This window comes from Pomacea canaliculata, linkage group LG9, assembly GCF_003073045.1.
Source record: "Pomacea canaliculata isolate SZHN2017 linkage group LG9, ASM307304v1, whole genome shotgun sequence".
Classification (NCBI taxonomy): Eukaryota; Metazoa; Mollusca; class Gastropoda; order Architaenioglossa; family Ampullariidae; genus Pomacea; species Pomacea canaliculata.
The window spans coordinates 18817119-18958586 of NC_037598.1; the positions used below are offsets into that span (position 1 = coordinate 18817119).

General features: G+C 42.0%; 11 protein-coding genes and 2 non-coding genes across 17 annotated transcripts; 5 read left to right on the plus strand and 8 right to left on the minus strand.

The window, feature by feature from the left end:
• Positions 1–8034: 8034 nt before the first annotated feature.
• LOC112572017 (caveolin-1-like) lies at positions 8035–10562 on the minus strand. The gene is made up of 2 exons (XM_025251504.1): positions 10273–10562; positions 8035–8999 (listed from the first exon to the last, which is right to left on the minus strand). Exons 1-2 carry the CDS (start codon positions 10330–10332, stop codon positions 8667–8669), a joined length of 393 nt encoding a protein of 130 aa, XP_025107289.1. The 5' UTR covers positions 10333–10562; the 3' UTR covers positions 8035–8666.
• Positions 10563–15015: 4453 nt separating this feature from the next.
• Positions 15016–17002, minus strand: LOC112572073 (caveolin-3-like). Its single transcript, XM_025251598.1, has 2 exons — positions 16868–17002; positions 15016–15799 (listed from the first exon to the last, which is right to left on the minus strand). Exons 1-2 carry the CDS (start codon positions 16922–16924, stop codon positions 15467–15469), a joined length of 390 nt encoding a protein of 129 aa, XP_025107383.1. The 5' UTR covers positions 16925–17002; the 3' UTR covers positions 15016–15466.
• Positions 17003–18603: 1601 nt separating this feature from the next.
• Positions 18604–21348, minus strand: LOC112572423 (caveolin-3-like). The gene is made up of 2 exons (XM_025252096.1): positions 21101–21348; positions 18604–19571 (listed from the first exon to the last, which is right to left on the minus strand). Exons 1-2 carry the CDS (start codon positions 21152–21154, stop codon positions 19236–19238), a joined length of 390 nt encoding a protein of 129 aa, XP_025107881.1. The 5' UTR covers positions 21155–21348; the 3' UTR covers positions 18604–19235.
• Positions 21349–23550: 2202 nt separating this feature from the next.
• Positions 23551–25695, minus strand: LOC112572424 (caveolin-3-like). The gene is made up of 2 exons (XM_025252098.1): positions 25405–25695; positions 23551–24401 (listed from the first exon to the last, which is right to left on the minus strand). Exons 1-2 carry the CDS (start codon positions 25459–25461, stop codon positions 24069–24071), a joined length of 390 nt encoding a protein of 129 aa, XP_025107883.1. The 5' UTR covers positions 25462–25695; the 3' UTR covers positions 23551–24068.
• A 2701-nt stretch (positions 25696–28396) lies between these two features.
• LOC112572425 (caveolin-3-like) lies at positions 28397–29995 on the minus strand. Its single transcript, XM_025252099.1, has 2 exons — positions 29841–29995; positions 28397–29130 (listed from the first exon to the last, which is right to left on the minus strand). The coding sequence occupies exons 1-2, from the start codon at positions 29895–29897 to the stop codon at positions 28798–28800; spliced, it is 390 nt and encodes a 129-aa protein (XP_025107884.1). The 5' UTR covers positions 29898–29995; the 3' UTR covers positions 28397–28797.
• A 1713-nt stretch (positions 29996–31708) lies between these two features.
• LOC112572650 (macrophage-expressed gene 1 protein-like) lies at positions 31709–41970 on the minus strand. Of its 2 annotated transcripts, none has more exons than XM_025252417.1 (8): positions 41816–41970; positions 36820–37078; positions 36417–36608; positions 35663–35823; positions 35350–35533; positions 34861–35105; positions 34231–34543; positions 31709–33611 (listed from the first exon to the last, which is right to left on the minus strand). In XM_025252417.1, the coding sequence occupies exons 2-8, from the start codon at positions 36985–36987 to the stop codon at positions 32571–32573; spliced, it is 2304 nt and encodes a 767-aa protein (XP_025108202.1). In that variant the 5' UTR covers positions 36988–37078; positions 41816–41970; the 3' UTR covers positions 31709–32570. The 2 variants fall into 2 exon arrangements, with proteins under 2 accessions (XP_025108202.1, XP_025108203.1); XM_025252418.1 differs by lacking the exon at positions 41816–41970 and adding an exon at positions 37442–37574.
• A 4424-nt stretch (positions 41971–46394) lies between these two features.
• On the minus strand, positions 46395–58695 carry LOC112572651 (leucine-rich repeat-containing protein 74B-like). Of its 4 annotated transcripts, none has more exons than XM_025252420.1 (17): positions 58607–58695; positions 57101–57443; positions 56422–56580; positions 55845–55919; positions 55608–55717; positions 54684–54791; positions 54075–54168; positions 53510–53640; positions 53054–53140; positions 52610–52725; positions 51702–51780; positions 51385–51474; positions 50788–50796; positions 49925–50029; positions 49454–49612; positions 47781–47842; positions 46395–47533 (listed from the first exon to the last, which is right to left on the minus strand). In XM_025252420.1, exons 2-17 carry the CDS (start codon positions 57429–57431, stop codon positions 47425–47427), a joined length of 1824 nt encoding a protein of 607 aa, XP_025108205.1. In that variant the 5' UTR covers positions 57432–57443; positions 58607–58695; the 3' UTR covers positions 46395–47424. The 4 variants fall into 4 exon arrangements, 3 of the variants coding, with proteins under 3 accessions (XP_025108205.1, XP_025108204.1, XP_025108206.1); XM_025252419.1 differs by lacking the exon at positions 58607–58695 and adding an exon at positions 58234–58597; XR_003101043.1 differs by lacking the exon at positions 58607–58695 and adding an exon at positions 58234–58597 and having other exon boundaries at positions 47458–47533; positions 49246–49612.
• On the plus strand, positions 58666–70316 carry LOC112572652 (adiponectin receptor protein 1-like). Its single transcript, XM_025252423.1, has 8 exons — positions 58666–58798; positions 60475–60816; positions 61907–62011; positions 63057–63228; positions 63570–63750; positions 64036–64223; positions 65248–65441; positions 65724–70316. The coding sequence occupies exons 2-8, from the start codon at positions 60526–60528 to the stop codon at positions 65853–65855; spliced, it is 1263 nt and encodes a 420-aa protein (XP_025108208.1). The 5' UTR covers positions 58666–58798; positions 60475–60525; the 3' UTR covers positions 65856–70316.
• A 456-nt stretch (positions 70317–70772) lies between these two features.
• On the minus strand, positions 70773–70891 carry LOC112573028. The gene has a single exon (XR_003101137.1). It is a non-coding gene; the product is annotated as a 5S ribosomal RNA (ribosomal RNA).
• Positions 70892–71569: 678 nt separating this feature from the next.
• On the plus strand, positions 71570–71762 carry LOC112573011. The gene has a single exon (XR_003101123.1). It is a non-coding gene; the product is annotated as a U2 spliceosomal RNA (small nuclear RNA).
• Positions 71763–72642: 880 nt separating this feature from the next.
• LOC112572765 (ras-related protein Rab-7L1-like) lies at positions 72643–78913 on the plus strand. The gene is made up of 6 exons (XM_025252635.1): positions 72643–73265; positions 74822–75194; positions 75624–75695; positions 76077–76258; positions 76666–76787; positions 77574–78913. Exons 2-6 carry the CDS (start codon positions 75020–75022, stop codon positions 77683–77685), a joined length of 663 nt encoding a protein of 220 aa, XP_025108420.1. The 5' UTR covers positions 72643–73265; positions 74822–75019; the 3' UTR covers positions 77686–78913.
• Positions 78914–82506: 3593 nt separating this feature from the next.
• LOC112572262 (ras-related protein Rab-7L1-like) lies at positions 82507–85507 on the plus strand. Its single transcript, XM_025251844.1, has 5 exons — positions 82507–82822; positions 83032–83103; positions 83323–83504; positions 83932–84053; positions 84863–85507. The coding sequence occupies exons 1-5, from the start codon at positions 82615–82617 to the stop codon at positions 85002–85004; spliced, it is 726 nt and encodes a 241-aa protein (XP_025107629.1). The 5' UTR covers positions 82507–82614; the 3' UTR covers positions 85005–85507.
• A 17703-nt stretch (positions 85508–103210) lies between these two features.
• On the plus strand, positions 103211–114531 carry LOC112572761. Its single transcript, XM_025252626.1, is given in 4 exon segments — positions 103211–104653; positions 110044–111745; positions 111747–112482; positions 112587–114531. Coding segments are annotated over 3 exon segments (2562 nt in total). The 5' UTR covers positions 103211–104653; positions 110044–110052; the 3' UTR covers positions 112720–114531.
• The last annotated feature ends 26937 nt before the right edge of the window (positions 114532–141468 follow it).

Below are 141468 nucleotides of genomic sequence, written 5' to 3' on the forward strand. Positions count from 1 at the left end.
TGTTGTTGATATAGCTTCTGTAACTAAAGCAATTTCGTACCGGAGCAGTCTCTATTTGCATCTTAGTTCACAAAGATATTTATTTCATTACCAGTGTCTTTATACAAAGAACTGTACGTATGTACGTACACCTTTCCCCCAGGCAGTTAGGCTGTTGAGCAATAAAGTGTTTGTCACCATGGTAAAAGGATCCGTTGATACTTGTAAATACCTGTAAATATTTTGTTTATCTTTGTTTTTAATGTTTAATAAACAAACACGAAAGAAAAAGGATCTGTTGTTAGCGGTTGGTCTTGCCTCAGTGCGTGCAGTGCCGCTGTATACTGCAGGCTGCAGCAGTGAAAGAGCGGAGCTACTTTGTGTGATGTACACGTGGTCGCTGCCGCCGTGTGAAACACCAACTACTTCTTACCGCACCTTCCTTTCACCTCACGCACCGCACCAGACACACACACACACGGAGCTTCATGTCTGTGGGTTTTTGGACGTTTTATTTTTCGTCCTCTTGCGTGCGTGCGTGCGTGCGTGCTACATGGGTTACTGCGTGTTCCCCCAGCATGACACAAAATCAAGGCATGAGAAACAAGCGTGGCTAATAAACTGTTCAAAGAAACAGAACTTGTGAATGCACTTGAATTTTTTTCTTGTGTTTTGTTCAACCTACGAGTGTCCTTCAGACAACAGAGCAAGGACTCCCGTGGGAAGAGAGTTGGCTCCCTTGCAGTGTCGTCACACGAGGGCCAATCAAAAGCTTCTCTCTCTCTTTGACTGGGTGAGGGAGGTTTACCAAGTGCCGGTCGGTCATCAGGATCATGTAGCCAGCGTGGGTTGGTTACGGATGACAGGCAGGTGGCGAAACACCCGTTGCCGCTTGTTGACTTGAATGAGGTCCTGGCCCGTCCTGCTTGTTGTCGACGGTGTGTTGTTACAGATCTCCTTTGGGGTCACTGGGGGAGGGCACTGCCATAAGGACCAGCAATTTTCAAACTTTTTCAGACTAGTTTCACTTTTGAATATTCGAATTGGAGTACCACCTCCCAACCCTACCCCTACCAATATATATATACTATTCTAGGACTTTTGGTGCTCGCGTGCCACACGTCATACCTTCAGTGCCAGTTTAAAAACCGGGTATCTAGACAGTGGCTTCAACAACCACTCGGCATAGAGGTTTGCACTTGGTGTGTTTGATCAACTGCAGTAAGCAATTCAATGTACTTATAAACGTCAGTACGTGGATGACACTAATAACGTATATTCGTCTATACACAAATACAATAATTACCTACATATGATGATAACTTAAATATTTAAGTTACGAACCAGCGCGGATTGAACATGTGCACGATCACAGTAGCATAAAAGAATTTGCCACCAGAGAGAACAAACAAACAAATAAATAAAACAGAACTTGGACAAGCTCTCTACATCAGTGGTTCTCAAAGTTTTTCGGACCGCGGACCACTTTACTTAAGTAAAAGCTATGGCGGACCACCAAGTCCTTAGTAAAAAATATGGCGGACCACCAAGGCCTAAAAATCACTCTGTACTATGAATTTCAAATTTAAATTGCCGCATTTGTTTCATTTTAATTCAAAACTAAATGTCCTTTTGTAAAAGTAATATAGTAATAAATTGACATAAAACTACGTATACCTCGTTCTTTGTAATTAAAATGTTAATGCGAGGAATTCATCACTTTAAACATCACTTTCTGACATATGACGACTTCAGCCGCGGACCACCTGACTTATGCCCGCGGACCACTAGTGGTCCACGGACCACACTTTGAGAACCACTGCTCTACATTATTGCTCCATTCAGACGTCCAGTAAATAACTCTGTCAATCAAATGCTCCAACCCCTCCGTATGAAACTTTATCTTCACTAACATGTCTCATCCGTTACCCACTCAAGCAGAACTTAAAAATGGGCATTTATTATTGTTTGTTGTTGTTGTTGTTGTTGTTGTTGTTGTTGTTGTTGTTGTTGTTGTTGTTGTTGTTGTTATTATTAATTGTAGTAGTTTTGTTTGAAATGAATGGCAAGATTGGGGTTAGGCGGTCGAACTGACAAGATCGACAATCTATCAGCTATTACCCAGAGGGCAGCACCGGCAACAAGAGTCCATGATCGAAGTCGTCAGCTGCGGACGCGCCTCGCTTGATCTCGCGAGATTACACAGCGGCGTCAAGTCTTGTTGGCTTTGTTGCCTGGCAACAGCGTCCTGCCAGTAATCTGGTCACGGACGATTTGTCCGGAGAAAAGAACGGACTGAGCGCTGCTAAAGTTACAGTCTTGAAAGTCAGACAGCCCAGTGGGGGAGGAACAGGGAGGGGGAAGGTGGGGAGGCCAAGCCCCTCAAAAAAAAAAAAAACAACCTGTTACTGCGATTCCAGCGTATTCTGACATTTCACAACTTTAATTAGTCTATGAAATAAACAACGTATTAAATACATTTGAAAAATGTATATTAATGTCTCCAGGCTCTCTTGAATAACTCTCTAAGTCTGTGCGGACATCCAACACAAAGCCACATTTAATCATGTCCATGACTTTAGTGCACTTGACGTAGTTCTACAGGACGTAAAAACACTACGGGACGTACAAGTGTAACGGGTTCTAATGGTCTCACGGATAGTTCTATTAGAATGGAATGGGTTGCCTGACTAAACATAGAGTGTCAAGAGACGTTGTTGTCAAGTGATGAAGTGTCATCCACTTGATGGAGTGTTATGCACTTCATGTAATACACAAACTCAAGTGCCATCACGTGACTGACACTTACACATTCGGCGATCAGACTGAAGTACCACTGAAGTACAAGTGTAGCGGAGCAAGTATGACACTGCCAGTCTGTCACACACAGTCCGGAGCACGGGCTTGGAGTCAGTTCTGAGGCACCTGAAAGTCTGGTGTCATACCAACGGTTGAACTGCACCGCGTGACCTGACCTGAAGTGTGATACAGAAGAAGAAAACTCGTAAAGGACTTTCTTCGTGGATCTGTATGTACAGGTGTCGTCCAGTATTTCATTGTGTTCGGCAAATGTTTATATTTATCTAAGCATGTCAATTATACTCATTATGATTTGTTTCCCGATGAGAAGACCCTTTAGACCGACTTGTATTGAGGGTTGTTTCAGGCTGGCTGGCTGGACTGACGGGAAAGTGCTTCCACCTAGAGGTAATTTCTCACTGGGTTCTTTTTTTGTGACACCAAGAAGATTCAATAGTAAGCTCAGTTTCGTGTGTCACTATAGTGAAACTAAAGGATTGAGTCACTAGCAAAACTGGGATTCATCCAGCATACAAGAAAGATGTGTCTAAGATAAGTATATTTTATTATGGTAGTTTCCATAATCAAATTATTAATATAATATAGCTGATACACACAAAGGGTATATTGAAACCAATTTTTCTCTGTGGCAGGGCCTATAGCGTCCAATGTTTATCATCATTTCTGCAACTCTGTAACTAGATATTTCAAACCGTATTTGTCGTGATTTCTGCTTACAAGCTTTAAATATTCGCTGACAATCTTTATTACTCACATTCGAAGACCATACCTACTGAATCACTTTTGAAAAAAATAGAGCTTAATATCCTAACCGTGGGTCCTACAGGACTGTTAGCATACTAAACATGCACACAGCTCCTATCGATAATATTCTTACTTCAGGGGTGAGTGGCACAACATGCTTCTAATTTTAAACACTTTATGGATTTAAATTTATTAACACAATAAATTATTTAGAAATACAGTGCGCAACTCAATTTTAGAATATTTTAACCAAAAACTGTTTTAAATTAGATAAAACTGTTTCAGCCAGATTTTCGTTCCTATCAGGACAATTTTTCGAATGCGCTTGTGCCATACATTTAAATGGCATAAGACGGATGTAAAGAAAGTGCTAAGTTGCTTTTTTCACAACCGTTTAGAAACCTGTCGCGCAACTGGCCCCAGGCCCAACGGCAGCAAGGCTTTATTAAGCGGGTAGGCATTGACACAAACTCTGGGTGGTAGATATCTGGGTTACGTGAATGGTTGACCCACTGAAGGCAGACAGCAAGGAGTGGTGAAGAAAAGATGAAAAAAAAGGTAGACAGTGTGAGCACGACAGGGGCGTCATGCACGGCTTGATGGTGCGTTGCCCGGAGAGACGACTGTTTGTTTGGGCGTAGGTAGGCAGCGCCAGGTGGGGTGAGCTGCACTGGTAATTATTTCATCGAAGTGAGATGGTGGACAACGGGACGACACGCGACGGGGGAGGGGGAGCCCAGGGAGGGATGGCAAAGAGATGTAATCGTGTGTGTATGTATATAAGACAGACAGACAGACAGACAGACAGACAGACAGACAGACAGATAAAGATTTGTTTTGGTATCAACATCTCCTAGCCATAAGCAAAACAGTATCACAGAAAACTTATCTTCTAGAGAGAATTAAACACTTAAAATCCTCGCTCTACACAGTCTCTCTATTCAGTCGACCATTGATTATGCTTGAACTCTGTGGGACTCTGCCAGCGGTGCTTCAATAAGGCTACTGTCAGCCTTCAAAGGAATTATCAGAGCAAAACAAGCAAACAAAAGCATCCTGATGATGTCCTGTTTCTAAAGGTTCTGCACTGATTAGCAAACTAAATTTCAACAAAAGTATGTTCGTCTATAAAATACTATCTGGTGAAATGTCCATAAACTTTCTACACTTTTTCTACCAAAATAATAAGAGGGTCCCTCAAACTCAATATTTTATTGTTTAAGACTTATTCAAGACGAGACTGAAATATTGTGGTAGTGTCCTTTGGAGCATCCTTCCTTCACACCTTCAGCAAATGGAATGCAGTCTATACAATATCTGTATCAAAACACTTACAGTCTTCACACCTGACTTCAACACTTATTACTAACATTGACAAGATGAACATTAGCACGTGATACTTGTTTGTCTATCACAACATATACTTAGGTATCGGTATCCCAATATACATCCATGTTTGGATGTCACTGTATATAGAAATATATCCATGTGTGTCTGACTATATGTCTCACTATCCATGTCACTATATAGCTATGTTTGTTTGTCCCTATGTATTCATCTCACTATATATACCTCCATGAACAGACTGTCTTATTTCCGTCTTTAAGCTGATTTCATGTTCTGGGTCCGGGATAATCCAAGTGATTTTTGCGAGGGACAATCAGTTTTGAGGGACAAGTCGCGTGGAAAGGGAAAGGAAATAATCACGATTGTGTGCCTTCCGTCCTGTCCCCCTGATTTTTTTTTTTTTAATTTTTTTTTATCTCAACATTATTTGAGTAGCGAGAGTGCTCTTACACAGAGTAAACATTTCTTAATGAGACTACTTATAAGCAGGTGTTTGAGCAGGTGTATCCAACTACTGGCTTTTCCTGTGTTGTCCATGTCAGGACATGGGGCTAGTCTCCAGGGTAAGGGTCGGGAAATTAAAATATAACTAGAGAAGCTTTTTACAATCGTTCCCCAGTGTACTTGTCTGAAGCACTCTTGAAGTATAATTATTAAAATATTGTCAATGGAGAATAAACTGATCTACGATTACAGATTGTTTTGTTCCATCATCGACAATCATGTTGATTGTGTCTGTAAATATTAGCCTAATCTGTTACTGGTCGCAATGTCAATGAAATGCAGGGTAGTTGAATGAGGTCAGTATCAATCCAATATCCTGTACCCTTCGAAGTACCCGCGGGTGTCGGTCGATGAGGGTTAGTTACTGAAGACCGGGTAGCTAAGTAAACACGGGAACGAACACAAATGTCGGTACACAAGCAAAGGTAGGTCACAACATTTCTCTTCCACCGCAGAAGACATCTCCAGGAGACGTGTTCAGAAGAAAAGATAAATAATTCAAGAAAGATATCAGAAGAAAGCCTGGCCTCTATTGCCAGAAGACCGAGCACTGCGGTCCTTGCACTGCACGGAAAACTAGAAGTGGTGAACTGTTACAAATTATTTACAGCAAGGAGTCTTTGTCCTTCCTCGAGATCGAGACATCACGAGAATGAAAAAAAATTATTCACTGAACTTGTAGAATCACTTTCTTTTTTAATTGATGAGCAATTGTTAGTAACGGGCATAAGGAAGAAAAGAATTAAAAAGATTTAATTAAAATAAGCAATATTTTCGATGTTTATGAAATGTAATGTGTTTATGAATGCATGTCTTCAGAAGGATCTGAAAAAAGACTCTTTTGACTCTAGAGTTTTTCTTTGTTTTGTTTATTTACATCATTTTAGTGTAAAGCTAAGTGTAGTAGTCGTTATCTTTTACTTCCCTGAGGAAGGGAAGAAGGAAGGAAGGACGACACACCTAGTAAGTACAATGTAACACGGGCTTTGCCGTTTGCTATGGACGTATACAGGGCTGGACCTCCAACCCCAGAGGATTGTAGAGTTTATAGCTCTCTGGGAACATGAACACAAGTATGTCAGAGGTCAGAGGGCAGAGGGTGTATGTACAGCTCAAAGTGTTTTCATTCCTCGGTCCCGACATTTTCAACAGGATTCGAGTTTGAAGTACAGCAGTGGGGTAGGGGGGATGATAGGGTGGGAGGAGGAGGCGTGATCTGTGTTGATAAGAGCAGAGCTGCGTTGACTACAAACAACTATGCCGGTCACGTGGGTGACTACTATGCACATTAGAGTGCTGGCCCTTGTCTGTCGCTCTCCGCTGACCCTGGATGGTCACAGTGGGCTCGTTGAACCGTGCAGCTGATATTGAGCGGAGTTAAGCGATCGTGAGACCACTGCACTGTAGCTGGGCACACCCGGGGTGCGTGTAGTCATGACCACAGTCGTCATGCAGGCTGTACGCGCATGGCACCCTGTATGTGTGTCTGTGTATGCGTGTGTCTGTGTGAGGGGGTCTGTCAGGCCCGTGTGTGTCTCTTTGTAGGCGTGTTTGCACGGAAGATTGCGAGAGTGTAATAAGGTGTGTATGTGCAAGTGTGTGTTTGTCTGGGAGGAAGAGGAGGAGATTTGTGTGATCTCGCGCTGATTAAAGCTCAGTCATCAATCATTAATTTATGTAGGTGGGGACTGAGACAAGGTGCACGCGTTCTCAACAGGCTCCTCTCTCTCTCTCCAGGGGCACTGAGCCGTGTCCGCAACACTAGCGCCACAGGAAACGTGGCGAGGGCGGGATTGGTCTCGGGTGATCGCGGAGACACAACATAAAACCTCAATACACACATACATGCACACGCCTGTAAGAGCAAAGAAACTTTTTTCATCTTTCTCTTCTTCAACTAAGCAATGCATGCCAAATGATATTTTAAATAAATGTTGTAGCAGACCTCGCTCTATTTTGCTCTCAGTCTCTCTCTCTCACACACACACACACAATCATGTTTTAATGCACTAATATTGATATTAATTTAAGTGATTACATTCTTGACATTTTTTATAACTTTGCTAATCTGTAAAATCAAACGAAATATATTTAGTTTTGCAATAGTTTCTTGTGATTAATTAAAATACAGTCAACTGAATGATCTTAAATAATTAACTGAAACGATTAAGTGAAATAACCCGATTAATCAGTTAAGTAAATGGGGACAATGTCAGTGACATTTTAAATGATGTGTGTTTGCATTTTTTTTTTTAAACAGGGGTGTTTAATTTGGAATGAGCCATTGAAATGTTTGATCGGCAGTCTCTACAACATAAATATTTTCAGAGGCTTCTTCTTTCTCTCTCTCCCTCTATCTATAATCTAGTATATATTACATCCTCCTCACCATTGCACTCGTAAGACATTTAAACTGAGGTACAGTCAAGCACTCGTTTAACCCTGCCTGTCTGGGGCTGCATTGTGAAGTTTGTTATGTTTGATAGTCCTTTTTCATTATATACAACACATACCCAGTTGTCTAGTCAACAATTTTTTTTCTTTTTCGGACAGACAGTACAACCAGTGAGATTTTTTACAAAACGGTGAAGCTTTGGGGGCTTGTTATGCCACGTGTTAATAGCAAGAACTCTGCAAGCATTTTTGAGGGAAAAATAGGTTTATTATGCAAACATTGTATGTTACCCATTTCACAGAATACTTGAATTCCTGCTGAAACAATAAAAATTAAAATGTAGTCGTGGATTCAAAGATCTCTCAACAGTTTTGGTTTATCGAGTGTACAGTTCAAACATGTCTTCCCCGGGACGTCACATCTTTTATCTGAGTTTCCATCCAGCAGGAACTGCATTTCGTATTTGCTGTAATTAATGCTGTATTCTTTTAAAATCATCTTTGTGTTAGTTCTCCGTTCAGTTTAAAAACAAGGGATTATTGCTGCACTGATTCATACACCAGCCGACAGATGAAGTGATGAGGCCGTGAAGCTCCGCGTGATTCCAGCTGTGACTGTTCTAGTTCCTAACCATGAATGCAGCTGCAGTCTACCAATAAAGCTGTATTGCAGTATTGCTCCGTGTAATTCCAGCTGTGAATGCTCTAAGACTTCCAGACTGTGGTAATATCATGTGACATGTGCGACTGGTGTAGTAGGAGTCTTAATGGTCTGGTGATGGATGTTCCGTGTGATTCCCGCCATGAAGGAGAGCTGTGGGAGCTTCAAGCGGGGACTTCAGCTGCATTGTATTGATGTGATTCCAGCTGCGGCGGACCTAGGAGTTCTTGACGGTGATCTGGCTGAAGAAGAGGCCGCAGGTCTCGCAGATGGGGCCCAGGCAGCAGTGCAGGCAGGTGCTGAAGAACTTCTGTGCGCACACGCAGTTGATCATGAAGATGCGCAGGCTGGGGCCGATCTGCCACACGTGCTGGAAGGTGATCCACGCGAACTCGCAGCCCCAGCAGAAGGACAGCGGGATGGCGCACAGCGCAGTCAGCACGGCGTAGCAGCAGTCACGTGAGCAGTTGAAGCACTTGTAGGAGTTCACCCACACGCAGTCAGGTGAGTGCGCACCCTCCGGCTCCCCGATCACATCCTCGAAGGCCACCTGCGTGGGCGACAGGAAAGAAAAGCGGACATTATTGTCACGTGTGGTTGTTGGCTAGTTGTTGGTTATTTAGAAGAGCTGAAAGTTGGTGTTAGGAGAAAATGTTTTCATCAAGTGGAACCAAATTCAAGTAATACACAGACACATAAAATATATCAACGGTCGTCACGCACGCACCAGAATACACATAGAGACAGACTGGGACAGTTGGTTCTGAGTAACATTCTGAGGTTAATGGACAGAAATGTCTCGGAATGAACTGTAGAGAAACAAAGACTGAAGAGTGTCGTCTGCTGCGAGAGAGGGTTTTGTCTGATAGAGAAACTGTCGTCTGCAAATATTTCTGTCTGTATTTGTGACTGTCTGTGAAGCTGTTTATAAAATACTTATGGACAAGAAGGGAAATTTCATTTTGGTATTACTAAAGGAGACAGAAGGTGTATCTTTCGTGAGAGAATTCACTTGCCCATGCATGACGATATGAAGAAAGAAAATATAAATGTATATCATGAAAATTAGATGAAAGTGGAGATGATATATGAAAGGAATCGCTGTCATTAGATTTGCAAAGAAAATAGAAACTGAATTTCCCTCCTCAACAGAAGAGCACATACTTGACCTGACTTACAGACACAGCTGTGGCTCGGGACAACGCTGACGTAGACCGTTAAACGACAGCCACTGTCACCGTGCGCATGCGCGTATGTGTCTGTCTGTGTACGTGCGTGTGATACAGAGAGATACAGACCAAAATAATTCTACTGGCAGCTTGTTTTTCAAACTACTCGAACTAAAATCTACAGCCCGACCTCTGTATATCTTCTAGAAAACATGTGAGACAAAAACCTCATTGGAAGAGAAGACCAAGAGAAGAACAAAAAGAAACAGTTTCACGCAGCTTTCAATGCTAGCTCTGACTCGATTCTTCTGTCATCCACGCAAGGAACGGTCGCTCTTTCAGAAGTAGAAAACAATAGACGACAGACAAAGAAACGAAAGAACTGTGTAAAAAATAATGTTTAAGATTAGTCATGGCAAGATATAAAGGAAAGAAGCGAGAGAAAAACAATGGCAAAATGGAAATTAGTAAGGCAAAAACAAAAACAAAAAAAGTAGAAAGTACAGGAAAAAGGTGAAAAAATGGTAAAATAGAAGGAAACCAACAAAATGCAAATATAAAAAGACAGCACAGAAAAGAAAGGACAAAAAGACACACAAACATAAAATCAGACAGAAAATAAAACACCTGACCACACCAATATTGAAGGCCTACCTTTATGTGGTCACTGAGATTGTTCGGGTCCCTCTGAACCATGTCCGGCACACCACTCATGTCTGTAGTTTGTGTAGACTGAACTTTGACACACAGCAGCAAGATGAGTAGCAACCACGGGTGGTCTCGTCTGCTCGGCTCTTAGCACCGCTTTGTCTTCTCTTTGACAGACTGACAGACTGCGACTTCTGTTTTATACGATGAGGATGGAGGTCACTTGGTTGCTAAGGCCGCTTTCTGATTGGTTACCAAGGACGCCGTTTCTTAGCAATCGATTTTTTCTTATACAATGCAGCCCTGCGTCAAGGTCTGTTCACACGACAGACAACTCTAGTTGTGAACAAGACGGTTATCATTCTTTGCGCGTGCTTTCACGTGCACGTCCCCTCGCCATACTGCATTGGTATATGTTATAGTAATAATAATAATAACAACAACAACAGCAGAGTTCGTAGAGCGCACTTTCCTGTCTGAATGCGAGCTCAGTGTCGATGGACGACTACCAAAGAACCCGTTGGTCAACCACACCAGAAATAATAGCATCAACAAACGGATAACACGGAAAACAATTACATTAATGAGTGCTGCTTTTTAAACAATTCTACTTTTTAAAAAAACAGATATTAAAAAGCATGGGATAAGCTACTGATAAACAGGCAGCAATGTCATCTGTCTCTGTATCTACTGATCACAATTTCACACCGTGAACTGTGCATACACTAATTATATGGAGCAGCATGGCACCACTTCACGGCCTACCCTATACTGGTCATTAAATTACTCTGCAAGCCACCAATGACAATGACTTCGACAAACTCTATTGTCCCAATGGGCAATTTGAACATGGGAGGTACTCTATTCACAAAAGTAAAAGTTAGAAATTAAAGTTCGTTACAATATGCACTGTTAAAATCTGTCAGCAGTAAAAAAAAAATTTAAAAAAACAAACAAAAAAAATGAGGAAATGTAAAAGATACTTTGGGTAAAACATGACACGAGATGTGTAGGTAATAATTTTTTTTTTGTCCAGGGTTTTCTGAGACGGAAAACGTCTTCCAAAGTTTGCTCAAAAGTGAAATAATTACAGTATTCCCTCGTTTATCGCGGGGGATAGGTGCTATGATCAGCCGCGATAAACTAATTTCCGCGAAATAGGGACATACATGCAATAATAATATATACATGTAAAACAATATCATGTGAGTGTAAAGTAATATATTAATAATGGTATTAATACAGTACAATAACAAATTAGTGTAAAAAAAATTATAACTGTACTCAGAGAAACCCCAAAAACTGATGCGAACTGGCTGCGAGATGGGAGATAACAATCATGGCTCGTCACTTACGCATAGCAATGGATTTCTGTTACACAATTATTTCTTTCTTTCTATCTACAAAATAACCATGGTATTTTAATAGAAATACAAATATAGCTACATTTTTCGTCTTTTTCCTGTTGAAATATCTTTGGTATCTTGTAGAACGATAATTTGCAGCGCGGAGGTCACGATCAAAAAAAAAAAACCGCGAAGTAGTGAATCCGCGATAGATGAACCGCGAAGTAGCGAGGGAACACTGTCAGACGGCCATCCTGAAACGCAAAAGTTTTTTTTCAATATTAAATGATATAAAAATTTTATTTTCAAAGTCTAGACATTACTTATGAAAGATTGTTCACAGTAGACAAGATTAGAACCAAGCTTTGTCAGAAGTAGTCACCTTTCTGGAGAACTAGGCCTTCGTCTGACCTTTCACCCTCATGGACCTCTTCCGGTGTTTAATATCTGCTCATGGTTGTGTGCAGGACAAGAGCCATACAGGTGCACACTGAGAAGAGAATGTTTGCAACAATAATGAGTACAATTAGTTTCTAATGCTCATCTTTGTCGGCAATTTTCCCCCAGTTAAGAGGGAAGGAAGATTGTGTGACTGGTAGAAATTCGCAGAAGGCCATCGGAGTCTCTTTCAGTGTCTAGTGCCTCCTTCATCGCCGTGATTATTGCCTTTCACTTGTGCTACACAACATTAATGCACACCTTGGGTACACTTCTGTAATTAACTATTAATGTGTCGAATATTCACTTCGTTTCATTCTTTACGGCGTAAAACACCACTTCCCCCCCACCCCCCTCGTTTGCATTCTTTAGGTGCAGTGTGTCACGTGTCATGATTTCGTCTACGTCTGCATCTCTCTCAGCGCGCGGGGACGCTCCTGTATTGGAGAGGTAGCTGACAGCAGACGACAGTCAACGTGTGTTTTCAGACTATTTTTGTCCGGTTCGCGGGAAGAGGTCAAGGCCTTCGCCCGTTGTCTGTATCAGCACCTGACGTCACAGGCTTGCGAGGTCACGTGAGGTTTGCTTGAGGGCTGGTCGCTGCTGGTGAGAGATTTGTTACCTGAGTAGAGCGGAGAGTTTTTTTTTTTTTGAGAAGACGGCTGGAGTCTGTGCTGTGAGGCAAGGTGCCGGTTGTATGCTCTGCCACGACTGACCCAAGCTTGTGGACACTGAGAGGCTGGTTGTACTAGCGAGTTGTTGCCAGCAGTGACCACCGGGACTTGTGGAAAGTGCGGAGGGTGTCGGAATGACAGCATTGGGCTGTGACATCCAGTGTCTACGGGAATGTGCTTCCGTTTCTTCTCGGGGTGACCGTCGGTCATTAACATAAGCCGTGTGGGCTTTTTGTGTATGTCCGGGGTGCACGCCCTTGGTGTGTATTTACTGTGTACTTCCTGTGTATACGTGCTATGCGTGCGTGCCTTGTGTCCTGGCTCCACGCCTCTGTGTTAAGAATTAAAGACTGAGGGGAAACTACGTTTAACTGACTGTACTGGGCTGCGGTGCGCGTTTTTTTTTTTTTTTTGTTTTGTTTTTATTACTGCTGTGTTACAATTTGTGCGCGTTTGCGCTTTGTTTTTTTTTTTTATATTTTTTTTTTTTTTTTTTTGCGGTGGTGTAGTACCTGGTTGTTGGTTTGTTTTGTTCGGTGTTTTTTTTTTTTGTGAGTACTCGCATCGGTATTTTTTTTTCTTCTTGGCTTTATTAGGTATTTGGGTGTTTGGGTATATATATATATTTTTTTTTTTATTAAACTTCGTATTTGTGTCGTTCTTTTCGTCTTTGTCTTGGTCTTCGCTTGAGCACGGGTTGGAGAAGTAAGTCGCATCCTGCCTCCGGCTGAGTGACTGAGTGTGTGTGGCCTGCTGTGTGAGTGGCCTTGAGCGTGCTCCGTGGACGCTGGGGGGGTGGTACGCGACACAGTGTATGGATGGTTCCCTAGGTTTTGATGAAAACGAACAGCGGATGTTTTTTTGCCGTATTGCGCCCACTACAACTGATGGTGGCCTTCCCCTAGTTATCTTTATTTCTGTCGCTACCCGTCCACTAGAACTACTAGTGTGACCCTAGCTTTAGTCACCAGACTTTTCTGTGATCTCATCTTGACCTCCATGCGCGTGTAACACGGAGTTCAGTCGTCACGCTTTCTTCCTGTTCACTCAACTGTGAACACCTGATACCGTAGCGGGACAGTGAAGTGATTTGAATACTTCTGTGCTTGTTTAGTTTTACTTATGGATGGTTTTTTTTTCTTCCCTTCTCTCCAGTTTTTATTTGTCTGCGCCAAACATGCTTTTTATGAATGAATTACTTAGTTTATTGAATCATTCATCTGTGACTACTCCCTCTATTTTAACTGTTTAATGCAATCCTTTGATGCCCCATTCCTTGGTTTTTACTTCGAAGTTTGAGCTCACCTGGATGATGATTTCTGCAGATGTCACGTGACCAAGGCACGGCAACCTTGACCCCACACGAAGGTATTGTAAGCTGCACACCTTCAGCCTCGCAGCTGGTGGCCGGCGACACAGGTAATCTCCTCTAAATAATACCTGAGGCGCCATGCACCTCGCGCTTTGCCGTCCGTGACAAGCAAGGAATCGACCTGCGAGCTCTGGACCTTACAGATGTTTGCTGGAAACACAATGTCTTGAACAAGCTTTCATAAAGGACTTGTGATGTCTATAATAATAATAATAATAATGTAGCTAGTGTGAGGTTGAGAAAGAAAAGGTGTTTGTGTGTTTGCGCGCGCGAGTGCGTGGGACTGAGCACTGAGCCGTATCCGCAACATTCACTCCCCTTGCACCATGGCGAGGGTTGGGCAGGTCTTGGAGAGACAAGATAAAAACCTCAGACACATCTACAAGTCCTAATGTCTCAGAATGTGCACATTAAACAGGAATAAACTTGTATGCACTCAGAACGCACACAGTCAAGAATGAAGAGAAGTCGCAACGTGCAGTCATCTGCACTTGCTAGTACTTCTGTTTATAGACACTAAGAATGAAACTATTTTCGAAGAGTTGTGAATCATGATATTACTGAGCAGTAAATCTCTAACACCAGGTTAGCTGTCACTGCAAACCTTTCCCTCGACATGTTCACTCAGACTGTCAGCAGTTCAATCAAAGTCTGGAGGGAGATAAGACCAGGAAGGTCAATGGACGTGGGGGCAAGGGTCACGTGACGGAAGCAGGGAGACTACAACAGCAGGTATGTGAGATACTGCACAGGATAAATCAAATGTGATAAGGACACATTTAAAAATACATGTTAAACCTTTAACTGAAGTTAAAGTTGTGGTTAAAACATCCAAATCTTTGAGTCTCGTTACTTAACTCGTTACGTAACAACACCAACATCAACACCAACACACAGAAACACGCGCGAAGACGAAGGGTGGTGGTAAACATTAACCCAGACAGTTTTTGCTTTTTATTTATTTATTTATTTATTTATTTTTTTATTTCTGTGGATAAGAAACTGTGCCTTCTAATAAGTCAACGAACAATGATTGACATTCATAATCTGAAATCGTTTTACAAAAACTATGTTGCTTAGCAACAAAACCCGCAAATATGCTTATTCATAAAAAAAGTATAATTAGCTATCATCTCTTTACAAAAGAATGTATACTTATTTTTTTACAGATGAAAGTATAATTTGTTATTATTGTTTGTTTCTCACGTTAAATACACTCATTGTATGTGTGGCTCTGAGGCTGCGACAAATTGAGACACATCGCGAACTACACACAGGTAATGCTGACAGGTACTGTATGTAAAGAGGCAATCGTCTGGCGATACCATATGTAGTAGTTTAAATATATAAAGTATGCTCTCCCGCCAGTCTTATATTTTTTTCACGACGATGTTGCTGAAGAAGAGGGAGCAGGCCTCGCAGTAGGGGGCCAGGAAGCACTGCAGGGCGGTGCCGTAGAACTTCTGCATACAGCCGCAGTTGATCATGAAGACCCGCAGGCAGGGCGAGATGCTCCAGATGTGCCCGAAAGTGAGGCAGCCGAACTCACAGCCCCAGCACAGCGCCATGGGCATGCCACAGATGATGGCCAGGGTGTTGTAGCAGCAGCCTTTGGAGCAGGTGAATAGGCAGCTCGCCACTTTCCACACGCAGTCGATGCTGTGGGCGCCGTCAGGCTCCGCGATGACATCCTCAAAGGCGACCTGTCACCAGACATGCGCGAAGGCAGATGATAATGCGTCCATCGTAGAGAATAGTTTCGAGAAAAAGACTACCTTCGGCAATGAACATCAGAGATGAAAGCTCAGAGTGTGATTTATATTCGTTATTTTCCGTTTTCTTTTGTTTCTTCGTTTGCTCGCTCTCTCCCTTTTTTTTTTTTTTTTTTTTTTTTGTTTGTTTGTTTTTGTTTGTCATGTTTTTCTTTTCTCTTTCTCATCTCGTTTCTCTCTCTCTCTCTCTCTCTCTCTCTCTCTCTCTCTCTCTCTCTCTTTTTTTTTTTTTTTTGTTTGTTTCCATCATTCTTTCTATCACATATTTTATACAGATGTATTTTATACAAATGTTTTTTGTTGTTGGTTTAGTTCCTCTGTTCCTTTCTGTGGCTTATTTCTTTCCTTCTCTTTTTATGGCCTTATTTTTATTCTAAATCTTATTCTGTTTCTGTCTTATTGTCTTTCGTTGATATATGCCTTGAAATATCATCACCGACAGAAAGAGTCAACATGTCTCAAGCTCATCAGCTGCCTGCACAATGCCGGTCTGGGTTCATGACCTCTCTCGTCATTTTCCTTAGCAAAATTTTTCTTTTCTTTTTGTAAAATCTTTTCAAAATAATAAAATGTCCTCTCACTATACAAAGTTTCCTTTTCTGTACCTATTTATTTATTCATTCTTCAATATTGTTATGCCACCGGTTTTCTGTTGTGTCAGTCTGTGCGTCTGTTCTTTGTCCGGCATTTCTTTATTAATCTATCTGTCTTTCAATTCTCTCATTCGTTCCCTTTTTCTCTCATTCTTTTATTAATTCCTCTCTGTCTTTTCTTCCACCACCCCCTGCTTCTTTTTCTCTTTTCTGTCTTTTGTGTAAAAAGCCTGGAATGTTTAACCAATAAATGAATCAGTGTCACTTCCTAGTTGTCGTTATAATAAAGCTACACTATCACATTCAATACAAAGAATTTTTTCTACGCAAAACAAGGAGAAGCAGCTTGAGAATGAAGAGATCTGACTCTCCGACTCCTGTTCTATCGTCTTTCACCTGTACTCACCTTGACGTGGTCGTTAAGGTTGTTGGGATCCCTGTTGACCAGGTCCACGTCAAACATGGCTGCTTTCGTCAGGTGTTCAGGTCCGACCTGGGGTACCGAACAGATTTTGAGTCCAGTGTGATCAAACACAGATAACAAAGGTATTTAAACGCCAGTAGATTAAAGAGGCACTTTCCTCTTTTCCCGCTGATTTGCGGGTTAGTTGGGTTTATGTATAATAAACGTTGGTTGTGTGTGTGTGTGCATACCGGATCTATGCTATATAATTTTATGGATATATATACATTCTGATAAGTTCTCGTACGTAATCTGGTGGTTATCACACCGTTGTTCAAGTCCAGATGATGTCCTCAATAAACTGTTTGTTGCTCATGCTGCGCAGAGAACTTTTCATGACTGATGCCCACTTGACTCCTTTAAAAATGATTTGAGGAAGGAAGGATAGTGAAGAGCAGGTCATAGTTCGACTTTCACCTTTTTTTCCCCAACATGTCTATATGTGTGATCTTTTGTATTATGAACACGTTCTACAAAGTGGATTTATATCTGTAATGTGTGCAGTGGTATTCCACTGTGACTAATGATAAAGTGACAAAAAACTGATATTGCCTCCTTAAGCGAATTTTGTTATCGCCTTCAATAAAATAGGTTTCGTTTAAGCCGATTGGATTTTCTTTAATTGATTTGTGTCGTATATTGCATTGTATATTGTCGTATATTGATTCTTTGCGATAACGAAAAAATGTTTTTCAAATTTTTAGAAAAGAAAGCCAACACAACGAGCTTTAAAAATCTTCTGATTACAAAAAAAATCTAGCAAAATTTATGGAGATGAAGGCCAGTCTATCAGTCATGTTTGTCTTGTTGAAAAATGTAGCGAAATTTAGGTAGTGGTGTATATTCATGCTTTATAGAAACACAATGACACACCACGCGAACGCACTCACAGACAGACAGACAGACCAAGGTGGTCACACACAACAGGGGACTGGCAGATAAAATGATCGAGTGACAGTTGGAGCCAATATTACTTTTGTGCTAATCGCCTCCGGATTGACATGTCACTGAGTCTTATCACTAACCGCGGTTACGATTATCACCTGATGGATAACCTTTCTTTAATCAAGCTTTAAAAGATTACATCCGGGTGGCTGGGGTGGCTGTAACAATGCGATCAAAATAGTTCTAACCGAATGTGATAGCATTGCATCTATGATACAGTTGTAGTCACCTGCCAGATGTATGTACACAGACCCTGTACTTACAGTTTCTCAGAAATAAGTCCAGCAGGGAGGTTAGGTTCACTGGGGGAGGGGCTGGGGGTGGCAGCATGCACCCCGTCTTGTTAACTAATCTCTCCCAGTTGGACACATCTCTGAAAATTCTAAGTACAGTTTCTGATTGTTACATGAAGTACAGGGTCTGTTTGTCTACATAGTCTCTCTGTACTTTTGTCATGCAGAACTGCAACGGCATATTAAACTTTAGTCTCTTTTATAAAATTCGAACCTGTATATTTTAAGAATACATTGTAAGTATATTGTAAGAAAGGGTTCGTGTACAAATCCACGGCAGTTGTTTGGTACATTAGTATCAAGCGTGAACCCGGTAATGTGTGCTTAAGACTTTTTCTGTAAATAAAAAATTACTTCATCAATCTTTCTTTTATTAAGTTTACAACCGGAACACTGCGAAAACATCAAACAATAAAACACAAAATAAAGAAAAACAAAAAGAAGTTTGAATGATTTATTTGGAGGATTTCACAACAAATGGCACAGTATCTGTAAGTCTAACAGGGACACAGTTTTGAATATAAAAACATATTTTTAACTTTCAACAAGGGAGTTAAATATTTCTACTTCCGTCTGAGTTATTCCTATTTTATTCTAAAAAGGATTGAGATCACATACACTTTATAACTTCTCACTTTAAACTCAGGGCTGGACTTTTTCAATTAAAACTTGCTATTTTATAATTATTTTTGGATTTTTCTATTGTTTCTTGCAAACTGCCTTTTACTCTGGAATGTTCTGATGCAGGATATACCTTATTAGCTTTAGCCACAGAGTCCGCCATGCCAAAGTGTAGTAACATCACTGTGTTTAGTGACTTCCCGAGAACCGAGCACGGACACTGGCTAGTCCTCTAGGGTAGGGGTTGTGGCAGGGTAGGGGCACACAAAGATAAGGGCACACTGATTAATGTCATTACCACAGCAAGCTATCCACACCAAGGACCATATACCCGAGGTAAATACAGAAAGACATGATCTTTGCTCTGGCTTCATACATCACCTGCAGCAGGTGAGCGGGGTGAGGGGAGGGTAGCAGGGATGGTGGAGGGAGCAGGTGGGAGCAACACGCTGCTAGCTGACGTTCTTGACGGTGATCTGACTGAAGAAGAGGCCGCAGGTCTCGCAGACAGGACCGATGCAGCACCGCAGACAGGCTTCGAAGTACTTCTGCATCATGCCGCAGTTGATCATGTAGGCCCGCAGACACGGGGTCAGGTACCAGATGTGGTAGAAGGCGATGATGGCGAACTCAAAGCCCCAGCAGAGGGCGCTGGGTATGCCGCAGAAGATGGCCAGGAGGTTGTAGCAGCATCCCTTGCTGCAGTTGAAGCAGCAGTAGGACAGCTTCCACACGCAGTCGATGGAGTGACTTCCCTCGGGCTCAGCCAGGACATCTTCGTAACACACCTGGAGACAAAACAAAAAATTTAAAATTATGTCCACTGAGAACACGCTTCGTCCTCTACGAGTGATACACGTTTTCTTGCATTGTAGACAAAGATATAAAGAAGAATGTAAGCCCTGTGGCTCATTTGTCCGAACTTTAGAAATACCTTTCATTATTGTCTTTTCTTTTTCCTCTCTCTCTCTCTCTCTTTCCCTACTTTCACAGCTTAATGAAACCAGTGCATGAAATAATATTTTCTAATCAGGGGTTCTGTGGGTTCTTCAGGGGAAATCTCACCCTCTCTTCATTTTAACAGTCACGAGTTGACACTGGTCGTACCAAGTGATCATTGTCTTGCTCTAACAAAGTGTAATCACTTATTCAAACACTTAGACACAAAGTTTATATGTGTACAACTGTAACTTAAATGCCAGTAATTAACTCATACACTATCTTGTAGTACACTGTGATTATATTGGCATTAGGATAAGCTACCTGCCAGAGACGGATTTCTGTTATCGTGAACACACCTGTATTTACACATGTTTGCTATAAGAGTTTATAAGAGTTTTTTTGTTATTTTTTTTTAACGTTCTTCTTATTTCTTTCCTTTCACTAATTTTTTTTTTATTTATTTATTTATTTTTTTTGCTTCTCACTGCCTGTTGATTAATTAATCTTCTCCGGACATTTGAGTTCCCTGTTTCCAACAGCCTGTCAAACGGAGGCAGAAACAGGTTTCCGCTTATAACTCTTAAAAGACAGAAAGTCTGCTGAAAGTCATGTCACAATTATTTAATATGCAATTAATTATGTCAGTATATTTGTCGTTGTTGTCGCAGCGGAAACCTACAGCTACCTGACATGTAGGATGGTATCTACCCAAGCAGCTGCAGGTAGAAGAAAAGAAAAGACAGCGGTAACTGTAGCATGAAGAGAAACGAGAGAATGTGGTGAAAAGAAAAACAAAACTGAATCAATATTTGCTTACAACAAAATAACAAAATAAAAACAAAAAATGTTAACTAATACCGAAATTACAAGTAAAAACAATTTTTTTTTAAAGAAAACGACTTTTGTTCATTTGTGTTCACAAGTGTTTGTCTCTCCTCGCTGCACATTGGTGAAAATAGATTATGATGGAGAGAAGTAAACAACAGAAAAAGTTGAATTTCACAGACTGTAACAAAGTGCTTCAAATATGTCTATAGAAAATCTTGAGACTAATTTGTTTGATGGTTAGAAAAAAGTGAAAGTGAAACTCGTAAAGTGAACTTTGTTATCCTCAAGAAGTCCGCTCAGTGAGAGAGAAGTTTGTCAACAGTCACAAGCTTCGTGCTTCTACCCCAGAATGACAAACATTTGACAAAGTGAATTTTCTCTCATATTTCGTCTTCATCTGAAATAAAAGGTGGAAGACAGCATGTCCCGACTTGTCTATTTGCAGGTATGTTCGTTAGTTCGTCTTCTTCGTGACTGGCAGATGAAACAGTGTCCATGTTAAAAAAAAGTTTGATGACATTTGAAACACTGTGAAGCATATTCTTACCCTCACGTGTTCGTTGATGCAGTTTTCATCTCGGTTAACCAGATTAACCGTCATCTTTGTGTTTCTGAAGACAAGTGTTGTGTTGGACTACGAACGCTGGCTGAGGAAGACAAGAAAATCTGGAAAACTCAGAGAGCTACCCGGGTTAAACACTTGGATGACCGACGATTGTCTCTACAGAATCCCAATGAAATCTTCCAGAAAACAGCCAGGTTCGCACCCCAGGAGAAATATCAAGAAAATGTAGGTGTCCACAAGAAGAATCCAATATAAACCCCACCTGTGCACCTTGACAACCAGACAACACCTGTGTCAGGGACAAAACAAACTAGAAACACAAGAGATGATTTTATGCTAAGATAACCCATGCACCTCTTGACTAGACAAAGCTTCGCCAAAATGTTCATTCAGAGTCTTTGACCTGTCATTGCACAGGCTCCACCCTCTGATCATCATTGTTTAGCATGTCAACATGTCAACATGTATCTACAGACGACGGTCTCTGTGTCTCCATTGTTTTACATGTAACCCTTAGATACACCCGGTGTTTAGACAAAACACTATTTTTCTTTTCTGATGCATCATGGACATTATAAGAATCGGATAAATTCGCAAATATTTCAGAGTTTGCATGTATTTCAGGTATTTCAGATTCTGTATTTATTTCCTAATAAGAGTACAACACGTAGACATTGAAAGACATGGACGAGCCCTGGTGTGTGACAAGTCAATTGTTTATTTAAGACAACAGCGAGTTTGTAATGTTTAAAAAAAAAGTATGAGAAAAAATGAAGCGAAGACAATCAACAGAAGGGTTAGTCCCAAATGATACCAAATTCTATGTAGATTTTTGTATGTTTTAATATGATTAATACTTAGTAAAATGTTTTCTCTTGTATATTTTCTGAATGTTCTATGTACAACTCATATAGTTGTATATCGTTGTTGTCTCATCTGACAGATTGTGACTAAATATGATTCAAACCTTTGAAGGCGACAGGACTGTGCAACTATTTCTCCTTCTTCCCTCCTCCCTTCACATCTTGCCTTTCGTAGTCTCCTCGCCTTTTTATAGTTTGTGTTGATGTCTTATGTAAAGCGATGTCTTGATCCTACAGTCGGCAAACACAAAATGAAATGAAAAGAATGTATAAAGATGTTAAATATTTTGTATAATAACACATGTGCATTGGCCGCTGTTTACCGTGCTGTCTCTTTCTTCACTCGAACAGAATGACATTGTTTATAGACACACAACTTTACATGGCGTGGTTACCTGATGTATGATATTAAACAGGTGTGCATATTCGTTCCAAGGGTAGGGCGAGATGATCAAGCGAGGAAGCGAAGGGAAGATAATTTTTTGTTCTACGCCGAGTAAACAACTATCACGGCAAAGTAGTCAGTCCTGTCAACAGAGGCCACATGCAGAAAAAAAAAAAAGAAACAGCCCGAAACGAGGTCTGAACCCAAGACCGCCAACCTTTACTGTGTTGGTGACGTGCTAACCACGTGAGGTCAGCGGCTCCGTGACAACTCGCCCGCACGCAGGGGTCAGAGGTCACCGCCCTCCTGGAGACGCATTTCCACCAGCGACGGCCCGGTGCACTTCACGGTTGACAACACAAACTCGATCAAGAGGTGGTGTAAGTCATCGCCACAAAGCTGTGTTGTGACAACCTGACAGCTTTGCCAACATGTGGGAAAGTTCACCTGATCCCCGCTGTCTGCTGTGAATGAGTTGTTTGTATGTTGCGAGTGCGGGACACCCCGTGACAGGGTTTTAAAAGTACCCGAGAACGGGTACGAGCTAAATATGGTAATATGTTGCAATATATTCCTTCTGAAAGTTTTGTTTGTTTGTTTGTTTTCTTTTCTTTTACGTTTTTTGTTGTTTTTTTTTTTTTTTTTTTTTTTTTTTTTTGAGTTTGCGCCACAGTATTCTTCTTTTTGAAGTTTAGATTTTGCCCCCTGAATCTTCAGTTCTACTGTGTTAGGTGACTTGTGGATGGCAGCACGTGATTGTCTGTTAGTGAGATGTTTGTATGATGTTAGTGAGTGTGGTGTTTGTTTGTGAGTGATGTGGCTGTACAATAAATACAATCTAGAAGGTTATATGTGTACTGGTATGACTGAAAGTGTTTTTCACACCTGAGACCTGTCCGGCTGCTTGTGTTGACACTGTTCCTAGATGCTGACTGGTACACGAGTGGACAGTAGTATACAAAATGTAGGACAGTGTGACGATGTCGGGTCCGTCTATTAACATCCTGACCTCTTATTGGAAATATATAATGCGTACCCAACCATATAGAAGTATATCCACCAGTGCATCGACCAATATAGATCCCTCAAACACACACACATACACATATATACACATATATGCAAGCACGCACAGATAGAAAAAAAAATTGAGCACGCATGAACCCGCACACACTCTGATCAAGGTTATTCAGGAAAAATAAAATTTATTCCCGTGATTATTCACATGATGAGGTGTTTCCATGCTCAAAAATCACATTTCAGAGAGATATATAAACTAGTAAAGGCGAAAAAAATAAACTTTTGGCGTTGCCTGCATTTAAAAAAGTAAACGTATTGGACGAGATCTTTAAATAATACTGACATAGCAACACTAGAAATGTTGAATGAATTTCGCACCCATGGTGTGCCTAAAGGGTAAAGCATGTCTTTACTAGCTTTTCACCGGGCAGGTGAGATTCTACAAGATATTCAAACAGAACAGTTATCATCGATTTATATTAGTAGAACTTATTTTCCCCCATTTCTCTGACTACAGTCCGTTCGTGTCTTAACGAATCCGCAATGAAGAAAGACAGTTTCATTGCCACTGACGACAGATGATGTTGGTATAAAAGCCCCGCATCGTGAGTGGTGGGTCAGGGGTCTGGGGTGGGACACTAGCACGTGGTTGGGGGATGTTGTTCATCTCTCAGTCCCCTGGTCACACGTTCTTGACGGTGATCTGACTGAAGAAGAGGCCGCAGGTCTCGCAGATGGGACCGATGCAGCACTGCAAGCAGGTGCCGAAGTACTTCTGCATCATGCCGCAGTTGATCATGTAGGCCCGCAGACACGGGGTCAGGTACCAGATGTGGTAGAAGGCGATGATGGCGAACTCGAAGCCCCAGCAGAGGGCGCTGGGAATGCCGCACAAGATGGCCAGGAGGTTGTAGCAGCATCCCTTGCTGCAGTTGAAGCAGCAGTAGGACAGCTTCCACACGCAGTCGATGGAGTGACTTCCCTCGGGCTCAGCCAGGACATCTTCGAAACAAACCTGAAACAGAAAGAGGAACAACCTAGTAAATTAATTCTTTTATATATAAATGAGTTAATAGCAGTGAATAATATTATTTAATATTCTTTAATACTTGAACATCATTAAGGCTGCAAGATTTACTTCAGAAGAAGTATTGTTGAAGTATATAATACATTCAAAGCGGTAACCATTCCCATAGTTTGTATCCTGTTAGCAGGACACTCAATTCAATAGAAGTATTGTTGAAGTATGTAGTACACTCAAAGAGGTAACCATTCCCATAGTTTTTGTTCTATAAACAGGCGACACACAACTAAAAAACACTTCTTGTTAACTTTCGTTGACTGAAGAGAAACTACTATTTCATTATTTGTCGATTTCAAGAAGTCATTAGCAAATACAGCCTCTGATTATATTTCCAAAACTTAATTTAAAGGTTTTATTAAAAGATATCTATTTTAGTTTTAATTTGTAAATTAACCAAAAACCAAAACTTTAGCTTTGGGGTTCGATGGTAACAAAAAATGTGCATTAAGGTAGCTATGAACGGAAAACTAAGTGAATCAAGTCAGCAAAAACTCATGAGCTGAAGTGGTCCAAGCATTATGGATGGAAGTGGTGTAAAAGATGGATAGTCGTGGGCTAGTGATCCGTCTGTTACCTGCCACAGTCGTTGCTCCTTAAAGTTGTTGCGCCTTTTTAACAACGACTACAACCTAGACTGACACCAGGTAAAAACACACCAAAGATCAAATTAGTCAAATTTCTTTGAAAGCAGATGGGACACCGCCTCTGTAAAAGCAATCAGTCAAAAGGGCTGTGTTGATTACAGATTACCGAGGAAGATCCGACGGTGATAAGAAGCTACCTCAACCGTGATACAGTTGTCACGCTTGAGAACCGATGGTTTCCGAATAACAATCGCGGCGACATTGCTGACAAGACCAAGACCCCGATATCTTAAAACCTCCTTTTCTTTCCTTAGTTATGTTCTATACAAGAAAATGGATGTTTTAGTCACCTTAACATGATTGTTGATGTCGTTCTCATCACGGTTGACCAGATTGACTTCTCCCATGTTGACGATTTGCAGAGATCGCTTAGCGCTCCCTTCGATGACCTCTGTAGTTCAGGAAACACAAATGGGAATGTGGACTCTTGAGTGGAGTTCTTTTTATAAGTGTTGATAGGTGGGACTGTTTGTATTCCATGGAGACAAGACTGGAGATCAGTACGAGCACGAAGAGTACCACACACATTCAATCCAAGGGTCCAATCCAATTTACGAGCCACCAGCCGGTCCTACGACCTGCCCTCGGTTCCCTCCTCTTCACAGTCTCACTTGTTTATTTTTCTATTTAGTCCTCTCCCTCTACCCCTATCCACCGTACCCAGTGTTTAACGTGTTTAACCCACCCACCGAATTTTTTAAGCAGAGTAATGGCTTTGAGTGTCGAGCACTTGGCCACCATGAACTGTCCTGTAAACATATCCTGAGAGGTCTAACCCAGGGCTGTATTCATGAGCGTGAGGTCAAATTTCCACTCCACTACACCCGAGCTTTGATCAGATGCTTCTCAATGCTCCCACACTGACAACTCAGACCTTTGTGAAGGACTGTCTACCTCGCTACACACAGGTGCAGGTGGCAAGTGCTCCACACATTTTATTTTTATTGCCAGTGTACAGCAAACATTAACACCCTTTCTTGGCAAAAAAGGTATTTATTTGATAAATAAAGGTATTTCCAGAGACTATCAGTTGTTCAGAAGTGAGAGGTCAGAAACCTCACTTTTCTCGGAGTCAGCTTCCTTGTGAAGACGATGTCCATCACCTCTCCCCGACTTACCTTCCTCAACCATAAGTGGAGGGAGGTACCAACTTCAAACATCAGGGTTGTGGGAGTGTGGAGGGCAGTCATCTAACCAGTCATATGCTTCCCTGACTCGCTTGTGTGATATCAATGCACACCTGACTTTAAAATGGTTTTGACACAAATTAAGGACATACACCTTCAGGTTTTGTTTTAATCAATGCAAAAAAAAAAAAACAACAACAAAAGATGTCACTATCTCTTGATTCATTAAAGGCAGCTCATTAGCGACACAGCTCCACATCCCATCCCCTGTGTTCACTCTGCACTGCCATCTTCTCAATGGGAGGGTGCCCGACACCTGATTGAGGTCTCGAGGCATACATCAGTATGCAGGGAGGTCTGGAGGCATTCAATATTATAGACCACGTTACTGAAGGAATATTTAAAAGCAAGAGATTCGATGAAAAGTACGGGAGTACCAGGGGAAAAAAAAGAACAGAAAAAAAAAAGAAAGCGGCAGTGAAGAAAGAAGGAAAGTGAAAGAGTGGTATTTTGTCCTGTTTTCCAGACGTCAGGGTTAGAAATAGACTGCCTCAGTCTATACTGGCTGAGGCAAGAAAAGCTGATGGCACGCCAGGATATTGCCACATTGCCCCACTGTTTGACCGTGTTTGGGTGTTACCAGGGTAGGTGCCATGCGCTACCAGAGTGGCTCTATTCAGGTTGGATCTGGTTTGTACACGACCTTCTGACCTTTAATAACCTTAGTATGTCAGAATTTCAAAAGTTCTTTATGTGTCGATTCAAGCATAATTTAATTTACTCAATTCGCTCAAAATAAAAATAATACTTTATAAGTTGTTTACTCTGAAACGATGTACTTTAAGAAATATGTCATTACTGAAGTTTTTTTAATGGATCCAAAAGTTTCTACATACGTACATTGTATTTGTTGAAGTTTATTGACAGCATATCTTAAAGCGGATAACGAAGTAGAGAAAAAGAAAAACGATAGAGAAAGAAAGAATCGTCTTGTTGTCTCTGTCCTCGTAGTCGACATTTTCCCCGTCATCATCAAACTGTTCTTTTTCTTCAGTTGACAGTTGAGCTTAAAGCAGGACACAGAACAGGTGTTATTTTCCACCCGTCCTGCCATCCAAACCTACTGATCATTGCCTGTCTAACGGGGATCTAGGCTGACCTTTGACACAAACATTTCCGTTGTAAGTGCTCGTGATGTCCTCCACAACAGTGTTGACACTTTGCCGCAGTCTCGCAGCACGACGAGTGTCTCAGTGACAGAAATGCTTCAAGTCGTGATTTTAGAGACGGGGACAGTAAGTTTTATTGACTTCATGTGTCTGCGTGTGTGTGGAGGTGGAAAGGACGAACAAAAGGACCTGAATGAGATCCGGCTGCTGCATGTCTGTAAGGGCGCGTGTGTTCGGTGTTGGTCTAGTGGTATCCTAAAGGTCCTTCTTAACACTAGAAATAGGGGCAGACCTTTGAACAAATCAAGTCAAAACTTTTTGAAACATGGACAAAAAGTTGTTTATGTTTTTCGTGTTAAGAGCGGTCTTTCGAGATGATAAATAACACTCTCGAACAATTCATCGTTTATTTTTATTTTATTCTTTTAGTTCATCCTCCTGCTAATGTCTACCCTGCTTTGATCATTTTTTTTCGGCGCGTAGTCTAAAGGATCATCATAGCTTTTTTATTAAAAAACTCAGCTTTTCAGAGCATCTGTAAATGTATCACGAGGACAGACTGACAGACACTGTCGCGGTCATGTCTTTCTCCAAACTATGAGCCTGGGGAACTTGAGACCTGGGAGGATTGCACGGCTAAAATATTTATTTCTTCTTCAACTTTTAAGTGTTAATATTTGACAATGCAGTTCATGTGTACTCAGTAGCATTTCTCACATTTGTTATAAGTTTATATCTTCGGATATCACTTATCTTCCTGCGAGCGTGCGAGTACACACACATGTATATATATATTTACACGCGCACACACATGTATACATATATATATATACACACATTTACACAAACATTTATTCCTCCATACGTATATACAACACAACTTTAGGAAGATTTACACACTTTACTCAACATTCTTTTCTAAAGAGATCACGTGACAATAGTTGCCAACAACTGTACAGGAGGTTTACATGGAAGACTTACTACTGGTCAGGCACATTTAGTTTGTATTTCACAGAGAAAAGTAAAGAAAGTTGGTGAGGAATAAAGAATGAGTACTTTTCAGTAATGCTGCAAGCGATAATATCATCTGATTGTTGTTTTTAGATGCTCATACATTACACATTGTTGACTTTGCCTTTTAGAGTAATTACTGCACAGATGCATGATGGTATTGCATTTGCTGTCGCGGCTTTAGATATATGTATATCTATATCTACGAAATCGAAAGAAAAGTTTGCGAAGCATTAAAGAAAGTTCTTCTGGATTTTGATAGAGTTTTTCTATGTTCTCATCTTGGAGAATTGGAAGTCACGTGTGTGTCGTCCCCATCTCCTCTCTGTCAGTGTTCACGGGTAGACGGGGGTGGCGCCGCACTATTTTCTGCTGTCTACCCGTTCTTGACGGTGATGCGGCTGAAGAAGAGGCCGCAGGTCTCGCAGACAGGACCTATACAGCACCTCAGACAGGTTTCGAAGTACTTCTGCATCATGCCGCAGTTGATCATGTAGGCCCGCAGACACGGGGTCATGTACCAGATGTGGTAGAAGGCGATGATGGCGAACTCGAAGCCCCAGCAGAGGGCGCTGGGTATGCCGCAGAAGATGGCCAGGAGGTTGTAGCAGCATCCCTTGCTGCAGTTGAAGCAGCAGTAGGACAGCTTCCACACGCAGTCGATGGAGTGACTTCCATCGGGCTCAGCCAGGACGTCTTCGAAACACACCTGGTGGATGATATCCATTGTTATGCTTTGTTACTGACACTAGTTATTTAAATATTGTTTTCTACAAGATTAAGATGTTAGTTGGAAGCTAATTTCTTGTGTAACACCATGTCCTTACAAATCCCGCTTCACTTAAAGATTTATTTCTAAGTCCTAGGTTGGAAGCTATCACACGGAATACATAAATAAGTTCTAAATATTTTTTTCCCTGTACTACATTGTGAACAGTATTGAAATTCTTTGTTTGAAGGATTATTTTTTAAAAGGCTTTGCTTGAGTTTTTTTTGTACAACGCTGCCAAAAAAAAAACAAAAAAAAAAAATACACTGGCTTCTGAACAGGACCTGGTATATGGCATTGCTAGAACTTCTTGTGAACAGGACGTTTGACAATGAATTACCTCGAAAAGACATGGATGCATAATGCAGGAAAAATAAAAAAGTGTGGTAGACTGTTTATATTCATAATTATTATAAAGTATTTTTTTTACCTCTAAGTTTGTATTTCTGTGGCTTTTAAAAACAATATTGTTTAAAATAAACATTATAAAAATAACAGGAGAAAGAAAAGAAATAACACAAATTACAAAAAACATTTTTCAGTCTCTACCAAAGTAACAGAAAGGAAGAAACACTAGAACACCCATTAATATATTTCATAGCAAGCATACTATTAAAATCTCCAATAAATAAAAAATACTTTTCTGTTACCTTAATATGGTCGTTGACGTTGTTCTCATCTCGGTTGACCAAATTCACTTCTCCCATGTTTGCGTGAGGTGAAGATGTTTCCCAAACTGACAGGAACCCTCAGCACTCCAAGAGGTGGCAGACGGCTGAGAAGAGGTGTGCAAAGGTCTATTTATTAGCTCCTCCACACCGGACATGTTGTGTCTGTATCCACTGGCGACGAGACTCACAGGTAAAGAAGATGAGTTTATGGTGGAGACCAAGGCGAGTGACTAGGAGACGTCAACACATCGTCTCGCGCCGACAGTTCTCTTCTCTTCGTCTCCTTAACCTTCATACACTCTTCTTATTCTTGACTTATTTTCCTTCTTGTATTGAGATCGTATTCTTTAATGTAAACCGCAAAAAATTCTTACTGCATTCTGATTTTATTTTTACATTATTCTTATCAGATTAATATTTCATATAGTTTTTGTTACTAAATGTTTATTCTTATTTTCGTTTTATTTTTTTTTCTTTTATTCTGTGTTTTTCTGTAACTATCCTTTTCTTTGGGGGATGTTTGTTTCTATTCCTTCGCGTCTTTATTTTCTGAGTAGATTTTATTGTGGATTATTTCTCTTGTTTGTTTCTGTCCCAATACCTGTGCCTACCTGCTACTTAAAGAAATGAGGTCTGTCCAACCCCAATGCATATAAAAAATTGTACATTGACAACAAAATGTTGGCAGGAGCTCATGACCTTCTTTACGAGCATACAACACTCATTGAAACCTCTTTTCCAGTTGCTAAGGCACTGCTTACCCCGGTGGCCTGTGGGCTCTTTACCCAGCGAGGCCTGCTACACGGTTCACTTAAAAAGTTGTGTACTCCCGTCACCCCACGGGTCAGGGGTCAGCCATGGCGCCAGCTTTGACAAGAACTATTTCAGCAGCTAACATTTGTGTACTGTTGAGACGACTAGTTATGACACAATATTTAAGTATCTATTTCGGGAATTTATTCTGGTTTTTTGTGCACTTTAGGAGGCGTTAAAAGGTTCAAGATATTGTATAGAGTATATAGACATATGAACAGCCGACCCACCACTTTCCAAACCAGTGAAGACCATGTTGGCGACATTCTCGGTGAATGAACTGCAAGATTGCAGACAGTTACACCTGGCTGGTCAAACTGAGGCAGTCATCTTGAAATGTCGAAATGCGTGTGTCGAGGCTCGGAGCAAGTTTTTCTGGGGACAGAAACTGTTCCACCTCACAGACAGAAATAAGTTTAGATCATACCTTACAGTGTGTAGTCTCTGAATGTGTTGTATTAATAGAGCTGAACTTCACACATGAAATAAGTCTTTTAGTGGCAATGTCCTGCCATGATGAAACTGTGTTTGTATGCAGGTTGTAGGCGGTGTAAGTGTCTACCTGTGTAGACAGACTGCAGGAGGTAAGCGGCGGCTGTAATGCGATCTCCTTGTTAGAGGGCGTGTGCTCGCCATTACTGTTTGTCAGTGCGTTCATTCATGTGTGTGAGAGAGGGTGGGGTGTGTATGGATGGGAAAGTTGTGTATATGTGTGTTTGTGTGTGCACATGTGTGTGTGAGTTCGCCGCACTACATTTTACGGCGCTCGCAGTGTCTGTAGGCATACATCAGTGCCTCTCAGTTTGGTAGACAGAAAGGAGAGAAAGAGAGATGTGTGGATGTGTGTGATACAGAGAGAGAAAAAGCTAATGCACGGCATTTTTATTTTCATTTTGTTAAAAGTGTCCGCTGGATTTTATAAAGCTTTGATATAGAGCTTACGATACAGGGCTCTATTATTTCTTCTTTTTTATTATTATTATTATTATTATTATTATTATTATTATTATTATTTATTAATTAAACGCAAAGGCTGTCATTTTACTTTTCTTTATTACATTTTTGAATCGAGGCAGCACCTTTTTCGTTATAAAGCAAGAAGCAAAAAGCCATCTTAAAAAAACGAATAAATCATTAACAATGACTGTCATTAAAGACAAATATTCTGAAAAACAGTAAAAATATGAAAATACCAAAGTGTGCTGCTTGTGCAGATATAAAATAACAGTACAAAAAACATCTTGCTTTAAAAACTGAACACAATATATTTATCATCCACGATCTTCATGTTTCATTTGATACCCTTTCTTCCAAAACTCGCGAAAGTGATTGCTAAACACTAATTTCATCGAAATTTGAAATGAAACCTCTCTATATCCAAAAGACAAACAATGGATTAACATGAGACTGGCTAACATATGGAAAAGGCAGATGCAATAAATCATGTCACGGACAAGGTATGTACAGGTGTGTCCAACGATAATTAGTCAAAAAATAACATAAAACTTCTAGAATGCTTTCAAAGCCAACTCTAGTGTGCAAATATTTATCAGGAGATGATCGTGAATGTGTTTATTTGCTTTATGTGTGTGCTTCAGTCAAAAGACCTTGTAAAAATTATGCTGAAAAATTTAAAATACAAAGAACAAAAATTGTCATATGCCATCTGTCATGCAACTTTAGCTGAGAAAATACATTGTGATGTATACTATTATTTCTACCTGTCATATAGTTTGTGACACTGCACACGGAGGAGCTCACAAGTCTACAAGGTGGTATTAATATTTGTAAATACCCGAATACACAGAAGCGAATACAAATTTAAAAAGAAAGGCGACTACATGGAAGAATCAGGACTTGACAGCCCGACTAGCAGCAGGACATCCACGTGAAGCTTTATTGCTCAGGGGGGACGACGACGACAGCAGAGTCACCTCCAACAGCCGACGACTGGGCGTTCACCGAGCCGTAACTCTGTCCACGATCGTCGAAGATGGAGTTCGGCAACCTCCGGTAGCCCTCGGCGCCCCGCCTGCGACGAGCACGCACTGCCAGGACAGCAAGCGTTGCTATGACGACGCAGGCCAGCGTGGCCGCCACCGAGATGCCAGCAGCGGCGCCTGCGCTCAACGACACGGTGGAACCGGAACGGGAAGGCGACTCAGTCGACGAGTCCGTCACGGACGCACCCTTGGACTTGGTCAACTCTGCCATCAGGGCCTGGGCCTTCTCGTTCTTGTGCCAGGTGCGGGTCGAAGGGTCAAAGACGATGAGCGTGTCCTTGTCGGGGGGTGGGAGGGCGGGAGAGGGCATGAACGGGGGGCGCTTGACCGGGGGCAGCACGGGGCCTGCCAGAGCCCCCGTCTGGACGCAGTAGTCGATCTGGCAGCCGCCGTCGATGGTGGCTAGGTGCTTGCTGTAGTTGTCCGGACATCGCTTCGGCCAGCTGCTGGGTTTGTCCTGGAAGAAGCTGCGGAGGTTGTGAGAGGCCTGCAGGCTCTTCTCGCTGCCTGGCTTCCCTCCCACCACCAGGGGGTTCCCGGCGGCGCAGCTGATAAAGCCAGCGAAGGGCACGGCGTTCTCCGTCCCGAGCTCGAAGTCGTCGCTGACGCACACGTGCAGGTCAAGGCCGGAGCCCAGCTTCAGGGCGAAGAAGGTCGGAGGGCACGACATGGACTGCGTCACACCGTTAGCTACATGTGACGTGTACAGCCCTCCGAACAGGTAACCAGTGTGGTCGGGGATGGGACCGCTGGCCGCGCACCAGTACATGCTGTAAGTGCCTTCGCTGTGGTAATAGTCGTCATGGCAACAATGGAAGAAAAGCCAGCAGCTGTGGCAGCTGTGCACCGAGCGACTGGTTTGCATCGTGTCACTGTGCAGAAGCACGGGCTGATAGTTGGGGGGACACGAGTAGGTGCCTGTTAAGGGGTTCACCTGTAAAGAACAAAGTCCACAAGTGTGACCACCATGGTTAACAGGGGCAACTGCACGGGGAGTAGCTTCCCTTGTTTGAAGGTATGTCTACAACTCTTGCCATCAGCACTTATTTCTAGTAATTTTCTAATGCTTGTGCCGCGCATGAGAGTATATCTACAGTAATCTAGTTGTTTATGAAATGATTACACTTTACCATCAAAAATAAGTACTTTGTGTATGTATTTTAATTATTAATATTTTCTATTATTTTACATGCGCTATACAATTACTTTTTTAATTTTCTAACCCTGTATTCACACGCAAAACTTATTAGTAAAAACTTTCAGTAAAAAAAAAATCACTATTTTTAAAATCGTATTAGAAAACACTGTAATTAGGCTACCTGGCATCTAAACATAAATATAAACTAAATATCTTCTTATGACTGATTCAGCTTCCAGAGAGAAATCAATGTCAATAATTTCAATCACCTAATATCAAGATAAGCTTAGTGTCTCTCTTCGTGATCGCACTTCGAAAATTTCTTGCTTGCATCGCATTATCATAATATTCTTTGTCAAAAATATAATTTTTCTTGTTGATGACAATCTACTTCTTTAAAAAATTGCATTTTTACCTGAGACATGCCCTGGCACAAGTCCCCATCGTTGGAATTCGGGGACATGGTGCAAGTCTGGAACACCCCGCCAAATGTCATATTGGAGACAATCGGGTGGCAGGAGCCGTCCTCTATGTTGGCGGCTGGAGCAAAGTTTGGAGACGAGGGGTTCATACATCCGGGTATCGTGTTGAAGGAGTAGTACGCATCCACAGCCTCTTGGACCGACCCGGCCACCTGAGCCAGGGTGGACGCCGGCAGCTCCGGCAACGCGGTTGACGTCACGATGAAGTGCAGCGGGTCACCGGCTCGGTCAACGGCCACGAGGTCACTGGCGAGAGAGAGGCTGGTAAGATCAGACAACTCAAACGCAGAAACCAAACGTGTGATATTTATGTTGACAAGGATAATCCATTGCCCCAATACCTCAACGCAAAACTATTGTTCAAAATTTATTTAAACCTGCAAAAAGAGAACCTTAGAAATCTGTTTAAACCCGTGAAAATTAACATTAGTCTATGTAAACTATTATAAGAAAAAGCAGAAAATCTGTTTAAACCTTGAAGGAGAACCATCTGAGGATCATTTCAAGTGTGACGACAAAGTATTTCTTGTTTTTAAATCTTTATTTAATTTCTGTCTACCTACCCATCTACTAAAACAGCCCAGGCGTCGGGTGTAAAGTTGGAGGGACGGTAGGACGGTCCCCCCATGGTCTTCACGACAGACGAGGTGCGGTTAGTCTGGTAGCTGGTAGTAAAACTATTGTCAGTGCTGGTTCCATAGGACACCGACATGTGGAAGACGGAGAAGAGGGTAACTGATGCCGCGGCCAGGATGGACGACTTTTGGTCCGCGTACTTAGTCACCCAGTCCTCCTTCAGGTGATCAACCTGCAAACGAAATGTGACACTGTAAGACAAATAGTAGGCTGCCTCAACACTGAAGGTTATTAGCATGGAGAGAAGTGAAAATCTGGAAGAAAGGTCAAAGTGAAGTCTACAATTCCATTCTTGCAGAAGTAGTTGAGCCTCACCTTATGTGCCAACACCCATTGCCTTCCTGAGACGTTTTACAGCACTGATAATAAACGTGGACCTTGACAAGAGTGTTTACAATTTTACTTTGAATGCGAACCTGAACGAGGGTTGCACCAGCCTCGGCCCTGGTGACGACATGAGTGCCGAAGTCTCTCACGAGCAGCTGCGAGAGGTAGCGCGCCATCTTCGTCTGGTTCAACTGATGGGCCGCAGCGATGTCCAGCAGACGACCGCGGAAAGTCGGGTGCAGTGGACTGTCTGGCTGCAGCTGAACCACGTACCTGCAGCAGAAAGTCACTTCAGAAAACCTGTACAGCAGGTCTGTGGGGTGGGTCCCCCTTGGAAAGATAAACGTGAAGCGGGTGTTTGCAGACTTTCACACAGACAGATTACATGATCACCTGACCTACCTGGTGTATCGAACCTGTGACCGCGTTGCCATGGATTTATCACCGATCGCCTTGCTCTTCATGTCTTGAAAGCTGTCCGAGAACTTGCCGCTGATGGCCACCTTGCTCAGGTCTAGCCCCGCCTCCACGTTGATGCTTTTGGACGTCGTGCTCGTCCAGTTCTGTCGTCACAATGAAATACGTTGTCTTTACGCCTCTATAACTGCCTGACTACGTCTATTCGCGCATTCGAACCTTTAAGGGATTTTTTTTTTTTAATTAGTTTGAAACGACATACTGGTGGGTGTTCACATTTTATAATTTATTAATAATTAGCTTTACTCCAGTGAAGAGCTCGGCAGTGATATAATTATGATAACTATTATAAACTTTACACTCTATGGGGGTGACGAGTTCGGCAAATAATACATCGAAAGTCATTAATAATTAAACTTCCAGTCCAGTGAATAAGAGGCTTGTTAAACGATACAATTATGGTAATGAAAAATAATAAACCTTATGACACTCAAGTGAGCGAAGAGCTCGGCAATAAAAATAATTTTAGAATAAATAATTAAAAATAAATCTTAAATTTACTGTAGTAAAGAACAGCGAATAATTCCGTTAGATTGATAGTTAGTGATTAAGTTTCAATTCCATTAAGTAAAGATCATGACAAATACTAGAATTATAGTATATAATAAAAACCTTACACTTCAATGAGTAACGAGTTCCTGCAAATACTATAATTACAGTAATTGTTAATAAACCTTACACTCCAGTGAGTGAAGAGCTCGGCAAAGATGGCGACTGAGCTGGTCTTGACCGGCACCGTGCTGACTGAGTCCGGCAGCAGGAAGCGCATGTCGTCCGTGGTTCGACACTGAGAGTAGTTGAAGTTGACCACCTGGCCCTGGTCCACGTTCCTCAGGTTGTCCCAACCGAAGCCAGGTAACACTTCAAACCCCTGAAATCATGCCACGTGATCAGTCTTGTGATCGTAGGCGTTCTCTAAATCCTTCATGAAACTGGAACTGTCGTTTCTGAGTTCCAGAGAAAGGGACTGAACTCTTTATTACTCTAAAAACACATTTAGTACAGCTTGAGATTAAACTTCGAAACTGAACAGAAAGTGTTGAAGCCAACTGAAACACAAAGTCACGTGAGAAAGTACTCACCGCCATCTTGTACCCGTTTTTTCTCGCCATTTCAAAGCAGCGGCGGGGATCGCCGACAGGGTAGTCGGTGACGCTGCCGACCATGCTCTCCACGTTGTTGTCGGGGCTGCTGATGGCGCAGTTCACTAAGCCGACCACCACAAAAGCCAGGACGAGGCTGGAGGCCATGTTGGTGGCTGGTGTTGCTGGAGTCGTGCTCTTCACAAGATCCACTCAGGCCGTCAGCTTCCTCTTAAAACTCGTCTTCGCCCGTTGAAGCCTGTACACAAGTGTACAATTGTACTCCTACTTGGTAACCAATGACGAATGCTTTCACTTTCGTCTACGAGGAAACCGTTGAAACGCCCTTTAACCTACATTATGCTGAGTCGTGAGACAAGACACTCAGAAATAACATCATCGATGTCTGTAGGGTCTAGTCAGAGGCAGCAACACATACAGTCATCAGGATCAATCAAATGGGTCACAATCAATGGGAATCCTGGGATTGTTAATTTAACCTCTATGTGTACACACATGAAAGTAGCACAAATATTTAATAAAAAAAATTAAATTAAACATCTGTGATCTCAGAATCATTAGCTGCAGATATTTCGAAAGGATTTGTAGAAGACTGAAATACCTTTTCAGCAACACTATCCCCAGGCTTGTAACAGCGGATGAACAAAAACTTTTTTATTTTAGTGAAAACAAAAATTGAATTCTCCTCAGTTTCCTGTAAGTTCCCCAGTGGGCAGAGGATAACGAAACCTGTGAGAACCAATTTATACCCCTGAGGACGAGTTTAAGTGTTTCTCATAAACTCAGATTAGCCATGGGGAGTAGGTCAAGATAAACAAACTTTCTCTTTTCAACAAAAGGTATGTGTAAACAAGGAAAGTGTTTGTTCAAACTGGACTTATCATATCACTTGTGACTGTATGACGATATGAACAACAAATTATTGTCGCATACACATCATGGGCATGACACCATGACATTCCTCACTGTCAGAAAATATTGGAGGCATTTCTCTTGACCTGAAAGGACAAAGATTATCTATGCTCCTTAATAGTGTTGTATCACAGGGGATACAGATTCATGGTCAGCATCACCTGCTGCATCCACTAAATTATTGTAGAAACTGTGGCACATGCAGAAACTTTGATGAGAGAGGGGAGGAGAGATGAACAAAAGCTCAATTTACCGAGAATGAAATACAGTGTGGTGTTAATTTTCACTAGTTGCTTGCCTGAATATCCTGTTACCTGTCAGCTGCATTTGATACTGTTGACCACTTTATACTTCTACACAGACTCCAGCGCTCTTGTGGCATTCATGATGTTGCTTTGTCCTGGTTTCGAGCCTATCTCATGGACTGAACCCAAACTGTGTTTGTGAACGATGTCTACTCAGATGTTTCTGTTCTGAGGTATGGGGTCTCGGAAAGTCTGTCTTGGGTCCGGATACTTTTTATTGTATACCTCCCTTCTGTCTGATGCTAGTTCATGCCATGCCATATCACATTTGAGTTTTTCTGATGATACACAACTTTACCAGTCAGCTCCAATATATAATCGTATAGCCTACAAACTTTCCACTTTGACTTACTCCGCTATTTCTGAACTGGTCCTCGGTACCTCTCCCAACTCACTCTCATCTATTTGTCCATACGACTTCTTTGTTCATTTTCCGACACCATCAGGCTTCTTCGGGTATCGTGTCATCAGCTTTTAGAAAGTAAACAAAAAACAACCCCCTTTTTGACACCAAAAGTCACAGTCATGTGTTCAGGCCTGTGGGTGTGTCACACAAGTGACCCCCGACACTTCCTGTCACACGTGACATCACAGTCCTTTGAAGAAAATTGGGTGAGTAGTCCATTCATCTGGTAAAAAAGGTCGAGCAGAGGGCTGCCCTCCCGTATCATGTCTTTCACACAAAGACCGAATACCCAGGAAAAGACGATGGGTGGGACGCTGAGAGCTGATGACAGCATTGATGCACGTGCATCACGTGGTGTTTACGCATGCTCGGAGGTGGGTCACCTGATTGTCTGTTTGTATGATGTCTGTATTGTTGTATTTCTGCATGAACCCGCAAGGTCAGAAAGTGGGATAGATTATTGAAATTTGAGAAACTTCTAGCAAGTCCCCTCTTTGCTTGCCCTCCTTCTTCTGGACTATAGGATGGAGACTACTGCTTTCTAGTTGCTAGAAAACCTGTCTCCTTTGATTTGAATAAAGATAAATACTGTTCACTTATAAAGCGTCCTTGCCACGACGACAGGCGGGTTCAAGGCTTTACATGCACACACATATATGTGTATAATCGTATATGTGTGTGAAGTGGGAAAAGAGAATGTCACCTATAGATATATTGTAAGCCTTTGTCCAAGCATCCTCCTCATTTATAGCTGCTTTATTATTATTATTGCTACTGAGACGAGTATTGCAAGACTCTTTAACTTTTCGTATCGCGTGTGATGTTTTGTACCTCCATTATCGCTGTTTGCTGTCGCACTTTGCTTAACCTTTAACCTTTACATCACTTGCGCTAATCTCTCCTCTCGTGCTGTTGACATCTGGAAGATAAAATATTTGTATTGGGATCATATCCTCAACGCCTGTTATCATACCTATTGTTTAAGGCTGAAGTATTCTTTTTTCTTCGTGTCTTCTTTTCTCTACAGCATCTCCAACAGCTGCATTTATATGTGTGTTACAGGGTTGAATATTAAAGTAACACTCCCCTTCCCCTTCCCCCTAAAGGCTCCACTCCGCACTTGTGTGACATTCGAAACGGGATTTCCCGAAGTTACTCAATGCTTCCGAAGTCGTGTGAGTACAAGGGACGAGTCTACGCTGAGCACTGACCCACTTTCAACCGAGGTCAAAGGTCACACAAAAATACAGGAGGAAATTTCCTTGCGTCCCTTCCGTTTTCTGATAACTCGAACTGAGTGACAAGTGGCTGGTACAATCTATTCACGTAGGCCTTATAACAACTCGAACATTATATTTTATTATATCTTCCTCTCCTCAGCAAAGAAGTTGTGAAACTAAAATTGTTTCTTTATGACCTTCCTTAACTGAATAATATGGATATTATTATTATTATCACTATAAAGATTGAAAAGTTGATAAATGATTAACTCATACAAAAGATAGACTATTCGGGGTTTTTTTCCCGATTTTCGTTTTGGGTACTATTTCTTAGAAAAAAAAAAACAGTTTACAGTTACACAGCTTTAACTTGTCAAAACATTTTCTGTATACATGTACAGTCTAGTTCATATGTCTAGTCATTCTGTGTATCACTACACTAACCCTGCTCAAAGTTGACTTTAGACATTGTTGCAGGTTTGCAGGACACTACAGAATGTCTACTTGTCTCCATAGACACAGTTTGTAACAACTCCTCTATTATATTTTCCTGTTTAGGATGATGTGTCTGTGGCTAATTTCCAGCCCTCCTGGTTCATGACATCCACGCCTGGTCTGGTGTCTTCCAGGTTTGAAAACTTCTCGGTTTGTGGAATTAAATAGAAAACATTTTTATTATTCCTAAAGATCCGTGTATACAGAGTTCGACTGCACTCAAACCCGATTGGGTTGGGAAAGAACTGCTGAGGTATGCCACGCACCTATAAAGTCTGCTTTTTTATTTTTTAATTAATTCTCACTGTCGGCATGTTTCAGAGTTTTACCAGTGACTAAGAGCCCGGTTCGTGGTTCAGCAGTGAACACTTGTCACCATACGGCAATGACTGCTTGTCCTTAGTTATGAGACACACTTTTCTGTCTCCGCACGTGCTACCTGTGATAAAGTTTCAGCTACTTTTCCGAAATACAAACTAATTCCCACTCAGCCATCCAGCAACCCATCCACACACACAACAGAGATCCACGTTGGTGTTACATTAAAGCCACTGACACTCAAGTGCATCACATGAACTAACGAAAAATGGACTTCAAGCATCAGACTATTTTCTACACTTATGAACAATGTCAGAAAACATCAACATATGAAAATAGGATACGAAAAAAAGAAAATCAAATAGTAGAGAAAGTAAATATCTTTAATAATCATGTCACAATAAAACAATTGTTTCCTCCACCTCACTTGCAACCCCCGGGACGACAGCCCACCCTTACCCACCACAACTTCCTCGATCCTCCCCATCGATAGTCCGCAGGGAAACTTTCGAAGAAAGCGGAGGACGATATTTTTTTAAAAAGGAAAACAATGGTACCTGCTTTAAATAGAGTAGAAAACCTTATCACAAGTACAGTTGACAGAAAACAAAAGGTTTGTAAATGTTATTCAAACATTCAGCCATCTGATTACATTATTTTTGCTATTGGCGACATTTTTCTTGACTTGAGACCAGAAGAGAAAACGCCGTGTATATGTGACCTGTCAAGGAAAGAAACCATGGACAGAACCATTTTCACATGCGGGTCTAGTCATGTTGTCAAGTATTTAACAGCCGAGGACACATGTAACGGTGCGGTACGTGTTACAATGGAGGTCGAGTTGCCGTTGTCGTACTGTACGTGTGCTTGCTGGCGCGGAAAGGAATGAGTATGTCTGTACATATCTCGTGTTTTTACTGACTTGGAAATGTGTATTTGTTTACTGACAGACAAACCTGAGCAGATAGTTGTGTTTGTCGTGTGTTCTTGTATTGACATGACACAGAAAGAAGAACTTTTTGTTTGTGTGTGTGTGTGTCATGTTGACAGAAATCAGCGAGGTGTGTCTACTGACACACTTACAAACAGCTATGTACAACTCTACTGACACACAAACACTTATGTACAGCTCTACTGACACACTGAAAAACACCTATATACAGCATTGCGACAGCTTCAGACAAAGCGAAGGGTAAACAACATATCACGTGACCTGAACAACGACAGGAGCAACGCCGCGCGGTTGTCAACACACAGGTGAGGAATGGCGAAGAGGTAGCAGCCAAGATTTCGGGAGGACCCTAAGTGAAGCAGCTTACCTTGATTAAGAGCAGCTGGCCTGACTGTCGGGACTGATGCCAGGGTTGGTAGTGGAGTCCAGCGCGACCACCGGCAGCTGCAGCTGTGCCATCGACACCGCGGGGCCCGCGCTATATAGGCGCCTACACCAGGAAGTTCAAACCCCTGTTTGTCAGCCTTCCCACGTGCTTAGTCTTTAGGGGACACACATATCGACTAATAATAGCTTTATCAACCCCCTCCACCATCCAAAGGTTGCCATGTCTGTAAAAAAAATTTTTTTTTTTTTTTTTTAAAGTGCTGAGATTGAAGTCACAAGAATTGCAATAGTCACAACCGTTACAACAGTCACAACAATTACATACATAACTGACTGTTCTAATGGAACTTTTATTGATATGAAGACCTATCAGGTACAAGATCCAGCTGATGTGGAGGTACCGCTTCGCAGATATGGTGAATCTGGAAGAGATGTGGTACCGTTAACCAGGTGATATTTCACAGTGGAAGAGATAATAAAAGGATTTGTAGAGCTCATTTCCCCCGCGCGGAGGTGAGCTCGATGCGCATCACAAAAGATGAGGGGCAATGGGGACAGAGGTCTTGTGATGTAGTCGCCAACCGTGGTCCAGTTTAACAGATGGTACGAGCTGAATGTCACAAGTTCAAAATCGCGGCCACTGATGACACATCATGTCATTACATTCCTGGCTGTCACTCCTGTCGTGTAGATACACCACGAAGTAATACAAAGGGTTAAATCCCTCTCTACAATATCCCTATCACACTTCAGCATGATCTTATAAATACAATATATCAGGGCTTCTGCTATGAAGAAGGGGACCCCATAACGCGTACTGTACGCAATTTTTTGCGTTGATATATTCATGAAGTACGATATTTCTTTGGGGAGGGTAAGGGGGACATGAAGTAGATTGCATGATGATTGGCGCATCTGTTTCTTTCCAATAAATTAGTCGTTATGACTCGTTAGCTGTCTCACATTTCTGGGATGTTTACCAAGGTTGTAGGAGGGTTCATGCAGTCTGACCCTGCTGTGCAAGCTCTGCTGGAGTCTTCTTCAGATTTTTGGTGACACACACACACATGCCACCCGTCATATCAGGTCGCACGAGACACTAAGAACTGCTGGGTCATCCTTCCTTGATCACGACCTTAACAAAACTTGCCGTACAGACCAACCTGAATGGTTTAGGGTTTTTGCAGACATCGGTAGACATAGATGATGTAGAACCTAACCTGTAAATTTCAGCTTCCAAAACCGATCCGTAATTATCCGCTAGCAAAGTACGCGAATTCGCACCTGCGATCACGAGCGCAGGTAACGGTGTACTACGTCACATTTGTACAAAATGCAGTTTCAACGTCCGAATAACCCATACGAGCCACGCCATCCAGAAAACTCACAAACTCTTTCACCTGGGCCTACCGGTTATCCAGAAACACTTCATTGTTTGATGTTATTGTCATTTGAAATATCAGCCGAAAGCTGCAGGACCATGAAAAGATCTGCAGTCACCGACAAACTATGAATAATGGCGACAAAATCATGGAGCGCTCTCTCCATCTTGTATACTCACTAAATTTATATATATATTAGTATATACTGATAACTGGACAAAAAAGATTTCCATGTAGAATCTGCACTTAAAACTGCTCACTGTCCATTGTTATGGACCTCAAATTATAACTCTATAAAATTGTAAAATTCAAATTACTGTTTTTATTTTTTACATTGACTAATTAACTTTTATCTTGATCGTGTCCATTATTGTTGCTAATAAGGAAGCGAGAAAAAGAGATCCGGCATCATATTCATCAGACAATGTTTACTGTTATAGCGAGTTTTTATCACACACACACACACACACATACACACCATTGCTCCTTCGCGGATGTATTTCTGGGAAATTCTTTACATGACCTTATCTCCTCCGTTTTAAGGTCGTGACAAAACAAACTTACCTGTGTAGAATCTATATTTAGAGCTGTTCGATAACTTACTGGCCCCGGAGGAGCGAAACTAAAAGAACTGTAGTCAACGGGGACACGCCAGCTATGGCATTATGAAGGGCGTGGTCTGCACTTCTTTCATCGCTGTTATCATTGGCGTCGTCTTCTCGGTCAGCATGCCTTCGTCTCTACACTTTATATATGATAGTCTAGTTATCTACCTTTACTGTTGGCTTCTTACTTGCTGATAACACGTCCATTTTTTTTTTTTTTTTTTTTAAGGATAACCAGGTTGAGACTTCAACATTAATAGACTGACAGCTTGAACGTATATGCTTTCGATATCTCGCACGCACGCGCACAAACACACGCATATCACTAGTCGAAAAACAACACTCACAACACAGACTGACTAGCAGGCTCTCTAGAAGACTGGATGCTCGCCAACATTTTCCATCACTCCATAACCATCATCCATAACCTTTGTACACTTTGCCCCGCTGTCAGTGTGAGCAGATAAACCTTGTGTGAACTGATTTCATGTTCAGACACCGCTCTTCATTACCTGTGCCAACCGACACCTGGGATTTCCCCTCGTAGATCTTTCAGAAGGGAATTCCCACTTCGTATTAGTTCGCAGTTCCACCATGATGGTGGCTTGAATCAAGGACAGTAAACAGAACTTATGAGGTCACGTGATCCGAGGGTTTTCTCTGAACTCCTCTTCCTCTATATCCCAGTCTACTCCGCTCTTCGTCTGGTGACCCTGTGCTCTCTCTCTCTCTCCCTGTCACCAGAACATCCACATATTATAGTCACCGCAGTTTTAGTCAATGTGTCGCAAAACTATGGAGCTCTCTTCCATTGCAGTCTACTCACCATCGAATCAGCATGAACTAAAAACACATTTGTTCCACGAGCAATACTCCTCAGTAGTTGTTTATACTAATCAACACTGAACAGATTTGTTACCCTCCATCCTTATTGCTTCCTAATTGTCCGTGTATATGATTCCTTATACTTATTAAAAAGTCCTTAAGCTCAAAATTCATTTGCGCGTTTAAACACATAGTAACTTCAGTAATTAAATTACAATTACATTTGAAATTTCATTGTTTACGAACTTGACATGCCCTCAGTGTGGCATCCAGAGAGAGAGAGACATATATTCTGTTTGTTTGTGCACAGAAATCCTGACTGAGGTGAAAACACCACCTTCCACACAACTCCATATAAGTAAAATTCGACACTCATCAGCTTGGCTGTTCAAATGTCTTGTATCACACATTTTCACGATTTCTTAAGTGTAAAAACTGATCACTCAAGCAATCTGTGGAATGTTGAACATCGTTGTTAAAGGCAACGTGGAAGTAACATTAAAACTTCCGTGCGAGGCCTCTAGGAATGATCGAGGTGAGAATTCAACCAACAACAGCCCTCCCAACCGTGACAGCTCTTAAGAATCGTGTCTCTCGCGCACAAATCACACTTGTCAGATGTTTGAATACATGACCTACCCCACCCCCCCCCAATCCCACTGCTACACCTTACCATGCAGGTATAAATATAACCGGATTTTAACACCACCGGTGTATCCTACGTTTTCCGAATTCGGCTCCTAGAAAAGGGTCCTACATTATGAATAGAAGGCAATATGTATAATTTTTAAAATTGTATATTCTATTTGTGAGCCTGAAAAAATGTCCTGTCACTTTCTACTCAGATGCCAGCATGGAGAAACTGCCGGCGGTGTTCTGCTTTTGACTTACTTTGTGCCGCACTCACAGATGTCTTCAGGAATGAAGACTTTGGTATCGCAGTCACATCTTGCACTCCAAGAAAAATCTGGGTGAATAAACTGGGAATCAAAACCATCCAGGCCATTAACAGTGGAGTATGACCACTGAACTTACTCAAGCGATGTTTAAAAGACCTTTGCTCATATTCCACTTGTATGACGGTTGCGACAGACGGAAAGGAGAGGGCGATGGGATGATGGGATGACTAAAGCCGCAGTTCTCAACTGGTGGTACTCGTACCCCTCGGGGTATGGCAGGGGTTACGCACACGCCATTATCAAAATAAGCAATTTTATGCGCGAGGGGTACCTGCGAACATACTTTACCCTTTGGGTGTACAGTCGCGAAAAAGGTTGAGCATCTCTGGACTACAGCATGCACACGGTAAATGGCTGACTTGGTTCATTGTTTTCACTTGCAACTATTTTATTTTGCTTTGATCATGGCTATCAAGTTATTGAATGCTGGCAGTCAGGGAATATACGGTATGTTATTTTATTAAAGGTTTTCTTCATTTACAAAGAGTCAGAGACAATTTACACTAGCTGTGGTCTGATGACTAATGGCATTCCATTATTTTTATAAACTGGCTCTGAAGTATTGGAGAAACTTGCTACAGAAACCATTACCTTAAGAGACTTATTTTTAATTATAAAAGTAAATACTTGCACTACAGTAAAATGATAAAAATGATAAGTAGTAATAGGCTGTCAGAGGATTAACATGAGACGTACTTGTTTTCAAATATATGGCATGATGGTGTTGAGCAAATTTAATGTAGTGGTGTCTCATTCTTTCTATTCAACAAATCATTCTTCTGTCAAAATTATGAATATAATTTTAATTGTCAGAATAAATTTTTACTCTCCTCATAAAAAAACACAGGTAACAGAACGATAATGAAGAATATATCTATCAAAGACAATCCTCCTCTACAAAAGACATTTAAACACTACGAATTTAACATTTACAATTTATCTTTGGTATCCAAGAAAATCAACTGCATTGGCAGACAGTAAATATGCTATTAGGAATTAATTTGATACAACTTTACGTAGAACTGTAATCCCTTTCATACTTACACTCACACCTCTATAATTAAAACATGCCTTCTTGCAAACCCAGCATTTATAATAACATGATAGATATCACAAAGCATATTTACAAGGACTGAAAAGAAATTCAGATCACATAAAATGATTAAAGCTGTTTTCCTAAAATGACAGGATTAAAAACACTGCAGGAACAATACTGTCAAAGTAAATGCTGTTCACAAAAGCTGATTTAGTCCAAGGCACTAGTGATCAGTTATTTCTATAAAAAGAAACACTGTACCTGATTAATAATATAGAATACACTGCTCCCTCATGGCACAGAAATGAACCACAGATATATGACCGCATAAGCTAAACAATATAATAAATCAATCAATTATAAATCTCAGATTTTTTCCCCCATAAAACCTGCTGCTCTCACAAGAAACTTTAAAGTGAATGCAAAGACATACAAAATTATCTGACAGTTATTAGAATTATTTATCTCTGAATTTACATGAATAGTATGCACAGATGTTTACTACCAAGTGAGAATACTTGTTTGGAAACGTCCATGGTCAGACTTCAAAACAAGCCATGATGAGGAAAATTCCATCAACTGTGTTTTGCATTTCTAAAAGTTTTATCAGTCTCTCTCTCTTCAGGGACTGTCCATGTTTTAAAATCTGATATCTTCTGATCATGACATACAGGTGTACACTTGCTTGTGTGTGTGTGTGTGCTCTTACATGAATGTGTGTTTGCATGTGCATCCACACACACATGCAATCTGTAAGGGAAACTAGTGGTCAGCAGACGCAATCATGGACTTGTAATTTGCATTTCACCTTTAAATTCTCCAGAAAGTGCTAAACCACGTGATGGGCGCCTCTTCTGGTACTCCACAAAGAACTTTCCTGAAAGAATATCCCTGCCAAAACAGACAGTAATAAAGAATAATGTAAAGAAGGGTTTCTAAACAGGCTCTGATAAGTTGAAAATTAGAATTGTAAGTTGACAATATGGTGTTTGTCTTTTACCTGTTTAGACCTGGAGTTTCTGACATTTTATCATACGCAAGAGCTGACTTCTCAGTTCAAAAATATTTTTATAACAACTTCAGTTTACATCAAATAATGCAAAACACCAGTCAATACCAAACCAAAGTGTCCACTTACTGGCACCTGATGTTTCCTGAGTGTAAAAAGTCTATTTCCTCTATAAGTAAGTCTAGCTGCCTCTGTTAAAAAAGACGAATAAAATAAATTGCACTATAAAGTATTAGATACATACTACTCAACTGATCAAACAATACAAATATGCTAGAGACAAGGCACAGACCATACCTAGCCATATTGTTTGTTCTGTAATGACTCGTGCAAAGCAAAAGCATGCATTATTGTAAATTTTTTAATGATGCTATCATTTCATCACCCTTTAAAACCATTATGGTTATTTTAACATAAACACCAGCTTTAATATAATAAGCTATATACGTTACATAAAACCACAAGAAATAAACATCCGTTTCTTTAGTAATTGTTATGCACTAAAATATTCACCACTGAGCATTTCTGTCTTATATATTTGACTCATTTTCATTATCAAAAGTCACTACAATGGCACAAAGACTCAATTTATTTTCTACTTTAATTAATCAAAAAGAAGTTAATTTCCCATACAGCTTAAAATTCATCTTATATTTTAAGCACAAGTTAAAGTCATTAACATACAGTATATAAATCAAAGTCTTAGAGGGAATAAATGAAGCATTATTAACACTGTCAACTTATATTCAATGTGACACAGTAAGAGATTGTCCTCATGATGAATTTACTGCAATAGAAATTCACATCTAGGCCTGACAAAAATAATGAATATTCAGCATCAAGAAAATTATTTATTTAATTATATTGATATACTTAATAATACAATAACTCAAGGTACTGTTAAGAAATAACTGCTTTTAACATATTTTTAAGCATTGTACATATGTATTACTAAGTATTAATAGATGGACGCACATAAGGCATGCATGTACAAACAGATATGTAATAGGTTTTTATGTCATTTATACTACTACCACAACCATAAGCATCTATTCTAACCTAAGATGAAGCGCTGAAGAAGCTGAATAAGTTTGTAAATATTAACAGTACATGCACTAAAAAAATTAAATGGGAATGAACAAGCCAACAAAAGTAAATGAGAAAATAGGTTCAAACAAAAAAGCTGTTAAATATCAGTGACTGTACCTGTTCATTCAGACATGGGAATCAGTCATGCCCATGGAATTTATTTAGTACCTAGATTTTCTTTTTATAAAAGGGGGAAAGCGCAACAAAATAAGGAAAAAGTCATTCCAGGAACAGAAAAAGTGAAGTAGAATGAGGCACCATCACCAATTATCTACCTTTGCACACCTTCAGACTTCTCTCCCCTACACTTAAAGAACAGAAAAGTGCTGAAGGAAAATGACTTCCTATCAGCAAAAAGATTAAAGGAAAAAAATAAAGGAGGAACAATCACACAGTAAACGCGACCTTTAAGACATTAAAATCCACATGATAAATGACTTTTGGATCCTTAAACTAATTAAAAAAATCAATAAGTTCCTTTTCGGAAAAGGCAAATCACACCTACCATGGGAAAATTCTGCTGCGCTTTTAAAGGGCTTAGGTCAGACATGATCGTCAAACAATTCTCTTTAGAAAGCCATACTACAGAAGCAACATGGCCATAGGACGGAAGTAATATGTCCACAGGACAAAAGTGATACAGGACAGAAGCCAAAGTTCTGGATGCCACTTCACATGCCCAGAGTCACATCTAGCTTGATGAACCTGCTCACACTCGTGAGTCGAAATCCTGCTGTCCTCAGACTTTGTTTAATTTCTTCTGCTGTCAACACACCACTGTGGTCTTTGTCCTGCTGTTTAAATGCTGCATCAAGGTCGACAATGTGCTCCCGCAAAAAGCGTCCAAAAAGTCGCAGCACACTCATCAGGATCTGTGGAAAATAATTGCATGCTTGCCGACAGCTAAGCTGTCAATTCACTTAATTCCTTCAAGAAAATCATCAATTGTCACAGACATTAAAACTCTCAATGAATCTCAGAAGTACAAAAATTTCTTATCAGATCTTAGGAATAACTCTAACTGTATCATAAAATCATCACTAACAACATTCTTCTAACAACAAAGAGAAAAAAATGTAACAAATTTAAGACAGGTTCCAATGTGAAGCTAGAGGTTGACAAGTCATTGTATGCAAAGAATTTAATGCAGAAACGTTTCACACAGCTTTCAAACCATTACACACAGAAGTTCTCTGGTAACCGCCAGATCCTCCATGAAGAATAATCATTCCTTTATCTTGCTCTAGTTCTTTTATGCGGTGAAGGTTTGTCTGGTTTATCCCCATCTCCTGTTAAATGAATTAGATATTTCACTCAAAAATAGATTTCATATTCCCTTGTGTTATAGATATGATGTTTATTCCCTTATCTATCACATGATCGAGGAACTAAGATGCATTCAAAGAAATCACAAATTTAAACAATCAAAGCTAAAAATATAATGTTTCTATACATATTTTTAGTATTAGTCCATAAACTTACCTATTATTTAAGACCTCCTAAAAAAGAAATTTGTAAAGTGGCTGTGTTTATCTCTTTTTTCCACATGTGAATCAGTAGAACATTTATCATTTAAAAACTCACAGGATATCTTTGAATTTTAATTGACTATGAAATTTATTTGAGATTAAAAACCAATTTGTTAACAATAGGAGATAATGTAAAGTGATGATATTTTTAACATCAAAAGACAAAAGTTTCATACATTTGAAGCACATATAGCACAGTTTTAGTGAGTTCAGACAGACATAACAAACACTAACAATTTAATATTAATATTTTTTATAAGTTTATGTATCCATCAAAACATATTCTCGTTAAAAATTCTTAAAACACATGCCCAGTATAAAATTACAGCAGCATTTAAGCAACAATTTAAAAAAACTGTATGTACCAAGCAACGGTTATGTTATCATTAAGCACAATCAAACTTCATGGGGAGATGGGAGGGTGTAAGAGGTGGGTGTTACTTGCAAAATACAAAATCACAAAGTTATCCACTCGCACAAACACATTGAGTTTCATATTCACTGCATCACTGACCTACCCCACAGTTCTGAAATAGCAAATGATCAATATAAAATTAACCTTGTGATTGCACCCTTCCCTAATTAAACTACATTATGCCTTTAAAAACATTAAATTACTAATAAAAAGAGCTAAAATGTATACACAAATATATTAGAGCGATTAAAACTTGATACTTTGTCACACCTCTCCTTTCCTTGTTTGTACCAATTGCTTTTTTCTAGTGGCAGAGAGGATGCTTTAAATAAACATCAGGTAACCCTATCTCCAGTGTTCTGCTTTTAATCTCTTTCCACGTATCTCTGAAGAATGCAGGCACATAACACCTGACCACCACACCATCTCTTCCTCTATTCCTCCATCCCTACTCAAAATGGAGCTCCTGGCCTTTATTCATGAGAATCTTATTTATCTACACTAGACTATTCATATTCCACCTCAAACATGTCAGCAGTTCTTGCTGGAAATATATTAGGTAATGACACTATTCAACTAAGCTTGGAACGCTTTTTTATTTCTAAATGACATGAAAATTTTCAAATATATATTACAGCATCAAAACTGTTTCTATTTTGGCTAAAAACAGAAATTAAATAAAAGGTAAAAGTTTGCTTACCTCAAGAGACAAGAGCCTCATGCTAGGATGGGCTGTTACAGACTTCAGGATTGCTTCAATGCCTTCATCTCCTAAGGGGTTCAGGTTAAGCTGTGATGTGACAAAGCATGCATTCATATGCAGGGATGGGTGCACACACACACGCAGCATTGTGTACTTAATGAATACTGATTGTAAAATCATAAAAATTTTGAATTTATATTGCTCAAAATTTTGAAAGAAAATTCCTTCCTCTTTTCTCGTCAGAAAAAAGCAAATCTTTCTGCCAAATGTTTGCATACAAGAAATGATTTTGCTTTAAAGAGACCTATACTCACAATAAGAGTCTCCAGCCCACGATTCTTTCTCAAACCAATAGCCAGTTTTAAGGCACACTGAGCATCAAGTCTGTTATTGCTGTTTAGAAATGTGGTGTACTAAAAGAAGCATTTCGAGTTTTAAAACAAAAGTAACTTCAACAGTACTAGAACTAAAAGGCAACCATAATGGTGCTTAAGAGAAACCACAATAATACCTAATCACAAAAATCAATCTTAACCTCCTATTATCAAAAATGGGTAATTCAGAATTAAGTGTTGGATCCCAACAAACTTCCAATAAACTTGAAAGTTCAAGGTTATTAAAAATTACAGGATATATAGGTCCACGAATTCTACAGGACCTTGAAGGCTTTCAAAATTGTCCATTAAAGGCTGAATGTGAAACACATTTGAGCTTATTAACTATGACATAACATTTTTTTCCACATACTTACTGAGAAAACTAACAGAATTTTATTAATACCAAACAAGTCTTATGCCATATATTTCATTTTCTAAAGGGGGTTGCAGAGAGCTACCACAGCTAGAATGCAAACTTACAAAGTATACAGATCCCAAATTGCAGAATCAATAATCTTTAATTACAAGTCCATAGGATTTACTCAACAGAAAAGTTTAAAGTTAATCAGAACTAACCACAACTTGTCAAATGCTATATATTTCAAGAAAAGGGGATCTGCTTGAAAGACAGGCCTAATAATATCCTCAAACTGAAGGTTATGTGTTATCATGTGATTACCTTAAATAAAATGCGCACAACAAACCAATCATAAAAAACAATCTGAAAAATGGAATGTGTCTTAATATAAAAGCAACAAACTGGCATCCTTAATTTAACTTTAAAAATTCTTAAAAGTAGACACTAGAACATAATACTGTTGAATGAATTTAAATGTGGTTCTTACGAAATGTCAAGAACTCTGAGAGATGTGTTGACCTGCAAAGCCTTCTGCAAAGCTATAGCTCCTTCAAGACCAAAGCCATTCCAGCTAAGGTCAAGCACTTCCAGTGTTGTATTCACCTGCACACAAAACTTATATTCTCAGTTTATTACTGTCTGAAGTCACATATTTTTAGCTTCAAAAAGGCAGAAAAAAGACAAACATGAAAGCATAATATGACCAACATACATTCGTAGAAGAATGTACAGAACCCTTTGTCAGTACCATGTCAAAGACAGTAATGTGTCTACTAACAACTGAAATAGCAAGAAAATATCCTGGGCTTTAGAAAAACAAGAAATATCAATCAAAAATAGCATTTTAAACATTAAATCATTTACAGAACGTCAACGTCAAACATTTAAAAAACATTATTAATAAAACATACAATAAAACATCTTGCTTCACCTTCAGACCATTTGCTAAGGCAGCAGCACCTTTCCTGCGTATCGAATTCCAGCTGAGGTCAAGGTCACTGATTCCATCATTTACACTCTGAAAGTAATATGCATGCATAATTTACTGAAACAGAATAACTTGCATTTTTCTAACTTTAGGAGGTGTTGTGCAAAGTAAGACCAACAATCTACAAAACGAATACTACAAATACCCATAACTTGTTGGACATGCAAAAAATAGTATCAGCCCTGTTGCCTTTCACAGGCTGACTGCCAAAATAATTCTTGCATTCCTCTAGTTATTCATACCTCTAAACCCAGGGTAGCCAATCCTCACTGTATTGGTGACTGGCACTAGCGGTCAGTGAAGAGGGAGGAAGTCACATACAGAAAAGTAGAGAGAAAAAGAGTGAAAGCAAGCTGGATAAAGCCAGAGGACTATGGAAACCAATAAAAGTGAACAAACCACTGCAGCTCCAATATGCAAACCCCCCATCTCTGAAAACTCATTATGGCTGAGATCAAGACAGGCAAGAGATAGGTTGTTCTTCAAAGGCTCAATGAAGCACACTGCATCCCTGTCCACTAGCTGATTCCCTGCAAAAAAAAACAAACAATGTAATCTGCAAAACCTGTTTGTGTTTAACTTATTATTATTATATATGCTTGGTCATAATGCCACGTTACAATAGATCTCTTCAGTGTCGTGAAATGAAACTTTAGCAGATCTCCAAAGATTCCATTTTATCATAAATTTTATAATCAATTAAAAAGTTGTAATATAAATATAAAACTTTTCAATATTGAAACGAAAAAAAAAAGGTAAAAATATTTGCAGTTTCAAGTTCTGGTCTAGCAATGTAGACAAGAATAGGCAGGAAAATAAACAGAGAAACTACATCAGCTAAAAATTGCTCCCTTAGTAATTTTGACACCACAAAAATAATATATTTATCAAAACAGAAGATTAATCACAAAATGAAATGAAACAACATAAATATTCTGGTGTCTTCACTTGATCCATCACCCACCAGCCAATGATAAACTTTTCAATGTTGTATTGCTGTCAAGCATATCTGCTATTGCTTTGCACCCAAGTGATCCAATGGAGTTGTTTGATACATTCTGAAACAAGTAAAAATTTATCTAATCAACCAAAACTCTGTCATGTTGCAGATTCCATGACAGTTTTCCACATTCAATAAACACATAAAGCATTTGATACAATGTGTGCATGCATATGTGCACATCCATATACACTGGATCTTTTTCTCTCTAAATGGCCTTAATGAAATACATTTTGTTAATGTTAGAATTTATATTAAATTATAATAAATATTTGTATGCACAATAAATTTATTACTCCTAAACCTTTCTGTCCAATTGATCATCACTCAAACATTTAAACATGAACAGCAATCGACTGAAAAAAAGGAGTAAGGAGAAGGTCCCTGCTGAGGAAAAAGAATTGAAGAATTGGGGTTTTAAAACCCTTCTGAGTGATCTACAGTGTTCCATGGGGACAGAGAAAGGAAGATTACTCCACACTGCAGAAATATTAACCCCATGCAAAAATGTGCCAGACACAGTTACATATTGAACAAAATGTGTCTGATTATAATTAAGAAGGACCATCTTACCAGCCTTACAATAAAGGTGTTTTCTCTCATCATGTAAGCTAGTGCAGCCGCTCCACTTGTCTCTAGACAGTTATCACTCAGATCCAGACATTCTGTGACAGTGTTGTGCTGCACAGAGTGACTGAGTTAAACTCTCCACAAAACAATGCAATTCTGCACTTACTGATCACTCTGTATTGCTCTACTACTTACATGTAACATCCATCCTCTTTCAAGCACTTTCATTTACATTTAGCCTTAGTGATTGTCAAACCATGGAGAAAGCTGTTCTCATGTTCTGTGAATGAATATGCACAGCTCATCCATATTTGGAAACAATTTATATGTTTTAGCAACAAAAAAATGAAAGAAAATGTGTCTCATTACAATCTCTTTTTGTGAATTATTAGTTGTAGACATTGTACTTTATAAAGATGTGATACACCTAAAATATAAATCACCAATGTATGCAGTCCTAAACATAACACACTAGCTCCATGTGTATATATATATTAAGATATACATGTGCACACACACACACACAGCAGCTTTCCTAACATTACCTGCAAACATCAAATCAGATATTAATACTAACTTATATCTGGAAAATGATACAATGCCACAAGCAGTAATGAAAGGTCTGATCACTAAAATCAAAAGACCACACTTTAAGTCACAGTTAAATGAAATGAAATGAAATTAGCATACTGAAACTAAAACAATGAAAGTCATGATTACTAACAATCAAATAACCTCATTGACTAATTACTTAAATGAAATAAGCATACTGAAACCCACAATTACAGACATTTAGCCACACTAAAGGCTACAATAGCAACCACAGAATCACTAAAATTTCCATTTACTAAAATCTTTATTTCCAGTCTACTAACAAGCAAACAAAGGGGCAACAGTTACTGACATCAACCAACCTCACTTTCTTACCTTAAATGCTGTAGCCAGAAGCTGGGCAGCCTTTCCTCCTAGATAATGGTGTCGCATCCTAATGTGACGCTTTCCAAGGTGCCTCCTCATGTAGGAAATTGGCACAAACCCTATAAAAGAATGAAAATTGTCTACATAAATGTACTGTCACCGAAACTGTTTATCATCTAAATGTATGTACGTGTGTGTGCATGTACATTTTACATCATACAATATCTTTTTCCTTTTGCACTTTACCATGTTTCCTGCACTGTTCTTCATAAACATCTAGGCCACTTGCTTCACTGACTGCAAGCTGAGATGCATCTTTTACTGAAAAACAATTTTATAACAATATTCATTAGTACAAGATATACTTCAAAGTTGAAATATGCTATAGAAATTATTTTCAAATCAAAACATTAACAATTACGAAAGAAAATTAGATACATAAGAAGCAAAACCTTGCCCACCCTTTAGCAGACATCAAATATCATACCTTTATTACAAGTAAAATAAATAGTGTTTATGTATCATTTATTAAAATACATTTATTTTCAGAATTTAAAGGATGCTGATAATTCACACCTAGATAAGACTTTAATAAAATTATACACCTTAAATTGTAAAGACTTGAACTGTACAAAGCTGAAAAATGCCCTCAAAACAACGAAGTTTATAGTTTCAGTTAAAAAATTGTTTTCTGCATCAAACAATTCTCTGAATGCATTTCCTTCATTTTATAGTTAATTCTCATTGTGACTTTAAGTTTTGTGTGAAGTGGACAATATCTGCAGAAATCAGCACATTTGTTACTGATACTGAAAAAAATTACCAGCAGTTGTACTCTTCTCATCCAGATCTGTGTCATATTCTTCTGAGTCATGGGATGACACTGTACTCCAAGCTTCCAAAGAAGTATGCTGCTTAAGGGACTGAGCTCTATGCCTTGGATCTTTTGTTTCTGCTTGTTCACCTGCTGGACTTGTGTTTACTGGAAATGCAGAACTTCTCTGATTAGGCATGTTTATAACATAGTTAAAAATAAGATAACCTTCATTATGTGCACTCAGTTTTTGCTTTGTGCTCTCAACAAGACACCAGCAGTTATTCTTTCAAATACTGCTGGTATGGATGCAACTAAAGACCCACCAGAGACTTTTTCAAACGACACCATTTATGTTCGTCACTAAATGCACAGTCCCCGACTCCAAGCCACTAACTTCTTTCTGTTTGCAAGATATAATCCTTCAAACATTCTTGACAATCTTATTTTTACATGAAAGAGTCCAGTTCATGAAATGGGAGGGAGTTATCTGCTCGGACCTGGGCAATCTAACCTTGTAATGAACAGGATCTATTCAAGTGATAACCACTTTTCTGTCCATCTGGTCTTAGAAAATGAATTTTGCCACAATATTCCCATTTATTTAAACTAAAATTTTAAACTAAAACCTGAAACTAAACACTGGATAGCAAACACATATATATATATAAAACATACAATAACTTACATGTCTTTTCTCTTCCAACCATGCTCACAACTTCCATCTCTAGTTCACTGCTGCTTATGGAAGAATTTGTGCTCCTTGATGTCTCAGAATTCAAGATCCTTAGTATACTTTTTCCTCTATCATCAGTGTCCCGACTTGCTTTTAGATGTGGCTTGCTCAGTCTCTGTCGTGTCACCTTTTTAGGTGTCAACTCTCCACGTTGTCTAGGAACAGCTGTACATGGCCGCAGACTTCTGGAAGCTGCTTCTTTCTCCAACTCAGAAACATGATGTCCACAAAAAGCAGACTGAGGTCGTACAAGAGATGAAACAAGATGCCTTTGACTCTGCATGGTAAAGACTGTCTGTAAAGACAAAATTAGGTCAAAGCCTTAGAAGTGCTATCCTGTCCAAATGGTCGATACAGCAGGATTTCAGCATGTATTTTGAAAGGGTTATGGTATCATCAACCTTATCTCTCCTCAAAATAAATGAAAGGCATGTATATTGAATTTGATTAGTGCTGTTCTTTTAAGCAAGTTGTAGCTATGAAACTGTGTTTCTAATGGACTGCTAATTTGAATCATGTAACCCCCCTCCCCCCAATCGCCAGCCTCCACCCTCCCTGGGTGTGTATGCTATGTTCCCTCCCACCTAACTGCGATGTCCCACACTACCATATAATAATCGAGCACTGCGCGAAATGTCACAACTCGTGCCTTTTAACAATCACACAATAGTGGCATAGTAGCGAGAGTAGGTGATCGCATAGTAAATTTATTTTGCATTGAATTTTGTCGGGACCGAGCAAAAGCGGTATAATACCGAGAGTGGCATATTAGAGAGGTGGCATAGTAGCGAGATTTGATTGTACCTGAGCCTTGCTTCAAAAGTAATTCTTTTATACACCCCCAGTATATAACAAAATCTGCTGATAATGTGTGATATTTATAAGCAAGGAAAATAAACATACTTGGTAACATTTAAAAAGGATGCTTAATCATTCAGTTAATACTGGTCATAATTACTGTAACACGTGAAAAAATTCAAATAGAAATACTCTGTTATGTTTATTCGCATCTTTAAAAATTAACAAAAAGAAATCCGCGTTAAACATTAGGGGGATGCAGATCTTGAAACTGAAAGTAACTCCACCTTGCAACGATATGGTACTTCCTTTATTTATACGCTAGATCAGTATTCTGTAATCCCGACGCTCAAAAAATTTTTCTTGCTTTGAGCATAAGATATCCAGGCAACGACGGCAATCTAGTTCCGGTGTTCTCGCACACTGAATTGTCGCTGTCCTCTTATCCAATACCACCACTTTGCGTCGTCTGCTTTTTACAAGTATGTCGCTCTTACTTTGAAAAGAAAAGAGAACCTAAAAATATTTCTGTAGCCATATTTTAGGTGTACCAAACTTCCATAAAGAGTTATTTTAACGAGATGATACGCAAATTACAGCATGCACTCGAACAATTTGGCTCAAGCCCAAAAAACTATAGGTACTTGCACACCTACTAACCTAGCTTCTGACTTCCTGCGTTCTCGTCATTGGTTTATGCGCTTCCGCATTGGTGACGTAGTAGGTAGTTATTGGCCAGTAGAGTGGTACGATAACCTTGACATATGCGCGGCTGTTTTCCTCTCAGTCAAAGTCCAAATCACCTGATAGGATGGACTTGGGGCCATCTTCTGTCTTTATTTGAAGGAGAATGTAAGTACTTTGTAGCGCTGGATTGTTTTAGCTGTCGCTTATACATCATATAGGGAAATGAATGTATTGTTTATTTTCAGTGTGCCACATCAGATGACTTTTAATATGGACTCCGTAGCATTAAGACAGAAAAGTCATTGGCCGAGTTCTATTATTGGATCTTGTGCCAGCGTTTTGTAACCGTACCTGCACTTCACTGTGTGGCAAACGGCCATCAACCGCAGCTTTAATTAGAATCTTCTTTAACCAGTCAGGGTACATTTGTTTGGATTAGGAAAATGATGCAAATCATAAGACGACGGTAATACTGCTTGCAGTATTTTATTCTCATTTGAAATGAAAACAGAAACAGTGTCGCGTTGTGATTCACAAAACAGGATATAGTCACAATGGATGGTTACGTGAAGCGAATCCGTGAACTAGGTTGCTCGAGTTACTATTTGTCCGAAGATTAGGGCATCGCTGATTATTTCAAGTCAGTCTTAGGAAGTAATATTGTATTTCTGGTCTCAGAGTCACTTAATTTGTCTTCAGCCAGATGTAGAAATTTATTGCGAAAATTGAAAACTACAGAAGGCTGTCTTAAACAAACAAAATCTGAGAATCCTGATTGTGAGCTGATTATTATTTAGTCACTGTAATGTATACCAATACTAAGATGAGAAAAAGTATTCTTTTTCAACATATGAATAGTACTAATCGAAAGATTTGTTTAGAGAAATACTGTGTCAAGGGAGGTGCCCTTGCCAGGTGGTTAAATTCAGAATTTTACTGGATTGAGGTTTGCTAAGATCTTTAGTTGCAAAATTCTCCCTGCCTACCCAGCAGAGGGTACTTGTTTACTGGTTGATTTGACAACTCGTTAATTAAATAAGGAGAACAAAAAGTAAGTCAAATGAATCAGAAGTAAAGATTGCACTGTGGTGATATTTTTATCATGTGTGTCAGCACCTTGTGACACAGCATAAGCAGCTAACTGACTATAAAACAAAAAACAGAAACATTTGTGATTACTTTCTTTTGTAGTTCACTTTAGAATTAAGGCATATCATCTTTTTGTAGCTGCTGACCAAACATTAGTTTTATTCAGTTATTTATCATTGAGTATATTTTTTTATTTTTAGAAATTTTCTGTTTTATGATTTTCTGCTTTATTTTGTTTTTATCAGTTTTTATTGTGTTTATTTTAAACAATCTGCCCCAACTCATCTCTCTCTTCTATCTAGAGAGCATAATCACTGTTCAAAAAGAAAAGGCATTTCTAAAGTAAAACCAAAGTTCTATAGCAGCAATATTTTAACATGGCCTCAAAAACTTAGTTTGAAAATATTATGTGCATTTTTGTTCTTCTTCAATCTGTTTAAAAAAAATTGGTCTTGCACATTTAGAATGATGGTGTGTCGTTGCCATTTTGAACATAGATACTGTTGATTGCCAGCTTAAATCTTATCATTGAATTTTTTAAGTTAGACAAAGCACTGTGACATACTTACCACGAAAGTACAAGTACTCCTATTGCTTCAGAAGTTGCTTCATAGCTGTCTTGCAGACTGCATTCTTCATTTCCATTCACTTTTTACTTTATCAATGTTGGGATAAATTTTCAGAAGTTTAATTTTTTTTTTTATAAAAGCATACATTTGTATGAATAAACTTTTTGCCCCATGGGATTTCAGAAATTTCTTCCCTTCTCTTCTTTGGACTCTCAATATACAATCTTATCATCCATGGCATCCTTGGACTTCTCCTACCGTGAGGAATCAGCAAGCAGTTCTAGCAGTAAGGAGGAGTACACTGAAGCTCGAGAGAGTGTATATCTGGACAATGGAGTAGATGAGACAATGGCAGGTCCAAGTCGTGTGCAGACTCCATTAAGTGTGAACACAGTGTCTGATGGCTTGCCCAGTATGCTGTTGGACAGTGACTTTTCCGATGGTGATGAGGATTTCCATGTTCCACTTGGTTCTCAGCATACTATTAGGAAAACAGAGATCGGGCCCCTTCTCCAGTCAAAAACAGTAAGTTTTTTATGTTTTCATACGCATTATCTGCTATGCTATACTGAATTTGTGGGGGAAAGAAATCACAATCATAAAGTCTAAAAATATGACTTAACTTTAAGAATAATTACATGTTATTGCATTTTAATATGTACTTTTCAAATTTGAAAACTACATCAACTGATCAAGGATGAAAAGAGACAGGAACTTTCAGTAAAATGCATGTTTATGTTTGACATTTTATATTTCCCTGTGCTCACATGATCATAATTACAGCTGTATTTGAGGGATGCTGCTGGAGATAGATACCTTGCCAACAAGAGCACCTGGGGTGACAGTGCTCTTGTTTTTTTGTGGGGTTTTGTGTTTTTTTCCTTCTTATGGTCATGTGTTTCCTGTCTTCCCATAATTTTTCTTTTTTTATAATTTTGAGTCTTAGCCATTTTTGAGATAGGTAAAAGTTTATGAACAGATTTAAAAGATTTTTCAAACTGCAAAGTCCTAAATTTTCATTGCTTGATAGATCTGCTATTGAGACAGTACTATTTTATAAGTGCAGCATCAATTTCACGCTGCCTTTTCCCCGCATTTCACAATGCTTAATCCATTGCGCCAAGTGAAACAGATTGTAATTTGTTAGTTCCTGTTCAAAAGTTCATGCTCACTTTTGCAATTACCTCTTACTGCCTTATTGCAAATTTTTTTAGTCTCTTTAAAAAGTTGTGATTGATGTGAGGGGAGATAGTGGTGTCGGATTGCCACCGCACAAATCTTGCTGGATTGCTTCTTCCTATATCTGACATTCTGTCTCATGAGATATTTTTGTATTTTATGTAATTATAATGTCAAAATTTGTTTTGGATGTTAAATGTTTTTCATAGTTTGTTTGGAGAAATCAGTAACATCTGTATAGTGGTATAATAAAGATGCCTCAGAGCCAAATTATCAATCATTTATTATCTGCATCCTGGACATTAAGGAATATTCCTGCCAAATTTGGTGAGAATTGGACAGTGGATTTGCTTAGGTATGACCTGGATACACACTTAACAACAAATTAATTAATTTTCAGTTAATGACAACTGTTTTACGTTTTGACAATTTGCAGCCAAACATCTTAACAGTGTGTGAGGAAGATCAGGCAGAGCCTGCTGTGTCCATTCTCTCTGTGCCTAGCAAGTGCGCAGAGCAGGCAGAAGAGTTTGTTCGTAAGGTAATCTGGTGCTTTTATCATGAAGCTGCTTATAGAGAGTATTTCAAAAATAACACAACGGAAATACTTTGGATAAAATATGTATGCATGATAGTTGGACAAAATTTTGAAATACACAATCCATTATGCAAATACCATTGGAATACACTTACATTCAGGACAAAGTACATCAATCAGAAGCACTCACATTTATAAATGATCACACCTGGTCTTGGACGTTACCTTGTGATCTGTAATGTTTTATTCAAGGTGTGTTTACCTCTTGTCTATAGTAGGCATTTTCCAGCTCTTTGTCTTGTCTAGAAAAGCACTGGAAGCAATATGACCCAGTTTTTCAAAAGACTGTATTTCTACCCAGAGAGACTACCCATTCTCTATTTTCCTTAATTCTCCTCAGAGCAAGAACAAATATGAAATCAGTCACTGTCTTTAGTGACATAATATACATATTTCTTATGGTTTTATGAATAATCACTTAGTGGATAGAGAACGTTCAATGGTCATAATATGTCATAGTCTCCTAAAGGCTAAAGGTCAAGATTTTCATCAAATGTCTGGCCTTAAATAATTAATTCTTGGACAGATTAGGAGAAAGTGCTTTTGCCAGCATAAAATTTTGTGTTTACTTTGTTTTTATGGCAGTGCTAAGTAGAGGTATGTAAGATGTAACCACAAATCCAAATGTGCCACATTGATTTGATTGATGAAGTCTCATTAAACCAACACATAAAACTGATAATTGAAGTCTTACTAATTCTAGCTAGAAATCAAATCTAGACAAGATATGTTGATTTATATCTGATTGTGAATATGTGATGCAGTTGAAGTCTTATCAGAAAATGGGTTTATCTAACCTAGCATTTCAACATCTTTGAGTATATTGCCTCATGACAATTCATTTAGATGATACACTTAATGTTTTGTTTTCAGTGTTCATTTAAATTCTTAAGTGGATATGTGTACTAAGTTTCTATGGCTGTTTCTCAAAGACATGTATTTACACAAAGGACTGAAAAGAATTTCTTTTTTTTTCTTGGCAAATAAGGTATGGGCTGCTGGTTGGAATGTAGTGCACCATCATACACTTCCTGACTGGTTGAAGGATAATGATTTTTTGCTGCGTGGACATCGCACACCTACAAACTCTTTCGTAGCCTGCTTCAAGTCCATCTTTCGCATTCATACAGAAACTGGCAACATATGGACACATCTTCTAGGTATGTAACACTGCATTTTACTTTTAGGAGCAGGGAATCGGATTGGTAAACTCTAGTTATCTAGCAGTTTTAAACAGCAAGTGTTTTGAAGCACAAGTGCATGCTTTGATTTGATACCAGGCATGCAAGGAAGGGCTTTTGTTTATCAAAAGTAACAAAACTATATTTAAGAAAAAGGAAAAATAAAGCATGATTAGCGTTGTAACCCTGCTTTCAGTTATTGTTTGCAGAATGAAACATCACAGCAACAGGACACTTTTGGGAAGAAGGTGTGTTTCATGTTTTTATCTTTTTCTTTGTTCTACCCATTGTTTACTGTGACTCCATCTATTCTGTTGCAGGCATGATAGCATTTTTAGGAATTGCAGTTTACTTTGTCACCAGACCAACTATTGAAGTTCAGTGGCAAGAAAAAGCTGTGTTTTCTGCCTTCTTCATTGGGGCCATTCTTTGTTTAGGATTTTCCTGGATTTTTCACACAGTGTACTGTCATTCAGAACGAGTGGGTCGATTCTTCAACAAGTGAGTAGCATTATTTCAGCTTTGTCACATTTTCTCTATCTAGACTAGGTGCAGTAGACAGTAAATATTGTGCCATTGCTGCATGGTGATTAGGAAAGGTTTTTTTTTTCCAACCCTCAAAAGCTTAATTCAGTCATTAGATCAAAAGCATTTTCGTAAGAATCATCTGGTAGCTTGCTGTCCATTTAGCAAACCAGCATAAAATGCAGTAATAAAAATGTGAAGATGATTTCCCAGCTTAGTTTTGAGCAACAAGACAGATTATGTTGATTACTTTTGTTTCAGGCTGGATTATTGTGGCATAGCCCTGCTAACAATCGGCTCTTTTGTACCCTGGCTATACTACAGTTTTTATTGCCGCCTGGAGCCTAAAATCACCTACTTGGTCCTCATCTTTGTTCTGGGTTCACTGTGTATTGTGGTCTCTATGTGGGACAAGTTTGCCCAGCCTCAGTATCGTCCCCTCAGAGCAGGTGCAGTGAGCTTTAAAACTTTTCTTCCATATCTGACATTATCTTTGAACAACACAAAAGCGTGTTTTAGGCTACTAACGTTTTGAAAGTTGCAGTAAATTTTACATAAATCACATCAGGACTGAGTGGTACATTTAGCTGCAAAGTTTCATATGATTGTCATCACAGAAACAAATTTAATAAGAGAATGCAGGATATAAATAACCAGTCTGCTTGTTTTTCCTGCTGTTTGCTTGGCTTTCTTTTCCCATAAAAAGTTTTAAAGGCTGCAAGCTTAGGTAATGGGTAGATGTAGCATAGAACTTTATTTTTGATCCAGCGTTCACACAAGAGCACCTAATATTTAATCAGAAATTTGGGAGTGGAGAGGGGGTTGATTTAAATATTTTTTCCACTTGTCTTCGACTTAGGGTCTATCAGACTGCCCCCAAAAGGAACACCTCTAAACTCAAGTTACCTTAAATCTGAGGGATTAACTCCCTTTAGTTCCTGAAGTGCAAGCCCTCAAATATCACTGGAAAAGGTCACAAGTGTCCACATATATTATTAACATACATTTCCTGCATTCTAGCTATCTGTAGTCCTTTCAAGCATAACAATGTATATTTGATCTGTCAGGGATTTATATTGGACATAATGATGTTTGTAGGCTTGTTTCATTAAAAACACAGGATTACAGAGTGTGCAAAAAAATGTTTGTATACCAAGCTCAGCCCACATTTTAAAATAATTTTTTTTTTAACTTATAAAACACTTTTATTTTAAATGCACTAAAAGGGGTAAATTAATTTTTTTTCTTGAGGTCTCAGGATTTTATAACTTCAAATATAAAAGGGTGAGGGGCCCCAGACTTTTCCAAGTTTCGAGAGTGCCCCTCACACTTTTATATTTTAAGTTATATATATTAAAAAACATCCCTAGAATTAAAGGAGTAAATTTTTCTTGTTGTAGTTCTGCTATCACTGAGCATGACAGAGTTTCGAAAGGAGCTGAATCCTCTTGTGACATGTTCTGTTGTGTGCAGGTGTGTTTGTGGCCCTGGGATTAAGCGGTGTGATCCCTGCATTACACTATGTCATCACTGATGGGTTTTGGCATGCTATTCACAAGGCTGCTCTAGGCTGGTTGGTCCTTATGGCCATTCTCTACATTCTTGGTGCTGTCATCTACGCTGTTCGTATTCCAGAACGCATATTTCCTGGAAAATTCGACATCTGGGTAAATACCATTAATTGTTTTATGGAATAATTTTTACCTGTATGTCATTTAGGGTGAGTGTGTGATGATGGTTTAAGCTTACTGGGTATTAAAAAGCTTAATAATTGTCAGTTTATTGGGTATTTAAAAGTGATGGACTTGATGCTTCCTCTCCCTTTTTTTCCTTAACTTTTATCATTGTTGGCAGTAGAATCTCTCTTGATAATGTTTTGTTGTTTAAACTATCCGTGTCTGTGGATTTGATCATCTGTTTGTGCTGACTGGTTTGTTTGATGTTTTCAGTTTCAGAGTCATCAGATCTTTCACATGTTTGTCCTGGCAGCAGCCTTCGTCCACTACCATGGCATTTCAGAAATAGCCAACTATCGCCTGACACTGGGAGACTGTCTGGAATCTAGATCGGAAGTGATGTAACCAAAGCATCTAAAATAAAATGGACAACTTAGTTCATGATATTATTCCCTCAGCTGGGTCAGCCTGATATGCTTTACAGGCATTCATTTACGTTCTGTTGGGGTGGTTTTGCCAACACTTTGGTAATAGATTAATCCTTCTCCTGTGTGATTTCTCACTTTCACTTTTCAGTCTTTCCCTGCTTTCACACTACTTCCTTTTCTGTTTGTATGTGTACATGTGTGAATGCAGGCTTAATTAGATGCATATGTTCCAGTTCATCTGGCATAATGTTTTTTTTCACTGAGCTATGCCAGATGCTAGAAAGTCTTGTCAATAGCTGAAATCAAAATGTGCATATCAGAATATAAGTAATGATGATTGAATTATCTCTTTAGTATTCATTCTTTTCCTTCTGCATTCTTCTGTTTTCTTTTAGCATCTCATTTTTCTAACTCTTCTCTCTGTGTGGGTTTGTTTTACTCTCCTTAAATATAATTTCTTGCACGTCACCTGCATGTGCTGAATTATTCCATATTTTTTTAAAGAGGAACAATCCTTTACTTTAATGACATGTCCCCTTTAGAGACTGATCTGATAGATGTCTTTCAAAATCCATTTAGTTTGACATGTTTAAGTTCTTGATGATGTAAGCATTTTATTTTTACACTCATAATTCTACCTTTTTGACCCAATAAGTTAAAAATAGAAGTCCTTACAGGTTATGTCACAAATAGAAGAAATAAAAGGATGTATCTGAGGCACTTACAAAGTTTTGATCTTTGGTCCATTGGCTTTGTGCTTTCCAGCAGAAAATAGGTTTTTCTTTTGCTTAAATTAGTGTTAAGTTACAAAACCAGATAAAGTTGTTTTTGATATGCTTACTACTGATTGCATCAGTATGTAAATATTGGGACTGATCAATAGTGAGGATATGTGGTGATGGGTTACATTTACCAGAGATATTTATCTGAAAAAGGATCTCCCTAAGTTTTTCGTTTAATAAAATGACCAGTAAGAAATCAAGATTTTTGGATATTTTGATATGCATTAACCTGAGCCCTAATACCATTTAAAATTTAATTAAATTGTATGGCCAAAACTTCCTTGGATGATTTCTGGCTAAATACTAAAAAAAAGGAAGGTATATCAGCTTAAGATGGTATTATTGAGTCATATCACCTCTGCCTCAGATTGTGCAGTTTAATATGAGTGAGAACACCATCTCAGTTATTTTTATTGTTCAAGCTTTCCGTTCAAATGTAGAGCATGCACATTCATGTTTCTCAGCATGATAGCAAGTGTCCATCATTGCATTGCTACAGGAAGTTTTGTTTAATATTTGTTTTCTTTTAAACTTAACATTGTGAAATGAAAAGTATGTGGTGGCGATGTCACGCTTTGTGACCTTTCTTGCCATTGCACCTTGTTAAACTGAGGTTAGCAAAATGAATGTGCACTCATCTACAAAAATAAATGGGGATCAAAGCTTACGTATGTTTACATACAATAAAAGAACTAGGAGTATTAAAGAGTAGGAGACTATTTTTATATTACCATTTCTTGAAATTTAATTTAGAAGCACCTAAATCGTATATTTATTTGCGTGGAAATTGTGTTCATTTGACACACACATAAAAAAAGTCTGTGAAAGGTTGTAAATGGGTGTTTGCTGTGTTAATAACAAACGAATATTGTTGCCTTTATTTTATAATCTGGTAGCAAGCTATTGCATACCTTGCATCTGTACACAGATTACTGCAAAGCTGTTTCTGAAATGAGATAGTTTTTTCTCACTAAATGTTTTATTTAAAAGTGAATTTAAAAAATAACTAATAAGATTGAAACCATATTGTCAAGCAGCTGCACCGGACAGAAATGATCAATTCCTGCATCCATATCCTCTGATCAAGTCACAACAATTTTTTTTTGTTTAAAGATGAAGGTTATGGCAGTGCCAGTTTTATGCAGGTTTAGATTTTAAATCGGCTTGTGTTAATGTAAAATATTATCAGCAGTGATCACTGCATCAAGTAACTTTGAAAGATTTGTGGGTTCTACATGCACAAAGATGTGCTAGCATGTCTTTAGTTGCATGTATATTCTTGAGTGCATGGACAACATTTTCCCATCAGGGATGAGCGGCATGTGACATCAGCAAATATTTGGTAATTGATAAGGTTCTAAAAGATATATGTACATAGCCATTTTTCTTTTGGACAGAACGAGTCGTAATGCTGCTCAATCACTTTGATTTCTCTGCGTTGTTTTCAGTAACAGTGTGCAAGGCCTCTTTGTTTGAAGATTGAAAATTCTATTTTTCTTTCTTCTACTTCCAAGAACCAGTCATTTTCTTCCTTAACTCGTATGTTCTTTATGAAGTAATCTTTAAAACACTGATGTCACATATTTCCTCCTGAAGTTCTTTAATTGCTTTAAATTGTTGGCTGTATTTTTGTGTTCTTTTTGTGACCAATGTCATTATGAGTGAAGAAACAAACATTCATTTTTAGTAGTGCTTTTCTTGAATTATTTTCAGTCTTTTTCCTCGGGTGAAAGGAATATAGATCTTCTAGGTAGCAGCATTAATATCTGTCTACGGTTCTGTCAGTATTGGTGTATTCCTGTGTCATCAGGATTTTCTCTTACTAACTGTTGGCTGCTGCAACTAGAGATGCATTTCTAGCATGTGGTTACGAGGAACTAAGGATGGTCAGAGACATCTGTGGCCTGCATCTCTGTTGTCCCTTTGCTGATGGGAACCCTTGCTGGCTTTGAAAAAATTGGGCTACACTTGCCAAGTTTGCCATGAAACAGCTTAAGTTTCTAAACCTTATCTAAAATAAAGCATTCATCCACATTCCACCTAGAGGTGAATAGTCAAACGTACTAAGGGACTTTTTCAACTTTGGTAGTTCAGTCAGTTGTATATGGTACCATTTTCAAGTAGGTAGGACATTAGACTGGTCGGGTAAATTAAGTCATACTTAACAGTACTTTAACATATGATACATGTACATGTTAATGTGTACAAATTATTTATAATTCGTATGTTATTGTCTTAGGATTTTTAGAAATTGTCACTATGATGTAGGAAAGTTCCATCATGTAACATGTAAAAATTGCATCCGTAGGTTGAGTGTTTTATGTATTTTCATAACTAAAGGTACTGTAGAATCTTTTTTTTTTCGAACGTGTGCCTTGTCTTCTCATTCATTTTTCCTCTGATAACCCATGCATGTGATAAGTTTTGCAAAATTTGTAAAAGACAATCCATTTTTTTCATTGTAAAAACTAACCAAAGGCATCAGTTACAGTTTGGCAAGAAGTCTTGCAATTCAAGACATTTTAAAACCAGATAAATGAAATGTTATGAATGGTCATAATTTTAGTCTTTACTAGGTAGAGTATAAAAAAAGTAAGATTCCAAGAATAACAATGATAATTTCTTCTGTGAATCTTTGTACTTTCTTTTGTGCTTGTTTACTTTAGTTGTTTTCTTAATGTGGTATTACCTAAGGTTGCTTCAAGGATCAAGGTCTCTGTTGTTCAGAAGTTGCTTGTTCCAGCTTTAGGAGGTTGTTATGCTTTGCACTTGTTTACTGCCTGCATGAAATCATGGCTTATGGTTTATTGAGGTACTTGTGTAAAGTATATATGTTGAGGGCTAGCACAGCACAAGGAAGGTCTCTATAAACACGTATATAGCAATCGTCCTAAGCTTCTGAAATACTCCAGCATAAACACCATTATGCATTGTGCTTTTAATGATTATGATAATTGTTGTTGGTAGCAGTTATTATTGCTCATTGTTATTAAACTTTGTTTTTCTTTAAGGAAGAAAAACAAAATACTAACGATACTCTTGAAAATATTTTCAAATTGTGTTTCTAAATTTTCCCACGCTGAAATCAACAACTGTCAGGAAATACTAAAGCTTGTAAAAGTATTGATGTGTAGCACAAGACTGGCTGGCCGGGCTAGGGACATACCCTGGGTTACACAGGAAGGACAGTTTGAAAGCTAGCAGTGATGCATGATAGTAATACCTCATGCAGTGCACTGCTTTGAAAGCTAGCAGTGATGCAAATTGTAATAATATCTCACACAGTCCTATTTTCCTTCCTTTTCACATTCTTCCAATGCAGTGTTTGACTAGAGTTGCTGTTCCTTTAAATTGTAAGGTCTTGCCTCTTTACCCTTAAATACTATTACTGTGGTTTACATGTTCAGTAGGGAGAAACCATTTGCTAGTTTGGCTTTGAATCATTTGTGTTGTGTCTACCACTCATAACTATAGTTTCCAATATGTTTAGAATGTTTATTGCCATGCACTGAAAATGCAGTGATGTTTCAATCTGTGACATCAGAGTATTAGAGTTAAACAAACCTGTTGTGCACACTATCTTCCAAAAACCAGAAAATAATTTACCATTTGTTGACAATGTTAAAAGAGTAAATAAAAGTTTCCTATGAACAATCTCTGTTAAAAGCTGTTTGATATTTAGAGACTGTGAATGGATTATGTGAGTGCATACTTTATGAGCAGTTCAAACCCATCTACCATTCTGTTTTCACACTTCTCATTTTGCATGTCATACATTTGTCTCACAGTGAACCCATTAAGGTTAATAACATAACTCTCACATAGACAAACCACAAACTTTTAGCAGTTGCACTATGCTATTTTGGCAACCTCAACAACGCCACTAACGACTGACAGTTTGTGCTCTGCTTTTTTTTTTTTTTTGGTAGAAGTTGCACCTTGAAACACAGCTCTTTGCCCTAGAGTCTAAATGGCGCTGTCTGTGGGGACGAGCGACCTCAAATTTCCTGAGCCGGCACGGGCCCCAGGGCCCCGAGTATTGCTAAGGCTGCCTCTGAAAAATAAACAGAAAATATTACTAAATTAAATTAACGCAAGAAACGCAAAAGGTTTACCTACAGCACCCGGTGTTCCCAGGCGGTCACCCATCCAAGTACTAACCGGGCTCGACGTCGCTTAACTTCGGTGATCGGACGAGAACCGGTGTGTTCAACGTGGTATGGCCGTAGGCGAGGAATGAAGGATTACAACATTTTATAAAACTATCGTACACTCACTACGTGTGCCTACAGAACTTCACTGCACAAACTCCACGAGAAAATCCCCACACCTTGTCAGCTGCAGTGATCGAGAGGCTGTGTATAGGGCGCCAAGAGGGCAATTTTATCTTATTTTCTCTCTATAACTATGCAATACATTTTATACGTATATAATGCATTCTATACTATACATTTCATTCTACACTTATTCAATGCATTCTATAGCTAGAGAGAAAAAAACTCGGTAAGGACCGAAGAATTTCATTTATAGTATATTCAGAAGTGGCTATACAATTCATTTCACATATAAAATTCCATTCTGTAGCTACATGATGCATTTTCAGCTAAACATTCCTCATTTGTGTGTAGAGCTGCTCGAAGGCTACTGAGGGTTGTTTCCCTTGCGCACGCTCGGAAAAGCTATGAACTGTTTCAACTCCTGAATGTTTATCGCTGTTTTTTAGTAACAAAGTAGTTGTAGAAATACGGTAAAACGTTAAAGATAGTATTTGTAGTCAGAATATTAAGTAAACTCTTACAATTATGGCGAGTTTTTAATTGAAAGCTACTTATACAGCATGCTATGTCTTCTAACCCGAATATCACGGAAAGTCAGATGATACTGTCACAAATGTCTCCCTCTAGTAGGTATCGCTTCTCGGCCTTTTGGCTAAGATCAAAGTGTAGTATCTGTTCTTATCAGCTTAATATCTGATACGTCCTCCATTGGGGGACTTCGATATTAAACTGATTTTTGAAACATGACGGAGTGTTAGGGGCTTGCTCCACCTCTGTCACGGGTCGGCCTGGTATTGCAGTACCTCCAGGATCGGCCCACTCTCCTCTGGAGAGTAATTATAATCAATGTCAAATATAGAGATTCTTAGATGATTAACGTACGTGAGTAGCCTGTCATCAAAACAGTGAATGTTGTCTTCAATTACTTGATAAAATTCGGGACAACACTGTTTCCACTGTATCATCAGTCACTGGAAACTGATATTCGGCAAATCTATATTTTGAAACATCTTCCAAACTTACAAATTATCTAAAATCGTAAAAATAATCACGCAAAGTACAACTGACTTGGACTTTCTGCGGCAATAATTCCTATTCCTTTTCCTTGAAGATTTGTGTACTTTCATTCTTGCATTTATGCGATATTTGTACACCCTTCTGGGTGGTCACAGTGCCTACAATATTTATTCGGGAAGCTAGGAAATGAACGAAGTTTGAATAGGAGAACTAAGACAAAATGGAAGCTTTGTATACACCAGCCTCGTTTTAGTAGTTACTGGGGAAAAAAAAGTCGTCTGCCAGCAGTCCAGTACTACATGTTCGTGGTCAGACTGGAAGATTACGGAATTGTGGCTATTTAGAGGAAGTATGGGGCTTCGTATCAGACCAGCAGGTCCAATTCCATAAAAGATTACATCGATGCTTGAAGGAAAAAGACCCTTTGCAATCTTTGAAAAACAACAGTTACAGTTTAGACTTGTTTTCTAACGCTGTTTGCTGTAAGAATACTTGAATAATAAACTCGGAGATAGCAACGCCTGATACCGCTGGACACAGATAAAGAGTCATGACCTTTGGCTGCTGCAACAGTTACACTTGATGAACTATGACAGTGTGATGGGATTGGTCTTCTCGTTCATTTCTCCGAAAATGCTGAAACGGTAGTGATAAATTCATGGGAGATAGCTCTAGGATGTCTAGTGCACCTCCTCCTGCCTTCACATGGTAATAGTGGTGATCTTGTCACAGATGGCGAAGGTATCAACATCTTGTCGCAGCTACCGACAGGAAGCTGTGGTGGTGTGATGATGGAACTCTGTTAGTTGTCGTCAGCTCTTTCTACCTGTACATCGTCTGCTCAAAGATTGCTCATCTTATTCGTATGTTGATTGTGACACAATGAATCCTGCACAGAGAGAGTGTAGAAGCGTGTGACCCCGGCATGCTCCCTGTTTATCTCTTATCACCGAGCTACATTCAGCCCACCTTCCTGCCTCTCATCCACTCAGAGTCCAGTTTCAAGTTTAGTCGGTCTATCCGATTCCTTGTTCTGTAGCTTTTATTATCTCAAACTCTTGTAGTGTCTGGCAGTTGTTTTTAAGCTGAAATCTCCGCAGTGGCTTTTACTTACCAGCTTTGTGTGTTGCCAGCCATGCCGAGGTCCTGACCCACATACAGTGAGTCTTGTGACTCTCGCCGTGTGACACGAGTTATGCCATTCATGCTCACAAGGTTACACGATTTTTCCGGTTATTCATCATCTTCAAGGAGTCGTGAACAGTTCGGATTTTTCATTTTTCTGTTGCGATTATCGTCGGAACGATGAAGGTGAGTTCATCGCTATTATTGACCTGGGCGGTGTCTGTGATTGCGCGTCTGTGAGAAGCCATGGCTCTAGTCCGAGTCTGGCAACTAGTAAATGCTATTTTTAGCTACATTTTCCGTTAAGAACTATCTTTAGCTACATTTTTAGTACAGCAATGTGTTTAGCTACCTGTTCCATATAGTCTTGTGTTTAGGTAATGTTATTGTGCGTTAGTTTGCCGGAACATCTGTAACAACACACAGGTGTTTTAACGTCCTTGTTGTGTGTAAATCCGCGCGAAAGAGAGAAAACCCATGTGTATATATATATATGTTGTATGTGTGTGCGTGTGTGCGAGAGAGAGAGAGAGAAAGTATGTGTGCGTGCGTGAGTGAGTGTTGCAAATGGATGATAGATGCAACGCGTCGAATGTGTGTGTGTAAGGCAGCATGTAGGCTTTGTGTGTTTCGCCATTTGTGAATGTGCACACGCTTGTATGTGTGTGAGAGAGAGAAACAGGAAGACCACAAAATAAAGTGCAGTACATGCCGCGTAATAAAAACTACGAAAAACAGACTTTCGTACGGTTGTCTCCACCTGATCTGCCATACCATTTCATTTTCATTAAGAAGAACAGGAGGCAGAAGCCGTTAATGGAAGATGTTTATTGTAAGAAACGAGGCATCACGAGCACTGAAGAACAGTCCATAACAGAGGTGAATGGCGCAACAAACATCACAGATGAATAGAAGACAACAAACATCACAGATGAGTAGAAGACAACAAACATCACAGATGAGTAGAAGAAACCAAAACTCGACGTAGATCCACGGACAGGACAAAAGGACAGAGAGCTGGTTCCCTCCAGCCAGTTAGGCGAACAGTCATCACTCTAGTCATCTAGATATCGTTATCTGGTCGCCTATATTGTGTAGATATATTTTTGAAGCTGCCTGTATTCTGTAGATATATTTTGGGGCTCGCCTGTGTTCTGTAGATATTGTTATCTGGTTTACCTAAACCCTGTCTACCTGTGTAATAATTAACATTGGTAGAAATCTCTACCATGAATTAGCTAACTGATAATGAGTTTACAGTATTATGTAAATGAGAGAATACAAGTGTTAACTAGTTATTTCAAAGCATCATTTCTTTTCGTCTGCCTCTCTCCTGTACACACGCATGGATGCGCGGCATTCTCCTAACAACCTTTCCCATAATGCCAGTCCTTTTTCACACCCTTCCTTTTGCAATATCATGTTACTCTCAGCTCTTGTTCTTGTTATTTGGTTCCTCTTTGTGTTTTCTGCATTTGATTTTATTCTTCGTTCAGTACTGTTGTTTATTCTGTTATAGTTCATTGTATGTTATTTTTTTCTGTCCCTCCAATGCTATGTTTCGTTCTTGTTCTTAAGCGCTAAGAACATGCTCCTTAGAAGTGTTAGAATACGCTTTACAAATTTTACATTTATTATTATTCTCTCTCACATATATATATATATGAGAATAAAGTCGTTCTACTTTACATCAACATTATCCAATAGGCACTCAATATAAACAGCTTGAGGTAATGTTTCAGTCCTCAGAGTAAATTCATCTCGAGACTGGCGGCTCCAGACGAGGTCACGTGGCCCACTGAGACAGGAGGACATCAGCGAGAATAAAGGCTGATAAAGCCGGAGTGACATCAGTAACGTCCCCCCGGCGTGGGGAAGTTGCCTGAAGTGAACGTCGCTGGCCGCAATCACCGTTTGTCGTGGTCCAAATATGAGAAAACATGCTGCCTGTGCGCTTGGCTCGATCCTCCTCCATACAGTCGAGGGCTCCCGACACGCTGGATGATCAGCTCCTCAAGGTGGTCGTCATCGGTGACGTCACAGTGGGCAAGACTTCATTCATACAGCGCTACGTCAACAACACGTACAAAGAGGGATACAAAGCCACCATAGGGGGTACGTGCTAGGGCCGTAGTAAAGACGGACAGTCACGAAGTGTATGGCGACATACTGCTGAGGGAAACGTTTAAGATTATAAGGCTAAGACTTTAGCAGCCTGTGAATGAGCCCCACATGTACCTCCAGTTCCCTCAAATTAGATCGTTTGTTGGAAACTTTATCTAGTGGACCTCGGGAATTGTAGCTTCCTCTTTCTTTCATTCTCTATCTCATTATTTGTTTGTTTCTTTCTATCTTCCTGCCAGTACCATTAGAACAAATCTCGTTCGCATCTGTCCTTGCATCATGTCCTTTCCTCGTCTGAGTGAAGTGTCACAAAATGACCGCCATTTTGAAAGTTTCCGATGTCCCGATGTGGAAGGAATTCATCGAGAAATTCCCGTCCAAAAATATTTTGCAGTGAAACTCATTTTAATTTCTTTCCAGTGGATTTCTCTCTGAAGCAGATTCGCTGGTCCAACACCTGCTCGATCAAGCTGCAACTCTGGGATATTGCAGGTTAGAACTTTTGCTTAACTTCCACAATATATATATATACTAAACATTGCTAGCTATTCCTTCTTTCTTCAGCCACTCTTAACTTTCTAACAGAGAAATTTTAAAAAAAAATCTCCATGAGCACAATAAAGAGCATCTTTCCAAAATCTTTTCGAGAAAATAGGTTTAAAATGAACGCCCCTCTTCACTATAAGATGGATATAGAAACGGGTTTCAATCACTTACCTATATGGGCCTTGAACCCTGACCTTACTTCGAGTGCCGAGTGCACTGACCATAAGGCTGCGAATTTCGACTTATCCCCAATCCCCACTTTTTGCCTTAATTTATATGGTTTTCGTGTTTCCGACTAAATATTTCCTACATTTGTCTTTTGCCCAGGACAGGAGAGATTCGCATCCATTACGCGAGCTTACTATCGGGGAGCAGACGGCTGCTTCTTGCTCTTTGACCTCAGCAACAGCGCCACCTTGCGGAGAGCTGCACGCTGGAAGGAGGACTTGGATGCCAAGTGCAGGCTGCCAGACGGCTCTCCGGTGCCGTGCTTACTGCTGGCCAACAAGGTGACAAAACCTGGAAATGTGCCGACTGGACATGACGAATGAAATGTCACGTGTGGAAATGTCCTGCAACGCAACCTCTGACCTTTGACAAGGCTGCAAGATAGTAGTGGAGAAAGACTGAAAGAGAGAGATTGTCAGAATGTCGAGATCGTAGTTAAATGATTGCAAACATCCAAGTTTCTGGGTATTCTGTCCTTATTATAGGAGCTCTAGGCCGCTTGGAGTGACAGCTTCACTCTTCTTCCATTCTTTCGTTTTCCCTCCCATCTTCTGTCTTCCAACTCTTCCTAGTTCTGATACTGCTGTCCCATGTATCTACTTTCTTCCTGTCTCATTCTTTTTTCTTCCACCTGACCCCACCCCAGATGCTTGCTAAAGAAGATATAACATAGACATTCTGTCAACAGAGCGACCTGAGGCAGAGACAGGTGACAAAGGAGGAAATACGAGACTTGTGTCAGAAATACGCTTTTGTCGGCTGCAGGGAGGTGTCCGTGAAGGACAACATCAATGTCGCCGAATCTGTCAGGTTTGTTGGAACTCTCACGTAATCATTTTATGATTTGTTGATATTATGCCTATTTTGATTAAGTGAAATATTATTATTATTATTCCTTAATCCGTTAGTGTGTCGTAGCGTGGTTGTAATTGTGTTTTATGGTGGCTGCATTGTGCCGTTCTTTGCTTGAGGGAAACATTGGTTATTAAATGTAGTTTTAAATATAAAACACATCGGTCCATCACGACAGAGGTATCAGGCGAAGTAAATAGTGTCTACGCAGTTTCTAAATATGGAATGTTTTAACTGGAGTAGTCATGCTCGCCATGTGATAAGTATCCGTCTGACGGGTGTATATCTTTAGTAATTCAGTATTTGTAGCAGTCTTTCGCAAGAGGTTGATGACTTAGTTGTTTTTCACTCCAAATCAGGTCATGCACCTTTTCAAAGCCTGTTAGTTCCCATGCTTAGTAAGGGCGGTCCATTGACACCAATACAACGAAGATTGGTTGTCCTGTGTTCAGATCTCGCCTCGGGAACGCTGCTCTTTCACTGCATGTGGCATCTGTTTACATGGCTGGCTACTTTGCCATGCTATAGTCTTAGCTGCTGACTCAGCATAAACCATCATTCCCCCCCCCTCTTCCTTCTCCATGCTTAGTGAGCATCTTTATGGTGAAAATCTGAAAAAGTATCATCAGTGATATCGGGTTTTCTTCACATTTCAGTCGTTGCTTTCTTTTTTTTTTTTTTTTTTTTTTTTTTTTTGTGCTTCGTGTTTCTGTTTCTCCTGTTAAACTCTGTTTAATCTTGCAGGTTCCTAGTGGATATAATTATGGGACAGTCGCACCTTGCCAACAGTCCGACCAAAACTACCCAGCTACAGGATAGCCATCCAGCTGCACGTCGCAAATTCTGTGCCTGTTGAGAAAAGCTGTTTCTCCCCTTCCATCGCCTTCACCTGATTTCTACTCTCGATTCTGACCCTACTCATCCACGAGCACTGTTCATGATTTACATCAAATAAACGCTTTTGTCACGAACTTCATGAACACCAAGCATCGCCGCGTAGGATAGTCAAGAGAGATAACCACTCCGCAAGTCCTGTTGATTTGGGTTTAAGGTGTTACCTCCCTTGCACCATGATTTTCACCGGGCCAGACATCTCTTCACTTCAGTGAGTCAAGATGTACTTCAAATTAACTCCGTTGTGTGCCTGATGATGAGCCGGATCTACGGAAGTGTTTAAATACTTGTTGATTGACAGGAGGAAATGCTCCTTGTTGTTAACGATTGTTTGGGACTTCGTTTTGTTGTCATTTTCTCTCTGGGGGTTATTATTTGGCGGAGGGTTGTTGGCCCTGTCGATGTAAAGGTATACTAATAGCATAAAAAAAAGTGCGTATCTGCAGTATGTGCGAAACTGTAACTTTATGTGTTTATGTATGTAGACTTTGTATGTGAGTTTGGTGCATTTGTTTCTAAGGGGGAGAAAGAAAGAGAGCGAGTAAATGAGGCAGCACGAAGGAGAAAGAGAAGATGTTTGTATATGTCTATGTGTACATGTGTCAGAGAGTCTATGCTAGCGAGCTCTCTCTCTCACACACACACACACAAATGTGTGTATATAGTCGTATATAGTCGTCCCTCGCTATAATGTTAATTCAAACATATTAAAAGAATATTAAATGAGTATAAAATACTGTATGTACAGATATTTCATCAGCTGACTAGCGCTTGCACAAGTTTGCCAACGTGAGATTAAAAATAAGAGTTGGAAAGGTTTATAGAAATGTGGGAAGTGTTTATAAAGACTTAATATATATACACAAATAATTAAATATAACGTCGCTACTTCGCGAATTTTCTTCGATCATGGGGATCTCTGGAACCCCGCAGTAGGTGAGGATCTCTATATTTTCTGTAAGTGCGTGCGCGCGCAGTTGTTTACGAGAGCTATGCTTCTCCCTAAAATTCATTGTGTGACGTGTATTCTGTACAATGTGTACAGTAAATAATGAGAGATTGTCAAGTGTTGCGAGTGTATTAGAACATATGTTGTGAGCTGGCAGTATTGTGTGTTTGGTTTTTATGATTACAGTCCTGTTGTACTCGACATGCGCACATTGCTGGATAAAAACATCGTACGTGCAAAGCATTCTATTGTGTCTTGGATGGGTGTGTCTGCTGATGGTGTTGTCTTGAGATACATTAGTCAAGAGTAAACGTTAGTCTAAACATCACTCGAACAAAAGCATCAAGTGTGATTGCAGCCTCCTTAAGTCTAGCAAGACTTGAGTTTATAGAGTATACCATCAGCACGGGATGTTCGATGTTAAACCTGCTTTGTCACTGAGAAAAAAGATTTTCAAAAGCAGTCACACCCGTGTGTGTGTGTGTGTGCGCGCGTGCTTGAGTAAAATAGAGAGAGACTGCTTCTAAACCTGTCTTATGTGTTTGTGTGGCTGCATTCATTAGGAGGTTTGTAGATTTAATGTAAAAAGATTTGGTAAGATGTTAAAGGTGGGGAAGGGTATTTAGGAGGAACCAGGATTTTTAAAAAATGGTAGAAGGTGAAATGGGAAAGTGGATGTCTGCAGACAGACAAGTCCTCGATGAAAACGGTGCCAATTTGCGAAAGATATGGCGCGAAACCGAATTCGACAGATGTGCCAGCAGGCTCCACAAATTTGAACGCGTGGGAGAGGTTTTCAGCCTCGACCTGATCTCTCTGGGAAAAAATGTGGACAAGAGTGCAGATGAGGAGCAGAGGGAGGTTGACAAACGGTTGGAAGAGCCCTCGACTACCCTCGCAAGATTTGATCAAATTGTTAGAATGATCACGTGTGGTGGAAACATGGTGGAATCTCGTGACGCCATCCCGAGGACCGACTTGGTCACAGGTTGAGATTAGGCGTTGTGTCATCTTGTCAGAGATAAAGAGTGTGATATTATTATGTTTAGTAAGTTCGTTGACTGAGAAAGGGTTATAGGTTAAAATATGGGCTTACCTACACAACTTCTACGATGTAGGAGACGGTCACAGAAATGTAAAAAGTTCTCAAAGTAAGCAGTGCAGACATGAAAGGGAGAATCGTGTTCTTTTATTGAAAGACTATACCGCATAAAAGAACACATAAACACAAGTACAAGCATACTTACACACATACAGACACACACAACTGCTTCTGATAAGTATGATTAAGATGATCAGGTGATCGTTTGCTGAAGCCACTGATCCGCCACTGATGAGCTGTAAGCAGCTGGCGAGTACAGAAGGGTTAACAGCGATAGTAAGAAAGGGTGTGGGCATCTCAGGTAAACTGGACAGAAGGTACAATGCCGTGAGATCAAGGGCTGGCTTGGCAAGAGAGCAGTAAAGCCTTTCGCTGACATATTATTACTCAGCATCTTCATCAACGGAGATCAGCAGAGGACATCAGCCATCGAAGACTGGCCACCTTCTCGCTGAAGACAAGGCTATACTCAACCGATGGACTGAATACATCAAAGACTGCTACAACTTCCTGATATAGACAGACCTGGACATCCTTCGAGACCATCAGATGGTGATCATTGACTGTACAGACCTTCCAATCCCAAGAAAAGATTTTGAATCGGCCATACACAGCCTGAAGTAGGGAAGTCTCCTGGGGTCGACAACATCCCACAGTTGCTCAAGTGTGGTGAGGAGGAGACAGTGAATGTCACAAAATCTGGCAAACAAAAAGTGGCAAAAAAATGGATCCAATCATTGGTCATATGTCTCCAGAAAAAAGGGAATAGCAAACAATATCAGAACAATCGAACAACCAGCCTAATCCATCATCCGCTGAAGGTGATCCAGAACTGTAGACGAAAGAAGAACTACAAATGTTATCTGGTTAGGGTTGACAAACTGCGTGGATTTGCACAGCGCACACGAAAGATGCAGATGCTAGCACAAGCTTAGAGAGAGAAAAAGTAAGAAAACACCCCAGGGGAGAAAACTATAGAAGATCGGAGGATGAAAGGTCAGCAAAGCACACAGGTTAAAAATTGGTGACAACCACTTGGGTATCAAAATCTTGTGTTTTACTCAGAAACTTTGGTATTCTTTGACAGCTTATTTCTAACTTTCCCAAACAAAGTGACAATCATACATAACTGACCTTTGGGAAGTAAGCTACAACTTCTGGCACAACATATAGACATTAGTTGGGAAACAACTACAAGTGAAGTTCTCTGTATCATACACTACCCCAACATGTTCCCTGAACTTGCTCTCTCGGCGGTTGACATCACATGAGCCTCATCTGTCGGATGCTCTTGGTCAGGTGTTATATATACCGTAAAGTACAGACTGTTGACTGTACACCAAACTGACATCCGTCCATAGACTTCCGCCGCCGTGACTTCTGAACAGGTGAACCGCACCATTGTTACTAAACCTCTTAAAAACCTGTTATTGTCCTTTAGAATTCTTGGTGTTAATTGGAAGTTTTTGTAGAATGATATGCTTATCCCTTCCATGTTGTAGTTAAAATATAAAAATATGGATTAATAAAAAAGATATTACGAAAAGAGGATTCAACATGAAATAATTGAATAATAAAACTACTGCACTCCACCGCTCGATACTTGAAATAAAACAGCACAAACATCATGGTGACATTCACTACTACAAAGTTGATCGATTATGGTCTTAATTTTTAGAGGACTTTTGCTGATAAATGAAATGTTTCCACAGAGCAGGTACACAACTGTTACAACTTTATGGTGACATCACCTGCGAGGCGGTATCGTAACTTTCATGTCACAACACGACCGACAGGTGACCCTTAGCCCAGCATATCATTGTCTTTATAGAGATGCTAAATATTACAGCAACTGGCTTACACGATTTGAAGTTGGTCTTTGATGAGCTGATAGCTTGGACGACTTTTAACTTTTAACCCTTTGACCCTCTTACCTGACAGTACTCATGTCCCGACTCACGCCCTGCACGAGTTTTGTGCTAGATGGCGATAAGCTGATTGGAGGTGATTATCATTACACCTTGATTGTCTCGTGTGAGCAAGTCTAACACCCTCACAGTTCTACTATCATTTCTTTCCTCTTCTTTCCTCTTTCTCTAAAGATTCACCTGAAATGGCTCCTAAGGTCACCGAAATAAAAACAACTTAGGGAGTGGATAAACAAACTGAGGGCAAAAGACTTCAAACTCCGGATACACGAAACAAACATTCGACTATTCTTGACTAAGACTGTCGTTGTAAACTTTTTTTTTTTACTTGTTTACCAAAAAAGAAACACGAGTACAGGTCTGAAAATAATAACAAATACAGGCTCAACCATCATAATCTACAAAGGGAGTATAACATGTCCTCAGTACAGGTCTTGATGATCAAACCCGGGTGACGCACGTGACAGATAACAGTCGTTTCTGTTTGTACCGGGAGATAACAAGGAACACAGCAGTCGGGACGGGATGCCATCACTGAATTTCCTTTCATGTTCATTTTTCGGCCTCCGAGGACTTCTTGTCCCGCGCGAGAAGTCCTGTGCCAGGTGACCAACCTGGACAAGTTCATGGAGGATTTTTGGACTGTTTCAGGAAACATTTGTAAACGAGTTGCCGGCAATAGTCCACTGATAAACAGACAGCTGCATTGTCTCTATTAGTCATGTGTTGAAACATTGAAATTTCCGTAGCTGGACTCTAAAGGGATAATATTAGGTTCTTTCTGTGAGAAAAATCCATGTGGACTACTCGTTTCATCAGACAGCTGGTAATGTTCCCTAAACCTTATCATAACGAAAATATTCGTATGCAGCCAGTGGACCCGTGTGCTGTGCCGGCCTGCATGGCTCAGTGATGTGGAAGAGGCTAACGATGGATGTCCCGAAATGGTCCAACTATAACACCGACTTCGAGGACAGCTTGCGACTTGCTGCGCCCAAGGTGTGTCGGGAAGTGAGTTTGAAAGTGCTGGTCCTTGGGGACATGATGGTGGGCAAGACCTCGCTGGTGCAGCGCTACGTGAAAAACGCCTTCAAACATCACTACAAAGGAACGATTGGAGGTAGTCACCTTTGCCCTTTATCTCTCTGACCTGCTTATATGCTTCAGTCCCTTGAATCGGTAGCTACGTGGTTAATTATTGGGTTTTCGTCGATGTTGTTCTCGATGCTGGAGGCAAGGATTTTTCTTTGTGTGTGTGTGTGTGTGTGTGTGATGCTAGTCTGTTGTCGGACTGATGAGGGAATTCTTACTCCTTTTTTTTTCTTTCAGTGGACTTCACCATCAAATCTATTCAATGGTCGGAGGAGCTGACTATCAAGGTGCAGTTTTGGGACATCGCCGGTATGCAAGCAGACACATCTGATCCCTTGATTTCTTGTGCATAAAGGCAAAATGAGCATAATGTGTTTACAATTGTCTCTCTGTTTATTTGTCTGTCTGATTCAACGACGACGACGACGATGACGATGATGATGATGATGATGATGATAATGATGAGTATGATGATGATGATGATGATGATGATGATGATGATGATGATGATGATGATGATGATGACAGGCACAGAGCGGTTTAACGCCTTGACCAGGGCCTACTATAAGAATGCCAACGGCTCGCTGGTGCTCTTTGATCTTGGAGATGAAAACAGCTTCAGCAGCGTGGTGAAGTGGAAGGAGGACCTCGACTCCAAGTGCCGACTGCCAGACGGCTCGTGTATCCCCTGCCTGCTGCTGGCCAACAAGGTGCGACCTTCTGTCATGTACAAAGCTTGCAAACAAACTTTCTTCAAGAAGTTTTTGATGCCAGCATTTCTTCGTTAATAAATACGTATGTGACACTCGGAGTTTTCCTGGACTACTTTCAACCAAAAATTATTTTCAAATCATTTGGTTTAGCTTGTTATAACAGACTAATTTTCCGAAATATATTTTGCAGGAAATCTCTCTTAGTTTGTTGAGGTACAAATGCTTCAATATCGCAGTTCTCACCTGGGTATTTCAAAGGAATATAACTCATTTGTCTATATGTAGATATAGGTTTCTAAAATCGGAACGTGAGGACAAAAGTGCATTTCACTTACGAGATTCTAACCTTTTGTCAAGTAGCTCTCTTCGGTATTTTGTTTTTTGTTTTTTTTTAAAAAGGACTGTTTGTTTTGCCTGTGGTCAGTGCGACCTGCCGACCTGGGCAGTGTGGAAGGACAAGATCGAGGCCGCGACCTCTCGTAACGGTTTTGTGAGCTGGAGGGAGGTGTCTGCCAAGGACAACATCGGTGTAGATGAGGCGCTGAGGTTCGTATCAATTAATTAATCTATTTTTTTTATTTATTTGTATGCATGTCATTGTTTTTCCAATTTGTTTACAGTTTCAGTTCCACTAGTCCGCTACTTTCTATCTTAGAGTATCATGAGATGATCCCCTGTGTTCATCATGTGACAGTCGTGTGGTCTTTACAAGGTATTGTGATAAACAGGATCATTGGATGACAGATGCTTAGTAACGGTTACATGACAAGACAAAAATCTACTTAGATAAGAACACACACACACAGATAGTGGAGCATGTTTATCTCAAGAAAGGAGGTTCGCAGTTTCCTATCATTTGCATGTTTGTGCATCCGTATGTGTGAGTTTGTGTCTGTGTACGTGTGTTGTGTGTCTGTCTTTTTCTTTTTTCTTTTCTTTTTTTTTTTTTTTTTTTTGTAAGAGATTTTTTTTTTCTCAAATTTGCTTTCACAGAATTCTTAAGACGGCCGACATGTCAGAATGGGAATTGATAAAACAGACTATTTGCTCATTTATATTTTCACTTTTGCGTTGTTGGCTTCGTCTTCCAGGAAAATTAATAACGAGTATTAATGAAATTATAGTTAATTGATGCCAATAATATACATATCAAAGTTAAGTTTTAAGAGAAGATCGTGTAAAAATAAAGACAAGGGAATTTGTGTACCTACAATGATCAGGGCTCGCTGTGGGAAACAAAATAAGACTTTATCTGTGACATTGTGATGTTCTCTAAATGACAGAAGTTTTAGGACTGTCTGTAACATTCTCTCTGAACCAACCTTCGACCCTTGACCCTGCGTGTGTTTGTCCAGGTATCTTATCGAGCAAATGTTGCTGCAGAGCAGAGTTCAGCATGAAGGCAGCCTCCGGTTGGATGAGGTTCGCCTCGAGCTGCAGGACCTCGCTCTAGACAAGGACCAAGACAAGTCCCTCGAGAAGTTTCGATGTTGCTGACGTCACAAGATAACGAGACCCTGATCGACATTTTGGCTTTATCGTCCTCCATCTCCAAACTCCTTCCTTCCCCTTGTGTGTCCATCTCGGCACACCACGTGTCCTTGCTTGAGGAATCTCGGGACAAGTGATTCCACCTTCGCGGATCGTCGTCCCAGCACAACAACTGTCGCTTTCTGTTGTTTTGGTGGCCAGAGTCCACAGAGTCCAAGACCAAAGTCTTCGTCTGCATCGAAAGGGACCTCATCGCAGTTCCCGGAAGCGACTCCTGGCCACAATTCTCCGAGATGGTTTGACCACGTGACACGCAACAGGTGTCATCCCTGAGTATCCACACAAGCTGAAAGAAAGACAGTTATCAACGAACAATTTTCTCTCTGGTTTCTCGCAGAGACATAATCGCCGATCAGAGACCAAGGGATAGATATTGGTTGATTCTGTATGAAAATGACTAGTCGCCATATTGAAACTCAAACGGTTTAATTAACAGTTTTTGAGATGCCGGCTGTATTTTTGCATTCTTCGTAAACTGTCGACATGACCAGCTTTTTGTTTTCTTGAACTACATTAGTTCTTTTATTTAAAAAACTGAGAAGGATTGGTGTCAGTGTGTTCATGTTCCATACTGTGCGACCGTTCAAGTGATAAGACGATGATGTGATTCCCTCAGCGGGTTTGATTATAGGGCCAGCAAGGACTAGCCACAGTGTGAGATCAGTGTGGACACCTCCCATGCTCCTGCAATCTGTACAGGATACAGGGTAGTACAAATACAGACACTGGCCCACTACCTGACCACCATGCCAGACATGAGTTACAGAACTGTCTGGTCTTAGTCTTTAGCAGAATTGTATCAGCGCCATCTACTTCCTTTTTGCCATACTGTAACGAATAATGTTTTTGACTATTCTGGAGTGTGTGTTAATTATCCAGTCGCACGTGCGTCTATCTTTTATTTACTTACAGAAAAGTGTTGTTGTTATAGATGTAAGTGCTTTAGTTATTAGCCTACACAAATATTAAAACTTCTGTTATAGCAATTATTCTGTTGTATCCTGTTGTAATCATTTCTTTGTATCTGTTGATGGCATCTCCTCCTCACCAGCCTCCACAACATCCTGTCGAATTTGGAAATGTGTCCTCGCATTGTTCTGAACAACAAACTATCTCCCTCCCTCCTGCTCTCCACATCAAGTGGCTCGTGCGAAGCATCTTTTCTAAGTGAAAGCACAAAAAATCATTTTTGCAAACCTACCGTCGTCCCCAGACCGCACTGTACTTACACAGACATGGCCGAGGCCCGCAATTAGCAAATGGAAAGGTTGTGGAGAGCAAGGGCGGACACAGAGACGGGTGGCGATCGAGTTACCTGCTCTTTCTGGGCTGCAGGGTGGCGCTGCATTGTTTGCGTGGTGTGTTAATGCGCCTGACTCCGACGGATTACTCTAATGACAGTGCGCGCCGCGAGTAAAGTGCACGCACGCCATCGCGCTATCTCCACCCGAAATCTACCCGCGCATGCGCCCAGGCGCGAGCAGCCTGCAGCACGTGGCACTAGCACCCAGCATGTAATTACTGCTCACCTAGTCCGTCGTAGAAAAGGCAATCTGTGTCAAGGCTGAGATAATTTATGTCCAACATTTGCTACGGCACTGCAAATGTCTCTCCTTTTTTTTTCTTCATCTTCTTCTTTCAGAGAACTAACTGCCGCTCATCACTGAAGAAAAAAAAGAAACTTTGAAAGTTTTGATGAGGATGACACCAAGCTTTTGCTCGATAGCTTGTAGAAATCATCGATGATAAAAATATTTGACAGAAACGAGAAAGGCTGGTCAGTAGCTCAGTTTCAAGACCAGCTTTCAAGTTAAAAGAAAGAAAGAAAGAAAGAAAGAAAAGAAAGAAAGAAAGAAAGAAAAAAAGAAAGAAAGAAGAAAAAGAAACAAACAAACAAATTAAAAAAAATAGAAAGCAATAAGGTCAGGTGAATGGGGTGAGGTCGTGAGGTTGTGAACTGAAAAAGAAAGAAAGAGAAAGAAAGAAAAAAAAGAAAGAGAGAAAGAAAGAAAGAAAAGAAAGAAAGAAAGAAAGAGAAAGAAAAAAGAGAGAAAGAAAGAAAAAGAAAGAAAGAAAGAGAAGAAAGAGAAAGAAAGAAAGAAAGAAAAAAAACAAACAATTAAAAAAAATAGAAAGCAATAAGGTCAGGTGAATGGGGTGAGGTCGTGAGGTTGTGAACTGAAAAAGAAAGAAAGAAAGAAAGAGAAAGAAAGAAAAAAAAAGAAAGAGAGAAAGAAAGAAATAAAAGAAAAAAGAAAGAAAGAGAAAGAAGAAAGAGAGAAAGAAAGAAAAAGAAAGAAAGAAAGAGAAAGAAAGAAAGAAAGAGAAAGAAGAAAAAAGAAAGAAAGAAAGAAAGAAAAAAAAACAAACAAACAAATTTAAAAAAAATAGAAAGCAATAAGGTCAGGTGAATGGGGTGAGGTCGTGAGGTTGTGAACTGAAAAAGAAAGAAAGAAAGAGAAAGAAAGAAAAAAAAAGAAAGAGAGAAAGAAAGAAAAAGAAAGAAAAAAAGAGAAAGAGAAAAAGAAAGAAAGAAAGAAAGAAAGAAAGAAAGAAACAAACGAACAAACAAATTAAAAAAAATAGAAAGCAATAAGGTCAGGTGAATGGGGTGAGGTCGTGAGGTGGTGAACTGGCGCACAAACCAGGTCACCGTCTTCCGGGTATCCTGGGTGTGACAGACTGAGAAAATAACGTCCGGATAAATTAATTTGTGAACTTTCTGTTTTCCCAGAATGGAGGAGCTGTTGCTGTTGTGCTCAGTCCTCTCCACCCGGCGGCAGGTAGGACTCGGCCCCAAGGAATGGAGAGCTGATGCCAGTCCTGCCACCCCTAGTGCATGTCACCCGGATCTTGAAACACTCACCCGTGAAACATTTGTCTTAAACCACCAAACCATCAAACATTTATCTTGAAACACTCATCCATGAAACATTTATCTGGAAGCAAAGCATATGTTTGACTCGGGTATTGTGTGTGCGTCGCGGTTCACTCAGTGAAAGGAGCATGCAGGCGCCACCCGACACACTCGCAGACAGTTCTGCTCAAACATCCCGCAGATTCCACCCCACCCACCCGAGTCTTTGCAGGCTTCATGCGTGCGATCGCTACCCGTCCAAGACACGCCAGCAGCGCTTGCCTCCAACAAAACACCCCCGCCACACCCTGCCGCCACCCGCTTCTCCTTTCTTTCCCTCTCACATTCAGTTGCAGACTTTTTTAACCCCTCGCTCTCTCGTTAGTCATTTCGGAAGGTCGCTGCCATGATGGTGTCGTCTGCTTTTGACAAGCGAACAGATGCTGTCCCACCTCACATCCCTTCAACCTCCTTTTTGTTTTTGGTTTTTTTTTTTCCTTCCATTTGTCGTCGTGAAAAGGAAAGAAGTCATATCGACAGTACACCCCGGCACATACCCGGGTGCAACCAGTCTACCTGTAAAGAACATCTCAGCCAGTCGCTCAGTCCTTCTGTCTGCTTTGTCTTTTTGCCTGTTTTCCCAACGTCAGACATTATTATAGGTAGATGTCAGTGTTTCAGACTTTATTTTTCTTTCAAATAATTTGTCTTTCGATTAAGCACAGAATAAATTATATTAGTGGTCTCAATATTCAATTTCCGAGGTCTATGACATGTAGATATATTGAAAGTTATACAAATGCATAATGTATTTAATTCTACCACTAGAGCAGAGTGTGTTGGCAATGCTGGAAGTGTATTTTCATTGTTTGTAAAAAAACATCTGAAATTAAGAAACAATTTTTTTTCACTCACTCCCTGTCACGCGCATGATGCATGTTAGACATTGTAGACAAAAGACATGATGTACATAAGACATGATATACACACGATGAATTCCGCCAAAGTCTCAACTAATGATAATAAATATTTAGTACACACATATGATGCAGGAGATCATGGAGTTCACAAAGTGTTCCAGCCTCAGGTCAAAGTTCCCGAGGGTTCACGAGGCGAGAAACAAAAGCACCTTGCGGCTCGTGTCTAGCACCGCCAGGTCTACAGACTCGACTACAGGTGAAGACAAAGAGAGAGCAAATTAGATGCTTGTGCCGCTCGCACATCTCTTTATCTAGCAGCACCAGAGTGCTAAAACGCATTTATCACTTCAAAAATAAAGGGAGGGAGCAGGCACACAGCATGGCGCGCAGTCGTCTGGCATTCCTAATTACAGGTTTGCTTTTCTGATGTGCGCCACGCTGGCAGTCCCGCCACCCGCCACCCCAGCCCCACCCACCGACTCACCCCGAAAAAAAGGAAAAATCTGGAAGAAGATTGGAAGTGAGGCTCCTGCAAAACGTGGGCTTGGATGTAGCTCCGTCGGTGGGTGAGTGAAAAGTCTACCTGTACAGGTGTGTCACAAAGAAACAAACGTGAAAGTAGTTTCTGGAACTAATGAAAACATCGGTTGAGATATCGCACACAATACAACACCATAGAAAGATGGATGACAGAACAAATGCCTATTAAATATACATGATGGAGTGTATTACATCTTCGCAATTAAAACATCGACTATTGTTCTAATAATACAAACAATTCATCATCGCCATGTTTGTCTTTATTCACAGACGACATAACTTCAGTCCACAATTTTCGCCAGTCAGTCACAGAAGATAGAGTTTTTTTCCATTGTCTTTGATCAAACAGTTATCTCCATCCAAAGTGTAATGTCTGCATTTGATACCTGCTGGCTGGACACGCCCTGTGAGCCGGCGACACGCTTCAAAGAACTTGAAACAGCAGCACTGCCATTGTCTTCTCAAACACAAGTCCCACAGACCCTCTGCCTCCCTCCTCCTCCTCCTCCAGCTGCACTGCTTGGCACCGGGGCCCGCCTCACCTGCAAGGTGACCACACCGAGCCACCCGTGTCTCCATGGTCGTACCCTGGGATTACCTGTCTGAGATGGCGACGCCCTGCCAGACGAGTCGGTCGATGAGGACCTCCGGCCCTGGCATCAGACGAGACAAACCTGAGTGCTGCTGTCTCTCCCTCCCTGACTGTCCTTGTGTCCAGCTTGCCGTCCCTCCATCACTTCACACATTCATCACATTCACTTCTAACTACTGCTTCTGTTATCCGTTCCTCCTTTACTTCTATTATTATTATTGGTTGTGGTGGTGGTGATATAAGTGATAAAGAACCGAGTATATTTGAGAACTTTCCATTTAAAATAAACCTAAAATGGATAAATGCATTTTAAGATTTTGTCAGATCGGAAAAAATGTCCTTTTTATTTTATTTTAATTATTTATTTATTTTATTTATTTTATTTTTCTATATATTTTTTAATTTATTTATTTTTTTATTATTATTTTTTTTCTTTTTTTTTTTGATGCTTTTAAAAAAATCGGTCTGTCGAATGTTTATAATTTTTTTAATGTTTTGTCTGCGGATGCTGCAGGATGTAGAGACATAGGCGCAGACGACACACTATGAATGTTTGCGTGTTTCAAAGCCCAGGGTAAGGCGTTCGAATCCCATACTGACGCGAGGTTTCGATTTTGTATGTTTTTGTTGTTTTGTATTGTTAACTTGAGGATTGCAAGATAGGAAATGTCTTCAGAGCTATGACCGCCATTTAGATGATGTTACAACAGCAACCAGCCGTCAACCTTAACCCTTTGACAATTTAGTTTGTTTATCATTATCTTACAGTTGTGTAAGACTGCGTCTGCTCTTGTCTCCGGACAAGCCTGTCGGTCAAGATGAACCTTCTCTACCACACCACATGAAGATGGAGGGAGCCAGCGATACCTGCAGCAACACCTTCCTCCCGGCTCCCGCCGTTGGGCGAGGACGCTGAGCAGGTCACGTGAGGAGGATGACAGCGCTCACGTGCACCCGCCCCCTCCCACCCCCTCCTAATTACTGCCTGCCAAGGGGCTGCGCGCCCCTCAAGTCTTCCTGCGCTTGAAATAAACGGGGTGGAGGGGAGGAAGGGTGAAAGCACCCGGGTAGCACACCCGGAGTACTGCTGTTCAGGTACGGGAGCAGCCAAGAGGACTGTCGGTGGGCCGGAGGCTGCAAGAAGAAAAGACTGAAGTACAAAGCATCTATAGAGCGAGAAAGTGGGAGGGGTGGAAAGAGGGGGGAGACAAACAGTACAGGTGGTGGTAGCTGCCTGCCTGCCTGCCACAAACCATCGCCGGGAGGCAGGTAAAGGATACAAAAGTAAGGTTGAGTTGTGTGTTTGTGCGCGCGCGCGGAGTGGGGTGGGATGGGTGATGATTGTAACTGAGCGTCGAGGTATTCAAGCTTCTACCCGTGTACAATCATAGTGTGGTGATGATGTGCAAGTGGAGTCAGAAACATCTCTCGTTCAAGTAGCTCAGAAGAGGATGCGACTGTTTGAGGAGTTCAGCCATACACCTTCCACCTCTCTGCAGAACCTTGTGAGGTGACCCCAGCTTCTGATTGAAAAAGTAAAAGATTTAAACCTTCAGTCGATCGACTGGTAATAAAGTTTCCACCTCTCTCGTAGTCCCGGCCCCACAACCCCTCTGCTCCTGTCCGCCCCCAGATTTATCATCAAACTATGAGTCACTGACCCCTAGGGTCAAATACCTGATCCCGACACTGTTATCCTATAATAGAGAGTCACCCTCCATACCCCAGCACATTGAAACCTAATCGTCCACGTGTATCATTAAAACATTTCAAATGTCCAAGATAAACTCATTTAATTTTTTAGTTGGTAGATGTCACTGAAGTCGCATCAGTGATAATTAGTGAGTCTACTTTCGTGACTTCATGGTACAAGATGTCTCGGCATCCTTCCTACAGCCAGGAAGGAACAACTCAAGCTGTGTTTAGCGGTGGGACAGTGGCTAGCTGGGTGGGTAGAGCCCTGGCGTCTGAACCCAGCTGGTTCGATACTCGTGTCGCAGCAAAGTTCCCCCAGTCGACCTAGCTGTCGTGAACAGGTAGTCATCTTCATAGAGGACGGCAGCGATGGAGAGATGAGCACAACCTTCACTCATCCCTCACATAAAACTACCTCCAGAACATGGAGGTTTCAACACCTACTCAATGGGAGAACTGATATTGCACATTACTTTGACACATCAGTGCTGCATCGTGAGGTCACAAAATGACCTCTTACTGTGAATGGCAATCATTTAAAAACCATTACCTCAATAAAAATAGAAGGGAAGGGAAATATTTGGTGGTTTTAGAGGGAGGGGTAGTGGGATGGTAGCAAATCTCTCGCACCCTATGTTTCAAAGTCTGCAAGTATAAAGCAGAGTCATCCTCCGGCACTCGACACCCGAGGTATTTGTCACAGACGAGCTTACTGTCGTGCTCACCCGGGGTTGAGTGAGTACTGCAGCCTACAACCCATTGCATGTGTCACCAACAATCACCTCGCTTCCTCCAAAAGAGCGATTGGCACAAACAGTTCACAACCTGCCCCTGGTCGTCTGCTTTTCACGGCACATCAGAAGGGTGGGAGTGGAGGAGAAGAGTGGAGGAAGACAACCGAGGGAGCTGGGTTGTAGGGGGGAGGGGATAATTTCGCCACGAGGTGAATGGCGGAGGACGAGCTGGACTGACTGCTTCATGTCGACCACCTTACCTTTGTGGGTTCGTGGCGGGGGTTTGAAGCCTCGACTTTGTAGTGGAGGTGTTCAAAACTGCGGGCTGTGTGGTTCATTTCTTTTCATGAGCGCGGCTGAGGGGAACTTGTACAGAGCGCCGAGCTGAAGAGGAGGAGGGAGTCGAAAAAGGAGCTCGCCGCCGCGGCCTATAATGGCGGAGACCCTGCGGTGCAGTGCTAATTGTGCGGCTCCCTAAGTAGCAATTTTCTGTGCTGCTTTGCCGGTGGGCAAACAAGGTGCGTTGGGCCCTGGCCCCTGATGGCTTTATCAGCCGTCTTCTCCACACCTTGTACATGCAACCAACCTTCCCCTTCACCCACCCGTCTCCCTCCTGTAGACGGCGGAGCAGGGGTGTCGGATCCCGGGTGGCTGCGGCCTTATCGCGGTCGGATCTTGATCGCTGGCGGTTCCGCGTGTCACCTCGAACTGGGTTTATCGCGACCAAAGCAGATTTTGCAGTTGCTCTCCATGACCACCAGCCTGTCAGCAGCAATTGGAGAAATGGGTTTTGTGTAACGCTCGGTGTGACGCCGACAGCAAGCCGTGTGCCAACGGCTCTACAAACTCTAACGTCCACGGTCGTCACGTGACGAAATTTAGTTCCTCTACATGAGGTACCCGAGGAGTGGATGACTAGGAGGTCAATGTGGATCGGAGGTGTCAGGGGGGTCGGTGTTTCTTCCTCAGTTGGCGGGTGCTAAGCTGTGGTTTCCAGGGATTCTACCCGTCTCTCGAGGTCGTGGGCGCTTCCCTTCAGACTCGAATTGTTTAGGGTGGATGCTGCTAGCCAGAGCTTCTTGTGCCTTGCTTGTCGGATTACTCTGTTTTCGGATTATTCTATATTTTGAGAATTCCTGAGCTATTCTGAGTGACCATAGTCGGCTTGAAACTGGCTCAGGCCGTCATTCCTGTCATTCAAACCAACCCACCAAGGGAAGTAATGCAATATCCTCACTAGGTGGAAGCACTTTCACTCGAAATGAATAGCAGTCACAGTCAAAAATAACGAATTTCCTTCATATGTAGTATTGTACTAAATCGTGAATGAACTATGAGAATGAATTATTACAATCGTAGGTTTATCATAATGTCCTCCCACGTGACACTTTCAAAGACAAAAACTTTATTCCCTTTGTGTTCATTTGATGCCTTCACCAAATGTTTAATTTTCTTTTTCTCTAGCTTTTCCCCCCATTTATTCCATTAACTTCTTTTCATCATCTATTTATATAGTTTGTTTCATGGTAAATCAAACCTTTTCTGTTGTATTTATCCTTTATCCATCAAACCTTTTCTGTGACACTTACCCTTTATTTCTTAGCAGACGAAAAACCTTTTCTGCGATATTCAGCCTTAATTTTATGGTAGATCAAACCTTTCTTTGTTGTACTTAGCCCTTCATTGGCTTTTCCACCCAGCTCCCACAAGAATGAGCGGATAAAAAAAGAAAAATCAAGATTGGTGACAAGGAGAAAAGCGAATTTGTGGGCCTCCGGAGGGAATACACAGCTTTCTTCTGAAATGTTGCGTGGCGATGCTCCTTGCCCCTGCGACAGTATGTGAGCACACCAGGCACTAAGTGAACACAAGTCGTTCACAGAAAAAAGCCAGCCAGCATCCCAGTCAACACGAGTGGAGGAGCAACAAAGAGCAAAGCTCGGCTGCAGTTCCTCGCGAGAGCAAAAAGAGAAAAAAGGTCAGAATCGATCCTGGGGCTTATGGTAAATGCTTGACTTCCGATGGTCCGGGAGTTGTGTTGTCTTTAATGGAAGCAGGAAAAAGCACAGGATGGGACAGAAATTGACGCATCACTTAGCCTTTCCGAAGCACGAGGAACGGGGCTGAAAACGAGGCTTGGGCATGCGCGATGGCCCGACTTCCGGTGGTGATTAGCGCTCACTTTTGACAGTTAATTTGAGCGATGCTTTAAAACTTTCGTTCGGGTTTTTTTTTTTCTGCTAGGGGGAAGGCACAGCTGACTGAAGATTTGAAAAGCTTGAGATGTCTAATGCAAAAGCATTAATCGTGCCAGCAAAGATTGCAAGAGGCTTTTCTGGACAGGCCGAGATGTGAAAGGGCAGGGATGGACTGCCCCGGAAGTCGTGTGGCTACAGTGTATTGACGGGATGCTGTGCGATGTTTCCTGTGTAAAATAATACTTACACTAATTAATCCTATTTGTTTGACGATATTCTACGATGGCCACGCTTGTTTTTTTTTTTTTTTTTTGTTTTTTTTAAGTTCTTTAAAGCAGTTTTTCCCCAACAATAAAATTTAATGTATTATATTAGGAATGCAAAAAGAAATATTTTTTTATGTGCATGTAACATTCGTGGTAATGCTGTAACAACATGAGCAACTTTTTTCTTCCTTCTTTTATCCATCCTCTTCTTCCTCCTCCTCCACTTCCTCCTTCTTCAGTTTTGATTCTTCTGGACAAACTAACAGTGACAAGATGTCTGGTAGTACAGTAAAAATATCTCTGCTTGTGGCAGTTACAATCTGTCTAACAATGGAAGGCTGTCTAGGAGTACCAAGGTATCCAGGAGTGCCAAGCTGTGTAATGACTTGCTTTCAGGCATGCTCTCTCTCTCTCTCCCTCCCTCATACACACACGCGCGAACACACTCACATACACATGCACACTCGCATACTCCCAAGTACACATGCACGCACACACACACAAGCTCACACTCACAATCCCCTCTCTCTCTGTCTCTCGCTCTGTTTCCTCTATCCCCATCTCTCTCTCTCTCCTCCTCCTCTTCCCGACTGCTGGAGCTGGCCGGTAGCATCAGCAGCCAAGCGTGTCCCTCGACAAATGGCGCGATAATGAGAAAATGGGCCGCAGCCGAGCAGTGGCAGGGCGAACGACACCTAGTGGACATGGCACTGAATTTGCTCATCAAAAAGTCGAGATAGGATAAATATTTACTGCGGAGGCTGGTCACTGTCCCAGCGCGCACGGGGGACATACAAAGACCCCCCGAGTCCATTGTCTCTCCGGCGACTTGTTTGCGGCGCCATGGGCAACTTTTGAACATGTTCCAATGTCAGGCCAGGAACAAAGAGTCTTTGTACTGCCACCAGAGATTGCAAAAATATCCCAAATCCGATGCCAATCATGATGGAAAGGTCGGAAACTCGTTCAGATGTCCTCTGTATGATGATCCTCATAATCTGAACTCACCAACTTTTCGAAAGTTTTAGTCAGCGCAAGGGAGGAACTATTATCAGGCAAAAGAAAAGAAGACAGGAAGAATGGACAGAAAATATCCGAGAGATGATTGGTATGTTTGTTATGCGGTAAGAATCAGATGGCAAGGTACAACCCCTGCTCCACCCTAAGCAGATAGATAGATAAAGTGGTTTTATTCTTGCTTAGAGTTGGTTTTCTTGATTGTGTGTGTAAATTGGTTCGTGCGAGACTTTTTAAAAGCTTCAAATATTTCTGATTGCTTCCACCTCTCTTCTCATGACCATCATTAGTCCCGCCAAAGCCTTTTATTTCCAGTAAATGTCCAGGTGAGTTGTGGAGACCGTTCTGACCATTCTCTAATCATGCTTTTGCTGCGGCAGTGCTGTTAAATGTATCAGAACGACCACAAGACAAAGATAGACAAGCTAAACAAGCAGAACTGTTGCTAAGTCGGAGGCAGCGTGGATGGACACGGGTGATCGAGCAGTCCTTTGATTCTGTTAAAGGGCACCCGATTTAGTCCTGTACCTGCAGAAATTTCGGTCACAGGTGAGTGCGGAGGACAGGAAATCGGAATCAGTTCCTGAAGTATTTCTGTGGCCAGACAATTACAGTCTGTGAGTGCCAGGGTGGAGACAGAGAAGATAAGGCGACACCACGATATGCTCGAGTGGTTTTTAAGGGAATTCCTTGAATGGGTCTTAACCAAAAGCGACAAGTGCATTCCAATCGCATAATTAAGCACGAGCTCGGGTTGGAGTCTGCGATTTGACAGACCATTAAGCACGAGCTCTACTCACCATTCTCACCGCAGCTGCACCCTGGACCAGAGCCGGCAGACAGGTGCGGAGGAAAATTGACCAGGTAAGACCATGAGTTCGTGGTCTTTGACGAAGTTAATATCCATGACAAAGCCTTCAACGTTGATGTATGTGGGCTACCCGAGGTGGGCCACCTTTGCTTTTATCTTATTTCTTTCGGCGAGGCTTTCAGATAATGCGCTTCCTCAACCATATCGTCGGAAAATGATGGGTAGATTGCACCCGACAGCCCTCGGGAAGCGACTCATGAAGAGTGACTAGACAATGCTTCGTTAAGGGAAAACCAGTTGTAGTGGGTCTGGTCTTGAAGAGAGGCAATCGTGCAGGTTAGACTACCTTTACCCGGGTATCCAGTGAGTGAAAGAGTGGGATTTGAGTTCTTTATAAGTACTTTTATAAGTTTCATGTATTTCTAATATTTCATTCTTTGCTGCAATTCATCAGTGACAGGGATGACAGTGATATGAGCAATAAAGCATAGTATCAAAAGATATAAGAGCTGCTGTAACAAAAAAAAAACATTATCAATAAGTTCCAGCTGTGACGAAAAGAAGATCGACAGGACAGAAAGACATTAAGCACCCGACTACAACTTCTGCTGTCACTGTTGTTACAAAACTGACAGAAAGACATTTTTACTACAAAGTTGAACATCAGACCAAAAAAAAAAAAAAAAGTAAAAGTCATTAAAGGTAATAATAATTTATGTTAAGACTGAGATATCAGAAACTACAGAATGATCACGGATATTTAGAAATATTTCTTTTTCTCCTCCACCTTTTTTTTTTATTATTTTATCTATTTATTTATTTTTTTTATTCTATCTCTCAGGTCTTCAGGACTTCGATTTGGTTGTGAGTTCCGGAGAGAAGAGTGGCCCAAGACTGGTTCCACCCACTGGTGCGCCCACCCGACAGCCCAGCGCACCAGCAAGGTTCAAAGAGCGGCGGCGGTAATGCGTTAAAAGGCGGCAGCTTCCTCCTCTTTGCGGCGAATTTCGTCGCTGCTCTTGATGTTGTAGAGGACCGTTTGTCTCTCCTCCTTGTTTACACAGCTCCCGGCGTTCACGCTGGCCGGTCTTGTCAGGGGATGGAATCGATCATCAAATCAAGGCCCACTCCTCTCCCCCCTGTACACGACTTCTCTCACCGCCGCTTTCCGTTAGTTGGCCCGAAACTGCTCATCTTTCTTTTTCTTTCTATCCGTGCATGCGTGTGTATGTGTGTGTGTGTGAGAGAGAGAGAGAGTATACTCCTAGGTTTCTTTTTTCGATATGCGGTGTATGACTATCTGTAGAGCGCTGTGTAGTATGTATATAGAGGTAAATGGTTTGTTTACAGTCGCTCTTTGATGTTGCATAAGGACCTCGACAAGCCGAGCTAAGATCTGATAGCAATAAAGGATAAATCTGTCTCTCTACCCCTCCCTCCCTAGCTGTTGTATGCCGACCTCGACTTCGCCACCAGTGTTCCCCCAGCGATCGAGCGGCACGTGCAATGTCTTTTCAGCGCATGCGCACAATCAACAATCATAGGCGCGGAGCGAGCAGCACGGCGGACTTCACTCCAGCTTCAAGAGGAGAAAAAAACTTATTTAGACGCCACTACCACGTGATCACTTTCTTTGCTGATTATTGCAGTCGGCAGATTGAGGGATGGAGGAGGCGGGGGAGAAGAGAAGGGGGCTGCTCTCGCTGTTCAGCTGGCGCCGAGAGAAGGTGAGAGCGGTTCAGCGTGAAAGCTGCCGTCGCCATGCATACCTGACACTCCCCCTACCAGCAACCCCTCCCACCTCACTGGCTTCTGGGGTCCTGACCCCTCGGGATCGACCATGCAGGGAGGGACATTCTCGACCGCACTGCAGGTGCAGGACGGACCCCTTCCCTACACCCCCCCATCCAGTCATTGCCCTCCTCCATCCCCACCCACGCCGTCCGACATTCGCCATCCAGTTATCTCAGCCAGCCTGCAAAGAGTGGCATTAATTATTGATAGTTTTTTTTGTTTTGTTTAGTTACAAGATGGATTGATGTTTGAGAAATGACTCGTTACGCCATTTGGAATCTAATGTTTAAAATTTATCTAAGATTAAGTAAAGTTTTAGATGAAGATTTTTTTTTTAATGTAAGGTATTTGCGAGGGCGAGAACTTAAAATAGAGAATATGGATATATTATCTTTGTTGGCAGTGTTGTTGATAGCTTTAAATAAATCGGTAGAATTCATTTATATTTTCTTTTTCACAGTCTCTATTCTTCCTCATCTGTCTGTGTCAGTCTCTGTGTGTTTTCTGCCCACCGGAAGTAGGGAATTTCTCTCTCTCTCTCACACACACACTCCAGATATATGCCAACAAGGCATGGAATTCTTTAACAAACGGAAACGCATGAAAAGTATGTTCCCTGGTCATTAGCTGTAGCTTTGATGACCAAAACTTATCTTTAAATCTTAAACGTCGGACATTTTATATGCACTGGATATATGAAGACTTCCAACAAAAGTTTCTTTCTTTTTTTCAGACATCCCGGTAGTCAAAGACTGACCAAAGTATCACCCACACACACACATCTCATGCTGACATTTCGCCAGCATGTTACTGATGTTCGTTCATGGATACCGTTGATCATCCAGGCCTCTAAACGGGAAAGTGGGGGCTGGAACACAGCCAGGAACCAGAACCCTGCCTGGCACGCTTGTAGTTTCCGTACAGTTGTCTGCCCCCGCTAGGCCGACTACGCGAGAAAGCGATCCTGTTACATCAACTTGTCCTCGCAGAATCTCGCTGCGAACCGTTAAAACACCGGCCGCCATGACCCGGACGCCAAGCGGCGGGCGATCCAGAGCCGATAACTCTGATTCTAAACAAAGACGATGCACTCCCCTGATATCTGCTGGCTGTCGTTGGCCTCGGGTTTCGCTGCCCGCCTCTCCGCGTCATCAATTCAATTAGGCTTAAACTGCACTTTCGCGGGAGGGAAAATTAATTTTTCTGCTTTCCATATGGTCCTGGCCTGGCCTGCCCTTAATCAAGCCCGTGGCGAACGAGTTTAATGCACGCGCGCTGCGGCGATTTGCACGTGCTGCTGAGCGTTTGTTTAGACTTGGGGAGGGCGCGGGAGGGAGGGCCTGACGGCGCACGCGCGTGCATTTGCCGGTGTTGTGCTTTGTCGACTGCCTGTCACATATGTAAGGGACTAAAACATACCTGAAGTGGACAGTTATGATCGCCCGCAGTGTCGTAGCACACGGTTATGAGCCCCAGAGGAGGGCTGTTGTGGGGGACCCCCGGGCGACGACAACCCTCCGCACAGCTTCTCTGTCTCTCTTTCTCTCTTTCTCTCCTGTTTGCGTGATGAGTGCCGTAGATGTAGTTCGCTTCATTTACCGCCATCTCAGGGACGAGATTTGTGTACAAACATTAGTCAGGTGTTTGTTTCCTCTGTGCAATACGATTCCACCAAAAATGATATTATACATTGTCAACATCATAAATTTTAGGGGAAAAGCTTATAGTTGTAACTATGTTGGTGGTAAATATCTTTGAAGGAAGCCGGTGTAAAAGTCATACCTCAATAGCATTTTTGTTTCGAAAATAAGTTGGTTCAGTTCTTCGCAAAATATAAACTTCCGAGATCTGAACAAATAAATCCTTTTACGTTTGAGAGATCAAAGCCTTCAAACACCGACACAGACATTAAGAGGTCAACAATCTGTCAAACCCAAGAGGGCGTAACGGATTTGACCTCTTCTGTGAAGAAGGGAAAATACCGAGGAGCGATGCGTGTCTCACGAAAGGCGAAATTTATTAGCTCAGATTGTACAATAATTACACTGTAATAAGCTGAACAATCATTTTTAAAAAAACTATCTGATGAGTCTTTTATGAAATAGGGTAAAATGTAATGAAAATGTGTTGAAGATGAAGACTTCTGAATAAAATATTGGTTAGTCGGATCAAACATCAGATGTCATGCGCGCCATCGTGTCTGTGTGAGAGGTGGGGAGAGGTCCCAACGTATTGTGAGGTGTGTTCACTGCCCTTCTACCCAATAGTTACAACTAAGCAAGACTAAGTAGGAGAGGGGCTTGCTTGTTCACTTTCATTGTGTTTATGTTCTCTATTTTTCTAATGTATTTTCTTGTTTATGCTTACATCTTTTATAAGATATGAAAGGAAAAGGAGGAGTAAGAGGTTACAACAGGTAACGAACCGCGGCCATCACGATTAACTTTGTCCTGTGGTGAAGCACGTGTGTCACTCTAGTCAGTCCACTTTCTCTCTGGGACAGTGTTTTCACACTTGCAGCAAACAAGGACCCCATGGTTACTCTCCCTTTGTCATTTTAACCAACATCCCACCTCACCCCTCCTCCACCTCAAGCCACACATTTGGAGATGGGTGTGAAAACACTTCCGACCATTGTCCAGCATCTTTGCTGTAACAACCGCTCAGCCATGTTTAATATTAATTTCAATATCGGATTATACTGCGCTCTTCGTTAGCGATACTCGCATAGGATACTGGAGACAATAGAGGCGAGAAATCGGGAAAAGAAGGCCGCCTTAATTAATGAATGAAGGAATTCACACTTAGTCCAGAGAACAGGGGTCCAAGCCCGGTCATGTTCAGCCTGCCGTATGACAAGTGTAATCCCTGCCCATGTCACACTTTCTTTTTACATTTAACATCAAACACAATTTTTGTGAAACCTTTTTTGATGGGAAACGGCGAGGGAAAATGGGGTTAAGCTGCACGAGGTTTGTGCAGACAATGAGGGAGGATCTGGTTTGTTGGGCGGTGGGATGGATGGTGTGCAAGGACTTCGACTTTTTTGCGAAGCAGAAGAGAGCTCGGGAGATTGGGGGACTGGTTGAGGTGGGAGTTTGAATCCTCCTCCCTACTCCCGTGTGACATACATGAAAGATTAATATTTCTCAAGCTGCACGAGGAGCGATACACTTTGCAGGTGGATCACGTGTGACCCTTTAACGCCAGCTCCAGTTTCCACTCCATGCGTGTCTGCCTCGCCCTGCACGTGCTGTTTGTGTATTATTTATAGTCAATCATCTGCTCTCAGTCCGACAGATACTGCTGGGTTCTACTTGCACTTCCTCTCAAGCTCTGTGAAGAACTTTGTAAATTAAAAACAAAAAAATCTTGTGCTTGTCTTCAGAAATGGAGAAATTGGAAGGTACCTGCTCGGTGGACAAAGAGGAGCAAGAAATGTCATCGGCTCTAGGAGAGAGAGGGCGAGGTTGTAGGGTCACTGTGACATGTGCTGACAATTGGCTGTATCCTTGGTGACGGCTGAAAACAACATCAACATCTTCGAGCAAATGAAGCCGTTAGTAATACTCGGATTGCCTGACAGCACTGTTCATCCCTCTGACAGGCAATAAAGTGTCGGCCTCTCTGTTGTGATCACCTGTAGACTGTTTGAGTTCAAACTTTCAGGTATTATCCTTCTCCTGCATCTAATCTTGGGATGACAACATTGATTCCAAAAGTGTTTGTTTGTTTGTTTGTTTTAAAGCAGGCAAAGCCTGTATTTGTTTAGCAACTGTAGATGTAATGCCTGAACAGTACACAAGCAATTTTATCGTCTTATTGCGAAAAGCGATCAGACTCTCTAGTGCAGTATTTTTTTTTATTTATTTATAATAATAATAATTAAAACGTTAAAAATACGTTAGAGGGAAAGTCACAGCTAAAACAGCTTCTTATATTATTGAGTATGAGTTTTTTGGCAGCCATGAAGTAGGTGATTATGTCCGATTTGTTTCATTCAGACCTGCTCTTTCTCTTCTGTCATGCAGGTGTTTGAGCACTTCTTTCTTTGTCGTCTTCGTGTGCCAGGCATTGAACTGGTATTCACATGGCGAAACACGCTTAAATTCAAGGAAGTCGACGACGATGATGATTATGATGATTTGGAATAATATATAAATACTTTCTGCAACTCATCGTGTGATGCCCCCACAGCTTTATTTTCTGATTCTCCATAAATTCACCTGTTTATTCTGCGATGTCGACATCGACAAGGTTGTTCATAATTTATTCACAGCGGATTTCTGTTCTGAATGTGTATGTTTTATGGTCTGTTGAGCCTTCTCTGACTTAAACTGTCAGTGATATAATTACTTCAATAAACTCCATTATCCCGACACCATGCTGTCTGCACTTTCACATCCCACAGGCTCTGCTGTCAACAACTTCACATTTCCAAGACCTACATTGTTGGTCTAATCCACTCCTTGCTCCTTTTCCCTCATAATATTGCTCTTACTGCCCTTGGCGCTAATTATCTTACATACACTAATCATTATACATACGCTAATTTTCATACATAACACATCTGTCTTGCTTTTAAAGTGATTTGCCTTAAGCTAAATAACGAACACCAAGTGTCAACACAAGTTCACCGTTGAAGATAATTTAAAATGACAGTTACAACGGAAATGTGAGGCCTCCACAATGCGAAGCCAGCTCGCCATCAAGCTTGCAGTGCATGCAGAAGAAATTGAAGGTAACACGATCGCTGGTCCCACTCCAGGTTCCAGACCAGCTGCCTTTCAGTTAGAGACGCTGAGCAGACGACACGAGAGCCGCCACGACACTCGCACAACATGGCGCTCGTCACTGGCCTCGCTGGCTTCTTCCTAATTGACTCGCCGACAGTTCGTCATAACAAGTCGCCGCTTGTGACCCGGGCCTGCCGACACCACCCCGGGTAGGGCGAGAGGGTGGACGTGGGGTACGAGCTTGTCTTGCTTGCCTCCGAGGTCTCTCGGAAGTAGGTGTTGCTTTCATCCCCTCCAACCGTCACACAAGCCCCGCCCCCTCCTGTAAAACGTGGTGGGCGGAGCCTGGTGATCGATCTGTCTGAGCCTCTCTCTCGCTCTCTTCTTTCCCCCAGTCCGCCGCTCGCCGGGAAGCAAGTCGCGCGCTGATTGGTCAGTTTGGGGGCAGCACTGATCACTTGTCATGCCTGTGCGCGTGGCCCGCCTTGTTTGACCTATAAGCGAAACGCGCAACTGTCAACCAACAGGGCACCCGTGCAACTAAGCAAGCAATGAAGTGAGGGGAGGAGTAGTCTGCCAAAGTTGAAAGTCGCAGGACTGGCACTTTACTACCATCGAGATGCGGAGGTTGTGACCGGGCGATGAGAGGGGAGGGAGGGTCCCACTGACGGGAAGTGGTGAGAGAGAGAGGTGGGTGGATGTTTTTTCTTCTTTTTTTTTTTTTTAATGAGAGTGCGGACAGACAGAAGGCAGGATTAGCAGCGGAAAGCTGGCAGGCATCAGTTGAGCGACATCCATGTCCCTCGCTGGACAAGTGGCGGCCCGTGGACGGCGATGTATATAACCAAACCCGGTTACCCACTCGCTTTGCCGAGCCTGTGACTGGCAGGCGGATCGCATCCGAGCCCGGGCACTAAAAGACATCATGTCAGCCACCTTCACTCCGGACACCCGACAGTCGCGCCGACAAGCTCCCTGCAGTTTCTGAACACAACCTTCTGGTGACAGAACTTCAACAATCGCTTCTTGTAAATTGAAAACATTTTGATCATTTGAAAAAAAATGTTTATCTGAAAAAAAACTACTTTTATCACCGAGAACATTTTTGTGACAGAACCATCTGGACAAACAAAGAATGTTTTCAAGGTTTCATTTTAACAATATTGTGTAATACTGTCAACAAGAAAAGGACGATATTTCAGGACAGTAGTTGTGGTGAGATATTAAAAACATCAAATAAACAAACACCGCGGCTTTGTCTATAAAATAAATAGTTGACATGTGACATGAGTGCTGCACTGACAGAGAAAACATCACCTGGGCTGAGAGCTGAGTGTTAAATCTGTTTGTCACCTGGATTCGCCGTTATTTGTTTATCACCACAACTGTTCTGCTGGCCACTTGGTCTTTCGTGGAGGTCAACAGCTTCCTTACAGTAAGTGAACATTTATTATTCACTTGCATTGGTATCTTCTTCTCTCTATTTTCACAATAGGAACTAGAAGAATTAATTTCTTAAATATTTTATTTTCATTTATATAGCTATTTTTATTTTTTATTTTTTTTTTTTTTTTGATTTATGTTAGGAAAATTATTATTGTTACTTTTAAACTAATCTCGAAATTATTTTCTCAGATAGACCGGACCTGTTATTCGTTAATTGTTTCTCTTGTAAAGCGCTTCTTTCGAGGTATGAGAGAGAACAAACATTAATACACATTGACTGACCTTACAACACATGGACAATTTTTTTCAATTTCTTCAACTACAGTTTTTTTTTTTTTCCTTGGTGACCACAGCTGGCAATGCATGTGGTGTTCTGTCTCACCCACAGCTGCAAGAAAAACTCGGGACGAGACCTTTTTCAAAACATTTCACATCGCGAGTTTTAGGGATTTAGTCTTGTGTTAGTCCTGACGGTTACAGCTGTGTGATATCAGTTTTCCTGGCGGTTACAGCTGTATGCTGTCATTGCTATCCCCGCTGTGACAAGCTGTGCTAGCAGCTGCATGGCGTATGCTGCTATAGCTGCATACTAGCAGCTGTCCTGGCTGTTACAGCTGGTGTATGCAGCTGGCATAGTCACAGATAAATCAGATAAATCGAAATTGTAATGGCGAACAGAGTGGGTGGAGAGATGGTAGAATAATGTAGTGTTAGCTACATGGACTGAGGGTTTTTTTGGGTCACATTTCTGCAAAACATTTCAAGAAAAATAAAAGTAAACAAGAATGAAAGGTAGACCATCAAAACTACCCACACAATTCGGTAAAGAGAAAAGAAAAACATACCGAGGGTGTTAAACACTTAGACATCTTAGTCACAATAGGGAAGGTTTTACACCTCCAGGGTTTCTCATATTTGGGATGAAAAGTGAACATTCAGGCAATTTTTTGTTCTTTTTTGTATTTATGGGTGATAATTCATTCACTTGTATTCATTTGCTATTTTCTTTCTTTTCTTTTCTTTCCTTTCTTTCTTGATTGCTTGTTTTTCTTTTATTTATTTATTTTAATATTTTATTAAAATTGCTACATTTCTCAACTTGCATGCTTTGTCTTTACGTGCATATTTCTTTGCCTGACTCATTCTGTCTCTATCCGTTTTTCTTTTTCTCGCTCTGTCTCCTTCTACCCCACCCGCTTTCTCTCTCCTGCTCATTCACACACATACTCTAATGCAAACCCTCTTTCTCTCACACACTCTTTAATGCACACACACACGCACACACACACAAGCACGCACGGGCACGCACAAACAAATAATTAATCAAGAAAAATATCCACGACCTCCTCCAAGGCCCAGGTCAACAAACATGTCCACAAAAACTGTGATTTGTGGAAAATACACAGCAGGTCCTGGCTTGGAGCTAGACTGACGAGCAGTTGCAGTTACTCCAAGACTGTGTATACATATATATATATCCTTTTTCCCTCTCTGTCTCTGTGTGTGTGGGGGGTGGGGGGGCAGATAATATCCTTTCACCGACATCATCGAAGTATTTTTTTACTATAAGCATCGATAGTTTCTCTTATGCGCGTGAAAGATTATTCCAATAGCCATTAGCTAAAAACTAAAACTAAACAAACACAGCTTGTCCTGGTGAGCAAGCACAGACTGCAACAAGTAGCTACCCGGCTTCACACTCTGATGACAGACTCCACACAAACTAAGTGCAGCTACAGTATTGTGCTTCTCACATTCATCATGCAAATGCTGAGCCTCAAAGCAATAAACAGTCAACAGAGAGGAAGTGTAAATATTTGAGAGACACGGGTAGACAGACACAGCTATACAGACAGGTAAACTGACAGGTACAGATAGACACGTAGAAAAACAAAAATACAGATCGAAGGAGAAAGACAAACTGACACCGGTAGACAGACACACAGACCATAGTAAACAGATTCAGGTTGACAGAAATGGTAGGAAAATACAGTAGACAAATGCAGAGTAGCTGAAGGGCACAGGTCAGGACACTAACAGAGTAGAAAGAAAGAGGTAGCTAAACTGAGTAGCTAAAGAACAGAGGTGAAGATACTAACAGAGTGGCTACAGGGTAGAGATGATGGTACTAACATAGTAACTAAAGGGTAGAGAGGATGGTGCTAACAGAGTAGCTAAAGGGCAGAGATGAAGGTACTAACAGGGGCTGTAATTAAGGCTGGCCTGACAGATGAAGACGAATGATTGGATGGACCACGAGTGAATGGGTGCGAGGAAGGAATGCAGAAATCGTTGTCATGGTAATATCACAGAGATTCTCTTTTGTCGCATTTGTAGCAGCTGTTGTAATGTGAATTACAATGAAATGGCTGTTGTAATGTGAATTACAATGAAATGGCTGTTGTAATGTGAGCAGGAACGATTGCAGTAATAATTAGTACAGCAGTCTTAGAGAGAAATAGTTTTTACACTGGAGAAAGACAAGAAACCAACAATAAGAAGAAAGAATGAAAAAAAAAGAAATAAATCATCAAACATTTTATATTTAATAAACATAGAGCAAGCCGCCAGTTAATCAATGCCTAATAAGCAGAGATTAATAAAATAATGCTTACTATTGACTTACCAAAATAAGTGTATACCTATATTACTGAATGTTGTCTCCCTCGTGTACCTCTATATGCCTAGCTATCTACAAATTCTTCCTTCCTTTGATTCTTCTTCTGCTGTCTACCTTAATTTTTCTTCTCTCCCTTTTCGTTTTTACCCGTGACACACTGCGAAAATGTGAAAATTAAGGAAAGGTAGTGGTTGTTGTTGATCAACACGTGACTCGCTGGATTCGGCTTCTCAATCCTGCAGCCTGTCACATCCACCCGCCCACCTCCATATCCCAACGACAGTTTCAAACAGACCTGTACATGAACTTAGCACGACGTGTGACAGTTTTTTTTTTTAATGTTGTCATATAAAATGTGCTTTAATAAATGTCCTCTATGAGACTGCTAGACAATTACAATTAGAAAAGAAAGAATCCGACACACGGCAAGTTGTACTGCGACAGTTGACACTACCTGACTGCGGCAAGTAAGCATGTAAACTACACAGTTTGAAATCATCGAGTATCTATGTCTACTTGACAGTTTGAAATCATTAAGTATCTTTATGTCTAAGTGACAGCTTGAAACCATCGAGTATCTCTACGTCTACGTTACACAGACAGTATCACGTGACTATACGTTTACGTGAGGAAAGATGTTTGAGAGGTCTCTACAAATTTTCAACTTGAGCCTTCAAGACTTAATTATTTTTTTCTACCTTCTTTCCTTGGCTTCACCCCCACCCCAGAATCTTTTTTTTTTTTTTTAACTATTTTATTCAGGTTTGTCTGCATGTGGGCAAAGTCAAATTATTATCTGTTCGTTTTTCTGCTGTTAGCAGCGTTAATTAACAAACAACAATTATAAATAGAGGTTTGTATATCCTGGCCCCATGTATATTGTCGGTGAATGTAGCTCCGAGAAAAAACTAGAGCATGATGATTAAAACTACAAGAAGATAACAAAGGACGGCAGCTTAAGTCATCAACAATTTGTGACTGAGCTGAGGACAGTCTCCAAGGAGTTAATGCAGCTCGTAAACAGTGGATAATATTCTCTCTCCCCTTTACTCAATTTTTTTCTCTCTCTCACTTCTCTCTCTCTCTCTCACCCACACACACATTAACATCAATTAACATTGATTGACCTCAGCTCACATTTTGCTGAAAACTTTTTCAGCTTCCTGAAACCTTTGACCTTTGTCGGTAACGTGACACTGTGCATGTCACAATGACGAGGGCGGTGGAGGAACCATAATGAACAGCGGGCCGGGGGGTGTGGACAAGCTTGATGAGTAGAGGAGCAAAAACTCTGTAACAAACTTTAGCTTCTCTCTCTCACACACATCTTTAGACCCTAAACGCATGAACTATTCCTGTATGGATTTTGAATATATATGTTAATAGGTTTTTATCAAGAAATTGCTGGATACCAGTTTTTAAAAATAGTTTGTTCCAGTTGAGCTCACATTCAGCTCGTTTAGTCACGTGTTCACGTGACATAATTATACTACTAATTATGGCTTTGTGTTCTCAACCATGAAAACTTGAAGTAACGAACGAATGGACAAAACAAAACAATTATTCTTAAACTGTCTACATTCAGTGGAGGTTTTGAACTCTTGACATCGGTGTTAAATCATGCACTTCAAAAGAAAACTTACTACATGAGTGCAAAGGGGGAGGAGGAGGACGCTGCCCACCCTGTCTGCTAGCCAGTCACGTGCCAGTACACCCGTAAAGTGGCGACTAAGCAGGAACTTGCCAGTAGACACCAGACAGGGGTCGGCACAATAAACCGCTCAGCTGGACATAAGTGTTTACGACCCGCTCGAGCGCAGACGACTGCAGGTGCGTAAATAAAATATTGTGTGGCGAAGCTGACAGCGCGCGCGAGACGGCGAGAAACACGTCACGGAAGCGCCCCCTTGCGGCAGTGGCGGTGCGTTAGCATTGATTACCTTACGTACAGGTGCTGTATAATTGATGATGCGCTGCGTGTGACCTTCTGACCCTGCCAGCGCCGCCTGCCGGAGTCGGTCTTGGAACAGCGGCAGGAAAGAGGCTCGTTAGCGGCGCGAACGACAGAGTTTTGTCGCGAGAGCGAGCGACCTCTGTCGCCCCTTGTGTCGCGGCGTCCCTGCTGCCCAGCGCCGAGGCTGTCGCGAGGGTCGAGAGGTGCGCCGAGTGCTGGCTGCACCGTGCGGGCTAGGCGTGAAGTCATCCTTGCAATAATAAATCGTGCGAAAGAGAAAGGGGAAAAAAAAGAGGGAATGTGTAAATTCCTTCGACAGGGAGAAATTAAGGAGGAATGATAGAATAGATGGGAGGCTACTGAGACAGTTTTATTATTTAATCAATATTTTTTTCATCCTAAATATTTCAGGGGCATAACGCAATGCGCTCCAATATCGCGTGTTGAATTCTTTGTCAGAAACTGCTAAAACGAGGCATTAGATGACAAAGCTTCCGGTTTATTCACATTGTTTAGGCTCGCTGAGACTAACAGCGGAGAACTTCACAAGAGGCGAAGCGATGGTCTCGGCAGACAGACAGCAGTCCACCTATACACATCCATGGCTAAGGCTTTAGGGTTTTTACCGACAGGCTTCTATCGGTGATGATCTTCCAATAAAAACCAACAAGTATATCTTTTAAATTTAGTCTGTGTACCTTAAAAGGGGCTTTTCTTGGGCAAACAAAAGTCTAAGGGACATTAACCTTTTTGTTTACACCTGCGGTTTGTCGGTAACATTTGACCTTTGTCCATTCACTCACAGCTTCCAGCCATGGACTCAGTCAAGCCGCCCAGCCCCGAAATGGCAGTCGACTGGAGCGGGAGAAAGGCTGACAGGCCCGGGAACCAGTGCTTCAAGTCCCCGGATTCAGCCGTGAGCGGAAATACGTCAACGCCGGCGAAAACGAGGCTGGCGTTTTCCATAGACAGGATCATGGAGTCCAAGCCAGTGGTTTCTCCCGGCAGCAAAACTGCAAGCGCAGCCGAGGCTGTAGCCATGGATACGAAGGATGAAGCCAAGTGCGTGTCTGGAGACTTCACACCTGCGGGCTCCCAGAAGCCTGTGTGTTCCAAGGATCAGCCCATCGCGAGGGCCGAGGACTGTGACAAACCCAAAACTATGGCGGGTGAGCACGCGGTCATTCCAAAATGCGAGAATGCGGTCAGAGAAAGGGACAGAACTCTCGCAGATACGAAAGCAAGGGAGGTGGAGAAGCGGAAGGTGAGGGAATCTCCGGACACTGTCGATATCTACGTGAAAGAACACCTGGCGCCCAAGCGAATGTCGGGAGGGACTCACCGCAGCAGGCTCGTTCCTTCTGCTTCGTCGGTGGTGGACTTGAAACCTTTGTCCCTCCGAACAAGGTCTCCGCCTGGCCCAGGGCAAGGAGGTTCCCACCCGCTGTACCCGTGTCCGCAGTATGCCAGCAACCTGCTCATTCAAGCCGGCGACTCAGCCAAGCTGGGTCTCCACGTGCAGTTTCCCAAAGACCTGCGATGCAGCTCCGGGCTAGGAAGAGATTTTGGGTCGAACTTTCTCTCCGACGTCAGTTTTCAGCAACAGCAGCAACACCAACAACAGCACCATCAGCAGCATCTGCTGCCGCTGTTCCACCCAGCCTTCTCACTGACGCGCCTCAACTGTGACGACTACCACGCACAGCTCCTGCGCAGCTATTCCCTTCTTCATCATCAGCAACAGCAGCAGCACGGCAACAGCCCGCACCACCAGACTCCCACTGCTGCTGCTGCAGCAGCTGTCAGTGCTGCTACGGCTGCCGCTGTCGCAGCGGCTGCTGCGGCTGCGGCCGCTGCGGCGGGTGGGGAGCATCCCATGATGGATCATCGTTTGGTGAGGGGAACAGGCGGGGGGTTCGTAGGTCACGGACTTGACCCCTTGAAGCTGGCGCAGCTGTCTCCGGCGAGCACTGCCAAAGTGCGAGCTGCCCACAGTGACAAGAGTCACGTGACCTCTCCCGGAGAGGAACCGCGTTTCTCCGACGGGAGCCTGGAACAACACAGAAGACTTCAACAGCATACCCGCCACCCGTCTGGTGATCACGTGTCTCCTCAAGGACGATCACCCAAGGGAATGCGCTCCCCTCACAGCCTGTCGGAGAGACACGTTAAGCCAATCACCCACAGCAATAATTTTAACACCACCACCAGCAGCAGCAACAACAATAACGACGATACTAAAATAGAGATCGTCGATGATGATGAAGAAGAGGAGGACGAGGATGACGAGGTCGTCGTTGGAACAGAGGAAGTTAACGACGATAACAGCGACAACGACGACAAAGATGATGCGGACGAGCGGCTAGCTCACCGAGACCATCGTACTGCGCGCGGCAGCGGCCTGAGCAGACGAGAGTTACTCCTCTCCTCCCTTAACGGTGTCAGTAACGGCAAAGACAGCTTCGCCTACGCCGTCAGCAAGCTGGGCAACCTCAGCCATTCACTTGGACAACGACTCGCTCCCGTCCACCAGTAACGGCTTCGGCGGAGGCGGCACTGGAGGCGGAAGCAGCAGCGGAGGCGGAAGTGGAAGCGGCATATCTAAGTCGCAGAAGACCTTCACCTGCGGCGAGTGCGGCAAGGTTTTCAACGCCCACTACAACTTGACTCGACACATGCCCGTCCACACGGGCGCGAGGCCGTTCGTGTGCAAAATCTGCGGCAAGGGCTTCCGCCAAGCCAGCACGCTGTGCCGCCACAAGATCATCCACACCGACGAGAAGCCTCACAAGTGCGGCACCTGCGGTAAGTGCTTCAACCGCTCGTCCACGCTCAACACTCACATGCGCATCCACCAGGGCTACAAGCCGTGGGTGTGCGAGTTCTGCGGCAAGGGCTTCCACCAGAAGGGCAACTACAAGAACCACAAACTGACGCACAGCGCCGAGAAGCAGTACAAGTGCACCATCTGCAACAAGGCCTTCCACCAGGTGTACAACCTCACCTTCCACATGCACACGCACAACGACAAGAAGCCCTTCACGTGCCACGTGTGCAGCAAGGGCTTCTGCCGCAACTTCGACCTCAAGAAGCACATGCGGAAGCTGCACGACGGAGCTTCCATCCCGACCGCTGCCAACTCGCCCTCGGAGTCGTCGTCCTCCTCGCCTCCGTCGTCTGCGGCGCACAGTCCCCTGCTGCCGCACCACCACCACCACCCGTCCCTGGCACACCATCACCAGCCCACCACCATCACCACCACCATCCCGCCCATCATGGCCTGTTCCACTCCCCACCACCCCCTGCCGTGGTGTTCTCCCCGGGTGCCGGCGGCGGCCTGGGTACGCACTCCGCGTTCGTGCCGCGTGCCACGCTGCTGGCCCAGCACAACGCCCTGCGCTGCCAGCGGATGCTGATGTCTCCTTATCTCTTCGGCCCCAACGCAGCCACCCTGCTGCAGAAGATCTCCTCGCTCATGTGACGTCATCGAGCAAGTAACATCTGACGTCTTTCTAGACATATGGCGTCACCAAACTAAGGAGCAAGAAGAGGCGACGTCAGCAGGTGATGTCACAGCTCCGTGGAAGCCCAGTGACGTATGTATGCCTGGTTGCTCGGGAGGAGTGACGCAGGTCTTCTGTGGTGAAGGTCTGGAACTCACCTTTTCCTCCTCCTTTAAGAGGTCGGACATGTGACCGGTTCGCTTGAGAGAAGGATGAATAACGAGGGTAGTCCTTATCTTGGGTAAGGTCTGAGTCTGGCACAGCTGTCGGCGCCATTTTTAAAGCTGTTAGTTTTAACTTTGAGACCGAGCTTTTCCTCCCTGGGGACGTTTCTTTTTCTGTACATTCTTGTCTTTCACACCGTCTTCTTCTGCTGACTATAATTATTTTTAAATTATTATTTAATCACCTCCCCTCGTCATACCAGCTGTTCCAAACATCAGTGAGTTAGTCCAGGATTTGGAATTCATTCAGTGACAGCATGAATGTGGAAATATTAAGAAGACTATGCAAGACAATCAAAGAAGAAAAGCAATTCTCACTTTAAGTTTCTCGACTAATGAGTCTGTTTGCTACTTTGTTATTTCTGATTGGAGGGGGAAGGGGAGCTTTCCTAACAGCAGTTGCTGAGGCTTTTAGACTTGCAAGACTCCAGGTTTGATCCTGCACAAACTCTCTCACTTCCTGCCCTCGAGAAACTGAATGGGACAGCAGGTTATTCCTCCTCCCCCTTTCGTTCTCCTTTCCTCCTTCTCTCCATCCACACAGCATCACCCAAGAGAAGGTTTCTCGCAAGTACCGAGTCGGTGGGTGCTTAGTGTTCGTTGCGCCCGATGTACAACACGGACTGCACTACCATCGGGTGGAACTTTCATTAACAAACTGTGAATGAACTGCTGCCAGGTTGCTGATACTTTTGATTGTGTGACACGTGACACTGAGAAACGCTTGAATGCGTGAGTCTCACAAGAAAAAAAAGGCAAATTAATTTATGTTTTGATAGAGATTACTATCAAGAGTACGTTTCTATCTGAAGCAAATGTAAATATTGTAAGGACATTTTTTAAAAATAAAAGGTTAGATATATTTTATCAAAGGAAATGACAATTAAACGAGATGCGTGTGTGCGCGTGTGCTAAAATGCGGATCAAGTCTGTGTACCAAGACTGTAATGGATAGAAAGAAGGATGAAAGGCTGGAAAGATTAAATTCACTAATATTAAAATAGACTGGGCTTTCAAGTTTTCATTTACAGTTTATGTTGCCTTTTAATATAAACCTCAACAGCAGAAATGTAATACTGGTGAATTTTGTTATTTTTCACATTTTCTTGAATGTATGTTTTCGAGTAAACTTTTGGCGGTGGCTGCAGACCCTTGCAGGAAGTACTTGTACCCCACCTACCCACCTACCCACCTACCCACCTACCCTGGTCTGACAGTCGTTACTCTTGTCATGTTTTAAGGGCATTTTGTGGTGAATATTGTATCAAGTTTGCATGGTGTTTGCTGAGACTTGAGGGTGTTGGAGGTAATACATGACTGAATGTACATTGTACAATTCACAATAATGCAAACGGCGAAATGATTTTATACAGAATATTATGTACTACAACAGAGTATTTTATAAATAATGGTGTACAACATAGTCTCTAACAAAGGTGACTGTGTAATATATTGAGAAATATATTCTTCATTCAGAGCGTTTGTAAATATTCATAACATTCATTCCGTGTTGATTAGTGATTGAAAATATCAGCTTGTCTGATAAACAACAACAAATAAAGGTCCCTTCATGTTACCAAGTCTCTATTTTTCTGTATCACTCAGCCTCCTCCCCTCCAAGACAGTTAACAGTCACTCCTCGTGAATGTCTTGCTTAAAAACTTTATTGGAAAAATATGGACAGACCCGATGGTGAAAAGTCCCGAAGAATGGAGAGAAGAAAATGGGTCGGGGGAAGAAAAAAATAATAATAATAAAAAAAGAAAGAGTGCAAGAGAAAGAAAGATTACTGAAGAATATTTGTGAAAGAAAATATCGGCGGTGGGAAAGACATGTTACTTGACAGGTTTTTCACAGTCGGTCACTCCATCGTCTTGACCACCTGTCACTGTCATTGTCATCAACAGTGTCAGTCAATGTTAGTGTCACTGTCACTCACGAATTCACTTGCAGACGATCCTTCCGAGAACCTTAAAGATGGGTTTCCTTGCTTACTGTCTTCTGGGACACTCGTTGGCGTCTGTTACCTCCTTCGCAGATAATCATGCTACACACAAAGCACTGATCTACTCCTCCCACTCCTGTCTACCCACCTACTCCCACAACCATCCATCCCCGCTCCACACCTACTCCCACACCATCTTCAACCCCACCACCCATCAAAAAAAAACAAAAAAAAACCGCCCAAACCTCTCGACATATTCACGGTAAAAGCAAAGTCCACGGCCATTTCTCGTGAGCATCCCGGGTGCAGAGAGCGTAGCAGCTCTTAAAAACAAAAGGGGGCTCGGGGGCACGGGGGCACGGGGGCACGGGGGCGCGTGCTTGATTCTATTAAAAGCTATCATCGCCGCAGCGGCAAAGTTCTTTGACAAGCTCTCGCCAACATCAGCCTCGCTGCCGTCCCGCCTACCGCGTGCGCATGCGCTAGGACTGGCATCCCCCTTCTCCACCCCACCCCTACCCCCGCACTGAGAGGAGGAGGACAGCATAGGATGGGTGTGTACACTGGAAAATTGTCAACTTGTGCCCCCTCCCCTCAATCAAAGCCCGGGGGAGAGTTGTAAGAATGGAAAGTGGGCTTCGCCGAGTTGGAGAGCCTCGATATGAGACGACAGGAGATGAGGGACCTGCAGCAAAGATGGGATCAACGTCGGGCAGTGACAAATGAGGAAAAAGGATCCCACCAGTGCCGGGGGAAATCGCCTTTAAAACAAAATAAGCTGATTGGCGGGCTAACGACATCTTGGACACACAATAATATATTCATTGTCTTTGTTATTTATATATCGGTATGGAACCCTTTGTACATACACTTTCACACGGTGTCAAAATACGGACATGTATATGGGCATACACCTGTATACAGGTGATAATGTATGGGTATATAACTACATCAAAGAGTATATGTAGCACCTGTGAGTATTCACTGCAGGCAGAAAACTCCTAACCGGGTAGTTTGTCTCCATTGTGTTCTTGTCAGATGGATGCTTGCTGTAGTCTGACTTTTCTCACCAAAGTACTGACGTAGCAAGATAAATAAATAATGTTGGTTTACTAAAGTGAGACACCGAGTGTTTTCTTGACAGGGACAAAACTTTCTTTTTTCTTCTCAGCAGTCACTGATCCTCAGCAAATGAACCACTCCATCTTTACAGGGGCTACACGAGCTGCTGACGCGGCGTAAAAAAAAAACAAACAACAATTTTCTCCACCTGTCATTCTTTCATTCTACAGGCCCCGATGTGGAAAAAGATTTAAAAACAGATAAAGGTAGCAAATAACAGTGACGCGATGACAAAAAAGGACGACGACACCAGTCATCGACGTACGAGTGGCTGCCTCTCATCCTCCTTCCCCCTCTCTCCCTCCCCCCGACATATGCGAGGCGTTGAACAGATGGCGGTGGCGGCGGTGGGCGACAGGCAGGCCCATGTCCGGGGAGCGGGGATGAGTCCCTGGCTGATCGTCAATTAATCTGTACACCCATGTTTTCGCTTAGCGCCGCGCGTGGCCGGCCGCGTGCTCCTACTAGGGCTCGGCATGCCAGGTCAAAGGGCACGCGCAGCCACCGTCCGTCGCAGGGGCAGCACCCAGAGAGCGTTCGGACTAAGGAGAATTGAACCTTGACCTTAACTTCCGGGCTTGGGATCAATTTTTTTTTTTTTTTTTGTTCTTGTTCTTTAGGTTTTATTTATTTTGTTTGTGTTTTTTAAGCGTTCTGTATTTTTGTGTTGGTGGGTTCCGTTCTTTAATTTGTTTGTGGGGTTTTGTTTTGTTTTGTTTTTTGTTTTTTTTTTTTTTTTTTTTTTTTTTTGCTTGTTTGTTTGTTTGGTATTGTTGTAGTTGGGTTGATTTTTTTTTTTTTTTTTTTTTTTTTTTTTTTTTGAGGGTTGTGTGTTTTTTTTTTGTGGCTTGTAATTGTGACTATGTAAACATGAGAGAAAGATTCATTTTAAAAAAGTGAAAACGGCGAGACAACGACGACGACGACGATTTGTTTTCATCAACCTGGCTTCGTGATTAGGTGCCAACAGTTTTAGACAGACAGGTCACGTCGCTGCACCACTCACTCAGGCAATCCTTTCTCTCGTCCTCGAATTCCCAAATGGAGATCGCCCCATGTGGAGATCAGGCCCAAATGTGGACGGATGCGCCGCACGCATGTCATCTGGAGGGACGGCGGCGCCCTCAGACAAAAGCCGAGTTTCCCGGGGCTGGACGCGCCAGGCACAAGTGTTGGCCGGTGCTCAGCTCTAACCTTTATTCTATTAGGTGCCAGAGGAGGACTGCTTGCGCATTTGGCACGCTGCACCGCCCTCAGGCTCTTATACCCTTCCTCCACACGCCTCCCTCCAACCACACCCCTCTCCCATCCATGTCGGCCTTTTCTCTGGTCATCAGCAAGTCACCATTAACACTGATGAGGTTTGTTTTCCTCCGAGAGTTTGAAGCGGCGCTGGCTGATCTCCCCAAGAAGAATGGGCGGACAAACAGAGCAAACAAGCAGAAGGCGAAGGAGGAATAAAATCTGCAAGGCTTTTGGTAATAGAATAATTCGTCCTTCTTTCTACCCACTTGTGTCTTATGTTTTGTATGGGTTAGTCTTCAAGAACCGATCTACCCTTCTCCAATACCTTTTTTTCATAAATGCTCTTTTCCAGATAGAGGAAGAATAAAGTTATGCAAAGCAATGAGTTGATAAGAAAGGTGATTTATGGCGAAACGGGCAAGGAAGAGAAAACGCTTAGATGATCATCAAGATCGTCTTTGAGGAAAGAAAAGAAATTTGTGTCTTTGTTGTTGGGGCTTTGTATGTTGTTGTTCTGCTGGTGTGGTTAGATGGAGATGTTTATTGCCATCGTCGTTTTTCGACTTTTGTCACTCATTATCAGTCTGCATTTATTGATGACACCTTTTATTTCGTGATAATGATGATGATGACGACGACGACGACGACGATGTTGATGATGGTGATGATGATCGCTGATTTAAGTAAATCCATGACCTTTTTTGATAGCAACAAAAATGTATATTAATCAATAATAATTTTGTAAAAAGTAAAATTTAAGCAAAGAACGTGAGTTACAGGATTGACAGATACACACACGAGCACACGACACGGGTAGACAGTGTGCTTCTCACTGGCTGCCCGCCTCCAATGTCGACGAGTCTGGAGAATTATGCATGCATGTGACCTTCACTCCAAGCTGAGGGTAGACCACTTCCGGCTTTGTTGCCGGATGTTGATACTCGCAGTGCTCTTCGATCATATCGGCTCAAGACACTATACTAATTATAATAATGCATTATTGTGAACTTTAATGTACAGTTTAGGCATGCGAGTGTCTAACATCCTCCTTTCATGGATTTCCAAAGGATGAGCAAATGAAAACCCTTTGCTGGTAATGCTTCCTTTGAGTTTATGAGTTTATTTTGCATCTGCAAGTATGGGTGTGTGGAATGATTGTAGACACTTTGTAAGCCATGACTTTCTCCCTTAGGAGGAGGTATGTGTGTACTAAATAGTCGCGATTATTATTATTACAATTTTAAGTAAATAGTTTTGTACTGGCCGAGAATGATGTATGTTATAAATGTCAAAATGGCCCTTGGAGGAAAAAGAGTTTTCCCACACCTAAGTTAGAGAATCAGAATCCTTGACTTCCCTTCACATTTCAAGAAACACTAGCCCTTTTTACTTTGTATTCATGGACGTACCTTTTTCCTTTTTTTTTTTTTTTACAATGCATGGAAATCTTTATTTATTTAGTAAACACAGTTCACAAAACTTGGCATTTTTCCTTAGAAAACACTCCTTCATTCTCAAATCAGTACACAGTAATATTTCTTTATTACCGTTTTTTTTCTTTTTTCTCTTTTCTATTACTTTTTTATCGTCCTTCCTTTTTTCCTTGAATCGCAAGTTGACTGTAAAGACCAATGATTCTCCAACGCACTCTATTTTTCATTAAAGATAAACACACACGTCCATTGTTGTTCACCCTAGATGTTTCTGGAAAAGGCGCATTAAAGGGAGGTCAGTGTGAGTCAGACGAAGGAGTGCTCTTTCTCGCGATCTGTGAAATGTTTTGCAAACATCGTGGACTTCATACAGTCCGTGGCGAGCACAGTACATCTTAATGAGTCAAAAGCCGTTGTTCACTGTGTCGATGCGCTTCGTTAATTTGCTCAAAGGCTCTCGGCAATGGACCTTTGTCCTCCCTGGCAGTGAAAAGCGAGCTGTGGAGAGTGGTTCAAACACGCAGGATGGCGAGGCCGGCAACAGTCTGCTTGCGCAATCCTTCAACCACAAAGTGGCACCCGGACCTGAGTGCCAAAGTTCAATGCGTTTTGTGGTCACAAGTCTTTTTCTCTCGATTCTTGTTCCTCCTTCATGGCTTCTCTTGTCTACCTTTCTATCTTTATTCACGTGTATGTGTGTCCTACTTCTGGTCCTAAAATTTCACCTGTGCTCTAAGAGTCTAAGGTGTTACGTGTCTCTTGGACGCCCTATAGTGCCGTGGTTAAAACACTCGTTTGTCACCGCTGCAGTGAGAGTCTTTGGTTCAGATCTCACCTCGGGGCATTGTCTGTGTGTGAGATACCTATTTGAGTCGGACATTTTCTCCGGGTACTCAAGTTTCCTCTCACTCCTCTGACTGCGAAATCACCTTTAGATGAAATAACTTTCCCATCAAACTAATCATCCAGCTATTCCACTTATTTTCTTTGCTCAGCAACATGGTGGCTCCCCGATACGACTACGACAGTAACAGAAGGTCCATGACAGGAAACACGACTGAAAAGTATCTTTGCTTCTGCTGAATATGTCGACCATGGCCTTTATTATGATCACGAGCATGAACAATTTTACCTGGATTCTTAAAAGTCCACAAAAGTAAAAGAAACAAAATTACAGATGTCGGGGTTGATGTCAGTATAAATATATAAATAGTAAAAGAAATCTCAGTAAATAACAACACACACTCCCTTTTTCATTTACGCCTTCATCACCATGCACAGAAAGTGGTTTAAAGAAAGGTAGTCACAAATGAATGTTGATACTCCTGCGTTGTCACGGTTACAGTCAGTTGATGTAACTAAGAACTAAGTAAGGAGTAGAAAAGTTGGGAGATGGGACCATCTGTCAGTTAGGTGTCCATGGATGCTAGTGATGATTGGATGATGAGGCTTGACCTCTCCTCTTATTGCCAAAGGCCATACTTGTTGGCTGTATCTTGAAAACAGGAAGGGGTGAGTCTTTTATTGTATTTATATACGGATGTAGAGAAATATAAGCTTATATTTATTTCAGCTCAAATTTGTAATCAAAAGTTTTTCAGTCTTTAAAAAGTTATAACGAAAGATTATCTCAAGAGCTGCCTGTACTTAAATTTAATGTGAATATTTGAAGAATAAATTATGATTATTATATGCACAGAGTTTCATTCCTTTCAAAGGGGAAAAAAAATGGTGAAGAACAAGAAAAAAGGAAATTAAGGCCAGAAGCACAAAAGAAAGAACTCGTATTAGTATCTTTTTTCTGTTGAGAGCTAAATACAGAAATTGTTTGATTGTGACATCACATAACTGATAATTGTTCTGTTCCCTTTCATGATGAAAATATTTCATGATTTTACTCTTACAATTTTACTCAAAGTGATACAGAGCCAAACTTGCTCGAACATAGAAAAAAGCAGACGGGAGAGATGGGGAGGGGGATGTTGGTCAGGGAGGGTGGTAGAAGCAAGGCTGGAGGCAGACGGCGACTGAAGACACGTGACTAACCTCGTTGCACGGCCATGTTGTGCCGTTGTTGCCCATTACTCGTGAAAATTGCGGAGACGTTTTGCAAGAAAGCGCAGCGCCCTCCTCCTCCGCCTCGTGACACAACGCGCGGCTCCTGTGACGTGCGGGGCTCGTGACCACCGCCAAGGAAAGAGGCGTGTCTCAAGGAAAGGTAGGAGGAGCTTGACGAAGATTGACGGCGGTAGGGGCGGGGCAAGAGCGTGGAGGGGCGAGCGGGTTGAGAGAGGAGCATGCGCACGCCGCGCACTGCAGCTGTGTGGTGACGGGAGTGCATGCTGGTGGGCGGGGTGCAGGGTGCACGGCAAGGGCGGGGGTGGCTGACGACGGGTGCTGGAGATTGGTGCGGGTGTCATGTGCGATGTGTCTGCTCACGCAAGACGATGAGAGAGAAACGATAGAAAAATTGTTACAGCGATTCTACGATACTGTTATTGCTACAACTACAACGGCAACAACGACGGTAACAACGACGGCTACAACGACGGCGACAACGACGTTTCCGATTGCGACTGCGGCGATGAGACTACTGGAACTTGTGAGAGAGAGGAGGGGTGACTATTGCACGCGAGGTGGTAGCACTGTTAAATCTTCTATGGTCAGTCTTCAAACTCACTCCCAATATCTCTTTCCAAGTTATTTATTTTTTCAACCCACGTTCTCTTTATTTTTTAGCTTTTTTTAAACATGGAGAAGCTTGTGTTTTCCCTCCGCTTTCACAGCAGAGACATCAGACATGAATATCAAGGTGGAACAGGTAATATGGGGGAGAGGGAGAGATCTGAACCTATAGCGGTCAGTGAGCTCATACTGCCAAGTAAAAGGACGCCAGTTCGAGGCCCACTAAAACCAGTGCGTTCGAGACTCCCTCTTTCCACTAGAAATAGGTGCATGACTGACCAGAGGAGGTGCAGGTAAAGAGGGCTTCGCCTCCGCCTCCGCTCCACATGCCACACCCTAGTAACGGTGAACCGCTCAGTGACTGACCTCACCAGGCAATGTACTTAATCATTAAAAGCTTTTTGTTCAAAACTTGTATGAACACAGGCATGTAAGTAGGTCTCCCTGTGAACATAATGGCGACCATACAGCTCCGCCCAACCTTCCTGTCCTTCACCAATCACACTCTCCTCCATGTCAACATGTCAAGTGTAAGAAGAGTGAACCCCTCTCACCCCTGCCAGTCCTCTGTACCTGTGCTTCATCCCTTCCCCATCTCAGCATCATTACTGAGGACAGCAACCACAGCCACTACATCCTCACAAAAACACAGAAGGTCACAAAGTATGTACAGTACAGCAGACAACACTTATTTATGTAAAAACTGTCTTATCATTTCATCAAGACTCACTAACGACAGTGACAATGTGACTTGGCTACACCAATCACACCTGCACAGGTACACAAACGTTCACGTGTCTGTCGAGGGCACTTAATGCCGACAATTATTTCTCCCCCCTTGCAAAGGCTGTGGCACACCTCAGTCCCGCACCTTCATGAATATTCAACCCTTTATCAGCCACAAGAAGGTGCCCAGCCTGTAAATTGTTCAAAAACTGTTTTGTTATTAAATGTCTGTCGCTGGTCCTGCCTCCCTGTGCCTGGGAAATCAAAGTGAGCGGACCCTGTGGTGCAATGCCTATGAGAAATTCATTGGTGTCTGCATCTTGGTGGCTGGAGAAAGTCTGGCTGAGTGGTTGAATATTTGATGACTTTTCTAGTCTCACCTCCGAGTAATCAATGACCACAGTCACCTTTAAATTTTTCGAGGAAACAAATTGCTATTTTTGAACGCTTTCTGTCTGGCCCCAAAACTAGAGGATGTAGCTGCAAAAAAAACACAAAAAAAAACCACAAAGAAGAGTGTAAAATGCACTGATTGATGTACGTGGAAAAACAATAAATAAATAAACAAACCTGAAATCAGAAGGCAAATTGAGAGGCATTCTCATTAAAGCTGATGAAACTCTATAAAAGTACTGGAACAGCATAAAAAGCTGTGCATGCAACAACGCCTGACCTTTGACGTGTGGTTTGTGACATCAGGTCAGGTGAAATGACCCTTGACCTATCGGCCATACTCGTCTTGATCATGAACCACTTCCCACAGAGTAAGTCGCCTTGCCTCTCCCGTTGAGTGAGCGCTGCTCAGGCTAAGCCTCACCGTGAAGCTCTTGTTTAGCATCCATCCTGGTGGCAGTCCCTCGTCATGGGGAGGACAGGCGCTGTCTCCAGTCCCTCGCCAACGACCTCTGACAGGAAGAAGGCAGAAGTTCTCAGCGTGGTGCCAGCTAATCAGCGAGCTCGGCGTGTGTAACAAAGGGGATTCTGGACACCTTGGAGTGGGGCCTGGCCCAGTAGGTTTTGCCCACCTGTTGCCGCTAGCCCTGGGACAGGTGGGTGGGTGGAATTTGCGGCGATGTGGCCCTAGATGTGACACAAGAGATGTCCTCCCCTAGTTCACCTGTCAGACCTCAGTGAGGGATTTGAGGGCCCTACCTCAGGTTAGGTCTATACCTGCCTCCCTACGTGGTTCCTTGGCAGCTGACTGGCTGAATAGCAGCGGTGTTGTAGGTCTCATACACGACACAAAACTACAAAAGAAGTGAACAGCCCACAAGGTGAGGCGCACGTTTGGACGAAATACAGGTAAGCATCCTTTGAAAGAGCACAAGTAAAAGAAAGAGAAAAAGCCGTCAGGTGAATCGTCGTGGACAGAGTATATAGAACGGGTGCAGGTCGCTGTACACTACACGAGAAAGCAAAAAAAAGGAAAAATAGGAGACAAGGAAGAGATAGCCACAACTTAAATCTTTCAAACTTACTCTCTTTATAAGCCTACAACTGTCTATGGAAACAAATCCAACATTTCCTTCAACAAAAGACTAAAATAAAACTAACTGCCAGAGACAGCACAAAACAGTACTCCAGAGTGACCAGCCCTTTCATCTGTTTTTCCCTCTGTCTCTCTCTGTTGCTCTCTCTCTCGCTCGCTTTCTCTAGGTTCCTCGCCCTTGGTTCCTTCGAAAAGTTCCACCAAACAGCGAAACAAATTGCTTAATGAAATCGTGACATGTAAAAATGTAAACACTTCCAATGTCATTTGTGCCATTCGTATGTCTTCTGCTTGCTAGATGTCAAGATGACCTTTCGTTTCGCATCCACAGCCCCTGCTCCTGCTGGACTCCTGACTCCTGACTCCATGTTTCTATATCAGTGTGTATGTCTACCTGTAAATAGTCCGTTATAGACAGGTAAGTCGCTATGGGCAGAGAGTACAGGTGAGCCATTCTGTTGACCGACGATCAGCAGCAGTCCTCTCTTTTATTAGGAACTACCTTCATTTGTCTCCCTTTCATTCGCTCTCCAGATGGTTTAGATTGGATTTAAATAGAAAACTTTTACCATTCTGTTTAAAAAATAATCGCCGTTTGAGGGTACTTCGTCCAATGAAATTTTTGCTTCTTTTTGTAGTCTAAATAAGGTTTTGCAGTCTAAAAGTGGTTTTGTAGTTAAAGATTTTAATTTGTTGCATGTTTATGTCTGGAATTTAACTCCGTAAAGAAAGCTTTAATCAGAATATTTTTATATTTCTTACTGTGAACACAGTGAAGTCATTAAATTTGATCAAACACCTTTAATTTGTGTTATAATATTACATAAACTCTCTCGTCTTTTTCTCTCACAAATAAAACTTTGAGACCAACTGGTAATCGTAAACTCAAGCACAGATACCAGACTTCAAACTGACGGACACCACCTTCATCTTTCAGTCGCTACATTAGGGCTTTCTTCACATTTAGTACATTTTCAGACTGTTGTGTCAGACACAGACTGTTCTGTCAGACAAATATGTACAGGACACCTGATCGCATTCCTGAGCGGTTACTGTCGACACCAGGCCACAGACTGTTGTTCATTTGTTAGAAATGAAAAAAAAAACAAAACAACAACAACATGAAAATACACGACACAAGAGAGGAAATCGCTCGAAAATGGAGACAAAGCTAAGAGGTCGTTTGAATTTTGTCGGGGGGTAAAAAATGTACTCTCGTCGTTTTCCTTTGTATACCCTTGTGTACATAAGTTAAAAACAAGACAGTGTACTTTGTGATTGATAGACACTGGATATGTAGATACTGGATTGATAGACACTGGCTATGTAGATACTGGATTGATAGACACTGGCTATGTAGATACTGGATTGATAGGAACTGGGTTCATAGGTACTGGCTAGATAGATACTAGAGTGGTAGATTCATGTCCTTCCTTTTTTAAAGACAATAACCAAACTGTTAGAGACACATTATCAGTCCTCTACTGGCTGTAGTGAGAACACCCACCATCCTGCTCACTTATTGTTTCTTAAGCTTTGTCTGGCATGTGTCGAATGTCGAATGAGAGGTCATCCACTCTCAGAGGTTATCTTCTCTTCCCTTTTCTTTTGTCTCCTTCTTGTTTTACCTCCCAGCCATTCATTCAGTTACTATCACATGGACAACAATCTGAATCCGTAGTTCAGAAGAGAAAAGCGGGATCCTGGTGTCAACATGCAGGACTGCAGCTCATCAGCTGACTTCTATTAGTAACTGTAGCCTGACGACTACTCTCACGTGCGATACTCCATTGTTAACTTAGCATCCTCCGTGACTGCCGGCCCACCAACCCCATTGGCACATTAAAAAGTGCGCCCGTGCATGCTGCATCATCATAATCTCATAATGAGCCCGGGGCCGCTTGCACGGTGAGTTTGTCGTCGGTACTAGTGGCAGGTCGTGCGCATGTCCACAGAAGTCACGTGTGTGTGGCACGAGAGTTTAGGTTAAAAGCCTCCAGGTTTAGGATCGCCTTACAGCTCCGGGTCAAGGGTGAGCGATTCCAGTCGTTGGCGGAAAGCAAGAGTCTGTGTGCCGTGAAGATGAATGCGCATCCATTTGCCTCCGGTGAGGAGGTTGATGGGAGACGGTGTGCGTTTTGGGGCGGGGGTGATCTGGATCACTGATGCATGCGCTAGAAATGAACTTTGACCTGAGAGTTCTTTAGCTCGATGATTGAAGACGGTGTAGTCCATTCACGTGAATGGGTGGATGAATGAACACGACTAACCAAGTGAGTCAAGATTAACGGGAAGCTTTGTTGCATTGTTCCAGCGCACGTGCTCACGCGCGCGCACACACACACACACACGAGTTTCATTTTTCTTGCCTTTTCCTTCAGTTTCAAAAAATAACTTTTTTTATGGGTTGACCCTACAAACACCACAAACTTGCTGATCCGTTCCCTAACCCTAAAATATTTAACCACCACTGCTTGAGTAGCTGCTTGGTGGGGTGAAGCCTTTTTCGTACTTAAAACATTTAGAAAATTAAAATTTGTAGAAATAAAAATCACAAATGTATTTACTATTCACCTGCCATCATACCCAGGTGTTTTTCTCAAGCTTCCATCGACAGATCGAAGGGTATGGAAAGAACCTGACAAGGAGGCGTGGTTCTTCTTTGGGTGGAACTGATGCGTGGCGATAATGTCGAGAGCTGCGATCACTAATCCCAAAGCTGTAATTCATCAACGAATTTTCGCCCGCACCTTTACATCCAGACTGCGGACTGGTCTTGTTGCGTGCGAAACCGGAAGACCCAAAAAGTCTGGAAGAAAATGAAACTGCACAAAAAATAAAATTCCCCACGCGATGTTTTGATTCATGTTTTGGAAGCCTCCCTCGTGCGATGGCGTGACCAAGTGCCCCCGGCTTCAAAAGATCAAAATTTATATTTCCATGACAATGTCTCCTGCCTGCCAATGGCGCTCCCCTGACGAAAAGACCTTTATGGCTTTGTTGTTCGGCCTGAAATGATCAGGCAAGTGGCACACGGTTCCTGCCAATTAATTATTAAAAGGACTGGAAGCTGCAATCAGAAAGGAGAAATCTTACAGGTTTTTATGTCTTTTCTCCTTTACTGGTCGCAGGTCTGTGTTTAATTCAGCGCTCGGACATGCACGCGCACAGAGGTAAACACTCGCATTAATGGACACACGTACATCATGCAGTCCAAGCACGCACGCGCGCACGCACATCTATGAGCAATGCCAATGGAGAGAAGCTCGGTAATTTTTATATTCCTTTTTCTGGTCAGTGATTTTCTACCTCTTCATGTCTCCATTTATTATAAATCGACTCATTAATCATGAAAGTCAGGGAGAAATTCAAAACAGTGTACATTCATTGCAAACTTACACGAGAGGGTTGGGTGTGAGGAGAGAGAGAGAGAACAGGGATGGGGTTAAGTTGGAGGGTAACAGTCTCGTCATCGCGATTTCAAAAACGCATTTGTCGGTGGCGTCCATTTTTCTTGTCGACTAGTCAAGCAAAACGCTGGAATACACAAAATGTTAATGTTGACTTTTACACCATCTTCGGGTGTGTGCGCAGCGCAAATGGCCTGGACATTGAGAACTTAAAGGCCGAAGTTTTGTGTCCGGAGGAAAGACAGTGGTATCGCCCGTGCGAGGGAAGGTAGGAGTACACGCGGTGCTGACTATTTGTGTCCAGTCGTCTCAAATTACTACTTTACCTGGACAAAGGCGGGGTAGAGATCAGAGACACCGCCGAGTAGCCTGGCCATAAAACGTCTTCCTTACCCGACCATTGTACTTGCCGCAGGGTCTGAGCGGTGAGGCGAAACGACTTCTATGTGAACCTACTGTCACAGGCTAAGGCAATGCAATGTCTTTCTGAGCCGAGTACTTGTGTTGGCGGTTAGAAAGCTGAAGTGAAAAAGTTTCCAACTGAACACACTGTCAGGGTTCGGACTGAATGTATTCTCCACCAACAAACAAAACTAGAATATACAAAGAAGAGAAGAATGAACAGCGAAAATGACACGAACATAAAAACAACTGAATTTTTGAATTTTCAAACAAAATCAGTGGCTGGAGGCACTGTCATACAGATTGATACATAACAAAAGCAAAATCACCAGTATAACAATGGAAGCACAGAATTTAACACTATTACTGATCCTTCAATTGATATCACAGAATAACAAACATGTAAAGTGAACAAGATAAAACTCAGCTGTAACATACGAGTGACGAGTAGGTCTTGCAGTCTTAGACTGGAAGGAACATGTCTATATAGACAATACATTTATCGGTGTGGAGCTGTACCGTGGTAACAACAATTCAGTTTTGAAAGTACAAACATTGATGGTAAATTATTATCTCATTAATCAATTTGTTATTTAAATTATATTATTCGTTTCCAAATCTTCATCAGAACTACTGTCTGTTTCAATTAACATATTTGTTTCAATTAACATATTTTCCTCATGTTCGGAATCAAATTTGTATTGTTCAACGACACATCTCCAGATATCCTCTACTAAATTATAAGTTTTGTTTTTTAAAGTGCGTTGTCCAAGCTGTCTCCGATTGTGTTGTACACTTGCTTTGTTGTAATTTGAAGTAGAGTCTCTATCAACATGTTCATTCCAGTCTAAAACAGCGAGACCCATGCGCATGTCATAGTGCATCGTGTTTTTAATATGAACACGCTTAGGCAGATACATCAGACATATATTATTAAAACTTTCAACATAAAATGTGTCCCTAGACATCACGTAGTCCTCAGGATGTTTATACAAAACATGGCCGTGTAGAAAGTCGCTCAGCAGCTTGACAGCAGCAGGATCAGTCAGCACTATTAGAGATGGTATATAGAGCGATTGCCTGCAAGGTGAGGCTTGGTTACACTGGTCATGGATGTTTTGGAAATGTGTAATACATCCATCCAACAAGTGCCTTAGTCTCACAGGGTCGCCATCGCAATGATCTATACACCAGTACACATGATCTCTGACCGCTGCTGTCTTGTCACTGAGCTGAGGATGCCACGTCTTGCCGATGTTGACTTTACTACCTTGCGCCAGTTTTTTCATCCCAGCTTTGATACTCTTAGCGACGTGCCACCTCTCGTTGATGTTTCTAACACCTTTATTTTTTACTAACTTATTTATTGTCACGTTACGATCGTGAACGTGTTCTTGAATTCTAACACCTGACTCATTCATACTTGCATACATCCTCTCGCATCCCACTGCCTCGTGCCGCTGGGTGCACACGTCGTCCTCTTTGGTGATATGCTGGAGGTTTACAACCTTGTGAGTCGACAGTCCTAAAGTAACATGATCAGTGTGATACGAATTTTTCCGGCAAGCATGCCTTGCATCTGTCATCACACTGATCCCGTCGGTCACAGGAGACTGTTCTGCTGCAAGTGCAGCTGCGACGGACTGGCGCTTCAAGACGTCAACGACTGCAGAAAACCGTGGAAGCCGTTTTCTCAAAAATGCATCATTCACATGTCCCAAATTGGCAAAATTAGAAAATTTTTTATATTGAATGGGGATGATCCCCGACGTAATGTACGCAAGGTACATTCTTTCGTTAGCAAAATAACTGTCACCTAGTGGGGACGACGAGCTCCAGACGATAGTATGTCTGTTGGCACAGCCCAAAGTGATGGTCAGCACATGCCCATCCATTGTTGAATTATTCACTTCTAGCGAAGACTGGCACGATACTGAATGTGCATGAACTTGATCAATAATATCCTTCACCTTGTCGTGCTCACCAACAAACAAACATGGACTTGCTGATGATGTTTGTTCTTGCATGGGTACATTACCACTATCTTGACTGCAGGGAAACTCAGGACTTTCACCGCTCAAGAAATTATCCAGTAGAGAGGACACAAAAGCAGACCGGGACTTACATCCCGATTTTTTTAGCCCAAGTTCAAACTTATCATTAAATATTTTTCTTGCTTCTTCGTCATCAAAAAACAAGCGTATATCTTTTGTTACAACATTATACTCGTAGGTTTTAACAGTGCCGTCCGCCAAAGTTCTCTTACTGCGTTTCTTCAGTGGCGTTGGGTTTTTCTCCATTGTAAACACTGTTTGGTAAATCCAAGATCCTGTAAAATATGTTAAAATAGTCCTTGAACTAACAGTTATTTTTACCAGTGGGCCTGATGTTTTTTCACGTAAAAATCAGCGCCGACTCACACGGAGAAAAGTCAGTCTTCTGAGTGGATTTTGATCACTTTCTTGGTTTGCGTCCCTATTCTCCCAAGTTTTCTGTCTGAGGCGTAACGGTTGACCACGAGGTAGCGAAGTTTTGAGCTGCGAACTCACTTCCCAAGAGTTGATTGCAAAAAGCCTCGAGTTTGCCTTCAAACTCAAAATCGAAACATCTGGCACGTGGCATTCCCGCATTCGATTGGTCAGACATACCACGTGTCCTACCATTACAGCCAATCACACACTACAGTTAGTGTATGACGTAGGTCCCATCAGCCTCTGCGTGTTACGTAATTCAATTGCCTACTTGTCTTAGTTACTCATTTCTAGTTCACGTTGCGTAACATTGTCCTTTCTCTTACGTAATCAAAGTACGTAAGTTTCGCTCTAAGACTTGTCTGTTACGACAATAACACCTCGTGGCTACATCTCACCCTGCCTTACGACACCGTCATGACGTGAACGGCCACGTGACTATCTGACTCTTCCAGACTCTCATTCTGTCTGCGTCGTGCTAGTTCTTGAGTACAAGTTTTTTTTATTTCATTTTTCGGTTTTGTGGACTCAGGAAGACACAAGCACCGATGACCTCCACCCAGCACAATGGTCGGGTTAGATAAGAAGAGAAGAGATCGTGGGGGCACTATGTTGCAGTCGTGAATTGTTGGCCATTTGTAAAAGTTTGAACATTGCACTCAAACCAAGGTGTACTTTAGGTCAGTTATCAGGAGGAATGAACTAAAAGTATTAAATATTATTATCCCCTCTTATGAGAAAAGAAAGATGTAAGGAAAGACAGTATGTTCAGATAGAAGCCGTTTCGCCTCACTTTTCTTAGACCCTACAGCAACTACTAGTCGGCTGAGAAAGGCGTTTTATTGCTAAATATAGTTTGCAACTGAAACTCGTTTAATTTATTTGTACAGTTTCAAACACATTCGATCCCCCTTCATCTCATGATTTACGTAACATTCAGAATCCACTGAAAGTCACTGAGCTGAGGGCGCCAGGTCTTGCAGAGGTTCGCTTTTCTACCTTTTCTACCCATTTTTGAAATCTTCACTTTGAGCCAAGAGGTGCACGAGACTGAATGTGTATGCACGTGACCTACAATGTTATTCACCTTGTCGTACTCACCAACAGACAAACATGGACCGTGGGGCCGCTGTTGTAGATGGTGAATGGGCTCTGTGTTTCAAGTGTGAATTGTTGCCTATTTGTAAAGGTACGAACATTGCACTCAAAACAGATGTATTTTATGTCAGTCACCAGGGGAAAATATTGAATATTATCATCCCTTATCAGTGAAGAAAGATATAGAGAGATATAAACAGATAGACGAAAGCATTCAAAATAAAGTTTTAAAATGCGGTTGTCTTTGTGTTTGTGTAATTTCCGCTGTTCATCTCTTTCTCCCTTATTTTTATTTTTATTTGATGGAGAATACATTCAATTGTCGGTCCTAACCCTGACAGTATGTTCAGTTGCAAACCGTTTCACTCCAGCTTTCTAACCGCCAACACCAAGTACTCGAAAGACGTTTTATGGCTCGGTTTATCGCTTGCGATCTCCACCCTGCCTCGGGGCCAGGGTAGCAATTAGGGAAGACTGACCGCTGGTACTGACCCCGTGTACTCCTACCTTCCCTCGCACGGGCGAAACCATTTGAAAACACGCCCATTTCGACTTCGGCCTTTAACTAGGCGGCCTGCCTGCGATTAACGGTTAACGACCAGAGCGAGGCTGCGAACGATAGTTGGCTTTGACGTGTTCCGCGGCTTTTGTTTCCGAAAGACGGGGGACCAGCACGTGACAGTCCCTCGGAGAGGTACATACGGGTACTTCCGACACGCGCAGCCGCCCTGGCGGGGTGGCCAGATCCCAGCGAACACGGACTTCTCATTTCAGGTGCGGAGTTGCTTTGATTAGCACATCACACAAAAGCCGCCGCTTACCAGCCATTAAAAACAAACTCATCGACACCGAGCACACCTCCGAAGAGACTGCGCCGAGCCGGTCGGACTGCTGGAAGGTTTACATCCCAAGCTAATGCCGGCAATGTTCCCAGGAACCCAAAAATAAAAAGGGAGAGAAAAGGGTTCCAGTCGCTTTTTCATTGCCGTGCAAACTTACCTGGATACACCGCAAATATTGATGCAGGCGAAGCGTGCAGACCTGTTGTCTTCCGCACCGGAGCCAGTCATGCGCGCGACTGCGGCGTTTTCAATACCCTTGCTGCTACATTTTGGCGGAAATAGATTAATGACTTTTTAGCCTGTTGGGCGCATGCGTCAGGTAAACGTCAGGTAAACGTCGAATGGGCGAGGCGACAACAGAAGGCGCTGTCGTGCTGAGGAAATGATGTTCGGAAATTTGTGTTTTTATTTTTTTTTTTAAATGTATGTAGGGTAAGTATGGCAGGACATGAAAAAGTCATAATGACAACGACAGAAACGATGACGCCAGCAATAAAGACGATAATGAAAATGACAACGACAGTGAAGCAAAAAAAAAAGAAAAGAAGACGATTACGAAAACTACAAAACAACGACAATGAAGACGACAATGACAGTGATAACGAGGATGACAATGATGTCGACAACGACTACAACCAAAACGACAATAACGACGACAGCACTAACGACATCGAGGAAAAAAGGTGGGAGGATTGGCTAGGTGAATGGGGTGCTTGTGAGGAAACAAACATCGCCTGGCACCTGAAGTCACCTGCACCAAATGTTGTCATCCCTTTCTCTGTGCTTCACACAGTCTCATAGTCACTGCTGTTATTATTGTTGTCATGGTTACTGCTTGTGTTGTCACGATGACTCCTCGCATTGCTGTCATAATTACTGATTCCATTTTGTCCCGATCACTGCTTCTATTTTTATCAAGTTTATTGTTTCTATTGATGTCATGATTTTTGCTTTATATTGTCGTTATCATTATCATTACCGGTTTATTCTGTGCTTTGTCGACAAAGACATAGAGAAATGAATGAGGCGGGAGGAGGAAGAAAGGGGGAGGGGAGAGAAAGATGGGAGGGAGGGACACAAGAGAGTGTATGGGAGGGGGAAAAGAGAAATGGGGGTATACTCAAAGGGAGAAAGTGTAAAGAATACTGTCTCCCACTGACAGATCATAGAAGTCTGTGCTGTCTCCCAGGAGTGTGACAAGAAGGGAAAGATAACACAATCTCCAACTGCGCCCCGTGATTCTTACGTCCCTTGTCTAACTCTCGAGGTCTCCCCGATGGCGGCAAAGCCCGCGGCGCTGGTCACGGCGTGGGTTTCGATCTCGCGCCTGGTGGTCGTGTTTCTGGTTCCGCCGCAATTGAAAGGCAACGGGCCGTGGAGCGACTTTGGTTACCTCCGACGATAGCTGAGCTCGCCGGCAACCTCCACTGATAGCGCGAGAGGCTTACACCGGGGGTAAGCGGTAGGGGGGGAGGAGGAAGTCCACGTTCGATTATCGCGGTGGTGATCGGGTCGCCCCTCAGGGATCACGGAGGCATCGATGGGGTCATTAGGCGCCTGTCGGAGGGGTGTGAAGTGCACCCCCGCTTGTGTGGTGGCTGCGGAGACAGATGTTGGGCCACACGGGCCGCGTACGTACCGCGCCCTCCTTTCACGGATACCCTTCCCACTCCCCATGCCTCCGATTGAGAGAGCACGGAGGTCAGGGGTCGCTGTGCTAGCAGGTCTGACTCGCTCAGATGTCTCCATCTTTTTGTTAATCAAAAGTAGCAAAAAAAAAAAAAAAAACACAAAAAAAACAAAACAAAACAAAAAAAAAAAAAAAAAAAAAGGAGAAGAAAAAAGAAGGAAAGGGCCTTGTCGACGGGTGCATTATTTACTATTGGGACTGCGGGGCTTTGATTGTTTTTGCCATTCCTCCTCTTCCCTCTTTGCTGGGTGGCCCTAGCTGTGATTTGCTTTCTCTTTTAGCCTTGTCTTACCTACTGCATTTGCCTGCTTATATACATTTTTTTTATTTGTGTGCTGTTTCTAAATGTTTGCCACACTTGACCACTTATTTGTAAATTATTTAAGTAATCAAGAGTTCAGTTATGAAATTAAAAGGAGAGAACAAACCCTTACTCAATACTTTTATACATGAGATCTCTCATAAATATGTAAAATTTTGTAACTAAATCTTTTAAATGGTTGTGGATCGTAGCAAGTAAGAATTAACTTGGGGTTCAAGAGAGATATTTTTCGGAAATGAACACATGAAATATATTTATAAATATTTTGCTGGTATTGCTATGTACAGCTTTGACTCGTGCAATTAACGTCTTAGAGAAATTCAAATAATTTTATTGTTGTTTATTTATTCTGATTTGGGACAGCAGTAAATTGACCACCGAAACAACTTAGTTAACTTTTTGGTGTCAGATTTCATCCGTAGCTATTCGCCCAACTTTTCCCTAATATTTGAGCAGACATCTTTCTTTGTAGTGTCAGTGTTGTCAACGCCTCTCGTTCTCTCCACTCCTCGCCATCATTATCAGCATCGTAATCATCTCTTTGAAAGCCAACCTCTCTCGCTGTGTGATGACAATAACGAGGCAAGGGGAGGCACGCCGGGAAGAGTCGTGTACCGCCTGTCCGGCCGGACTGAGAACATGACCGATCGCTTAGTTATGGAAGCAAAGACATTTTACGCTCAAGCTGCCAAGCATGGCATGCCCGCTAATTGTTTTCCCCCGCCTGTAATGACCCCTCACTTCAATGGATGATCAATTTCGCATCGGGCTGTGTCCTCTGTTGCCAGTGTTAAAAAAAAAATGAAAAAAAAAAGGGGGGAGGAGGCAATGGAGAATCGATCCCCAAGTTCTCCAGTCGGCTTTCAATCTTGTTGACCTGCAACAAGAATGATGGCGACTGTCTCTTCCTCCTCCCTGACCATGTTTGATGCTTTGTCATCATTGACACCAAGGACTGACACACGACATAGAGGATGTGGGTGATGGTGGCAGACACAGACATCCTGGATAATGTTGTTAGAATGTCTGACCTTTGTTGGTCAGTAATGTTAATGAGACTTACTGAGTGCCTTACCCTTTGTCCCTGTGACCAAGAAAGATAATCCTCCTGATACCCTTCTTTAGGATACCTTGGAATGGAAAGGGGCGACACTGAGGGGGACAGAGGAATCACTGGATGGTAATCGAGGAACAGTGAGCTGGTCGTTGTTCATGTAGGACCTGCTCCCACCGTGGCGAGTGTTGGCAGTCCTTGTGTCCAACCCCTTCCCCACGACCAATTTAACCGTCCGCCAGCTGGTATCAGTTAATGAAAGTTGAGATGGATGATGACGATGGAGATGATGAGGAGGGCGACTGATGACGGTGTTCTCCTACTTCGGTCCTGTCCATTTAGTCAACAACAGAAAATTTCTTAATACCTGTCTGTAGACACTGGACTTTGGGTAGATAATACATCCTGGTTTGAGATATCGATGGGACATGGTTGAATAAACACATTGATTGATTGATTGATCGATTGATTGATTGATTGATTGATTGGCTTGCTGCTTGTCAGACCCCCATGATGGACTATTCTGACCCAGCGCAAGCTCGTCCCTGGCGGAACAGGACAGGGAACTAAGATGGCGGCGGGTTTTGATTCGGGACCACGCACCCGATTAATTCCGTGAAATTAATTTCCCGGCCGCGCTGAAGGTTTTTGGCGTTAGCTCCCTTGGCGGACGAGGGCCTGCCCGTGTTCTCGTGAAGTCGTAGTGGCTGCTCTTGATGGCATGGAGATCTCACCCGTTCGTTTCAGCGCCACCATTCGGCGCCAAAATTAGAAGAAATTTCTCGACCGTGTAAATGCACTGACGTTCCATTTAGGAATTTTTTTAACGAGGGTTTTGAAGCGTGACTCTTCAGGAAAATGAACCGAGCTTCTCTAAAGTGACAATTTTATTTTCTATCGGTGTTCCATTTTCTTGCAAATAAAGGAATCATTTTCTCCTGGTTAGTCTAATCGCTGTACAGACAAGAAATAAGTTGGAAGAGTAGAAAATGAAATGCATCCATTGAGCTAAGTTGTGATGACCATAATCCGCGTTTTGCTAACCGGGGTTACAGATATTAGCATTTTGTAGTACGGGTGTGTGAGCTAAAGCTCTGTAGTCGTTTTCTATTCTTTCCTTGACAAGAGCTCTAGCTCGTTGAGTCTGGCCAGCGATGGCATCGCTGCATAAAAATTGCCCTGCCCCAAACAGCGCCCTCTGTGCAATCGGTCTTTGATTAACTGCCCTTCCCGATGAGGTCTTCTCTTGCCGCTGGTCCCCGCAGACCCTGGTGTTTGCTGTTGGCGAGTTATGGGCCATGGGGACATATGGCGCCCCCTATCAGCCTGCGATCAGGGCGCTCATGGCATATGGGAGCCGCCGTCATCGGCACGAGTTCTGTCCCCTTCTCAGCTCCAGTTACCCGCCCTTTAATGGCGGTCTCGGCACGTCCCGTTTTAGAGCCGTGATCTCCTGGGAGACCCGTTCTTTCTGCCTCCATTCCGCCCCGCTGGACGCCTCGGCCATCCACCCAGCGCGCTGCTTCTTGCACTTGTTTGTTGTCGGCTTTTCGCAGCTTCGGAAAGGAGTCTTTTGGTAGAAAATGTCATCAGCGGAAGAGGTACTGCCCTTGTTGTCGCAGGGATTGTTTCAGGGTGTGCTAATGAGCGAATGGAGAGCGAGAAAGTGTCAATGGCCTTGTTTTCGCCCCGTCCCTTTTTTTTATGGGGTGCTCTGTTAATGAGGTGTTTATGAGTGCCTCGACCTTTGTTCACTGCCAAATAAACGGATGTGGTTTGTGTCAAGTCAGAAAAAAGTTGGGAGGGATGGAGACTGTCTCGCGCAGGCTCTTCTGAACTTATTCACAAGCAGGGACAAAGAAATAAATCACATTGTTGATAAATGAGAATCTCCAAGAATAAAGACATTGAGCTGATATAACAGAATTATTTTCAACAACAGAGCGATACGAGTGTGTATATTCCTGACGAATGTTGTTAAGACCCCGATAGACAAATATGTCTTTAACGTGGGTTTAGCCGCCTGTAGGTCAGGGGTCACTTCTATACTCGACTACAACTTAGAAATGCTCATTTAAAGCGATTGCTTATAAACTGGAGCCATCATCACCAAGTGGAAGTAACTCGTCTTGGGTCAACCAAGGGCAAAACTCCGCAGTCAGCAGGCGGCCTCCAGACTCGGATGCTGCCTTACCCCCGGGGCCGTAGTAGTAAATCAGTAGAATGCAGTTCCTGGCGTATCCGCGGGGTCTGGACACGGCGTTGTAACTATGGAAACAAGACTTCTTTCCTTGATTTTCCATCTTGTAGTGATTTTGAACTATTTGGGATAGGAGGAGGAGAAGGCATATGGGAGAGAAAAGAAGGAGAGGAAACTAGGGAACAGGGAGAAAACTCATGATGACCAACTGCATGTTTACGATCAGGTGTCACTTCTTGGCACAGGTACACATGCTGTGCCTCCCTGTGAGCCAAGTACGATCCCTAACAATCTGTAGAAGTACTTGGACATAGACAGAAATGCCTCTTAAGAGCAGTAACACTTGGTCTCCTCCTGTAATCTGCACGTGCTGGTCTTTAGAGAAGGAGGAAGGTGATTACCAGAAATCTTTGGGTCCAAACATAGGAGGACAAGCGGTTCTTACTTGTTCCTCAGAACACCGCCAACTGTCTTGGGATCCAGTCTGTTGTGTAAGAAAACTGTTATTGCAGCTACACGTAATATCATATCGTCTGTCGGGATTTATAATTGTATACTTTGTCCTGATAGTTTTTTCATTCATTGATTTGTTTTTATTCCTTTTATTAGTTATATTTTTCTCTGTTAAATGTTTATTTATTAATTTTATTAGCAGGAGACTTTAGGTTAAAAGATTGCGAACAAGTTTCAATGGACATTTACATAAAAATAACTTAATCTGCATCAGGTTTGTCTTGTTCCTGCAACCAATATGTTCCTCTTTCTAGTCCGTTGCCACTAATTAGTTGCCTCATTAGTCCAGGATCAAGGGCCGGACAAATTGCCCTGCAGCCTGTCATCAGGGGTGGCCCCTCAATGGTGGAGAATAGGTCTGAGGTCCGAGCTTTTCTCTCCTGTAGTCTCGGGATGAACATGAAGCTGAGCATGGTTTTGGGGGGAAAAGAAATGTTTTCTGCCAAAGAGACGAGGTCTGAAACAGCGGTTTGGCACGTGCAGAGGGTGGGGGACGAAGGAAGCGGGGTGTGTAGAGCTGAGGCATCATGGGAAGTGAATCTGTAGCGTAAGAGGAAGAAGGGAGAGGGCAGGAGAAAAATAGAAAGTGTGTGTGTATGTGTTTGTGCATTCGTGAATGTGTGTCTGTGTGCGTGTTGAGTGTGTTTGTAAGTGTGTGTGTGTGTGTGTGTGTGTTGGTTGTGTGTGTGTGTGCGAGAGAGAGAGTGTATTGAAATCAGTCTCTTGTGAGTAGATACTAAACAGATTTTCAGATTTTTATCAGAAGATTTTCACCGAGCTATTCTGTTTAATATACTGAGAGAGGAGTCCGCTTCTATGTACAAACAAAACACAAACATGTTAGTAAACAAAGCAAAACCTCCTTTTTGTGTACATAGCACATACCTACCCATCTCTTCATCCACCCATCATTCCGCATACATACAATTAGCACAATCTCATCAAGTGATGAAGGGGGAAACGATCCCCGGCTGTTGTGATGGACGATGTTATTTGACATAACCGCCCGCTGCCATAGTTCTTCATGAGATGCCGGGACTGGTGCAAGCAGACGGCGGCCTACAGACCGTCGTCGCCTACACGACACCAGCGGTGCTGCAGCGACCGCGGGTCTTTGATGTGATTAACTGGGCGAGGGCTGATGGATGACCGCGCAGCCCCGCTGGGAACCGCTTGTCCGCCATGATGGGCGTGCTGCCCGCGCGCCGGCCGATGATGAAGAAGATGATTGCGACCGTAGCAGCGCCGAGAGCGAGATAACCATTTGATCTCCGCGCAGGTAGTCGGCTTCATCGCCTCTGGTGATCGCCACAACTGTCGCAAGATGAGTGAGACGAGGGGAGGAACGGGGGGAGGGGTATAGTCGGGTGGAAAGAAGAAGAGGACGAAGGCTGGAAAAATAGTGAGGGAGAAACAGAGAAAAAAAATGAGGGAAAGAGGAACACAGAGAGCTACGGGAAGTAAGATACTGAGAGAACAAGAGAAAAAAGAACAGAGATGATGACTTGAAATTTCGCCAACAGAGAAACGTTACCTTGGTAACCACCAAAACTGAAACAACTCCTCTGAACATCATTTAGAAACATTCGTTCCAACAAATGTAGCCATTGGAGTCGAATATACATTGAACGACACGAAGATACAATGAAAGACAGAGATAGAGTGAAGAATGAATTAAACGTACGTATTCATGCCCTCCCTTCTTCCTAACTCATACAGAACCTCACGAAACTCTTCCCCTGCCCCTTCTCTTTTTGATAAAAAAGAAAAATAACACGAAATTGGAAAAAAAGCAAAACTCGAACACAACGCAGACTAAGAAGAATAAACAAAAGAAGAGAAAAGAAACCTCTTGAACGAAAGCGAAAAACTTTCTAGAATTATTTACCCAAACAAAAATACAATTCTGACAAATAATGAAAATTCAAGAATAAAGCAAAAGCAAAACAGCTTGGCAATGAGTAGAATAAACATTCTGACCACAGGTCTACTCGTCTACTCAAGTCTGTCAATCACAGAACAACGATGTGAATGTTTCTACTCCACTTTTTATTCATTTTAAATCATTAGACTGTCACAGGTTGATCAGGGTACATAGAAACACGTTTATTTTATACGAAATTAGTTCAATCGTCTACCCCGTGTTGTCCCTAGGTCCCTAAAAAGTCTATAAAAAGTTTACTTGGTTTTTGTTTACTTGTTTACATGGGGTACACGTTTCTATAAACATAGATCGACATTGTCATCACTTTTATCTTTTTTTAATGATGATTATAGCCACGTGATTATAACCGATCATCATAAATAACACAGCAAGCCTTGATTTCATTTTTATAGTGTTGGGTACCCTCTCCCTTCATAATAAACATGCGCGCGCTGACCTGTACCCGGGACAGTAAGTGTTCTGTGTGGCTCAGTGTTCGGGTGTGTGGTCACTCGTCACCCGTCGGAGTTTTGTATGTCTTTAGAATACAGAGATAAACCAGGTGGTTATCACCGCTTGGTGGGCAGTGAGGTGGAGTCCGGGTGGCAATAACCTCCAACTCAAGAATTCTGCCGTCGGACTCGCCAAGAAGTTTACGCATCACACGAGCGGACACACAAACATACACACAAACATATTCTATCATAACGCGTGGTTGTTGCGTTATTACAAGGGACAGCAGTGAGTGGGCGGAGAGGCTGCAGCGGCCAATGAGAACTCGCCCCATCTCCCCCCGGCTGATGAAGGACGGCGGGTGTCTGCTTCCAGTCCACCCGCACCCTCCTCACACATCCCCACGAGAAGGCCCCACCTCTCGTCTCCCCTACCCCCCGACACTGCCCCGGGAGATGCGTGTGGTGTGTGTGTGTGGGGTGGGGGACAAGGGGGGAGATGGGGTTCATGTCGCTGTGGACCCGTAGCCCCGCGTAAATTGGGAGTCCGCGCGCTAATTGATTGCGCCGTCTTGCGCAGCAGGCGGACCGCACGTGCTGTGCGCGAGGTGGCTGCGCGTGGGCCCGGCGGGCGGCGTGTTGACGGAACATGTCCGCGCTCCGCGTCTGCGATTTTTCAATCGCCCGCGCAAGTAGCGTCCCTTTGGTGCTGGTGCTGCACCAGTGAGGTCCCTTTGGACCCTGGCGTGGATGCTGCCTCTCTCTCTTTCTCTCCTGGTCAGGTCCACCCAACTCCCGGCCAACCACTCACCCAGCGCCGTCCAGCCAGACAGACAGACGAGGCTTTTGACGGCTAGAGCCTGACTAGAACGCCATGTCTACCTTTTGTGTCAGGGTAAGAGCGGGGGAAGGGGAGAGAAGTGCGGAGATACCAAACTTTCATGGCAGCCATTTATGTTCATACGTGATTGCTATTCTGTTTATTTGGTTTTTGATTATTTTATTGTTAAGAGATAATATTCTACTCGTTTATAACAAAGTCTCACAAAATGTCAAATCAAGCAAAGATTTTACCCAGCAGTTCGACTACCTATCCGACCACGAAGTTGTATTACTGGACTGCTGGCAGACGATGTTTTTTTTTTTTTTCAGTTAACTGCTAAAACGAGGCATGAGACGACAAAGCTTCCGGTTTATTCACATTCTTTGTTACGGCTCGCCGAGACTAACAGCGGAGAACTGTTGGTCTTGGCGGACAGACAGCAGTCCAGCTATACACATCCATTAGGTTGCGTTGGCCGGTCAGTACTGGTCGTCGAGAAGAGCAGTTGATGAACGAGGTGGCCGACAAGGTGATGACGTGGTGAGGATGTCCTCCATGGAACAACCAGTCCAATCATTTATGTTCTTCATCCATTTCTTTCTGTCCACCTAGGCGTCGAACTCCCACCAATGGAGGTCAGACAAAGTGTCGTGGCTG

What these genes read in the sequence shown, in the direction of transcription:
- LOC112572425 (XM_025252099.1), bottom strand. Translation starts at nt 29,897, where the DNA reads ATGGGAGAAGTGAATTTGGTCAACCGAGATGAGAACAACGTCAACGAC. An exon ending in ACGTCAACGACCATATTAAG is followed by an intron (nt 29,131 to 29,840) that starts GTAACAGAAAAG and finishes ATCATCCACCAG; the next exon opens with GTGTGTTTCGAAGACGTCCT.
- LOC112572652 (XM_025252423.1), top strand. Translation starts at nt 60,526, where the DNA reads ATGGCATCCTTGGACTTCTCCTACCGTGAGGAATCAGCAAGCAGTTCT. An exon ending in CAGAAGAGTTTGTTCGTAAG is followed by an intron (nt 62,012 to 63,056) that starts GTAATCTGGTGC and finishes TTGGCAAATAAG; the next exon opens with GTATGGGCTGCTGGTTGGAA. An exon ending in CTGGAAAATTCGACATCTGG is followed by an intron (nt 65,442 to 65,723) that starts GTAAATACCATT and finishes TGATGTTTTCAG; the next exon opens with TTTCAGAGTCATCAGATCTT.
- LOC112572650 (XM_025252417.1), bottom strand. Translation starts at nt 36,987, where the DNA reads ATGGCCTCCAGCCTCGTCCTGGCTTTTGTGGTGGTCGGCTTAGTGAAC. An exon ending in CTGGTGCAACCCTCGTTCAG is followed by an intron (nt 35,106 to 35,349) that starts GTTCGCATTCAA and finishes TTTCGTTTGCAG; the next exon opens with GTTGATCACCTGAAGGAGGA. An exon ending in TGGGCTGTTTTAGTAGATGG is followed by an intron (nt 34,544 to 34,860) that starts GTAGGTAGACAG and finishes CTCTCTCGCCAG; the next exon opens with TGACCTCGTGGCCGTTGACC.
- LOC112572651 (XM_025252420.1), bottom strand. Translation starts at nt 57,431, where the DNA reads ATGCAGAGTCAAAGGCATCTTGTTTCATCTCTTGTACGACCTCAGTCT. An exon ending in AGAACAGTGCAGGAAACATG is followed by an intron (nt 55,718 to 55,844) that starts GTAAAGTGCAAA and finishes ATTCTTTTATAG; the next exon opens with GGTTTGTGCCAATTTCCTAC. An exon ending in CCTTAGCAAATGGTCTGAAG is followed by an intron (nt 52,726 to 53,053) that starts GTGAAGCAAGAT and finishes TTTTGTGTGCAG; the next exon opens with GTGAATACAACACTGGAAGT.
- LOC112572423 (XM_025252096.1), bottom strand. Translation starts at nt 21,154, where the DNA reads ATGACGGTTAATCTGGTTAACCGAGATGAAAACTGCATCAACGAACAC. An exon ending in GCATCAACGAACACGTGAGG is followed by an intron (nt 19,572 to 21,100) that starts GTAAGAATATGC and finishes TTTTGTCTCCAG; the next exon opens with GTGTGTTACGAAGATGTCCT.
- LOC112572424 (XM_025252098.1), bottom strand. Translation starts at nt 25,461, where the DNA reads ATGGGAGAAGTCAATCTGGTCAACCGTGATGAGAACGACATCAACAAT. An exon ending in ACATCAACAATCATGTTAAG is followed by an intron (nt 24,402 to 25,404) that starts GTGACTAAAACA and finishes TTTCTGTTTCAG; the next exon opens with GTTTGTTTCGAAGATGTCCT.
- LOC112572262 (XM_025251844.1), top strand. Translation starts at nt 82,615, where the DNA reads ATGTGGAAGAGGCTAACGATGGATGTCCCGAAATGGTCCAACTATAAC. An exon ending in CTACAAAGGAACGATTGGAG is followed by an intron (nt 82,823 to 83,031) that starts GTAGTCACCTTT and finishes TTTTTCTTTCAG; the next exon opens with TGGACTTCACCATCAAATCT. An exon ending in GGTGTAGATGAGGCGCTGAG is followed by an intron (nt 84,054 to 84,862) that starts GTTCGTATCAAT and finishes GTGTTTGTCCAG; the next exon opens with GTATCTTATCGAGCAAATGT.
- LOC112572073 (XM_025251598.1), bottom strand. Translation starts at nt 16,924, where the DNA reads ATGTTTGACGTGGACCTGGTCAACAGGGATCCCAACAACCTTAACGAC. An exon ending in ACCTTAACGACCACGTCAAG is followed by an intron (nt 15,800 to 16,867) that starts GTGAGTACAGGT and finishes GTCTGGTGACAG; the next exon opens with GTCGCCTTTGAGGATGTCAT.
- LOC112572765 (XM_025252635.1), top strand. Translation starts at nt 75,020, where the DNA reads ATGCTGCCTGTGCGCTTGGCTCGATCCTCCTCCATACAGTCGAGGGCT. An exon ending in GCTTACTGCTGGCCAACAAG is followed by an intron (nt 76,259 to 76,665) that starts GTGACAAAACCT and finishes TTCTGTCAACAG; the next exon opens with AGCGACCTGAGGCAGAGACA. An exon ending in AATGTCGCCGAATCTGTCAG is followed by an intron (nt 76,788 to 77,573) that starts GTTTGTTGGAAC and finishes TTAATCTTGCAG; the next exon opens with GTTCCTAGTGGATATAATTA.
- LOC112572017 (XM_025251504.1), bottom strand. Translation starts at nt 10,332, where the DNA reads ATGAGTGGTGTGCCGGACATGGTTCAGAGGGACCCGAACAATCTCAGT. An exon ending in ATCTCAGTGACCACATAAAG is followed by an intron (nt 9,000 to 10,272) that starts GTAGGCCTTCAA and finishes TCGCCCACGCAG; the next exon opens with GTGGCCTTCGAGGATGTGAT.